Source organism: Syngnathus scovelli, chromosome 2 (genome assembly GCF_024217435.2).
Source record: "Syngnathus scovelli strain Florida chromosome 2, RoL_Ssco_1.2, whole genome shotgun sequence".
Classification (NCBI taxonomy): domain Eukaryota; kingdom Metazoa; phylum Chordata; class Actinopteri; order Syngnathiformes; family Syngnathidae; genus Syngnathus; species Syngnathus scovelli.
This window is the reverse complement of record NC_090848.1, coordinates 13,758,132-13,873,005: the sequence shown is the minus strand read 5'-3', so window position 1 is coordinate 13,873,005 and position 114,874 is coordinate 13,758,132. Positions and strand designations below refer to the sequence as shown.

Sequence of the window (114,874 nt, the reverse complement as noted above, 5' to 3'; positions counted from 1 at the left end):
AGTAAAGTTAAAGAAGAATTTACTGTTTAAGGCCATCAAACAACTGTAAATATTACAACAGCGTAACTCAAAATGCCATTTTCAAACTGATTTCATTTATTTAAAAAAAGTACTTGCCCCCAAACTTGATAACTCATTGGGTCAGCAGCAACAACTGAACTTAACCATTTTTTATAACTGGCAATGAATCTTTCACATCAATATGGTGATATTTTGGCCTACTTTTTCCCCACCAAATTGCTTGAATTCAGCACAAAACTGGAGGGCTTTCAAGTATGGGCAGCCTTTTTAGCATTTCACTTGGATTCAAGTCCATACTTTGACTAGGCCACTCTAAAGTTTTCGTTTTGTTTTGTTCTTTTTAAAGCTATTCATAAGTTGACTTGCTTGGTGTGTTTTTGATCGATATTCTGCTGAAGAATTCAAGTGAGCTTCGGCTTGAGGTTAGGAACAAATTTTATGGAAGAGAGCAGAATTCATGGCCCTATCAACCACAGCAAGTCGTCCAGGTCCCGAAGGAGCAAAACAGCCCCAGCATGTTACTTACTGATGTTCTATTTCTGAGAAGATGTGTTTATCTGGATTAATCTTCGCTGTACTCTTGGGGTAATTTTCTGTAGGCCAGATACCTCCTGGAAAGCTTTCACCGTTTGCTGCAGTCCTGAAACTTTTCGTTATTTGTCATTGTGTGTGTTTTTTATTCAACTGTTTTAAGTAAATGTGTTGTAAATTGTTCCCGGTGAAATCACCATAAAACTACAACAACGGTTAATATTTCTTGTTGGAACGTAAATATATCCATACTTCAAGTGAAACTATCATGCTTCATTCACTTGTTTGACTGATTTCATGTTTTGGAAGTCCTTATGCTGCTGTGGTTATGTTGTCAATACGTTGACACTACCGGCGGCGTTCGTGGAGCTGGAACATTTTGTCTTTTTGTCCAAATGTCACAAGCAATTTGCGCTTGGAGGCAAATTCTTTCATGTGTTCTAACGAACATTCCGCCATCTGGTTTGTAACATGGCGTTATTATTTACTGCTCTAACCGAAATTATACTGTAAATGTGACCAAAACATAATGGATTATTCCAAGTGAATCTAACCGCAAGATGCTTTTAAAGGAGGAAACTGAAATAAAAACAAAGTGTATGATTTGGGAAGTGGTAGGCCATAAGTCATAATGCGTTAAATTAGCCACAGCATGTAAAGAACTCACTGGAATATCTTGCGAGACCACCTACATACATGTGACATGACGAAACAATTAAAGATAGATTCCCGGGATTTTTCCCGTCTCGCCTTCATCCAATGAAAACCACTGAACACTAAATCTTGACGTATCACGCTCGTTCATCTAGTACACAACTTTAGGTCTGAGCAGGACAACAATCCAAAAAAAAAAAAGTGCGGTTTAGAGGTTAAGTCTCGCATTTGTATAGGTTTGTCCGCCTATTTAGTTCTACGTACGTACTGTATAATCTTTATTCAGCTGCATGGAAAATCCTTTTTTATTTATTCTCAGATGACTCATAGGACATAGAAGTAAGTTCTTTTGAATTTACAACTGAACACCCACGGAGTAACTCAAAACTCTGCCACTTGTGTCAGCCCCATTTATCAAACAATAATCGACATGATCAATTTAGCAGGCTGATACCTTACCAATGCACAGACAATATCATTCAGATTTTTTTATGCTGTTTTGATTCTTCATATTATCCTTAGTCTTGGTTGAATGGTCCTATTCACAATACAGCGAGTTAAAACAGTAACATGATGTAAATATTGATACACTATAGAAATACACGGTTATCTCTCATTCTCAATAAAGCTCCCTTGTCAATCTCTTATCTGGGTCCTTTAACAGTTTATGTATTTCGCATTTTATTTGTATTTAGTTTTATGATGATAATAGTTTACCTCTGGAAAATATTTCTATTTGTATAACTAGAAAAGAGGTTAGAGGTTCTTGTGTAAAGAATAAAAAGTCGAGTTAGTCAGTAAAAGCTAGATTGGGTCGCTCTGTTGTCTGATTGTTGCTTTAGGCTCTTATCAAGATGACGTTCCTTGCAGCTTGCCGAGCCCACAGTCAGCCCATCCTGCTCCCCGGTGTCCTCTGCACCCCACACCACTGTTTGAGTGTGTCTCAGCCTGATAGCATTGACTTGAGGAATCACTCCATCTCATTCAGCAGTTCCCACAGGCTGACCACAAAAGAAAAAAATAGACGTGACTGGCACACCACAAAGAGAAAAAAAAACAACACTTCACCTCCCAGCCCGCTGCCGTCGTAGTAGCGAACAATCCAACATCTCCCACCTCCTCGCTCCAATCTCGCTTTCTCTTCTTGTTCGGAAACGCTCGCTCGATGGGCCACAGATATTCGCGTGGCGACGGAAACTAAACAGGAGTGAGAAATGTAGGGAGTTTACAGAAAGTCGAGTCCAGAGGAGAAAGTTGGTGAAATGAACGATAAGTGGACATGTGCAGACTAAACAGGCTACAGTTTGCCTGTGAAACAAAGAGCGAATACGTGAAATGTTACACGCCTGCCGCCGCCGTTTCGATGCCTACGTGAGCTACTCCATCCACGTCTGTGTTCAATACAAAAGAGTCACCACGTATTTCCTCACAGAAATTAAACTAAGATAAGACGTTGACACAATGTGACAATGTTTGCCAATACAACAGTTGTAATGTTAATTGGTAGTAGATTCTTATCTAAAGATGTGATTCCTAACCATTAAAAATAATACAGTAATCCCTCGTTTAACGCGGATAATTGTTTCCAAAAAACAGGCTAACAAGTTGGCGGAAAGATGCTAATTCGCGATCATGCTAACGCGCGAAAACTGACTTCTACAGGAATGTAAACGAACATTTGGAGCAAAACCACATTGTCCTAAAGGTTAGACACATATTTCCTCAATTTAGAAGTTTAATTTGGACTTTTAAATGTTTTTTTTTTATTTTGGCAAAAAATCCGCAATGTAGTGAGGCCGCGATAAACGAAACGCGAAGTAGCGAGGGAGCACTGTAATCATAATCAATTCTCTAAAGCTGTTTGACATTGTCTTTACAAAATTTGCAACTAAATTTCTTGCTAATATGAACAGGAAAATTTTAGACGTAATTAAGGACTCTGCAGTGTTTAACAAATGAATTAGATTATCTCGCATGCTTGCCAATATTGAAGCCTCGTTTGACCGCAGCCACAAAGTCAAACGTGAAAATTGGAAATCTACGCTTCCCTTGCCATCATGAAAAGGGGAAAAACAAATTCAATTGTTTACATTATAAAGTTGTTTTCCTTTTAATTTCAATAGTTTTGTATCATTTTGAACCAAAATCGCTGAATTTTTATAGTTATTTTCAAACCGAAGTCGATTCGCTCGGAGGAGCCAACTTCCTGTCTAGCCTCCTCTGAGGATTGCGTAATCGCACGACTGCCTGTGTTGACAGGCAATGCAGTTAGACAGAATTGCTCTCTGTCTTTATGGCGCTGTTTAAGTTTTCAAACACTGTGGCTATATTAACTAATTTCGGTAGTTAAGCTGGTGTATATAATATATTGTGTTTTTTGTCATCTGTCTGTAACGTCATGTTTTTTTTAGATGAACAAAGAGACCTTACGCAGGCTGCGAAAAAAGGTTCTCCATCCGTGCAGGTGGTGCTAGTGATCCCGGGATGCTTCATGCGCCTACCTGTAGAATAAGAGATCTCCAGTTCAAATTTTGTGAACTGAAGAGCAGTCGTGCATATCTTTTGTTTTACATTCGTTTGTTTTGTTTTTTTTCGTTTTTACATTTCGTTTTACAGTAGAGGATTACACATCCAAACGATCTTCAACGATGGATTTTTGGTCGAAGCAGGAGGTCATCAGTAAAGGAAGACCAACTCCGGAGTTAAAAGGTTTGATTCGGACAACGGGACTTCGGAACTGAGAGGTACGCACGATCGAAAACAAGTTTTTGATTCCATGTGCTTTATTGGGTGTTTTTATGTGTGAAGACTGCTGATATGAGATTTGAATTAAAATAGTTCAAATTAAATAATGAATAAGCCACACGAGAGCAGCGTTCCCCAACCTTTTTTGTGACACGGTTAGGTGCCCTGGACTAATTTTACCGGGGGGACACTGACGTCACCCCTTCAGTCATGAACCTCACCGCACGTCACTGGCAATGAGCAATACAATTCAATTACCAATCTTTTGTAAATAACAATAAAGTGACAATCAGATTGGTGAGTTAGTAGATGTTTTTCCCCGTAGCATTGAGTAACAAACAAGGCAACCAAAAGACGCATGCGGCACGCATCAGTACCTAAGAAACACCAGTAGGTGATACTATCGTGACGCAAATGTCTTCCTACTCCCAAGTGCAAACATTTTTACACTTTTTAGTTTCGTCAAACAGCGGTGAACTTGTTTATACGCTCGTTTGTGACTGTAGGAGGTTCCACTGCAGAACAATGCGCATGTGTCAGTGGGTGATAGTGTCGGGGGATTCCCGTGGCGACCTGCGCTGGAAGTGTGTATGTGTGTATTTGTGTGTCTCAATCCATCATCACACACACTTCCCTCACTCAGTGCACTCAAAAATAGACGTGTGTGTGAACATGACCTCTCCCACACATAAACACGTTCACACTCACACAAGTAAACACGCCTGCTTGGCGATGCCATTGTGTCCCCACGTCCGTGTGTGTATGTGTGTGTCTGTGTGTGTGTGTGTGTGGGGGGGGGGGGGGGGGGTAAATCAGCACTTACTGGCTTTCTGCTTCGTCCTCCCTCCTTGATTCTGTCTCGTCTCTAGCCACCAAGTCTACAGTTGATGCCAAATTTCCTTGACCGCAAAGGTGTGGTTCCATCTCGCACACAGACACACACACACACTTATATTTGCTTCAACACAATATGTTACAAAGTCTGTCTTAACTTGATACAAGAAACATGTATGTTAGCAAGGACACCCGATAACGGCGAGGTGTCAAACTAATATTTGTGGTGGCATTACTGTTTCCCTCAGTGCGATCTTAGGATGGTGAAAATTATGTAAATGTCCCGTTATATTATTATAATTGATGGATGGCTATTTTTGAAGCCAAAAGTCAAACGAGAGTCGTTTATTCAACTATCAATCATTTGAAAGTGTTTGCTCAGCATTATCTAAAATGCCCCTGGCCTTGAGTTTGACACCTGAACAATACTGTAGCATACTTATACTCAGTTAGAAAGTTCTTTTTTGTGTGGTTTTAAAGATGACTGTGCAGATTTATCATTTAAAAGGGGGAAAAAAATGAAACAAAAAAAAAACTACGTGCACTCGTGAAATGCTGAGACTATGTTTCTGAAAACACACACACACACACACAGCATCTGTTAGGAGGGGTACTTCCTGGTGGTCAAGCAGGAGGCTGCGAGACGCCACTGCAGCACCCCCTGGAGCCATATGTGTGTGTGCGTTCGCCATTCCATTGTGGGGAAGGCTGAGGGAGTGTCCATGGCAGACACACACACACATATCCTGCCATATTCAACTTGAGTGGTTTCTCGATGACATAAAAAGCTATATTTTGACATTTTCAGTGTCATATAAGATATATTGAGGTATGTGTGTGAGTGTGTATATGAAGTGGAAGCTTCATTCAACTGATTCAACGGACAGAATAGTGTCCAGTCAACTCAAAACACCCTTTTTAAATTTGTTCCAGAATTAAACCCAATTGGTTGTAATTCATCAGAGTGCCAGTTAATGATGAAGACTGACGGACTGATTGAGCTAAGTTGAGTCCTTTGTTTTCTTTTTGCCAAGCAAATTGCAAGTCATAAAATAGCAACATAAGACGACTCAAGTCCCCCACATCTGTAGAATTGTATTTTCAAAGTATAGTATCATCTCCAACTTTAATTCCTTACAAATGAACGTACTTTCATTTGTGATGTTAAATTATAGAATACATTTCTTATTGTTCTAAAACAGCAAACTGAGGTTATTAATTTGGTACCGTGTGTAAGTTCTAAAGTTGGTGTGAGCATGCTATGCTAACGTGCTCATTCTCAAGTGCACGAAGGAAATGGAAATGTCAAAAGTTTCGTGCCCAGTTAATTTTTTTTACTAGCGGCTCACAGCGTCATTCTTGCTAGAACTGCCAATGGTCATAATATATATTTATAGAATCACTGAAAATGAAATAATAAATTTCATCAAAGTGTTTTGCTTTACATTTGAAGTCGTTTTTCATGTTCTTAAGCTGTAGCGGTATAAACTTCTGTCCTCCATCCCGATCCGGTTTAGAGATGACGTCCTGCCGTCTTTGTTTCTGCTTGTCCAAAAATCTGACACGTCGGACGATTCGGGTCAGAGTGAGGCTGAACTTTATCCGGGTAGCTTTTGTTTAATCTGACTGGCTGTGGAAGACTCATGTCGGAAATACCGACTTGTTTACGCTTGCAGAACAGGTGGTTTGATACCTTCATCTGGGTAGATTTGTAGCAGCAAAGCCTTTCTTGGCCTCTGTAGCTGTTGTACCGTGCACTTGACCCCCAACGACATCCGAGGAACCCGCGGGAGCACCGCCAGCAACAGACCTTAACATTGTCAGCAGACTTATGCAAAGGCTGTCATCATTAATATATTTTTGCGAGGTTGCGAGCCAGTGACAGACACATGTGGAAGCAACATAAGTGATAATGCCATCTACAAATTGCAACCATAATAATGCCTGTTGTTGCATTGAAGCCTCAGTCACTAATCACATGCACTGTCGATTTGGAACGCATGCAGAGTATTTTTCGCAATTTTTTTATTCTGTATATTTGAGTCCCGTACAGGTTCAAGTGCCCCTCATTCCAAAGTAAATGAATAATATATGTATATTGCAAGTTTTTTTATTTGACAAAATCCATTTTTATACTCACTTGAAATGATGGGGTCCTTAAACATTGAGGTTCCGCAGTCATAACGGCCCTCTGAGAGAAACCTGAACAACAATGCGGGAGGTGACGAAAATGTGTTTGACACCCATGCACGAGTGGTGGGTTCAGTTGGCGAAATGCAAAATGTTCTGGCTTTTTATGGACATTTCAATGGCTGGAGTGTTGGTCAAATTTTAAATCATGCAACTTCAAAGACATTTGACAGGTTCCACTGCAAGCACATACTGTACATCTGTGTGTGTGTGTGTCTTGAATGTGTGTACTGAGGTGTGTGAGACTGTCAATTCTCGGTTGGGCAGGAACAATGGAACCTCTCTGATTACATCTCCCCTGAACAGCGGGCAGTGTGTGTGTGCGTGTGCGTGTGTGTGTGTGAAGGATGGAGGAAAGCAGGGCATGGGGGGGTTGCTTGGAAGAGTTCTGGTGGTCCTAAAAACTTTGCCTCCCCCTCTTTCCTCCTCTGCGACCGCCACCGTTTCCTCAAGCACACACACACACGCATACACATGCTAGCACACACTCGTCCACTCCCCTTCTAGTTGCCCGGCATCTCATTGGTTAAATTCACATCTATGAGTGCGTGTCATTGGCCTTTGACGTGTGCGCGTGTGTGCTTGCAACTGTGTGTGTGTGTATATATATATATACATATAAAAATATGCTCAGCGTGGGTCGGCGAACTCCGGCCACAAGTTCTGAAAGTTCCTCGCGGGAAGGACAGATGCGAGCAAGTGAGTCAGACAGTTCAGAACCAGCAAAGCAGTCGCTTCAAAGCGAGGGCAGTGGGAAAAGCAGAAACTTGGTGGAATATCTTCTGAGGAATATTTTGCTTTCCGTTCCATTGCCCCGCCCCTATTGGATCTCCATGTTTGTACTTGGGATTTGTGGTCCAAATCCATCACACTCTCCCAATCCGTCTCCCCTTCATCAACGCGAGCGCGCTTATCCCCAAATCTTTGCAAACCAACAAACTGAGACAGACGTTTGCAGAATTCAACTTGGACTAAAATCAAAGTAGACAGCAAGTATTCCGTTTCTGGAATGAATTTAACCAAGCCCAGCTTGTCTCGGGGGGCTCTGCTGCATTCTGGCCAGGTGTCCCTTGTGAACCCAGCGTGGGCCTCAAGGACCCCAAGTCCTGCTTCTGATCTTGAAATGGGTTTTGAGCAGAACATCTCCGGAGACTGCAGCTCTCCCAGCGACCACGGAGGCAGCAGGAGAGCAGAGCCCAGGGGTCTTCTCACAGAAAGGGGCCAGAGTCCAGATCTGGCGGGAGTCTCGGGCAATGGCAAAGGTGTGGGGGCTGAGCAGAGGATCCGGAGGCCCATGAATGCCTTCATGGTGTGGGCTAAAGATGAGAGGAAACGACTCGCTTTGCAGAACCCGGACCTGCACAACGCTGTGCTCAGCAAGATGCTCGGTAAGACAACGATCGCCTCTGAAAAGTTTGCTTAGAATATTCATGTTTCAAATTTCACTGATACCGTCCAGTTCTGTAAATTCTTTTCAGTTCAGGCAATTCATAATTTTTTTTTTTTACTCCATACTCTTAGATAACAGGAGTTTACTGGTTTCATTTCACCTGAAGTGAAAAGTGCTTTTTAGAGCACATTATTAAGGAACTCAGGAGAGCATAACTGCAAGTGTAAGATAAGAAATAACACAAAAAAATGACCCACAAAACATTCATGAACTACACTTTTACGGCATGCATTAGGGTAGTGGTTCATTTGTGTTTTCTAATTTTATTCTAATCAAGCAATTAAAAACAAGTTATATGTAAACATTATAGCATTTCTAATGTAAAAGAAGTTTTATGCTCAACTTGAACTTTTGCAAAGTAGTGTACCGTATGTTTACAGGCGGTGTTTGCTGCATCTCAGATTTAACGATCAACAAATAGAGGATACGGATTTTTTATGCATGTTTAGATGACATAGCAATTCAGTTATGACATTAAACTAGATATGTTTTTATATCAAGTTTTAAAATGTGTGTGTATATATATATATATATATATATATATACACATACATAATTTCTTTGTTTTGAAGGGGACAAGTAGCATACTCAGCTATCATTATACAGATTTTGTGTAGGTTCTTTATCTTAAAACGTCGCAGCAGAGCATCAATTAACTTTGCGCAGCGTCCATGTGCTCATTATGTCATAAATGTCAGCGTTTAGTCAAAGGCTTGACCACAAAACCGCTGCAAATTGGATCTTGCCGGCCGTTGGGACGCCATATAAAATATGATGCACTGTTGGGTGTCACCTTTGTGGCAGGGCATAGCTTTCAATGAAATTGTTTCAAGCAAACATGAATGAAGGAATCCTCATACATACCATGGCTTCTCTTCATACAACTTTTTAAAACCGCCAAAATAAAGTAAACGTGTCAGTATAAAATTTGATTTTATTTGCTGTTGTAGAGATAATTTTCCTTATCCACACTATAATAAATTTTGCATTGCATATTTTCAATTGAAATATAAATAAATATAGCCTTTTCCCATTTTTTGGTTACTCAGTGTAGCTGATAAAGTGTCAAACTATAATAGTAATGATTACCAACCATCAATTTAATTAATTATCATGGGTTATTTTTCTATCTGCAATAAGTCAGTTAATCAGTGGCGGTTGTAGTGTGAGTACTTTGCAAGGGTTAAAGCAGGTCATTTTGTGAGCATGCCAAGGAGGAAATCAGATGACAGATAGGTCGATGGCAAGAGAGCGGATGAGTGGGTCAACAAAACAGCTGATTTTGCCAAGGAGATCGCAGTTCAATCCACACTTCCCGCTGAGATACACTGCTTTTTTTTGCTTTTCATTTTGCCGGAGTGCATTTTTGCAAAAGCCAAGCCACCGTCTTCCCCGAAGCCTTAACTAGTGTTCGTGTCTCTCAACCTAACCGACCACTTGTCACTCTGCATATCAATCATGCAATCATTTTTAACTCTCCACTCTCCGTGTCTGTCAGGCCAATCGTGGAAGGCACTGAATTCCACAGAGAAGCGTCCCTTTGTAGAGGAAGCGGAACGTCTGCGCCTTCAGCATCTCCAGGATCATCCAAACTACAAGTACCGGCCTCGGCGTAAGAAAACCACAAAGAAGCTCAAGCGCGTCGAACCTGGGCTCCTGCTTCACAGCTTGGCTCAGAGCCATGGCGTGGGTCATGCCATCGTCCCCCTGGGTGGAGAAGGCATCTCTGGAAACTCTCCGTACGGACACGTGTCTCACCACAACCATCACTCCCACCACCTGCTACCTTCTCTGGGCCACTTCAGGGACCTCCAGGCACCGGGGCACCAGGAACTGGAGAGTTACGGCCTGCCCACCCCGGAGATGTCCCCTCTGGATGTTCTGGAAAACGGAGCAAATGAACCAGTCTTCTTCCCCCAGCATGCACAGGAGGATGCAGGAATGGGAGGCTGGAACAGCTACCACCATCCTCACCACCATAATCCACATTACAGCCATCACTATGGCAACCACCTCAACTCCATGCACGGTGCGTCCGCACAGAGTCCGAGTCCAGGAATGAACGTGGGAGCGAACACATTGAGTGCAGGTCGGAATCCCAGAATGGCTTCACTTGAATCAAACATGGCTTCCAGTATGAGCCCGGTTCCTTCAAATGGTTCACGGATGAACCCAGCGCAAACCTCAGGCCGCCATATCGCCTTGAGGAGTCCCATGAAATGCCCACCACCTCCCCATGACTCCTATCCCCAGCCCTCAATCAGCCTCCATGAGACAATCAAACCCCACCAAGGCTCCCTTCCTGTCAGCTACTACGGCCAAATGTACAGCAGCGCAGCCTCCACTTTCCCCCCGACTCACCTGGGCCAGCTTTCACCTCCTCCTGAGCCCTCCCCAACTTCCTGCTCATCCTTCCTTCCCCCTGTGCATATAACAGACCCATCCAATGCGGACTCAGCTGCTCACATGGGGCCTACTTCTTCCGCTGAATTCTGGTCGGAGGTGGACAGGCATGAATTGGACCAGTACGTGAATACTGCGAGGAACCGAGAGGAAGCCTATGGACAAGGTGGGGTTGGGTCCAAAGTCCTGATCTGGCGTGGTAGCGGTGGCGTTAGCAGTGCTGACAGAGATGGCGGCAGCGAAGAGGGAGTCAGCCCTCTTATATCTGCTCTTTCTGATGCTAGCAGTGCTGTCTATTACAGTGCATGTATCACTGGCTAATGCCAAAATGTGTGGAAGGACTTGAGTCTGGTTTCGTTCATCACAAAAGTTAATGGTTTGTGCTGAACTCGCACGTTGGGTCAACTCTTAACCTTGCTTATACCTTCATGATCACAAAGGAACATGAAAAAAAGTGCCGGTTGAAAAAAAAAAAATCATCATGGAATCCTGGGCTACAATGTGCTAGGATGTTTCTAGTTGACAACAGGGTGGCCAAGAATGTCCCCATATTAGCATTTGTGATGCAATGCAATTGTTCATCTCTTTGAATGAGGATTACAACACCCAAACCTTTTCAAATCTAAAAAAACAAATATATCGTTGCTGTTCGGCGGAAACCTCTTGTGTCCAAATATGGTCAAATTTCACAAATCAATCCTAATGGACCTTGTCTGTAAATATTATGCAATTTTAGTCCATTTAAAACAATGGAAATAACTTGGAAACATATGAACACAGGCAAACACTGCCGCTCTTGAACGCAACTTAATTACTAAGCTTCAGCCGGGGAGCCCGTTGCCTCGGCCGGGATACTCGCTCGGGGTGCGCCTTCGCCAGAAAAGGAGGGAGCGCATAGAAGGTGGACCAGCAAAGAGTGCAGTTTGCTTTTGTGAAGTTTTCAAAGGTGCTTTTTACAGTGGGAACTTTTTGAATCAGTGTCAGCGGATTTTTATTTTTGCATAATTTCATTTTTTATATAGTGTAAGTGTGCAATAGCAATATAAGCTATAATTCAACCTGAATGAAGTGGTGCCTCGGAACTCAAAACAAGTTGGCGTTTTTTCAAGTTCCTGTGAAGTTGTCATCTTGACACTTCGCGGCTTCCGCCCGACACCGACGATATGTACAAATTAATAATTCAAGTGCTGCGACAATGCAACACTGACGTGTGCTACTAATTAACTGGAAGACTTCCCTATTAAACCGGAGGACATCTAGCAAGGTCAAAGGCAAATACCTCGTGGTCATGAGGTTTAGATGAATCAAAGGCGCTTATTTAATGGCCGCTTGAAGGCCAAACTCAGGAGAAAAAGAGAGCTAATAGGAGAACTCGATCCAACATCAATGTGCGTGTTTCCGGGAAAGCCTCAGCCACAAAGCCGGGATGGACCACCGAGGTCTCCCACAAACTATTCGGATGTTTTACAAGAAGGCTTTAGGGTTGTTCCTGCGCGGGATTTGTAATATATTTCTTATTTCCTCACTTTGTGCCAATATGTCTTTTGGCAAATCTGACCCTTGCGCGGATTAGGAAGTTTTTCCTTTTAATCAGTAGTCGTCTCAAACATCTCTCTTCTTTAGCTGTATGCAAAAAAAAGATGGAGCTCTGTAGATCATGGAAACTTTCAAATTCCAAGATCTCAATCAGCTCTGGGATTAGTCTTTTTCTTGAGACGTACAAGCCAGAGTTGGCCACAACGTGAAAGAAGTACAACAAAAACATGGAAATACAGATAATACAAGGCCAGTGATTATTGCCATGTTTTGTTCATGGTCTGTAAACCACATGGTCTGTTCACATTGGCACTCGGTGCTCATGCTAACACAATATGTAAGATCAGTATGCAACGTTATATCCCAGCATGAGCCTCATTTCTTCACATTACATACTACAAGAGGAAAATTCTCTCTTTTTTTAATTGATTGGCTTGCTATCACGTTCGGAACGCCTGATTTGATGTAGACTTTAATTGTGTATAATATATAGAGTGTGTGTGTGTAATTCTGTGAAGGAGAAATTAAAGTATGAATTGTTCTCTTTGCACTGGGTTTAATGTGTTTGCTGTATAGAATTTCAAATCAAAATGTCCTTACTTTTGAAGTGTTTTGTACAAAAAAAAGATTTTTATTTTAAATAAAGGGTTGAGGATGTATTTGCTTAATTTGCCTCAGGCAAGCTACGCCTCTAAGCTGTGATGTAATGTACAGGATATTCCAAACAGTTCATGTTAAAGCTGAATATGTGAAATAGCCACATGTTCAATGCAAACAAAATTATGTTCATGTCGGAAATGTATTTATTTATTGAGTTACAAGTCCACTGACATAATGAAGTCCACTGCCTCTATTTTAGTGCTGACTTTTTATGTTCGGGAATGCAAATGCTAATTTTATAATGCGTACGCATGTATAATGAATAATTTTGCCGTAGGAAATGTTGCCCCCAAGGCATGTTGAATCTCAACTGATTCTGTTCGTTTAATTCCAGCTTTATGCTAAGCTAAGCTAACGGGCCATTTGATCTGTATGAAAATGTCACATAATCCTTTTGCGTTTGTGACCTAATTGGAAAAAAACCCGACAGATCTGATACAAGTTCTCCTTCACTCAACGTAAGAAACGGTTTCCCTTGCAGCCAAATTCACCGTTTTACTGCGGAGTGTAACGGGAATTTGTGGTTTTGTCTGTGCTGGGAAAAATGACAAACCAAGCCTTTTTTTGTAGATGTTTATACAACATGTAGTTTTGTTGCAAGCAGCAATGGGGAATGTGATCTTTCCCTACATCTGTTGTGCATTAAAGCCACACACAATACATTTTAAACATGACACAGTAGAAGAATATCAAGTATGTTGTACAATATTTACCACACTGTTCCTTGTGGCCGAATTCATATTTCCAAGTGTGTCCTCGGAGGGTTGAAGTTCACTTGGAGAAGCAACATTCTGAAAAAGGCCTTGTTCTTCATTGCCAGCATTTTGTTCCCACTTTAATTAGTTGTGACACACAGAGAACATCAGAGGGGCATTTCTTTGCAGTCATGCAATATCTCTGAGGCTTTTGGTTGTAATTATTTGCAGTGAGGTCTGGGTGGCGGGACAAAAAGGACACATAACATTTGAGGATTGATACAAAGGACATTTTCTGAAGCAGCATAAATAAATTATGAGAAGGATTTTTCCCAGCCATTCACAATCTGTTTGGCAGGGACATTTTGCCGACGTAGTTCTTTTGTTTGTCTATTGTTGTTTCCTTTTACTGAATGTTTGGGTGGTCTGTAATGTGCTTCTATACTATTTCATGATGGAATTTTACAAAATAAACACTTCATAAACACAGGAGCCTGGTTTCAGAGTCGAAAAATTCAAAGCGTCAATGTAAATTTGTTGAAACAAACGTGACCAGTATCCAAACCAAGTCCATGCCTTGATGTCTCCAATTTAAAATAATTTTTATTAGCGGTATAATTTAATTGCAGCATTTGTTCTGAAACACTGGTCGAAAAATACATGGATAGTCAATCAAGTCGAGCTCGAGTCCCACTCGCTCAACATGTTTTATTAAACCTGTAGACAGTATTCATTGTACAATTGCATCGTAAAATGACAATAAAGGGCATTCTATTCTATAAAAAATAACATGCTTGTGCTAAGTAAAAAAAAAAAATCATAACATACGTGGCAAAACACGGCATTCTGACTAATATTGTGTTGTGAAATAAGAATCAAAATCCACTTGTTTTTATCCATCTAATTTTGCTACTTGCTAAGGGAGCGTCCATTTTGCCACTTGCTGTCGACTGAAAATGACCTCACAGTTGCTCAGGTAACAACCAATCACAGCTCTGCTTGTGAATGTCACATGACCGAACATGACAAAATGGCCGCCCCCCCGGATAGATAAAAAACAGAATTTTGCTTCTTAACTCATATCAGAATGCCATGTTTAGATTGGTGGGTGCACATAGAACATACTTGAACATTATGTATAATTAGTTTAACTTGACTTACCATTTAAACACTTACACACATTAATGAGCCTTGAAATATGACTTTAAGTAACCTCCTGTCAATATTGTCTTTTCTTGATGTAGTTCTTTTTACGACTCTAGGTTTACACCTCTCCTACATTTTGTGCTTCTTTTCCAGAAAATGTTTGGTCAAACGTGAATCGTACAACCTTAACAAATCAGCTTCAGCGGTTCTCAGTTGTCTCAAATTCTGTGGAACCTTCTCTATTGAAGCCACATTTTTGGCCACTCATGTTAGCTCGTATGGATCGCAGATGAGCAAGCAAATCGATCCACTTATCAGACTTCCAAAATGTTTGACAAGAAAAATACGATGAATATTAAAGTACATCATTTTAAGATGCCAGAGTACATTTGGGAATATACTGAGCTATTTTTCTCCAGCAAAATTACAAATCGGCTAAATTCATAAAACCGATGGAGAAACACACAAACATTTCTTTTGGGTCTTCAGGATGATCTGCAGGTGATAATGAGATCACCACTTCTCAGCCACACAATCTTGTCGGGTGATCTTAAGGGCCACTTAGGAGAAGTTTCACATCCAATTTTGTGGTGTTGGATGGTGGACGACCTCGAAGAAGCTGAGTTGCAAAACCGCAAGTTCTTACAGGAAACCACATCACAACACCAAGTGTCAGGGGAACTGCGGTCCTGGCCAGAACGCATCCAAATTCCGCATCCAAATCATTTGAGGTTCTCTATGAAGAACACAAATTTCATAGTTCCCTTGATGTTTCATTGTAAGTCATCCAATAAATTGCACGGAACGCTGAATGTACAAGTTCACACCTTGTTCCGCCTGGATGAACAACGCAACCAAATATATGTTTCCGGGCATGCTTCCCTTTTTTAGGAATAACATTCCAAGACACATCATATGATATACTCTGGATATGATAAACACACTGCTGTTCAAATGTTAGGATTTGTGATCATTTGGGTCGTTACAAGAGTAAAACCACATGTCAGCAGAATCTAAACGCACATCAAAAATCGAGGTTCAGTACACAGATATCTACAGTTCGGTTTGGTAGTGAGTAAACAAAATGCTAAATAAGTGCTTGCAAAAGCAAACAGGAATATTTTCAATGACTTAAAATGAATCGCCAACAGTTTGAATATTTTCTTTTGAGGAAAGAGCAGCATCTCTTGTTTGTTGAATTTTTAGGAATTGAACAATGGCAACAAGTGTGACAGTAACTGAATTATTGTGAGACCAACGACATGTGTCCTTGCTTTGATTTTATTGGAAGAACCTCTGAGATGATCTTCAATCGTCCCTGAAAGCTACAATTGTGCTGCGCCTTTTTGGTTTTGGTTAGATAATGGTTTATATTAGTCACTGAGGGTGAAGTTTTTGAATTTGCCTAAATTTGGTGCAGGCAGCATGACTTCTTTTCCCACTCAATGGCCGAGTAAATTTGGTTGTCTCTCCCTGTACATGCCCTGTGACTGACCAGCGATCAATCCAGATTGAATACGATAAGCGGTATCGAAAAGGAATGGATTGATGTTTTTCATTAAAGCTGCGGCGCATAATGAGTTGAGTGCACATGTTGCGCAATGTTGTGTGTTTACGCAGATAAAAAGCACTGTGGTGTCATAAAAGCCGTTCAAAGAGTGCGACATCGACTTGATGAACTCATCACAGTTTTCTGGTGTGGGAGTGGCCTGAATGGTCCATGTGATGGCAAGGAAAATGGCCCAGAAAGTTTGGGGGGAGGAATTCCACAGACGTTTTGATGTCCATGTGTTTTTGAGAGAGCGAGACAGATGAAGGGTGACAATATCAGAGAGTTGGAGGGGTTTTCCCATGTTTTTTATTTGGACATGTGTGCGTGTGTGTGTCCTGCAGCCAAAGTTGTGAAGGCGCCTACTGCAAAGTGGGATTTCTTCAGTGCACAGTAATGGTAAATTTAAAGACCCAGCTTGGACACCTCATTTTGTGTTAGCACTAGCTACAGTGCTACTAGATGGACAGTCGATTATTAAAGGGGAATTTAAATCAGAAAATTCCTTTGCGTCCCCACTAGTCTAAACACAACTTCTGACTACTATTGCGTTTGTGGAATATGAATTAAGCAGCAAAATCCAAATGAGCTTTAGACAAAAGGCTTGCGAACATCACATCACCAAAATGAGAAAACGGCGGAGCTGATCCCAACTATCCTTAAGTAGGAGTCAGAGTACACCCTGGACTGGTTACCAGTCTATCACAGGGCCCACATAGACAAAAAAGAGCAAAACACATGTTTCATGAATCGAAGTTTTGGTTTAAGAGAACAAATGCCAAAAGAATAAGGTTCTGACCTTTTCTGCCTTAAGGCTTTCCTTTTACTAAAATCCTCGTTACCAACTAACAAACTATTTCTGGACACAAATCTGCCAAATTTTAACTCAGCATCATGCGTGGACCAGCATGTGAACTCTGCCTGGAATGGATGTTGTCACGAGGGCGTTCCGCTCGGCTTTTCCCTTCTTCCAACCCCCGCCACTTCCTGTTTCCTGTCCCTGCAGGAAGTAGCTCTGCACTCACTTCCTGTCAGTGAGGGAGTTCACGGGACGTGAGTAAATTTGGTATGAGGAATGAGGTCACTGCACATTTTTTAACATGTGCACATTTTTATTTCAAGCATGGGAGAAAAACTGAGAGCGCTCAGAAAGACGGACAATCTAAAGCGGCGCTGGAAAAAGTTTTGTCCTTTATTCTCCTCCACTGAGCATTACAAGTGTTACATAGAATCCTAAAGTCGACCTATAATATCTCTTGTATCAAGTTGGCCATAATTCCCTTAAACTGGTTGTTTAATTTTTATATATATATTTTTTGTATTCTTTTTGATACTTATTTCAATAAATAACACTGGTCAACCGACACTGTTTTATTCAAAGATGGCTTTATGTCCTTAAATCAGCAACCAGCAACTGGAGGCCCACTTTTGGAGTGGTACACACACACGCACATGCACACACATATTTTTCATGCTTCATCCCCAAATATCTTGGCCCATCTTTTCTGTTTAAAAATGAAATGTAGTCGTTGAGCACAAAACGTTGACCCACCCCTTGGCTAGACGGACATGAAAATGTCACATTGGCATCTGTTTTTTTTTTTTTTTCCTTTCAACTTTGTCTTTAGTTATTTTATTGACAAACATTTGACAAATGAACTGCACTGATCCTAATGACCAGATCACTCGCATGCCTCCTCCTTTCATAGCTCTCTTCATGCACTGCGAGCCAAGGTGTGGGTGGTTTGGTGGCCTTGGCTCCCAAGGTCTCGTGGGCTGCGGGTTGAGATCCCGAGCCGCAAGAAGCCACTGACTAGTGGAGGCCATCTATCACCATGCTAACAGCCAGCCGAGCAGCCGGCCAGAATCTGAGTCAGCATAAAGTTTATTTCTGGTCTTGTTGAACAAGTAGCGAGTCAAGGGTGCGTTTTATCGCTTGGCCATATGCTTGGTGAAATACATTAGATTGTATATCATTTCAGAACTTATAAATATAAAGTATTTTGGGCTTCTGACACTGAAGTGCTTAATGTTAGTTTCCATTTTTTGGTTTTCCTAGACTTCGATTTATTGCTGTTTGGTAAATAAGGGATTTTCTTTAAAAATGTCAATATATTTTGTGTTTGCTAATTCTATTCTATTTTCAAATCGATTTTAGTTTTTCTTCAAAGGGCAGAAAGTATTGTCTTCAACAAGTTAGAAATAACATTCAACCTGGATTAAAAAGCATTTACACTTTATCTTTATTCATTCATACACCCTTAAAAATGCTGGATTGAAAACAACTAGGAAGTTGGGTACATTTGATGAAACAACATATGTTTTGTACAAAACAAGCCAATTTGTTGGGTTGTTTGTTTTTTTGCAAGAATAACCCAAAGTTGGGTCATATTGACCCAACTTCCTGTATCGGCCTAGCTATTTTAAGGGACCATACAGACCATACAAAAATTTATTTTTTGGTGGGGGTGTGGGGGATTACATTAGGGGCCATCTTATACTCAGGATATTATAACCAGGAAATTGGACCAGGAAACCTTCCAATGCGAAATATGGCTCCATTGTACAATCATAATCTTTCTCAGTGGATCGGTGTTCAGTATCTAACACTTTTTGATTGCTAGTTTTCCTGACTTTGTGTGTGTGTGTGTGTGTGTGTGTGTTTTAACTTGTGTGTGTCGTGTTGTCTCTGCTCTAATCAATTAGTTTGAGATGTCCAAAGGCGGACAAAAAGTAGGATAAAAGTGAGAGGCATTTTTAGCAATGAAGGCTCTTTGTGATCCAGAGCGTCTATTTCGAAACCCTCAACTTAAGCGTTCTTGCTATTTGCGTGTCCAAACTTTCTGTTATAGTTCAGAATATTTATCTTTCTGGCTGGATCGGTTTCCCTAAATCGTCATGCGTGGGTCTAAACACTGGCTTTGTGAGCATTGCAGTGATGTGGAAATATGGCTAAAATTAAATGGAATTTCAGCCCGTCTTTCTATATTTGTGCGTCGCTGGTTTTGTCACTATAAGAGGCCCTGACGCCACGTGGGAGGGTGTGCGGCGTGGCGACCCAGCGTGACGCCGCGGTGAGCGTGCACAACTGCCAGCAGACGCAAAGAGAAAGTGTGGGAAACTGAAAAAAGAACAGAAGAGGAAAAAATATCCCAGAGAGGAGTCAGACTAAAAATAAGCTCTTTATGTTGTGTATTGATATACTCAATGTCTGGACTAGGAATTGTTCAGTTGGTTAAATGAACCACAGATGGATAGGTTGTTTTCAATAAATTAGAAAAAAAAAAAAAACTGTTAACAAAAAATCTGGAGCTTAACTTTGATAGCAACTTTATGTAACTTTCCGTGTAGGTTTTTTTTACACGTTTTTGAAGGGAGAAGTTCATTTTGACTTATAATATTTTATATGCCAAAAATAATCACATGAATTGCGAACTTTAATGGATGTTAACAGTCTCTGTGGTCGTCTTACGGGATCCAGGGACACTGGCGCAAAAAAAAAAAAAATGCTACTCATACGAGAAGTTGGGCGCCATTGTTTTTGTTTGTCCTCACTTTTCCCATCTTAGGTTTCCCCCTACAAGCTATTCCCAACATATCATCGGCGGCGTCTATGTATGTGTGTGTGCGAGCGTGTGTGCGTCTGGAGCCACGAGATGGAGTGTGTGGTTAGCCGCTTGGTGTGTTCAGGGACTGAGGGGCACCTCGCTCGCTCTCATAGTCTGTTGCTGGCTCTCTCTCTCTGTCATTTGGCTGCCGGTACAGGTCATGTGACCACCATGTGTAAAGGATTTAGTCCACCGCAACTCATACATTAGTGCTTCATATCCGACCTGATTATTCCCATCACGTCCCACTGGAAACGCCAAAGTCTAATGCCCTAAGGTTGCATGATTTGGAATTTGACCAACATTTTTGGGGAAGAAAATTCACACAAAAATTTGCAGCCTGAACGGCCGTCACTCAATATTGACACGCAAGAGCTCAGCGAGCTTCAAACGATTGACTGCATGTGTTTTGATTCGGCTTGTTGGTTTTTTTGTGTGACAGTGTAAAAAGAGGTGTACAATGAAAATACAGCTCAAGAAAAAAAACTATGTAAAATGATTACTTTCTTTTATTTTGCTATTTATAGTACAGTCATGACCAGAGGCATGTGCTCAAAATTCAAAAGGGGGCGAGGTTTCTATGGTTTCTGTCGAAATTATTATTATTATTCACATTTTAGAGGGCCTAAACATAAACAAAAAAAAATATTTTATTATCATTGTTGAAATTATATTTATAACATTAACACAAAATGCTAGTTTGTGGCCAATCAACACAAATGTCTAGCTCCCAACTGAATACTTGAGCAAGCAAAGTAAGAATGGCTCCTTTTCTGGAAATTATAAGGTTGAAGTAGAAGCCGGTGCTTCTAACAATGGACAGGAAAATGATCAAAGTCAGGCTGAATTTACTAGGCTGGGAATAAGTTAGAAAGACATTCTCAAAAAGCAGATAAGAACAGAATTCTTAATGGCAATTTGATTAGCACATGACCCCAGGATGACTAATTCCCAAATACTGAGCTTTTTTTTTTTTTTTTAAACTGTGTTCCATACATGTTGCATTTGCCAAGCCATGAGCACAAAGTAAAAACTCCAACATATGTTTATGTAAACTGAACATTTGAGTTTTATTGTATTGACTCTGTTGTCATACGTTACAATTTATGATGCTTCCATTTTTCGTTGAAATGTTAAAACAATGCTGAGATTCTTTTGCCTGGAGCTCAGATACGGCTGACGGGATAGGGGGGTGATATGAGAGTGAGGGAGGGAAGAGTCACGGGAAATGGAGGAAACCCCGACAATAAACATCCTCTTGGAGGAAACCCCTCTGACACAGCAGCAGGTGTTTCGCTATCCCTCATAGGTTAAAGATAATAAAAGAGAACACACATATAGTAAACATCGGAGTGTGAGTCCAGTGACTCACTTCAGAAGGAAGCAACACCTGTGAATCATTGACACGGTTATTGCACAAATTTGCCGGACATGAGGTAAAAATTAAACACAGTTTGCAAATTTACTCCTTCCAAGGAATTATTTTGCAAGTGGTGACCACAGATCATTTCCCTCGAATCATCCCCGTGGCTATTTTCATTGAAAGCAGGCTAAGCAGGCCCTCAAACTGTATCCAAAAGTTTGAGTTAAATGGCATTTTTAAATTGAAAGTTATTATGCCTAGTGAGATGTGACCATGTGACACGATTTTTTTTCTCTTTTTTTGCCCTTTCAAAATGTCGGTTTTACAGCAAGTGGGTGAATAAGTTTTGTTTGCTCATGCATGGTACACCTTAAAAATGCTGGTTTAAATAAACTATTTGGGTTAAAATTGCAGAATATGTGCACAGAAACGCATAAAACATCACATTTGTTCTATACAAGCACCCTGAAAATTGTGTGTGTGGGGGGGGGGGGGTCAAAACAACACAAAGTTGGGTCAAATTGACCTAATTTCTGGGTCAGTCCAATTTTTGACACATTAGTGAGCTTCTACCTTGTCATATTTAAGCCAAGTGCAAAATGAATATAGAAAAAACTGCATGTTTCCAATGTCTAATGTTCTTTGAGTTCCATTTTTTTGGGTTGTCCATTAGTGCAACCACTGACAAGATTTCCAAGATGGCTGTACCCATGAAACCACACTTGTAAAAGCATCCCAGAAAATATGGTTCTGAAAGACTTCGAAAGTAAGTTGTGCTTCTACTTGGGTGCCAGCGCATCTGCATGTCACTATAAGTCAATGTTTTCATCATCTTTCATGAAATATTGATAGATTCCACAGATGTTTGGAATGAAGTAAATCTGAGGAAAACCCCGACTTTATTAAGTACAAGCATTCAAAAGAAGTAATCATTGCCATATAAATCACTGCTATAAATCTGCCCGGTTTTAGTGCCACCATAAAACTTTAGATCGTTTAAAATGTAAAATGACAACAACAACAAAAAAAAAAGAACGTTTGCCCACTCTAGTTTTCAGTGGTGCGATAATACTATAATTTGGGACAAACAAATACATTTTGCTGTAACAAATCAATTTTGCTATTTTGGTCCAAATTTACAATTTTTTTCGGTGCGGTAGGATGAAGCGGTATCGACCAGGGTTAGGCAACTGGCGGCCTGTGAGCCACATGTTGCCTGCGAACACATTCTGAGTTGCTTAATTTGATTGATTAATTTTCCAAAAATATATATTTCAAGAAGACGTCAACGCCAATCTTTCTTTGCAATGATATGTTCCACAGAATCCAGCCCAGCTCGTCAAAACGCTGCTCGGAATAATATTTCATGTGTGGAATATGAGTTAAGCAGCATCATTTTTTATCCATCTCAGGGGGCAGCCATTTTGCCACTTGCTGTCGACTGAAAATGACATCACAGCTGCCAGGTCTCAGGTAACAACCAATCACAGCTCAGCTTCAGGAAACTGGTGACGACACTGATCTTCACCACCTGAACAAATCTCAGCATGGACCAGTGGTGGGTGAATTACTGGTGTGATGATGCTTTCCTTTTTTTAAGTACAGCTAAAACAATGGATATGATAATTGATTTCAGGACTTATCCATCTTGCCCACCCACACAGAGTTATATAAAAAGGAACCTCATAAAAAAAAATGCTTAGCAATTTAACTATCTGAGAACAATAATCAACAGCCATCTCAGATTTGAGGCAAACTGCGAGGCCAACTGCAAGATGTGATTGCAAGTCGCTACTTCCTAAGGAATGATATCCTTATTTCAGTCTGTTCTTGCTTCTGCTTTTATTGCCTCTTGTGGCAGTGCTGGAGTGCCAAAAAAAGAGGGCACACTGCTAACATAGAGAGGATAGTTGGAAAGGTCATCAGTATCCCACAAATTCCTATGATGACTTCATTTTTACATATTTTCACTTCTCTGAGGTCACATGAATTAATATGCCCCTTTCCCCACAGAGTGAGCGTGCAGTATCAGCCATATTGACGGAGTACTTTGCCTTTGTTGCTGTGTACTTCTCCCCTTTCACCAGCAGATGGCGGCAGCTGACAGTCACACATGATAAATACATGCAGCAGCATGGTCGAGAGTCGTTCCTATGTTTGCCTCAGCCTGTGTTCAAGGTTCAAATTTTGGAGTTTGTGTAATCCCTCCCCCTTCAGGTACAGTCCTACTTGTCCCACATTCCATACACGTGCAGGTTAGATTCACAGAAAGCTAAATTTGTCTGTAGGTGGTGGCGTGAACGTGAGCATGAATATTTATTTGTCTGTATGAGCTCTGAGACAATTCCAGGGTGCACCTTGCACATTTCTGAAGCATCATACTGTGTTTCTCAAGTTTTGTAACATCGGTGGGTAAAAATAGTGCTTCCATAAAAGTGATAAGAAAAACAAGACAATGATTCTAAGGGTTACTGCATATTCTGAAAATCCACACATTTATAGTAAACAAAATGGAAAATATGACATTCTCTAATTGAGCGAAAAAGAGAGTCATTAAAACGGAATATTTTAGCGTGTGCGAGGGGAGAAATAGTTTTTCATAGTCATCCATCTTCTCTCGTCGAGAGCTCATTTATATCATAATGAGACGAGTACCATTTTTGGACACGAGTAATTCATCCCTCACTGCTGAGGCTAAATAATTAAAACCACCATAGTGACATTCTAGGAAAAGGCCAGCGGCTAATGTTGGGAATTCATATGGTTTTATGTATATGTAGAAAAATGTGTTAAATATCATTTTTAAAAAAAAAGCATACAGAATATCATTACTGTTTGATGACCTCATAAATCCAATTCATGATGATTTGAAGTTTGTACTATATGCAGTATGTACCATACCGTCCATTCTTGCGTTCAACGTGAAAAGAGAATTTACCACATCTGGTGCTAAATCTGTCTTACAGCCGTTGTGTGTTTTTATGAAGTATTGCACTCAGCTGTAAAACAGTTTTTATTCCTCCTGTGAAAATAGAAATGGGACTTCAGGGTTGATACACACTCTGAGATGTCTAATGACGGTCGTATATTTCTTTATAAATCATTTTTGCTGGGAGGTAACACGGTGGTTAGCATGTTTGCAGCACAGTCTGGAGATTCTGGTTCAAATTACCTTCAGGCTGGCTTCATTGTCAATTTTTTTTTGCGTATGTCTCATTTCCTAACGCATCAAGCTGTTAATAAAGGCAAGAGTAGTTTTATTTATGGTGCGCAGTAAGGGAAAGAAGTCATGTGCGCTTTATTATGGGATCAGTGCCACCAGCCTGCAGAGGCGACACCCAAGCAAGGAAACATCAATCACCTCTCAGACTGAGTGATGGATTTATTTGACACTCGGGGTAGTGTTTACTTGCAGGCATTGGATTTAGTGAGAGCAACAACATCAACTGAGTTGAACTCAAGTACATAAAATAGAATACGGCATACTAAAAACCACTTGGGAATCAAACAGATGTTCTTTAGTCTAATCAGTGATCACTTGGTGAGGCCAACACACAATTTAATGAGTTTGTTTCTTTAATGACTGGAGCCCCCAGGAGGAAAGAAACAAGCCCTTATATTGCTTTTGCTAAAGTTTGCTATTAGCAAGTGTTAATGATGTGTGGACTGAGATTAATGCATATTTAGCTACATTTGATAAAGATTAGCAAGTATGTCGCTTTAGAGGAAGAACCACTCGAAATGTCTTGATGAGTTCATCAAGTTTGGAATGACCGAAGCTCAAATGGGCTGCTTCACATGCTAAGTAGCTGAGGGTGCGAGCCTTCAACTCAGCCACATCAGGCTTTTCAAACTCGTAAATTCATGTTCTTTATTATCTTGTTTTTTTTTTTCCCGCAGCTTTTACAGAATTAACTTGGCTCCAACCAGTTTAGCAAATCATCAGGAAGACCTGGATAAAAACCAAAGAAAAGAACTTCTGGAAATGTCAAAACCAAACAACTACTGTAAGTACAACAAAGTCATTTCAAGGATTTCCTTGGACAAGTAGGCAATATTTTTTTTCCAGATATGTACGAGAGAAATTACATTCCTCTCAGCTACAGTACCACCTTTAACTTTAACAATATTTTGGGGAAATATGACACCACCAAAAGTGGCCTGCATAACTCTGGCAAGATTGGATCCATAAAACTAGGTCATGAGGCATGGCATGTGGCAATCCGCAGGGTTCCGTGTTCAGCCCACTTTTTATTTTACATAGTACATCACGCTTGTGTTATTGACAGACATGAAATGTCTGTGCTGATGATGACTCACGACTTTAAAATGTATTATATATAAAGTTCATCCAAGGTTGCCAGTAAGTCGGCATAGAAAAGTTAGGGCCGTTAGCTTTTATTTTGAGAATGTTGTCTATTCACTCGCTGCTGTCATAAAAGGAACCGAAGGGCTTGTGGCAGAACAATCATTAAAAACACATGACAATACAACATGTTCTCATTTTTCATTCATGCACAGTTGAAGTACATGGAGGCAAAACTGCACCTGCTTCTTGATTTTCTTCTTTTTTTTTTTTTTACATTGATATTTGGTGCCAATGTCTCAACATTGGACAATGTGATAATAATAGAAATTTCTTTGCATTTCATGTTTCTTATGCTTCCTTTATATTTGAAGAGATTTCAAAATGGATTTCTAGACATAAAATCAATATTTAAAGAAGGGGTGGAGCACTGCGGATACATACAAAATCCCTGGGATTCAGCGTATATGATTACGCAGTGATCTGAGACCTTTTAATGAGCTTCCTGTTCTCTCAAACTCATCGTGACTCATTTATTAGGAGCTGTGCGGCTTTTTTACTGCCACTCTTGAGAAAAGCAAACAGGAAATAGTAGGACGTGCATGGGAGGAAGCCTTTACAATTTGCTGTGTGAATAATTTTTTTTTTTTAATTCATTAAGAGAGAAAAAGAAGCATTCACCCCCCTGTAATATGATCATTATAGCATTGATAAAACAGATCATTTAATTCGGGTCAAGTCTTTACTGCCAGATGTAACCGTGCAGTTTAGTTGGCACATTGCATTGTCGCTGGGCTTAAACTTGGACGAGAGAATGAAGGGAGGTGAACAATTACAGACAATTTGGAGACCCCCCTGATTGGCCTCATCATACTTGTGTCACACAGCCACTGGAGCTTGTCCAATTAAAAACATCTCGGCATGCACAGCAATATTGCACGCAATGATGGAGCTCACAGTGAGGTTGGATGTTTGGATGCCCGTCGTCATTTGTGGGTTTGAAGGAAGCTACACTTTCATTTCTTTGCGAGAACATTAAGTGTGAGGCCCAATTTTACCTCATTGGTCAAAAATTCGAAGCCATGGTTAACCTGTTCTTTCTTTGATGACATTGGTAAATTAAATACTCTACAATTACATCTCAGAAAACACTTCTACAAGTGACACCAGTAAGGACTAGCAGGACAAGCCTTTATCAATATAATGTTTAAAAAAAACATTTTGTTCTAATTCATGTTGATTCATAATGGTTAAAATGTTATAAGATGATGTGCTCTATTTTCATAGGCCAAACATACGTTTTGATATTTTGAAAAATATGAAGAAAAAAAAGTTTGTCGTTTTGAAGGGACAGTGACAACATCCAACAAGTCCTGGGAGCTCTGTGTTTTCAAGGTTTTTTTTTTTTTTTTGCACAAGTTAAAAAAAAAATGCATCTGTTGGTCTTTGAAAGGTCATGAGGGAATCTTGAAACATGCGCTGAAAGAGTTAAACGGCCTCGGAATAATCATAAGGTACATAAGTAAATGTTGGGAAACGCTGTTCCAACACCATCATGTCCAGTAGGCGGCGTTTGACCTTTGTTGCAATATTTCATTTTGTTGAACATGTTCATGCATGCAATTTCTTGACTTGATCATTTTGGGTTGTGCTTTTCTTTTCAGATACACGTGCGCCCCGCGACATTGCTATCCCCTCCAGTATTCTCCACGACGTCGAGAATTTATCGGCTGCCACATGCATGTGCTTTGCGTTGATTTTTGGAGATATATATATATTCAGAAAGCCGCTCAGGCTTTAACGAACGTTCCAAATGCTGCTTGGCGCTTAATTGGCTGCTGATGAGGCTATTTATGACGTCACCCCTCCTCTCCCTCCTCCTCCCCACCTCCATCACCTCTTCCGTCTTTCTCTCCTACCCCAAGCAACATGGCCGCTAAGTCTGATGGAGCAGCGGTGGCTGTGGAAGATGACAACCCGCCCAGGAGCCTCTCGGAACCAGGCCAAGCCACCCCCGCCGCCTCCACCGCGGCCGCCGCCCGGCCCCGGTGCGCCCCCGCGGGCGGACAGGCGTACACGCTGCTGGACTGCTGCTGGGTTCTGTGCGCCCTTCTCGTCTTCTTCTCCGACGGCGCCACCGACCTGTGGCTGGCCGCCGACTACTACCTGCGAGACGACTACTGGTGGTTCGGCCTGACGCTAGTCTTCGTCGTGGTGCCGTCCGCCGTCGTACAGGTCCTCAGTTTCAGGTGGTTCGTGTACGACTACTCCGAGCTGAGCGGCGCGGACGCAGCAGCGGGAGCGGCGAGCGAAGCAACCAGCGACGCCGTTGTCGGAACCAAGGACAGCGACCAGCGCGGCGCGGGTGCGGCGGCGAGCAACGCGGCGAACGCGACCGCCGTCCCCGCGCCCTCTTGCGCCTCCGCAGTGACCGAGAGAGGCGGGCGACCACGGAGATGTTGCACGGTCTGCATGTGGGTCTTTCAAACGGTGCTCCACGCCTTACAGCTGGGACAAGTGTGGAGGTAGGACATGCGTGCATGCTTTCGTGTGTGTGCGCGCTTTGGTAAATTTCGTTCAATGCACACACGTGTCTGCAGTCTGCTTTCGCACACTCCTGCTATGGTGCGTTCGCGTGCGCGTGTAATATACATGCACAATTATACCTTGACTTACGAACTTAAGTCATTCTGCAATCAAGCTCAACAATATCAAAATTTCCAATTCAGATGAATTAATTGCCCGCAATCAGGGCTTCAAACTGCCCCCCTAAATAGTGGCATTATTTTTCTTGAACATACCATTTCAGAGTGTACCCTGCCTTCTGCCCTAAGACTGCTGGGATAGGCTCCAGCATGCCGCGACCCTCGTGAGGATAAGCACTTGAGGATGAATGAGAAGATGAATGAATGAATATTTTTTGTTGCTGTCCAAACTTCAGCTCCACACGTCAGCCCATCTATCAGTCAACACACAGACCACTGTGTTTTGAGACATGCAAATTCGAGTAAAATTGTGCGTATATCACATATATTTAAAAAATATATAGGCTAAATTATTTGTAAATGGTTTCCTAGCCCACTTTCGACCATTTTAGCTACGATCACATTTGGTGTGCAAGTGTGTTGTGTTTCTTTACAAGGTGACGTCGCCAACTAATGACCCAGCAGGCGTATTATTGTTGTTTTGTCAGTGTTTGCAGCTCCGTGGGAATGTGTATTGTTTTTACAACATTGTAGTCTGTAAAAACGGTCCCCTTTTTTACTAGGCCATTGTCGTATAAACACACTTTTAAATTTCCAAGCTGCCAGTGCAACACATACTGTCCCCCATTGACACAATCAACAGTAAAATAATTTACAGGTCCCAATATTTAGCAGAACCACTCACAAAGGTAGCGGAAGATAAATTCAGTAAATAAACAACACAGTGCCACCGTTATTATCATTTAGTGTCCACATACTGCCACAAGTTGACATTTGCAATCAATGCATGTTCATGCAAAGTAGCTCAGGGGCACCAAAGTAGTAGTAGTACAAAGAATCAAATTGCAGTAATTAACATTGATGCCATACTCAACTGAGGGGAGATCTCAACCAAGACCACTTAAAGACAAACAACTGTTCACATAAGTCTTCAGTAAACCTAAAATTCATACTCACAATACTTTCTATGCAAAGTAAATATGAAAACTCGAACACAGAAGGATCACAGGCGACGTATCTGAGCCTATCTATGAATATACTCCACCCATGTGCACTTGCACGAAAATAGTGGCAGAGATTCAAAACAAGAGCTCTTAACAAGCTCAAAACAAGCTTTTGAGAAATAATCAGAATTTAAAGTAGCACAACACTACAGCAAATGTAGCTGTGTTTCCGTATGAGTATGCAGACAGTCAGTCGGATGGGAGGGGCGGGCGGTGTTTTAACAGGTATTGTTGTCTTGGAGCAGTAAATAAAATTATTTTTTCAAATCTTCCAAGTCACCTGTCAAAAAATATTCCAGTTATGCCGTCATTAATATTGTTCTAGTGGAGGCAAGATGTTCCGCTGCCAGGGACTATAAACCTATGAAAATAAATGAATACACGTTCAACTTAATAGTTTTATATTGTGGCAAATACTAATTATTTTTCAACAGAAATACTTGTGTACTGAATAAAATGAGGTGAGAGATGAGTGGCCGCACCACAGTATTAAACTTTGCGATTCACTTTACGCCAGCTAATTTTGAAAGAGAGCATGTGGGATTTTACATGATTACATGCAGAGACGGTAATAAAGTGCATTAATAATCCACACTAACATGCTGAGAGATGCACATTAAGAATAAAGCGGCTGATGAGAATCTTGTGCTTAAAACAATGTGCTCCGTTAGCCAAAATATGAGAGAGATGATGATGTTTGTTGTGTACCTCTGCAGAGTTCAACCAGGACCATAAGGTTATATAAATTTCCATCTGACAGTGTCCATCAAAACAGATGATTTCCTCTTGAATAATTGTATTGCAATCTGTACTAATGGCAACTTGACAGACTCATGTAAATTTGTGTTTATGTGCCATTTAGATTAAAATTGAGCCATTTGGTAATATGCCATTTCTGGCAAATTACACCAGAGATGGGCAATTTGACTTCACTTTTGGGTATGTTCTGATATTTCTTGTGAAAAGGTTTCAAAATAGGGGCACTAATAGGAAGGCTTGACAGAGTTTGGTAAATGTGACTTGTTAAGTGGAAAATGTTTTATCTCATATAATTGCCTATTAGTCCCTTTGTCCTTTTACAACTATTCATGCTCTTATACTTGCTCAAATAAACACTGGCCATGATTTTATGCACATTCATTTATAAATTAGATTTTTGATCAAATGCAAAATGAAGCTGATAGGAGAGAATTGTAAGTGTTTTTATATTGATACACTAATAAGTGTAAAATTGCGTATCGTCAGCTTCTTCATGTGAACAAAAGTGGGCCAGTCTGAGCCCTGAAACTCCAGGGCTGAAAACGAGTCCCACTCTGGCCTTGGCGCTGCCTTTCAAGAGTCAGCCAGCCTGTCACAGCATTGGAATCAACAAAAAATTGAGATGTCTGCTCTTGCGTTTAAACTCTGCACTTGTGCAGAAGAGAATGCACACCATCACTGATGGGGATACATTGTGGCCATAGAAAATCATACCGAGGGAATCATGGCCAAGGATGATTACAAATTAAGATAAATGAGACCCTCGTGATTGTTCATGATGTAAATTTTCAGACAATTCGATCAGTTCCTCTCTGCTCCAAACCAGATCAATCGATCCCAGAGAGAGTTGAACTGTCTGGACCCAGTCCAAGCGGACCGATGGCTTTGAGTGGAGCACTGCCAGCTTGATTGTGCGTTTGTGTGTGTGTGTTATTGCCCTTGCATTTAATTTGAATTTTACCAGCCTGTAAAGTGGATCCTGTTAAAAGTGACTGCCACTGGCAACAAGAACTTGATGCCATTAAATGAATAAGCAAGTAGCAGAAGTGGCGTCTTCGGTTTTGATGAATTTATTACACTTTTGTGTTAAAAAAAAAAAAAAAAGTGTCTTGGACTTGTGAAATAAGATAGCTTGGCTGGTGGTTTTGCCATTTGTTGTTATTCTTTTGTGTTTTTTTTAGTGCAGCAAATGTAATTGAGCCTGGAGTATTCTGCTTAACTTTCGTCTCACTTGTCGACAGCGGTTAATTATGGCAGTAACATCCTTGCATGCTAAGTGGTCACACCTCATTTTGCCTTTAGTGAATGAGCTATTTCCATTTCTGTCTCACCAATTGTATGACACCACAATTCCCTGGCTTGTCTAGTGATGTAGCGGTTGTCTCCAAACAAGCTAGTCTGAAAGCCTGCAGGCAGACCACCTCAGCTTTTGCAATTACAAATAATCAGACTTCTAGTCCAATTAAAATTTTGCTCTAGGGCCCATACAGTTTAACAAAAAAATGTCAGCGGTTAATAAAGCAGACAGTGGCAATTTGTTGACAAGTTGACCAAAGTGAAGCGCAGTTCAACTAAAAAGAAAACTTCTGGCACGAGTCCTGTATGATGTAAGTCATGTGAAATAATCGGACTACCATTAAAATGCCTGCAGCATCACCGTGAACATCATCGCTTGTTATCAAAGTTACATTTTGGGCCGCAGCTTTTCAAATATTTTAGTTTTCGGATAACTAACTGATAATTCTATCAAGTGTCGGGATAAAAATAAAAAATATATATTTTTGCTGGGTTAAAGAACAATTATGAATACAAAAGGGGAAAATACCATGACATTTTAAAATGAACCACTAACTGGTTTTCATTTTTCATTTAGCATAGCAGTAAACGGTATTTTCTTCTCTAGAAACATTAGTAAGTGAGATTATTGTCTATGAGAAGTGACGTCAGAACCACAGTAGCAATTTTGCCAGCTAAAATTTAAATTCTGAGTAAGCCTGGTTTGTTTAAAAAAAGAATCATCCGTTGGAACTGCAACTGTGTCAGGCTGTCAGCAAAGATGAGCCATTTTTGCCTATTACTGTATACTCCATGAAAAAAAGTCCCATGGCTCTTCCCAGCCTTTAAGTGTGCTTAGCAGCTCGCGACTAGCCACCAGATGCTAGCAACATGACGGCATAATTAATTTAATTAAAGCTCCCTAATTTGTGATTACTTCAGTACGTAGTAGTTGACGAATCAGTTTTATAAGTTAACTACCGTGCCATGTCGTCTCATAGCAACTTGGCCTTCTGGGATTTACTGTTGACTTGCAGCGTGTCAAGCAACAGTGTGTCTTTAAAGTTTTTTTTTTTTTTTTTCTTGAAGCATGTAATGGCGGCGGGCGAATGCACGGAGGCTCATGTAAAATTAAATAGAGTTATTGATTATGAATAAAAATATGCCTGCGGGGAAAGTGTTGATGGTCGGCAGCCACCTGCCTGTCTGATGTTTGTCTGTCAGCCGCTGCTGAATAATTCACAGCAGCCCTCTTGGGAGCTGTCAATCAAATGTACCGCGCGTGTTTGTGTGTTGAACATTCCACTGTAGGTCTTCACTGTTTTAGGTTCTCCACGCGTTAGGCAAGAGAAGCCAGCCTTTGCCCGTTTTTATATTGTGCTTAGCAAGTCCGGCATTCCTTACCTGAGCAGAACCTGACTGTCATCTCACCAGCAAATCGATGCTTAACAGCGGGCTGAATCTCGCGTGCGTAACACTTGGCTGGATCTTGGAGAAGAGCGTGAGCCTTCCATGCCTGCCTTCTTGCTGAAGCAGAGCCTAGTGTCTGGGGGGATAAAGTGAGCTCCCATAAAGACAACTGAAATTCATGTTAACCCCAACGAGTCTATTTCTGTTTCTGCAATGTCAAGCGTAGTTTGCCTCCAGTTATGATTGGCTGGGAAAAAAAGTGCTTCCGAACCACAAAGGCCCACAAAGGTGCAAACGCACCATTACCCACAAGTCTACCTGTCTATCAAAATACCAAAAAAAGACAACTCCACCCATGCGCACTGTTGCATTGCACTTTGACTTTTTTTTTTTTTTGCACTTAGAAAAGCAGCTGAATAGTGGATGACAGTGTATGGCAACTTTGACAATAAAATTCATTCATAGAAAACAACATTGAAATATCTGGAGTAACCAGTGCTCCTGAAAAGGTTCATAAGGGTTTGATTGAAGAGAACGCTTTTATTGCACCAGCGAATCTTAGCTCAGCCTTCATGTCTGCGAGAGTGAAAATTGGAGGAACATGATTTGATTCAGAACCCCAGCCACCATGGAATGGAGTAAAGCATTCAAAGCTAAAATGTGGCTCAGTGGAGCGCAAACCAAACGGCGAGGTCATTTCCACCAAGCGGTCGTGTCTATTTGAAGCTTTGGATGCAGCCGGGATAAGTTGCCCGATACTCCTCAGGGAGCATCAAAGTTCAACACGTTTTACAGCCTTTTGCCCCAAATGAAGCGCTCTGTCAGAATTGCTCCAAGTTAGCGTTCAAATGAAATCTTAATCCGCTGATGCAGTTTGAAAGGCAAACTGCACTTAAACTATTTTGCTGTTGAATGGACTGTAATGGTTTTTGGAGCCCATTAAAGGCGGAGTGAAGGAAATCAGCTGTAATTCTCTGCAGCTTTTATGAGATGAACCGTTCTTAACCCACACAAGCCGAAAAGCTCTGTGATGCCTCAAAGCTACGACTTCAACCCCTAATACTGTTTTAAGAGATGAAAAAACGACTTTTACCTTCTCACTTTATTTACTCTATCAAATGTTGACGCAGAGAGTTGATGCTTAAGATGAGGCCAAAATTGACCAAACTGTCACAGGGCAATTTCTTTTTCATTGTCAAAAAACAATATTTAATATTGATACTGAAATGTAAAATTTCACTTCAGACAACGGATGGAACGGTTGTTGCTGGCATCTTACTGTTTCAAATGTGAATACATAAACGTGACGTACACTGGAGTGACATCATGCATGACATATCCTGCATGGTCGGAAGTGCACAACCTCGCCAGTGATCAAGATTACTCATTCCGCTGTATTAATCTTTATCAGTGTTAGCTCCTTATTGATTTTGAACAACATCCTACAGGCACAAAGATTTTTTTTTGTTACAAACCCCATGTGACCTTGATGCAGCTTGTGTAAATAAATAAAAAAAACATGCTGAGAACGGCACAAACAGTAGCGCCGAGAAGACAAGCAGCAGGCAGTCCGGCCACGCCATCTTCGCCAGCATGCAGCGCAATTAAGATAGCAAGCCTTGGGGGGGGGTTGAAGACAGGAGCGGAAGAGAGGGAAAGTAGAAATGAGAAACATTTAAAATGAGTCATTTTAGATTCAGGGAAGACGGGAAGTCGAGGAAAAGATGGCTGGTGGGACAACGAAACAAGGGCGGAAAAGTTGAAGCGATAACAAGATGATTGAAGCAGAAATAATGAATTTCCCCAAATCCTTTACGGAAAGAAGGACGTAAAGCAGGAAGTGTGAAGAGCGAGCAACCTGCAGCCTGTAACTAAGGGCAACCAACGGTAGTCTAAAGGCTAAGGTCGCACCTTTTTTGAAGTTATGAAAATGAGTGTCCATGACAAATAAGGGCAGTTTTCATTTTTCAGCTGTATAGGTTGGCTTACTTTTTTCAAATGTTCTGAAAATGCCCCGAACAAATGTCACATTTTGCCCATTCATCATTCGGGAGTTGCTTAAGGTCAACAATCTTACTTGTGTTGAACACTGAATGAAAACATTGTCAACAATAAGCTTGCAATTCAGTAAATATGACAAAATACAAAGAAAGAAAAACATTCATTGTCTACCAACAACCTGGAAGGAAAATCTGTGACAACTTGAATAGACGGCGAGTACGAATGATTACTAAAGAGTCATTGTCGCTCTTCAACTCATAACACCACGCGTTCAGAAGATTTTACGCTCAGGGATTGAATCATAAATGTACTGCACAGGTTGCACAAAAGGGACATCACACCTCATTCCCAGAGAATATTGTGATGATGAAAGCCTAAGAGTCACCCTAGGAAAGTTCTCTGATCTGGATCTGAGCCTCTATGCCTGCCCCAATTGCTCAGACTGCGACTTTACATCATCAAACCACCCTGGTCTCCTGTACACTATTTGTAAGTCCCATCTTTTGGAAAACGTCTCATGGAACGCTGAAACTCCTGCTATGGTGGATCTACCTGCTTTGTCGTACTGACAACTCCTCTGCATCAGCTCGCTGCTCTTTCCTGTCTTTGCATCATGCTCTTATGTCAACATTCTTCTTCCTACTCCTCAAGTCTTTGCAGAATGTCATCATCCAGGTGCAAGTTTTTTTTTTATGTGAACAAGAGTAGAACTTAGTCTGTGTGTTAAGAATGCTATTATCAGCATAACGTGTGCGGAGTCAGCATTAGTTGTTCCCTGCACCCTGGAAGAGAAGTACCTTGAACCACCACCAGGTTACACACGCATAACAATCTGGAGTCCTTTTTACCTTTTCTGTCCAAAGTCAGCTTCGCCAATTATCAGATGTCTCTGAAAGATCAATTTTTAGGGTATGTTAAGTGTGACTTTTGTTATTATTTTTCTTTCCGCCCCACCCAAACTGGTCAGAAAATGACCAAGCCAACACACAACATAGTTAAGCCTGTTCATTATATAAGTCACATAGATGATAATTGTTTTTTTTATTAAGTCTTTCTAGACTTAAAGGATGAGAGCAGTTTATGTCTGCCCATATGAAGTGGCTCTTTGCAGTAACAGTAAAAATGGCGGCTCTTAGCCACCGACTGCTTGGCCACCCCTGTGCTTGATGGCGCAGTGGCTAGCAGGGCACAGTGCAAACCTTTATTGAAATGATGTTTAATGGACCATCTTTAAGTGTAAAGCTTTAAATAAACTTCAATGGTCGATGAACAATCGGGACCTTTAAGTCATTAAGTACTTGGAGTTTTATTTTCCAAATATAAAAAGTGCTTCTTGCACAGTTAATTGTGCTACATTCTGGTCTCCTGTGTTCATCTTCATCAACTTGCCACTATTTTGCCTCATGTAGTTTACCGAAATACACACACACACACACACACACACACACACACACACACACACGCACACGCACACACACACAGACTGGTATCTTAATGTTAATTCCTCATTAAAATCATTCACAGTTGCCATAAAGACATGAATGGAGCAACAGCTGCAGACTCGTGCACACTCCTATGTTGAAGTGGCAACAAATGAAATGAAATCCGAGCGCATATTCCGGCGCTTCCCGCAATCATCATCAGCCATCTTTCGGCTTTAGATTCCTCTTTTCACGTTGTCGTGTCTTTTTGTCTTTACCTGTTTGTCCACATGATCCTCTGTTGCTCATTTCACCTCCCAAATTAGAAACAGCACCTCCTCCGCTTCCTGCTCCCATCCTGTCTCCAACCTTCCTTTTATCTGTGGGTGAAAATCTCATTCTGTACTTTAATGGGGAGACTGTTTAGTTCCCGCTGTGATTTGGCCACTTTTCAGCAGCAGCACAGACGATGCTAGTGTGAAGATTCATGTGAACAGTGGAAAATTGGATGTAAATGCAGGCAAATAATTGTTTTGCTTTTACGGTTAGAAAAAAATAATGAAAAAAATATGTGAGTCATTCCACTGCGTTGGTGCCATTTGGGTTCTTGCAAGATTGGTGCAATTTAGTTAGCCTAGCTAGCAACATGATTTATCTGGCTAGCTAGTGAGGCTAAACATGTTGCCATTAAGTCAGGAATCATCACCTCCATGGTGGTGAAAAATCTGCACTTCTGATAAGCATCTTTTATCTTGTCTTATCTTATATATGTATTCTCTTGAGAGGATCACAAAGAAAGATGCAGAAATAATGCTAATTGCTAAGCTAGCCTACAATTGATGTGACATGGTTTCACATCGAAATTACTGGAACCGAAAAACAGAAGTAAAGCAAATTCTTTGCTGAACTGACCTCTCAAAAAGCTCTTTGGTCATGCCAGGTTTGAATATGGGCAGAGATTTTGTGTAACTTTTGCCACAATTTCACATTGGCCATTCAACATTATGCATTCCACTGTTTGGTTGTCATCTTTGGCATTGTTGCACATTCCATAACTTAACCACTGGCTGCCAACATCACTATTGTTCTTATTTTGATTCACATCTTTTCAAACTCCGCAATTGAAACTTTCTTCAGTGACTAGCCTGAGGGTGGCACTGCATTTGTTTTCCCTGCTCTGATTGGCCTGAGGGATGCCTGCATCACTAGCAGGGGACGCTGTGTTTATACTGCAAAAACAACACACATACACAGCAGCAGCGGCATAACACACAGCACTTGCTTCTCCCTGGATTTCAAACACTTGGCTCAAAATAGCACTCACTGGCAAAGATGCGCGTGCACGCACACACACAGAGCTCACTTGAGTGGCTATGTGGGACAGCAGCTTGGGGATAGACAACTGATTCACTTTGAGTGGCACATGGATATTTATAGTATGCGTGCGTGTGTGTGTGTGTGTGTGTGCGTATGTGTGTGTGCATGAAAGACAGAGACAGATCAGCAGTGTGGATACTCATACAACTATTTTCGCGGTGGTTCATGCCACCGCGTAACCATGGCAGCGATGTGTTGGGAAAAGCTAGACCGTGTCGGACAGTGGGTCCCCACACTATGCACAAATACACAGACACAGGGTGATTCAATTGATTTTGTTTTGGCTGGGTTGTCAAGCTCAGGGGCCAAAAAATACAAATGTGCACTTGTGTATAATGAATGTGTTGAAAATTATGTGCATATTAATAAAATATTTTAATGTAGTAATATTACTTAGTACATTAGTAAGGATTATGATTCTTGGCAAAAAGTCTTATTCTGGCGGAAAGCCTATTAATTAGCCCTTTAAGTAGGGCCATATTTGTAAAGCGTATGCGGGTTGTGCCAATGAAAAAAAAATATTCCCTGCCACTGGCAAACAGCTTACATTGTGCTGTTGCCGTTGGATTGGATCCTTGACGTTTGAAGAAACCATTATTGGGAATTTAATAGTTAATTAATTTAAAAAACCAGGAGCCTCAATAGTGTGTGAGTCATTGAGAAATGGCTAGACACCAAAAGGAAATCCAAATCCTTATCCAATTGAAAGATCAACAGGGCCTTCCCTGAACTACTCCCAAGTTGGAAGCGTACAATAGTCCAAAGAAAAACAATGTCAGGAATGACATCTGGAATCTTTCGTGACCCTAGATGAAGGAAGACAAGCCAAGCATTGTGCTTTGCTTTGCTGCTGTGATGAAATATCCTGAAAGTGTTGACCCACAAATTTTGTAGCAGCGGGTCTGGTGAGTGTAGTGCTCGGCCTAACCTTCAAGGGTTTATCAAGCTCAAAAGCAGAAACATAAATTAGTTGCGTGAGAACATATGGACTAATCCGCATCAACCCTGATTGAAAGTGTCGACGTCGGATAATTTGACTCGCTGATGCCTCGCATGGACTCAAATGGCATTACAAGCCTGAGGTTCCTTCCTCCAAATGGAGATGGAATTGTTTCCTTAAATCATCAGATGTCCCTGGCACGTGGATGAATGGAGGCAAGGAAAGTGCTGAAAAGTGGAAAGAGAAAAAGGATACGACTCCCGCCATTCGTCACTTTTATGAGCCCATTATCATTCATTTTTCTCTTTCTTCCATCCGTCCATTCCTCCTCACCTCCCTGTTTCTCTAGGAGTGCTTCATAAACTGTGATGGATCAGCACAGGTGGCAGCTCAGCCTTCTTTCCCTTCCTACTTTTATTCCTTCATGTCTATTTTCCCCCCACTTTGCCCTTTCCCAAGTATTCCAAATTCCCATATTCCCCAAAACTTGGCTTTATTGGAAAACGAAACAGTCCTATGGTGTGAATTTAATGCGTGAATGGTTATTTTGTGCACTGCGATTAGCTAGCAAGAGAGCTAGCTAGCTCAAGCTCACAGTAGATAGATGATGAGCTTTGTGTCTGTCACAGGAAAGGTCATAAAAGGAACAGAAGGATTACTTTTTTGCAAATGACATGGAAAGAGAAGTGCATACATACTGTTGTCATGGTAGCAAATCCATATTATTTTTCCTCCTGTCCTGACTTGCTTCTCTTTCTCATTTCCACATCTCCCTTCTTAGTTGACTGTATTATTTTTGTTTTGTGTTTTTGTTACTTCCTCTCCTCTCCTGCTCCTGTTTCCTCTCTTCCACCTCATTTTTTACCCTGGTCTTGCTTCTCTTCTCTTCCTGCTTCCTGACTTCCAATTTTGTCTGGTCTACTTTTCATTCATGAATTGTTTTTCTCATAGCTTCTGTTGGCCTTCTCCTCCCACTTCTCCTGTTTACTCTCTCTTCAGCAATTCCCTGATCCCCTTCCCTCTCTTCCTCAGCTACATCCTCATTCCCTCTGCTTTTGTTTTGTTATGTTTCTCTTGCTCCCATCGACATCAATTTCTCATTCATTTTTCTTCATTTGTCTGTCTTCCTCACCTTTCCTAGTCTTGTTTTGTCTCCTCTACTTTGCTGTTTCTTCCTCCTCTCTTCCGCCCCTGTTCTTCTGATTTTCCTCCTCAATCTCTCATCCTAATTTTGTATTTCAAGTCCTAACTCAGCGCACTTGTGTATTCTTCTTTCTCGCTCACTCTCCCTGGCTCTCTGACATGCAGAGAGAAAAATATCCATGTGCCAATCAAAGTGAATCAAGGTAATTCTTCAACTCCATTTAGCCAGGCTCACAAAAGGCTACAGCAGGATGCTAAAAAAAAAAGACACATCACAGGATCTTTTTTTTTTTTTTTTTTTGCAACAAAGCAGTTACCTTGAGCCCTTCCCTCTTCTTCAGGTATATCCACGCACTCTTTCTGGGCGCTCAGAGTCGCTGGCACGGTGACGGTTCCCACAACCGTTTCCACTGGCGGCTAATGTTTGAGAGCGCCGACATAACCATGCTTCGTCTCCTGGAGGCATTCCTCAAGTCGGCGCCGCAGCTTGTCCTTCAGCTTAGCATCATGATCCATGGAAACGCCGTCCTGCCGCTGCAAGGTGAGGGAAACGCAGGTGGTTCTTGACTCTTGATTCATCAAGAAGCGACAATGTGATGATGTTGGATTCAAAAGATAGAAAGATCTATGAATTTGTTGTCTGTGTGCAGGTCTATCGGCCTCGGCCTCTCTGGTGTCACTGGCCTGGATGATCGCATCCTACCAGAAGGTTCTGAGGGATTCGCGTGATGACAAGCTGCCCATGTCCTACAAGGCCGTCATCGCCCAGATCCTCTGGCACTTGTTCACCATCGGGGCCAGGACCGTGGCCTTTGCCCTCTTTGCCTCCGTCTTCCAGCTCTATTTTGGAATATTCATCGTCAGTCACTGGTGTGCCACACAACACAGCGAACCCGCCTTGAAAGTGTTTATCCAGGAAATGTGCAATGACAGACATTGGATGAAATCATATTTACAATCATGTGTCATGTCAGCAATGTTGAGATTTGTTACTCTTTTACTTTATATGCTTCTGTCTTTCAGGTGTATAATGACATTCTGGATAATCCAAGGTGAGACTGACTTCTGCATGTCCAAGTGGGAGGAGATCATCTACAACATGGTGGTGGGCATCATCTACATCTTCTGCTGGTTCAACGTCAAGGAGGGGCCCAGCCGCCTCCGCATGACTGTCTACTACACGGTAACGCTGGCGGAAAACGTGGCCCTGACGGCCGCCTGGTACACGTACCGTGGCCCTCACACCTCCGACTCGTACGCTCTGGTGGTGGTGTGCCTGGTGGCCTGCAGCTTCGCCTTGGGGACTTTCTTCATGTTGGTCTACTACTGCTGGCTGCATCCTGACGGGCCAGTGCTGGGCACAAATTGGGGAGGGTGTGTGGATGAGGGGATAGTGAGCGCAAGCGGCGTGGTGGGTGTGATCGACGCTTGTCTCACGCCATCCCAAGGCTCGCAAACAGACATGGTCATCACCAGTCCTCCCAGGACTCTTCCCAGGACTAAAGACACGGGAGACATGGTTCCCGGGGATCCGGACAGGGACAGGGATCGGGACAGTTGCCTGCCGGTTTTCCAGGTGCGTCCGTCCCCTTCGTCCTCCCCGGCGCTCCTCCACAGGACCTCCTCCTCACAAGAAGGCCCTGTGATCCGGATCGACCTCCCAAGGAAGAGGTATCCGGCCTGGGATGCCCACTTCATTGACCGTCGCCTTCGCAAGACCATCTTACTTCTGGAGACCACGTCAGCGTCCAGCCCCAGGATACAATACCGAAGTAGCATGATGGGCAGCAAAGAGGTGCTGGAGTATGAGACCACTGTTTAGTCAACGCGGGCTTCTTACACTGTAGAAATGCAGTCTTGGGTCAAGGCTCAGCCAGAGACCAGTTCTCATCCCAGGGCTCGCTCTGCCAGGAGACACTCAGACATCGAACATGGACAGTTTTTTTTGTCACAAAAGACGGGTGTCTACACTTGATTGTAAAATGTGAAGTGCAATCCCTGGCCAAGGCACTCTCTCCGCTTGACCAGGTCCAGGTTGAAGCTGATGAGGGAGTAGGAATCGGATAATCGTTGTCTAATTGAAACGCTTGGAGGTGAGAAATTTAATCTCTCATGGTGGGACAGAGAAGTGCAGTATTAGATTTCATCCTTCATGTCAGAATGAGATTAATGAGATGATGCATGAATGAACATGAGCTCAAGACTGTGGAAAGCCCTCGCCCCCTACTATCTGCTAAAAAAAAGGGGGGAGGTGATAATTCAAAGCCTGGGACCTGGAATTCTTGAAGAGCAAAATCACATGCTGACAAAAGCCTTCTATCCGTAATTTAAATGTTACCATTAATCAAAACTAGACTGAAAAAAAGATCTTTAGTGTAAAAACAAAAGCGAAAAAGAGATCAATTGAACATTGGCACGTCGTTAGCCGATTGAGCAGAGTTCTAACTTAATGTTGAGAGGACAAAACATTTTGACTGTTGTCTCGCCAAGTGAAAACATAATCACAACTTCCAGTCGATTGCATGTCCTTCTGACCTCGGAAAGCATCACACACGAGTCCTTCTAGGTCCACATGATGGGAGAAAGTGTTTACATCACATGATCAAGGACTGGCGGGACTAGAGAGCCACCTCACACTGTTGTACAGTCAAGTAAATACTAATGTCAGATATAAGCTAGTAAAACACGTAGTTACTGTAGGTGACCAGTGACTCGACAGAGTCTAAATGTTAATTCAAGTTGACTTTTAGCAAAAGATTCATAGTGGGGCTCATAGTTCTTCGACAGTCTTTTTCACTTTTTATTGGGAAAGTATGTTTGAATTGTCTGTCAAGCGAGTGAGGATCGAGGCGTGGTGTAATTGTCATTTGGAAATACAACCTTAAGTTCACAATGGTAATACCCCCAAAAGAAAATTTAGCTAGGCTAACAAGAGAGCGAATTAGTTTTTGAACGGCAATGTCGTTTACAAAAGGAAACCGCATACCAGCCTTTTATTCACGGATAAGCTACACTCACAGGTAAAATAAAGAAAGAGCATAACTGAATTTAAACATCAAATGGTGACGTTAGCACAACCACTTGTGTCGAAGCTAAGTGCCTTGAAAAAGTATTCTTACACCTTGAACATTTTCATATTTTGCCATCTTACAACAACAAATGTCAAAATTGGTTATTGAGATTTTGTGTGATCGGCCAAAACAAAGCAGGAAATAAATGAATCGGAACAAATTTTAAGAGAATTCAAATCTGACAAATCTCAATACGATGAGTTACCTTTCAACAGGTCAAGTATTTGGGGGAATATCTCTACCAGCTTTGCTCATCTTTAAATAAAAATGTTTGATTTGGGGACACCACATTTTTCAGTTCATACACATTCACGTAAAATTTTGAAAAACATATTTGACTTCACAAGTATGTGCTACTTTGTGTTGGTCTTTCACATTCAATCTTAACAAAAATACACTAAAATTTGTGATTGTATGGTCACAAAAATGTAAAAAAAAAGTACAAGGGGTATGAATATGTTTTTTAAGGAACTGTAAGTTCAGGCACTTCTCACAGGCTAGAGATTTATTACTTTTTTTCCCCCTCACAAATTTTAATATTTTCACAGACAACTTCAATTTTCCTTGGGACAATTTTCTTTTGTGATTTAAATGTAGTATAGGAAAAGTAAAAACATAGGGTACCGTGAAGATCTTAGTCCACCATTAGATTTTTTTTTTTTTTTTTGTGCAGCCCTCCAACATGGCTGAGCTACTCACTAAAGTATGAGTAATAGGGTGTTGTCATATAATATTTGTGTTAGTTTGTCCATCTTTTGGTCAGTAGGGAGCCTACTTCCTGGTTCATGGAGGACGATGAACAGACGGAGTGCCATAGTGACTCTGATGATGAAATGGTGCGATTGATATCATTGTCAGAAGATAAAAATAACCCGTGTCAACACTTTTAAAACAGCAAAGCTAATGATGGCTGTACAGTAGTGTATGCGGATGTACGTGAGATACTTTTTATTGACATAACTGCGTTTTTTTGGTGTATTTTTATTTTTTTTTTTCTAATTCTGACTTGTCAGAGAAGGGACTATTTGCATAAGGATAATATCAGCCTGATTGGGGTGCTGGATTTTTTTACACAACTTAACACTTCAAAAATTACTTTGGAAACCCAGTCATAATGTTGCAATACAAATATGACCACAGTTTTTTGTGTGTATTTTGTAGCCAAAACTCAAAATGTACTCCCCCCCTGTTGATATGAAATACAACGTGCTAGTATGCTGAGATGCCAGGAAGAAAAAAAAAACCTCAGTAAAGGTTTTATCAGTGCTGAAGTTATCAACATATCAAACTGCTCCCTTCCTTTCGGACCCTTGTACTCACTAGGTGCTTATCACGCATCCATGTTAAATCAAAAAGTGCCAAAATGACTAAGACTGCTGCTTTTTTCCCCCGTATAATATGTTTGTGATACAGTACACAACATTCAGGCAGTATCCAGACCCTGAATTCTCTTTTTGACACTTATGTATGTAGCTGACTTATAGTAAGAAAAAAAAAAGTATTAGTATTAGCCTCCCTTCTCCAGAGTGGTGGAAAGGTTTGATATTTTTTAAACAGTCACCAATAATTTGAAAAGGCAAAGGATTGACACCAACAGGCCTAAAGTGGAACTGCAACAACTGCAAAAAAAATTCCCTTGAGTTGTAATTAAGAGCTATGACATTTCAAGAATAAAAAAAAAATCTAGCTGTTGCTGAACCCAACCCTTAATTATGAATATAATCAAGAAGTAATTTTGTATTCATATTATTGGCGTTATTGTTATGGTGCTAGAAAGAAAAGAGGCGATATTTGGATTCATTCCCGGATGAGCATGGAATTAATTTAATTTCAGGATTTCAAACAAAACATGGGAAAATAGTACATTCTCACATTTTATTTTCACACTAACCGCCCATGACAGACTCCAAAATGTTATGTTTTATTTTCTACTGCTGTTTGCGCACGTGTCTACTTATTTTTGAGAATGTACATAATGACAGCACAACGAGGTCATGCGTCAAGACGAGCTTGTCCCTCGACAAGCGATGAGCGCAAAGATCAAATCAGTGTTGTTGTCATGATAACACAACTCGTGGATGTTAACGGTGCTGCAAAAGACAACTCAGCCTCGCCCCCCCCCCCCCCCCCCCCCCCCCTCCATCATGTCAAACATGATAAGCTAATGTACAGAAGTTGCCGGTTGTTGAGGGCTTTGGTTTTTTCTGTGGTGATTATTTATTATTAACTTGAAATGTAAAAGAAAAAAATCAATCATATTCTATTAATTGAAGCAAGTTTTACTATTTATGTTTATTTTTGTATTTGTTTTATATATATTTCCTATTGTTTAATCACTGGGTGGCCATATCTTTGGTATGACTCTTACATTAAGATGTTAAATTAAATTTTTTTACTCATTCCGTCTATATGTAAATAAAAAACTAGGATGTGTGCGTGTGTGTGTTGTGAGTACTGTGTGTGGAGGCAGGCTGAACACGCCGCATCATATTCTTCAGAGTGAAACTTTCTTGATGGTGTTATAAATAAATGAAAAAAAGAACTCAACAAGCTGTGCTGATAAATGTAGACTGGAAACAATTACTGTAGTAAACATGGCTGAACAGCGAGCAGAGTATCTGTGTCTTTTTTCCAAATTAAGTGTGTATTTGTAAATGAATGGATGTTTTTTTAAATGAATCAAGGTTATCAAAAGTGGGCAAAATTCCATGCATACACCAGAAAACTACACATTTCAAATTTCCATGCATACACCAGAACACTACACAAGACTACCAAGACTTACCATCAATGAGAGACAGTATGGTACCAGAGGTCACACACACACACACACACGCACACAAATCTGCATGTGTCTAAATGCCTCCATGCCACTACAGGAAATATGGTGTGTATGTCTGGGCTTTTAATCTTTAAAGGTGTGTTCCAGATCAATAATTGTTTTTGTCCACATGTAAAAAAAAAAAAAAAAATCCCATTCTCCGCAGCTTCCGAGAGTTTCTGGTACACTGCTTCCACCCTGTGGCCAAACCCGCTAATTGCAACACATGTTTTTTTATTCTCACTGTAATGCGCTCTTAAAGAGTAGGCTGATTGTAAATTGGAGCAATTTTGTTTGAGGGAAGATAATATGGTCTTTTTTAGTTTCACGTTTGTAATTTTATTGTGAAGAGCAGAGATTGTTTTCTACTACTTCCTGTTTTGGTGACTTTAAACTTCCTGCTCACGTCTTAGTTTGCCACACGTGCTCCTTGCTTCAGAGTGCAAGGTGTTTTTACTTGTTGTCATGTTTTGTGTTGAAAGTCAGGAGACGGCATTAACTGTACCTTTCTTTGTTTTTTTGTGCCGTTTGCACTGCAGGTCGGCTGCAGAAACAACCCAAATTTAGCGCCCTTGGAAGCAGAAGGAGGTATGAGGAAACTAAGAGTGTTTTATTTATTTGTGTCTAACAAATGCTATTTTTTTTTCCATTTTATTATGAGCTGCTGTTTGTGATGTTTAAATGTTCATTTCATAGTTTTCATGGCGCTATGACGTTGGTGGTTAAACAGGACAGAATTAAATTGCACTGACAGATCACAGGATGTTTTAGGGGTTTTGGGCGCCATTAAAGGCATATTTTACGCGATCATCATAAGTCAAATTCCAAATTGTATGACCTCAAGGATGCTCAACCCTTGTCGTGCCACGATATATATATATATATTTTTAAAATCCTCAATTTTAATCTCCACGTCAGATTACCATATATGTATGTTCTGACAAAGGGAAAAGTAAATCTGAATATCATGGCTTAATTGTTCACCAATAATATCTAGTCTATCCAGTACGTACAAATATTTATTGTTAAATGATTGATTACATGCACGTTGAGCCAGTCTGAGCATCAGTACAACTGGCAACATTCATAGTTTCAAAGGCACACACAGCAAGTTCACTTAAAAATATACCTTGTTAACATGACAGCGCCACGTTACTGCCACTGCACCACAAAATACATGACACTGTATCAACACCATACGACACTTGTCATAAAACACTTTGATTATAACATCACTTGGGCCGCAAATTAGCCGCCCATGCTCATGCAAGACGAGTGATGTTATCAGCCACAGACAAAGGGAATGGATACCTGAGTAAAGCAGCACGGTGACAGAGGGAACAAAATTAATGGTGAAAGATGCCCCTGAGTACCCCAGAGGAATCAGGAATTTTAGGGAGAAAAAAAATACACGCAATTATACTTGCAATATAGGCACTTGTGGTAAAACTGCGTATTGATTAATCAATGCTGCACATATTTTTAACTGTTATCTCATTTCTCCACAACATAATCCATCAAAATTTAGTAAATTTTAAATTAAGCCATAATCTACTAATTATAAAAATTGTGGCAGCTTTTAGTTGCAGAAGACATTTTAGATTCATTAACAATTAACAGTTTATTTTCCCGTTAAAGAGACATTGTCAAAAATTTTAAGAAAACTGACAAAATATTGTCCAATGGCCATTTACACCAGCAAGTATTTTTCTGATTGCGTTTAGAGTTGTATGTACTATATTTTGTTGCTATTAATATAATTATTATGAAAAATAATTCATATGTAAACATCGAGAATATTATGCTATAAAAATATTTCTTCTGCATTCTGCTGTGTCAAGGTCCAATTGAAGAACATATTCTCAACTAACATTCAAAAAGTGTCAGCTCACTACCGTTTGCTTATGTTTTATTTCTGAATGTGGAGATGGGATTCGGCAACTATAAAAACAATAGTTGGTTAGTTTGGTAGTTCATTTTTTTTGTTTGGGGGATTATTAGGGGAAAAAACAGACTAAGGTTCGTATTATTATTCCTACATGGAGTACATCCAGGATTCCTACAGAGTTCCATTCTATTTACATATTTAAAAGAAAGAAAACTGCAGAAACATTGAGTCTTTAACACTGTTGATGCCATTTGATTTTGTTAAGAGTGAAAATGGCTGCTAACAATTCACTTTCTTCTTTAACTTGGCGAGTTTTGCTACATGCGTAATTGTTAACATCTAAAGTTTACAAATATAACACAGATTTTTGTTTATAAAAGAAGCCACGTGAGTCAGTTACAATGTTAATAGACCTTTGGAACTAGACTTTTAAGATGCGCGTATAAGCTTGACTGAAAACTGTAAAAAAATCAAGTTACCCAAGCAAAATGACACTGGTCAACAGCAAATTTCAAACAGCGATAGCTTTATGTGTCACTAAATGTTTTTTTGACACTCATTAAAAAAAAGTCTTTAATTTTGTTTAAACATCTTTCGTTTTTTTCCTAGCACATCAACCTTTTGAGATATTTTTATTTGTTGTTTTTAAATTTGACCTATTAAATCTTGTGCAATATGGATTTTATCATGCATTGTAATTTATAGCTATAACGTTTCATAAACACAATTTCACCTGTTGCTGAACCTAACCCTTAATTCCGAATTACTAAGTATAATACTATGTTTTATTATTTTTCTATCATTATTAAAAACCTGATGTGCTACAGAAAGAAATAAGGTCAGATTTGGAATTGGCACTAAAAAAAATCATCCGTAAAACATTACTTGCATCTCTGATCATCAATAATTTGTAAACATTTGTTGACTAGCATTATCCATATGGTAAGAACTTAAAGGGTAAGTCACCCCCTCAAATGTTCTTTGTAATATGTTCTGTGCATCCCAGAACAGTGTTCTGATATTGCATTTGTGGAGGGAATACGAGTTAAGTAGCAAAATTTACTCGCTTTTATCCATCTCCATTTTTCAATTGTGTCAGTTGCTGTCTACTGAAAATAACATCCCAGCTGCCAAGGTCACAACCAATCACCGCTCGGCTTCAGAAAATTGGTGGGCCGTGATTGCTTGTGACCTGATACCTGTGATGTCATTTTCAGTCGACAGCAAGTGGCAAAATGGCTGCCCCATGAGATGGATGGAAACACGTGAATTTTGCCTGTTTAATTAATATTCCACAAACAAAACATCAATCAGAATGCCATGGTTAGGGGCACAGAACATATTATATTTTTTGGATTGAACTTCACTTTAAAGACGCAAACACTTCAAATGTGTGATGTTAACATGCACATGTGTAAGTCTTCACGCTGAAGTCATTTACAGGTAAGATAGCAACAGTCGACCTCAGCACTGTTGGTGTATTTTTCGGCGTCTCCATCCAAGCGCACGTTTACCACACCACAAACATGTACAGGTGACTCACGTTATCTGCGTACAAAACACTTTTACGAAACAAGTGGTTGGTGATCATGCGTGTTGTGTCGCCAACTACTGGTATGGCATGCATATTACATTCTGTTTATCATTTTTGCTGGTCTGAGCAAATGGAATTCTTTGACTACACCCTGGACTAGTCACCAGTCAGTCACAGAGAACACACTGAAGTCAGGCAATTGTACACCACCTGTGGCACTCTTGTTGCGACTTAAAAGAAACATACATGTAGTGTAAATGTACACAAATATGTCTTGCAGCAGAGGTGTACACTCAAGAATTGTAAAGGCGGGAAAAATATACTTTTAGGCGGTATAGTAGCTCAACAAATAGGGCACAATAAGAAGGCGAAGCGCTACCGACGGTAGCTGACAGTCATTTTGCTCCGCGCATTCTGCATGTATACTTTATATGTATACTTTACTTATACTTAGTCTGCAAGCAGTTGAATTAAATGTCGCAGTGGAGTTATACTGTGCATGTAAACGTACTGACTTTGATATGTTTGGAGTATACACACACACACACACACAGGCACACACTAAAGAGCATGCACATTGCTCACAACATTGACAGACTCCAGAGAGACACAAGCGAAGGCAGGTGCAGTAGCATCACACACTGTTGGGGTTATAACAGAGCATGTTCAGCTGCAGGTTGTCATCCCAGTGTCTGAGGATGATGAAGAGCTGGTTGGCCGCCGCCTTGACTGACTCCACATCCCGGCCTTCCGGGATGTCCTGGCCACTCAGCCACATGCTGGCCTTGGCGGCCACCAACTCCCACTCGATGAAGTAGCTAGCGGAGCTGTGCTCCAGCCAGGCTAGGGCTACCGCTGTCGCCCACACCAGGCTCTCCGGGTCCAGCATCCTCTTTTGCATACTGACGAGAGAGGGCGTCTCCGGAGCACCTGGTCCGAGAAGATCTTTGGGACAGATTTGTGGGTCACCTGATGATCCTGTATCATCTTCAGTGCGCCGGCTGCTCGAGTGGGTCGGGTGTCCGAGGCTGGTGCGGTGGCTGCTGAAGGGGGACGTCCACTTGAGCTTGTCCATGGGCACGTTGATGGTGTCACACAGGGCGGGGTCAAGCGGGAAAGCACCGCACGCCAGTTGCAGCAACACCTGTGGAAAACCAAATATAAGTACAGCTACTCCTCATTACACATTCCAGGCCCCACCCACATTCACCCTCACATGAATCAACTATTGTGAGTAAGCAAGATCAGGTTTCGTAGATCATCAAGTACCCACCAGAGGAATGTAGTCCTTGTTCTCGTTGTCACTCTCTCCCATGGAATCCCCCGACTTGCTGTGGGATCTACTCATGAACCCTTTAGCGGCTTTTGTCAAGAGACGAGTCCTGCTGAGTGCCAGCCTGGCCAAGGAACCACAGATGACCAAAAATCAAGTCAATGTTATTTGGATTTGTGCCAATTCACTCCAGATGAGATCTTGAGGCGTTTCACAATAATGCTTCACACATTCAAACTTCAGACACCCACCTGGCAGAAAAAAGACTCTCCACAGACTTCTGAGACTGGTCTGAAGTCACTGACGGACTTCTTTGAGTCCCTGAGAGATGAAGATGGAAGAGGTTGGGGAAAAATCAATCGCACAAAGGACAATTGATCGGCAATAAATCGCATAACTTGTAAAACAATTTATGCCAAAAATCTATAAACAGTATGTCTGCATTGTTCACTGGGAGATATTGTTTCCGTAGAAGCTCTGAGAAAATCTCTCTTTGACTTGACTAATGTTAAATGTCTATATGTACCTTCTATAAAGTTCCATTTCTCCCAGCTGGATGAGGATGGAGTGCTGCAGGGAGATGTGCCATCTTCTACACCTGACACAAGAAAAACCCCAAATTTGTCCTCCAGTTGTTTTTGTAATACGTAGCATAAAAGTAAAACAATTAGGTTTTAACAATAGGGTCAGCTTGACCTTTAATCAAGAAAAAAAAATTTTTTTACTTTATCAAAGGAGAAAAACTACGTCTTTACTCTCAAAATATGCATCTTTCCATTAATAGCTGTTATCTAGTGACGTGTAATTAAAGGCGCCTTGTGGCTGCTTGAAATTAAAACAGCATACTGTTAGACAACATGTCTTCGGCTTCTTCCGACACACCGCCAGACTGAGAGCGGCCCAGTCCAATGGAGTACGCTTGGCTCTTCCTGCTTCCTGAACTGGAGCGTGAGCTTCTTTTTAAGCCGTCACCTAAATGTGAGAAAGAAACAGGGGGCAGCTTGTTAATGGAGTCTCACCCTAAAAAAAAATCAAATGAAAATGACAATGAATTATTATTATTAGGGATAGGCGAGTACCGATACATATCAGTACCGATATCTGCCTTATTTCAAGGTATGCTATGGTATAGTACTGCCCACTCTCTCTAGGCTGTTTTGTGATCACGAATGAGAAATTGCAGTTAATTTCGTGAAGTTATAAGTAAAATGCGATATTGAGACATATACCGTATTTTCCGGACTATAAGCCACTACCTTTTGCACAAGTTTTGAACCCTGCGGCTTATACAACGGTGCGGCTTATCTATGGATTTTTTTGTTTGTTTTTTTGATATTGTATGATTTGTGGATATTCACTTATATATGGAAATGCAACATCAAAACACCTGCATTTTATAGTCCAGTGCGGCTTATATATGGACAAAACAGGATTTCCCCCTAATTTGGGGGATTTCTGGTGCAGTATACTTATAGTCCAGAAAATACGGTAGGCTATATTTGTCTTTAAAATTATCTGTCATTATTTTGTTTGGGGAGGTGTTATTTATAAAAAGTACTATGGTACCAGTAGTTGGTATCAGTATCGTCACTAGAACCTCTGCTCTACCAACCGAGCCACCCAGCAAGCACCACCAACATGCTTTTATTTCCCTACTGGTAGCTGGTGACACATGCTGGGAGCCACCACTACTTGAAAGTGGATCTTTTTCTCTGGAACTTGGTGGTTACAATGATAATGATGTTTATATTGTTATATCACAGAGTGGGAGAGCAGATCGTCTTTGCTCAGACACATTTTTACAGCATGAAAGGATTTATTCATGTAAACGAACTGGCAGACAATGAAAGCTGCAACTTACCAAAGTTGACGTATTCAATACATGTCTGTAGATATTCATTTGTGTCCAGATCGACGGGAACAAACGCGGTGTATTTGCTCAGGATGTTGCAGGCTTTGCTGGTATGAATGGCGTAACTGTGGTACTTCCTGCCAGAGCCTGTAAGGTTGCATTGGGATAAGCTCACTTTTAATTTCGACCAGTCCGTATCAAGTGAATTTCACCTCTACTTTTCTACCATTCACAGCCATGAAGTGAATTTTCAAACTCACCATGCTCAATGTCGCATTCCCGTTCTGCCATGTGCTCAAAGTCGCGGATGATGGAGCATGCAGCCAGATGGTGCAAGGTCTCATTCCACAGCTCCTCATGAACCTTCTCCTCGCGTTCGCGACCCTTCAAGAAGGGCTCGACGTCAAAGTGCACTTGCCATTGGACAGCTTTCCCGCAGAGCAGACCCGACACCACGGCCTTGCACTCCTCTCGCTGCTGGCCCGTTGAGCCTACGTCTGCGTTGCGGTTGTCCTGCGGCGTTTCAGCCTGACACAGTTGGTGGCTGTATCCTTCTGCAACAAGGGAGAAAGAGATATGAAGATATCTCCATTACGCAAATCTGTCAGATTTAAAGTGATCATTTGACAGATTATCCTGTAGTGTGAGGTGTGTTAAGAGCGGTTTAATCCCACCCCACCCAAATTGCTTCAGAGGTTTATGAGTAGCTCACGTTATAGCACATGATTATTTTTTTTTCCGAAATGGGTTAACTTGCACTTTTTAACCATATTTGATTTATTTAATCAAATAAGTGTGCAATGGCACCACCCTATCCCATGTAGAACAGTCTTGTGGGAATTGTTTCAATTGAAGGACGTTAGACCTGCATCTCCCACACTTCCCGAAGATGGACTGTCTGTCGACGATCTCGAGCCATCCTCTCCAGCAGTGTTACGGACTGGGGCTGATGTCGGCATTTCCGAGCCCGCCTCCCCTGACGGGTGATGCTGGAGTGGAAGCGGAACACCTGCTGAATGCTCTTTGGAAGACGCAGCACACAGACTCACCAGCTGAGGCTGAGAATAACACAAATGGGAAATTTTCATAAAATGAATGAACAGAGTTAAAGTTTTCATGGGACACTAATGTCATAAAATGAAAAGTTTCCCAAAGCTTTCTGGTGTCTAAGTGCTGGCTTACTTGATATTCTCCTCACAGTCTATGTATGTGTTAAGCGTGCCGCACCTGGTAGTCTCTCTTCCACTGGACCTCATGCTCCGGGCTCATTTCTCCAATCAGCTCCTGGATTTTGGCACGCCGAAGAGGATTCTTTGGCATGACGGAGCTGGGATCACTGGATGTGTATTTCTTCACAGGAACGTGCTCAGTTATCTGGTTGGTGCTGTATGCTCGCCTTCTTGCTGACGTCTGACCCTCTGACGCTGACAGAAAATGGTTACGTGAAGACATGTATTGAATTGGCCAGTAGAACTTGGTGAGGTTCTTACCACTTTCATTTTCCATAGTGACAGAGCTGGCAACCATCATAGAGTCCTGGTTGGAGTCGTGGAGAGTTTCATTGTAGGATGCCTGATCATCAGCAGAGGTCTTCAGCAAGTCCTCATCTTGGGAGTGAAAGAATACGGAGCTACCAGAGCCGACGGAGCGCATCATACTATATCGTCGTCTTTTGTCCTGTTGACCGTGACACGTGTGTTGGGGAATGATTTAGAAGAAGATTTAGACCAGCAAAAACTGTAGGGAAAAACAATCTTCTTCACCCCTAACCTTTCTATGACCTGAAACATTGTACTTACAGGTTTGGGGTTGGCGTGGTAGCGGGTGGCGTCGCAAACGACGGCATACCCAATGAGACTGTCCCCAGGATACAGGAAGGTGTTGCCCACTGGTGAAAGCAGCACCTCCTTGGTCTCAGGAAAGAGCCAATCAATGGAAATGTCACTGAGGACAGGACACATGGTCTTCTTCAGAGACTTTATAATCTGCAAAGACAAAAATGTGTTTAGAGAGCAAGGAATCCATTGTTGGGTTTAGAAGAGCGCTGCCTTTCTCCCAATTGTACTGTATGCGAGCCAAAGAGTATGACAACAAACCTTGTGAAACCAAATTTGTTTCACAAGAATGTAAAGGTAGAAAATCACTGGAACATCAACTTGATGCATTTATTTTATCTGTTAACACGGCCCATCATGACTTGGCTGGATCATTGTTAAAAGGACCCACCCTTGGTTGGAGCCTCTCGCCTTCAGCCAGGAACTCAGCTGTTCCTCTGGACACCGCTGCTAGTTCATGAACCATTCTTCTGCAAGCATGCTGCCCAATGCCAAATGTAAAGCATCTGCGCAAACAGAATTTACGCATCAATGCTGAGAGATGCTGTTGCCAAGCATTGCATATATTAACAAACCCTAAATTGAATTCGTAGACTTGTGGCTGTGTGCAGTGTAGGTGAGTTTTTTGGAATGGCAACCGTTGAATGGTGTGGCCTGCCTCTTGGGCCAATGTCAACTGGATGAATGAATGGATGGATGGACGGGTAGACGGACAGATGGACGGAAGGATCTGATCAACAATTGCACAGCTTTTGAGCATAATCAAAAAAAATGCATGTACTGGCAGATTAATAATACATTTGCAAAGATTTATTGACTTTCTAGGTGTCATAAGTATTTCAGTTAGGCTGGTGACAAACAAGGCCACAAAAAAAAAAATCTATAAGAGATGAGCTAAAAACAGAGCCACCCAATAAAGTAGAAATGTCACCAGCTGGAAAGAAAAATTGATCCATGTCTGAACCGGCAAAGTGTGTGTGCATGACCGTTTGGGGGCAGTTGTTCAATAACCGTGAGTAGACAAGTAGGCCTACTCCATTTCCATGGTGACTCCAGAGAAGGATTTAGAGACTTTCAGCCCACCAGGAAAACAAGATGATTTCCCACAGTGCTGTGAATCTATTTTGCCTTTGACGTCTTATTAGTCAGGATGGTATTTCATTTGCATGCGCACAGATTTCATTTAATTGGGATCAAAGCTCCATCAATGAGTAGACGTGCCAATGAATCCCTGCCAATCCCTCAAAGACTCCACAATCTGAGCATCGTAAGCATGTGCAAGCAGAAACGTACGTGGTTGAATTACTACCTGATGTAGCGCGCATGACTGCGCACTAGCTCGATGACTTTGCCTGTGTTGCTCACCGCCCCATCAGTCAGTAAAAAAAGCAAACGGGGGTGTCCAGGAAACATTGGCTGTCTCAGAATCCATTTGAGGGGTGTCAGGATGTTTGTGCCTCCCATGTCGGCTCTGATCTTTCGAACGTACTCGCAAGCCAGGGCAAGTGCTTCCTGGATCATGTTGAAGGGGAAAAAAAGCATAACACCAACATTTTATTGTCCCAATGGGGGGAATTTCAATTTCAATTTACACAAGCAGCAAAGTAGATGAGGAGGGCATCTAAGAAGTCCTGGACCATACATGTGGAATTTGGCTGCTCTCCTTGTGTTTGTGTAGCTTCACAACTCATTGAAAAATCACTCCTGCGAATTAGTGTGAAAGTTGCAGTCCAAATCAATGATTGCAAGATCAGAATGGGCAAATGCAACAGTATGTAACAATATTTGTAGTTATTATTTTTTACATGAAGAATTGAAAAGACTAAGATATTACAAATGCAGTTGCTTGCTGTAACACAAAAGTCATGCTACCAGGGTGCGCCATTGAAAATAGTAATTCAAGTAAATGACTAGAAATGGTTACTGATTTCTTGGGCTTTCATTTGAATTGGAAAATTTCAAAGCTTTTGCCGGGTCGGATTTTGCATGCGACACATTTTTTTATTTGTCTGGCACGGTTGTATAATGTCTTACCCATTTATTTATTTGTGTATTTATTTATTTTCTTTCTTTTTACAAGCATTGCTGACAGATGAATAATGGACAGCGGGCCGCAAATGTCCCACAGGCCATAGTTTGGGCATCTTTGTCCTATATTCCAGTCAGATAAAAAAGTATGAGCACCAATCGATCAGCTCTGATTTGAAAAGCATAGCAAAATTGTTATGTGCACATAATGCTGTTCATTGACAACAAAAATGTATTGGCTGTCGCTAAACCTGTATGTTGCATTCTCTGACGCTTAAATATTCGTTGATATTCACAAAAACACATGATCACTGAAAACACTAAATACGCTACCAAGGGAATAATAACAGACAGTCTCATTTTTTATTTGTCATTTCGCTTGACAGGAATTTCAGATCCTGAGTAATATGTCTGCCTGCTCTTGTTTCATTCCAATAACAATCTTAAAAAGCTCCCCATTCGCCTCATTGCCGAAGCAGACTGATCTGAAATATGAAGCTGAGGTGATATCGTAAAAGCCACAAGAAAGACACATTAAGTGGATGAGAAATGTGTTTTGACAATCATGACCACTTACAGAGTCTTTGCGGCCCCAAACATTCACTATATGTTTACGGAATAAAAAAATGAACAGCTGTCATCTGTCTGCGTAAAAATGTCCAAAATTTGCTCCACTTGCTGTTTTCTCTGTAGGCTAATTTTTGGCTGGTGGGCCTATAGAACTGTTTCACAAGCGTAAACAAAGAAAGATGATTGTTGCTCATAACCAAATTGAATAAATATATAAAAAGTAATGGACTTATAAATAAGTATATAAGGTGAGGCTTCAAAATTATGAAGAATTAAGTCATTCTCTCTGCTCTGAAATATTGCTGAATGCACTGAAACTACACAATACTCTACTGCTAGTTGTCAATTAAATGCTGTAAGACAACCAAATGTGACATGAAACAAAGAAAGTTTTCAGTTTTACCTCTTCGTAGTTCCGACTGCTGGGAAAAAGAGATTTGAAAGTGGAGCCGAAGCTTATTACGTTGAACAGGCAGCCTGGGACGAGACTCTTGAGAATCACCACCATTGCATCCTGGGGCAGAGTGTAACACATATTTTGTGTGAACATGATGAAAAAGAACCTCAGACAAAACTAAACTCTTGAGCTGACAAAAACCGACCACGATCGATGGCAAATTGTTCCAGTGCTGCAGGTTTTTGTGCACCGCTGGGATTACATGTTAAAGAAAATGTTGTCTTGGTAACAGTATGTTCTCATATATTCAATTGAATTTGAAAGACCTCAAAATGAAATAGTCCAAATGGCCTCATCTCCCCCTCATGGATGTCACAACATGGATGCCAATTATTAATTCCAGGAGGGAAAGTACCTTCACGCGGTTAATGTTGACACCGCTCATGCTGCCACTGCGGTCGATGAGAAAGATGAATTCTCCGTGCACCTTCCTCAGGTCGGAGCTGAGAGGTTTGAGGTTGGGGCAGAAGTTGAGCATGACCACAGGGTTGTGGAGGATGTCCTTGTGCAGCCGTCTGTGGATGGCCTCCACCTATGGAACACGAGTGATGAGTTCGAACGGCAGTTGGCGGATATTACAGCAAAAATCCAGGTCGAGTGTGGATCCATTGGTAAGTTTCCATGGAAACGAAATTTAATGCTAAAGCTGATTGCTGTGTGAAGGGACAAATGACGGCATGAATGAAGGCTTTCAAGAACAATCAGGAGACTTTGTGATGGCTTTTGTAAAAAGAAATTGGCAAGATGATTTTCACTGTAATTTTCCAAATGTAGCCATTGTGAGACAAAGGTTGATAGGCTATTTTATCTCGCACGTAAATTAGTATTCAAAGCATGGTACATCACATACATAGTATTGTATTGTGCGGACAATAATGATTATAATAATTTACATTCTAAGACAGTGAAACTTTTTAAATCAAACATACAATTTAGAATTCAAATACTATTTTTGTGAACCCGGGATCTTTGTGTTGTGCATCACACCACATCCCTTCATGACGTGGATCTCATCAGCTCAGAAACTCGGCTCAGCTGCTGGATGACACTCTTACCTTCTTCTCATTGCTGGAGTCCTTCTTGGTGGCTTTGATGAAGTCGCTGCGGCCATGGACGAATTCATCATACTCATCCTGCGTCATGTCTCCGCTCTCTATGAGCACGTGAGGCACATGAGGTTCTGCAGGAAATTGGGCCGGGCCGAGTCACAAGTGTTAGAATGGTTCTGATAGAATTTGACAAAATATTTGAGCAATAAAAAGTTGGCTTTTTTATTTAATTTATTATTATTATAAAAATAATATGTAATGTATTTAGTATTATTTAGAAATTAGGGTTAGGTTCAGCAGGTGAAATTTTAAAACTTATGTAAATGTCATAGCTATAAATTGCAACACATGGTGAAATATGTATTGCGCAAGCTTCCATAGGTCAAACTTAAAAAAAGCAACAATAACAAAAAAAAAAGAAAATATCTCACACTGATGTGCTCCAAAAGGGTAAAGATGTTTTCTAAATGAGCATCAATTATGCATTTAGGGACACAGTCACTGACTATGTTTGTCAAAAAAAGCCTTCATAAAACCATAGCGGATCAGCAGAGAAGCTTGTTGTCTCTGGGAGACAAGCAGCCCACAAATATTTCATAACAAGACGAGACTAGGGGAGAGAAAAAAAAAAAACAAAGACCAGACCTGGAGCATCTCACCCACGCACTCAACTAAACTAAAATACAAGGACATTGTCGTGGGCCCTCATGCATTCAACACGAAGCACACAAATGCATCATTAGTGGCCTGGAGGACGCTTGGAGCGAGCACTAAACCATCTTGAGTGTGACCTTGTAGACGCACCACTTGGATAGATGAGGATCGTAACAGGACAGTCGTAAGTGTACTTGTCTGCCAGAGTGATGACCACACTGGTGGCTGAGCGGGCCAAAGGGTCAGCGTCGGCTCGGATGGCGTGAGACGGGCTCTCCACCCCTACACAAATATCAACAGTCACATTTCCATAACCTTCATCTGTCTCTTGAACGTGACATCGTGAGTCAGACTAGTTGTTACCTCCAAGTTGGAAAAACACAATGACCATTACTCAACTACAACTCAACATGCTCAGTCCACAAGAAAAGCAAACTTGGACCCGGATTATTGCTCAACTTCTGACCTGCAAGGAGATACGGTGCTCGTATTTCCAGCTGGAAATTAAACTGGTAGTCCATGGAGTTGATGGCCTCATCCGCCAGTAGAGCAGACAAACAAAAGTGAGCTGACGAGGGAGCACGATCGTGTGGGCTGGAGCCACAGTGATGTTTATCCCTCCTAAAAGCAAAAATATTGACTGGAAATGAAAAATTCATGACCACACAGTCACTTTTATACTGGGAACAACAATTTATGACTGAACTATATTCCCAGGTGAAGTACAAACCTATCTGTGTATTTCTTACATTCTGGAGAAGTTTGGGGATAAGCCCTGCTCCTCGTTGATGCTCCTTTGTACGTGGGGTGTGCACATTGGCGGCGTGGTCACACTGATGCCCCCGCTGGGCAGAGTGGAGAGCTCACAGGAGGTACTGACCAGAATTTGGACTGTCTCCAAGGGAGGGATGGACCCCAGGTTTACTACTAGCACTGTCCTCTCCAAATCCTCATCCAGAAGTATATGCCCTGGAAGATCAACTTGCATTAATTCTATTCAACTCGACTTGATGTACAGGGTTCTATTTTTGTAAACAGTGCACCTACGCCGTGGAGCAAGTGCTGGCGTATCGTGATTTTTCATATCAGCGCAAGTTGTGTGTTTGCAAATTTAGACAGGCAACTGAATGAGTGTTTTGATGTAAACTTACGCTTGCTCGGAACACTTCTAACACTGGCACAGAGTAGACAATTTATCTAACGTGGTGCACTTAATTCATAAATATATGAAGAGAAAGCTTCAAACCCTCCGTTTCATTGGATTGAATTTTTTAAATCATACCACGGAGCAGCATAGCTCTGTTGAGGGCAGATAAATGATGAGGGGTGGGGTAATGGTCTCCAAGTGCCAATTTCATGTCGCACATACATATATTGAGGCTCAAGTGCAAAACTAGCCCAACGCAAAAATAAAATGTGTTTGAAGGGTTTCTTGTGATATACTTGGCCACCCCATGCCCCCCCCACACAAGAAAAAAAATCCTAGCTCCGCCAGTGGCCACATTGTAATTATGTTGTCCCTCAGAGCGCCATTGTGACGGTGAACTTGTATAAATGTATAGTCACCAGAGCCCATTTCACTAAAAATGGTATACGCAACAAATTGATGGAGAGCTCGTTATGAAATCAAAATTTCTCACTTAGTATAGTATTTTAAATAGGAAATTGTAAAAAAATATATACTTGTAATACATCAGCATTAATAAAAGTGAAGACAATTGGTAATTTGGATGTTTTAGCAAGAAACATGAAGCGGATGTGCACAACATTATTTGCCTTGATGATAAATATGGCCCCCAAATATGACCTGTGCGCATAATGTGCTTCTAGTATTTGTGCTGCAGAGTTAAATGCAGAAGATAAGTTGAAGATAAGAGAGATAAGATAGTCCTTTCTTTGCCTCACATGGGGATTTATATAAACTACCAATCAATTCCGAGTTATGTACGGGCAGAAGCTTAAAATAATAGATGATGGATGTAAGAAGATAGTCATCTCACCAACGCCACTGGGCGGTGCTCCATTTGGTGTGCTGCATGAATTGTGATAACAGTCATCAATCTTGGCTTTGTCCTTGATTTGCAGCGTGATAATCTGACTGGAGATCATCGCCTCAAAGCCTACAACAATGTTTTTTTCCTCCAGTGGATAGATAAAGATACCTGCAAGGCCACCGGAAAAGAGATTGAATAATTAGATCAGTTAATGTTCCCTATTCCGAGAATTTTGAAAAAATGAACGTACCTTCAATGGCATGATCCTCAATATTTTCATATGTCATGGAAGCGGTCATGGCCTGAGTGTAGCCCCTGACACAGGAAGTGATGTCAGAGACACTGAGAGGTAGAGCGCTACGATTCTCCTTGTTGATGAGTCCAGGCATGGCACTGCCATTAGGAGGATTTACATGATAGAGAGAAACAGTCATTACATCGCCACTTCTAATCATCATCATCGTCATGCATTCAATGAGTTGATTTCGACAATGATTCAGAGGCTTCAATGTACGCTGCTGTCGTATTTAATGCGACATTCAGACTGAAATATGATTGCATCTACTAAAGCACGTCCACTGCCTGCTCCTCAGTAAAATCCACCAAAATTTCATTACATCACCTGCGCCTCAACTTAGATGCGATGTCACCCGGTTAAAAGTCCAGTCACCACATAGTCAAGTGCGCCAGAGGCACGGAAAAGAAAAAAAAACCCTCAATCTGCCAGAATGCCCTGCAAAGCACACTTTGGTCTTTTAATTTCCGAAACACAGTAAAGTAAACTTTCCTCCTGTACGAAAATGAAGATGAGCCCATTTTTACACAGGCACAAAAATAGTTCCCTATCTGTCAAGTGAGTGTGTCTGGCTTATTTACTATATAGACTGATAATTGAAGGGGATAGGAATAAATGCATACAATGAACATAACATAAGAAAGGCAGAACAAGCCAACAGCCTGTTTCTTGTCAGGAAGAGGCAAAATTACGTGTGCAAAATGCAGCATTGCCAATTATGAAAATGAATCAATAAAATCCCACATGGCTCTTGTGCATGCCGCATCATTGCTCATGTTGCATCCTGCACCTCCAGTCTGGGGCGTGCACACAATAGAGCTCCATCACGACGCTTGATGGGAAATTATGACGAAAGCCATTTCCATAGAGACGGCTCCGCTTGCTAGCCTGCAGGCTGACCAAAAGTGAGCCAGCAGCCTCTGGTCTTTAGAGCCACAACAGAGGGCATCTGCGCAGATGGGCCAACTCCTTTGTCGGCTAATAATAAATATCTGTAGCATTATTATTGTAGGTGCAGAAATTCTCTACAGGTTTAGAAATGATTAGCCCTAAATATTTTCTACCTCTCAGGTTAATAAAATTTGGGTGGTCAGGGGAGCTGGACCACAAATGGATGGATTTTTAGATGATCATAATAACAAACTGCATATTGGACAATAATGTAGAAAGGCTGTAAAAACTTTCAATCCAGGTCCTCTGAAGTGTCTTTAAATTCCTTCCAGAGACGCTCCACTCATCAAAAGATTTTTTTGAATCACTGTTGAGATCAGAGCAGGAATTCAAATTTCACTGCATCTATTGGATATTAGTAACTCACTATGGCCACTTCGTTCAGTAAACAATCTTTTTTTTTCTCAATGACCACGACGGCCTTCAATTCAGTCCGTGCACCATCTGAGCATTTTTGTCCTTGTACAGGCGAGAGATACTTCATTATACACCACCTATTGGGTTAGACCTCAATAGATTGTGCAAATGGCCTATTGTTGTGTTGTGTACCATTTTTGTCGATCTGCGGAAGCAACGTAACAATGACCTCAAGCAGCATAATGACCAGCAAAGATATCCCGACTGCCAATAAAATCACTTCCATGCACAAAACATCACAAAAGCCGTGGACCAGTGTGTTGAACAATGCCCCTGCAGGATGGCTCTTTGCAGTTTTCACACTTTATGGGCTTTAGTGCTGTTGGTGTCTTCCCGCCACCCCCTTTCTCACATGACTCACTCGCCTTTCCCCAAGACCCCCCAACTCTCAGGGTTTTAAATCACAATCGTCACAGCGCTCTGAACTCATTAGAGTCAAAGCAGTGCGCCGCTGCTCTGGTAACCACCTGTTGAAAAGCGTCTGGCTGCTTGATGGCTGCAGCATCAAGATGTACGACGGACTGCCTTTAATCACCTCCCTGAGCTTTCGACATCATTCTACACAATTGAGAGAGAGAGAGAGAGAGAGAGAGAGAGAGAGAGAGAGAGAGAGATTCTTTCATTCAAAGCCAAATTAGGTCTTACCTTTCATCTGTGTCAACTGAGCCTGCACTGAGGAGCTCTGTGACTCACAATTCCACTTATGATCAAAGAGATCTTCCCTCCTTGCCGACCACGCTCTCTCAGCTCTGCGTTTTGTTCCACAACCAGCGAGCAGGAGTGAGATTGTTGCTACAGGTGGTGTCAGAAGTGAGCCAGCTTGTGACAAGAAAGGAAGGCTGCTGCAGCACATCAAGCACAGCAACATGTGGTTAAAAAATGCTTCCTTGATGCTCCCCTCCTCCTCACAGTGCTGCTGATGGGGAGAGAGAGAAAGAGGGGGATAGAGAAAGGGAGAGAGAGAGACAGAGAGGCGGGGGACCAAACCTGCAAAGCATCCGTCTCTTTATGCTCTCAGCATCCATAAGACACTCATTCAGTTTCCCCTCATATTAATGAGAATCTATTATCATCCTTGTTGGGGAATTAGTCGATGTTCACTGCAGAATTTGCTCAACAGTCCGGGGTTTCCATTTATAATGCTCCACACGGGTCAGGTCTGGACTGCTGGCAGGCCATTCTACAACACGCACTCTTTTACAACTAAGCAACGTTGTTGTCTTTTTTTTTTTCATCACTCTTATTTATTCATTGTTTGTGCCTTCTTGTTTTTACTTTTTGTGTTGTTTACTTGTATGTATATTGTGTACTATGTCTTGTCACCGTGGGATAGTGGGAACGTAATTTCGATCTCTTTGTATGTCTTGACGTGTGAAGAAATTGACAATAAAGCAGACTTTGACTTTGACTTTGACTCAAAGGGAATGAGGAGAGCTGCTTTAATTGGCAGAGAATCAAGTTGGCTTTGTTCAGTCCTATGACGAGGACATCTCTAACAGCGCTGGTCTGCAAAAATGAGAAAAGAACAATCATATCGTTAGACAGATATTTGCGCTACACTTGTAGTGGCCACTAAAGTGAGCCAATTTAAAGTTATGAAAATGCTGTTAAGGAAAGAACAGAAAAAAAGACTAGACCAGATGGGTAAAGCTTTTCATCCCAACATCACCTGTAAGGACCCTTTGCTATTCTCTGAGGATGGTTTTAGCGTTTCAGATCTTGAGTGGGCGTTTGGCTGTCTGTGTTTTGTTATTACATCGTTTGATCCTTCTGTTTTCTTGCAAAGCTACCATGGCAATAAGAGTGCATTTACACACTCATTTTCTTGTGTGTGCGTGCGTGCATGTGTGTGTGTATGCACACACAGTTCTTTTCCTTCTTGTGTACTCTGACAAAGAGTCACCCATCCCTTTTTTTCCCCATTTTGTCTGTTTGGGTCACAGGTTAGCTAGCATCTATCCCAGCAATGAACTCCCTAGACTGGTCACCAATGGAACACTCTCAATATTGAATTTATTGTGCATAAAATAATGTTATTTTTATGTGGCCACCAAACCTGACCCCTCCACCTTGACTGTGCCTAGACATTCTCTTCATAAAGGTTATGAACAGAATCAGTGACAAAGGGCCGCCTTGGCGGAGTCCAATTCTAAAAGGACCAAAGTCTGACATGACTCATACAGTACAAGGACAGAACAGACCGAAGCGCACAACACAGGGACAGGGGACAAGAGTGCCAAAATTAAACAAATAGTAAAATTGTTTAATACTAAACAGTTTTAAATACATCATGATATAAATAAATACACACAAACACACATATATATATATAATATTTATAGGTATTTATAAATACATGAGAATTCCACAACAGGTTTAGTCTTTGAAGTAGTCATAGTTTTGGCACTGTTGCTCCTCCGTATTTAATGGCCCCCACTCGCATTCCAGTATTACTGTAAATCCCGGGTGTCAGTAAAGGCATCACGACTATAATCACCACGAGTCAGTGTTTGGCCTGGCACGTTGTGGTCGTTTCTCGTCGGCACTAATTGTTTGTCACCTCGCTGCATCTGACATCAGGCCACACCAGCCTCCGAACTTATGCTGAAAAGTTTTCTCTAGTCGCATCATAAAATCTTGAGTTAAATATTGTAAAATGTTCAAGGACACGTGGGCGCTCGAGGCAGATATTCAGGAGGCGAATTCCCCGCCAGTGCAGGTGAATGATGGCTAAATGCGTAATGGCTCGAAGCTAGCTAACGTTTGAAGAGCACTTTCATAACTATTTCACTCCCTTTTGTCAACAGTTTGAACTCACAACGAAGATGGGCCAAGCTATTGCCAGAGATGTAAACGGTAACTAAATATCCATATTTCCACGACGTTTGGTCGTCGGTTAACGATTTTTTGGGCGGCTGCACAGGAAACCTCCAGACGGACATAAGTGAAAAATGGGAAGGTGATAAAGTGGATCGAGCTGAAGTGTCCCTGCTCAACAAAATGATCCGCCGAACTCTAGTTCGGAGCAGACACGAGGTGGAGGTCCTGCAGCGGGACCCCACTTCCCCGCTTTTCTCCGTCAAGACCTTCGAGGAGCTGCGCCTGTGAGTCTAGCATAGGTGTTTTCTTTTTTTAAATAATAAAACCCACATTTCATTTCAGCCCATCACATACCTGAACAAATTCATTTAAAGCAGGGATGTTAAACTAATTTGTCTTCGCGGGCCACATAAAATGATGTGGCAGGCTGTATCTGGCCCCCGGGCCTTGAGTTTGTCGGCTGTGATTTAAAGTAATGGATCGATACTAATGTCAAGCACAGAAGTACAATTCTGTCGCCCTCTTCAGAGTCAAGGCACAGACTGCATTTTACATTAAGGACATTTAGTCAAAGCGCCAAACATTTTTTAGTAATCAAACACTGCATCTGCTACATATTGCTAACATTCAATTTCTTCACATCAACACAACCCCACTCCAAAGTCACTTTAAATCTTTGATTTAATTTGCCAAAAAGGCTAATTTGTTATGCTGTCATTGCGACCAGTTTAGGATGTGCCAAAGTCAGCTGGTATTGACTCAAGGCCAGCCGCTACCCTTGTGGAGGACAAGTACTGTGAGAAGTCTACAAATCACAGAAAAGCGGAATTACACATTTGACTGGTTGTAGGAGGTGGGGCTGCCCTCCCACGAACAGAAAAAAAATTCTGCGAATTGACACGCTTTCTTAAATGGTTTGTAATTACCTATAGATGTCACATAATGGTGACGATTTGTGTCTGAATCAAACATCTTTTTAACGTTTTTCTTGAAACAAAGATGCCACCAGATGGCGCCAAAGGTGATTTTGGCTTGAAGGCGAAAAATATTTTTCAGCCAATAACTGAGGATAGGTTACCCCTAAAAAAAAAATCTAATTTGCACACGCAAAACCTTCATTCAACACACCACTCCCACTTCTTTCCTGGGAGATTGTGTTTTTTTTTTCTTGCATGAATAGGAAACCTGAGCTGTTGAAGGGGGTCTACAGCATGGGCTTCAACAGGCCTTCCATGATCCAGGAGAAGGCTCTACCTATGATGCTGGCACAGCCGTGAGTCCATTTTTACACTTTTACAGAATTAAGTGTACAATTGACAGATTTTGTAATGAATTTTGTTGTAGAAATGTCTAATACCACTTTTGTGAGATAATGTTAGTTATTGACCCCTGGAAAATCTCTATCTGGGCAGGAGTTTACAGAAGCGTTTTTAAATGACTTTAAGCTCATCTTGTATTTGGACAGAAAGGCTGAGCTATTTTCTTTGAACATTTTAAAATTGAATGTTTTCCTTTCTTGACTTTAAGACCTCAGAATCTGATTGCCCAGTCACAGTCAGGCACAGGCAAAACTGCAGCCTTTTCTCTGGCCATGCTCAGCCATGTGAAGGTTGACCAAAAGTGGACTCAGGTAAACCATGTGACTTGCTGATAGATTATTTGTTTTAGGCTGTGCTTGCCAAATAAGTTTGGGTTTATTTTGTTTGTTTGTTTTTGTTTTTGTCCCCCTCAGGTTCTTTGTATCGCACCCACATATGAGCTTGCCCTGCAGATCGGTCAGGTGATGCAGCAGATGGGCAAATTCTGCCCTGACATCAAACTGGCTTACGCCGTTAGAGGCTGCAAAGGTAAGAAAATTGAGGTGACGCCGCAGTCGCTCTACTCAGTGCGCGTCTCAAATTGAACAGTTGGCTTTATCGCTTTGATTTTGCCCAGCGGAGCGAGGCAGCCAGTTGGAGGAGCAGATTGTCGTGGGAACGCCAGGCACCATCCTGGATTGGTGCAACAAGTATAAAGTCATTGAACCCAAAAAAATAACCATGTTTGTGCTGGATGAGGCAGATGTCATGATCGCCACTCAAGGTCATCGTGACCAGAGCATCCGCGTCCACAGGTTAGGACCAGCACAGCCACATGAATAGAGGGCTTGACAAATGGATACTTGAATAGATTGGCACTCGGATATTCAGCACCCAATTTTAAAATTCGTACTCCGGTGAAAATGTTCGGAGCCTTCACAGCGCTTCAAAAAAATAATTTTGATTCCACTCTATCTTCTCTATAATGACAATGGATTTTTTTATTTTATTTATTCATTGATTAATTTTAAATGCCGTCTCAGATTTAGAAATAAATAAATCTTGTCACTAGTCTCAGCCTTTGCCATGCTCAAATGAGACTTTGGGACCATCCTTTTCCTCGATCATCACTGATGCATTTACGGCTTCATTGGAGTCCACATTCAGTGAAGCCAGCTAATTGGACATGATTGAGGGGGGGGGAAACTAATAAAGGTCTCAGAGTTGACAGTGCACGCCATTGGGACAGACTGAGCATAAAATCAAAGTAATTGTCTGCAAGGCAACCAGACAGGCTAGTCTCAAAGTACAGATCTCGAAAAGGGTACAGAAAAAAATCTGCCGCATGGAAGATCCGAGTGAGGTTAGTGACCTCTATCATCCGTCTGGTCTGATGACACAAAGATTCTCTTTGGCATGCCAGACATGTTTTCTGTCCAGACATTTTGAAAAAGGTTTGCGCTTGGGAGAACACAGTGTTCGGCGAGTGGATTTTGATTCATTCTCTATTCAAAGAGAAATTTGATGCACAAGACTGTTAAGGTAGGTTCCAGCACCCCTGTGGGGACAAGTGGGACGGATGGATGGAAAACATTCCATTAGCCAGTGACTTTGTTTGTGAAGATAGGTTTTACCACAAGTGATGTTATTGCTCGGATTGAACCTGGGGAAATATGCCAATGGTCCTTGATCATAAGGCACCACAAGTTATTGAAATGATGTAACTTTATTCCTCCCACTTGTGCTAATGTAGGCAGCTACCAAAAGACTGCCAGATGCTCTTCCTCTCTGCGACTTTTGAGGAGGAGGTGTGGAGGTTTGCCGAATTGATCGTTCCTGAGCCCAACATCATTCGACTGCGACGTAAGGAGGAGACTCTGGACACCATCAAGCAATTTTATGTCCTCTGCGGGAACAAGGAGGACAAATTGACTATTCTGTGTGACCTCTATGCGACTATGACTGTAGCGCAGGCCATGATCTTCTGCCACGTAAGTAGTCAAGCGCAGTGTATGGCTACATTGTTATTAGGGATATCAAAGATTCTGATCCTGATAATGGTTTCCCACAATATTTAGGAAACTATCACTGCAAGAAATTATTTCTGTAATTCTTTTGCAATGTGTTTCAATTGATAATCACTACAAAATTCCTAGAAAATCATAGTCCCTTGAATTGTGATACATTTTTTTGAACTGATAAAATTATGGGGTAATTGAAATTTGACTTGGTTCAGTAAAGGTTACTACTTTAGTGTTTGTATCTCCATGAAACATTAAAAGTGAATTCTTCTGCGCAGACTCGTAAAATGGCGTCTTGGCTATCTACAAAACTGGCCAATGAAGGCCACAGTGTGGCACTGCTGAGTGGGGAATTAACGGTGATGCAGAGAGCGAGCATCATTGAACGCTTTCGAGATGGCAAAGAGAAGGTTCTTGTCACCACAAACGTTTGTTCCAGGGGTAAGAGGCAGAAGTCCGGTGCCAAACTGCATTTAGTGTCATTTTTGTTTTGTTGCCAACAGCAGCTAACAACTTTTAACTGGCTAATACTGCAATGAAATGAAAATACTGTTTGATAATGTATCACAAATTATTTTGTTTTGTCTCTAGGCATTGATGTGGAACAGGTCTCATTGGTGGTCAACTTTGACCTCCCCGTGGACATGGCCGGAAACGCTGATAACGAGACGTACCTTCACCGGATTGGCCGCACGGGACGTTTTGGAAGGCGCGGCTTCGCCATCAACATGGTGGACAGTGAATCCGGCATGGATGTCATCAGACAAATTGAGATGCATTTTGGTACCTTTCACCACGCACGCCTCCAATTTAAAGAATGTAAACATGAGGATGTTGACATTTGTTTCTCTTTATCTCTCAGACAGGAAAATCCTCAAACTTGACACACGGAATGTTGAGGAAATAGAAAAGCAGTTGAACTGAACACTCAGCTGCTCTTGTTACGTCCCAGCGACTGATCTGCCTAGTGCAGCTTTATTGTTTACAAGGTGTTGACTATGCAGAAAGTTTTGTTTGAGCTGCACTTTTGATTCATTCAGACTAGCAAACCGCTACGCCGGGCTTTTCAAGCCGAGTGTGCTTTATTTTGTTCTTCTTCGTTTGCTGTGTTTTATTTTATTTGTTGTTTGAACGTTTGCATGGCATTTTGAATATTCTAGTGTAGTGATAAATCTATTTTGATAAATATATCAAACATGTTGCCTTTAAACTATGTTGTAGTTCCTTATGTTGAAACTATTTCAACCATCAGTTGAAGGATGATGAGTATCTGCAGTCTCGAATACAATATTCTGTTACCATGAATCAAACGTACTATATTCACAAGAGTCACTTTCACACCACCTTCCCAGCAAATGGGCCATAGAGATTTAATTTTGGCATTAATACACCTCTGAAGTCACAGTAAACTTGAACTGTCATCATGCAACACGTCAGTATGACTTACAAGAGGAGTTGCAATTGCGTCTCCAAAGATTAGAATAGCATGAATATGTCCAGTTCAAAGTTAATATTCAGAGGTTCATTATACAATGGCTTAACTGCTGCATTAAAGTGTCAAGGCAACAATGGCACATTGTGAAATCTGACCAATCACTGTTGCATATGTTTTACATCTCTAAAAAGTCAAAGAATCTAAATACTAATGCTCAATAAAATGAGCACGTAAATCGGGCTCTTTTTATTCCTGCTCCTGTCCACTTAGAGTGGTGTGATGCACAGTAGTGATCTGTCGTGGATGCCACACTGAACCAGAGTCAAGTCCAAGTCTGTGAAGCTCCTGCGTGGCACATCCATGGTTGCTATGGAAACCTCTCCGTACCGGGTCCCGAACCTGGCCTCTGCGCAGTCCCTCACAGTCCGCAATGGATCTGCGGGATCAAAGTGCCTCTCGAACCTGCCGCCGCACGGCGCCCTGATAGCCAGCAGCAAAGTGCCGATCCCGTCGGGCTCACGGCCGCAACCACGTGATCCTCCCCCATCTGAGGACGATCGGCTCACATTTCCTGAGCGTCCCTTCGCGATGGCGGGGAGGACCTTGTACTTGTTGAGATCAGGAAAGTCCGGCGCGTTCAAGTTGCCGTGAAAATTGGCAGGCTCGCGTCGGGAGCGGAGGTCCCTAGTTGTCCTACCAGACTTCGGTTGCCCACGGACGGCACCCATGTCATGACTTTCCCCACTTTTAGACTTTGATCTCCTTAAATCCATCCAGTTAAGGTCAGTGATGCTGTTTGTTTCTCTGCTTCTGTTGTCAAAGTGTTAACCTGTGCAATCGTCCATGTTAGCACGAAGGATTCTAGCCCAAGCTTTCTTTCAACTTTCGACTGGAAGCGCTTTTAGTTCGAGTGTCACTGTTGTTGCTATAGCAGCCCGGTTGTCGGGACAACCATTGGCTTTACAGCCTCTGCTGTGCATATCATGTAACTGCACCAAAAAAAAAAAAAAAAAACCTCAATGTTTGGCTTGTGACGAATGAAAATCAAGGGATAATTATCCAACAAAATATGAATGCTCAATTGTTAGAGTGGTGCATAACGTAAATATGAAAAATATAGCCCTTGGTAATTTTCTGTATTTAAAAAAAACTGCTATTTTGTCTAACGTGCACTACAATTATATTTTATCATGATTATAACCACTGTCAAACATTAAGATATGCATTGGTAAAAAAAAATAGACAGTGATAACTGACTATTAAGAGACATACTGTAGGCATTTTTTTTATTGGATGGAATGATTCAAAATAGTACAGTAATTTAAATAATCTAACATGATGAGAATTCATGCCGTTCATTTTTCAAAAGGTTTTATAATCACAGCTACCACATAAAACATGACATACATTTGGCCAAACTTGCCCTTTACATTCAATGGTTGATGCAGAAACGTACTTACATTAAATGTACTTGATGTGTCTGCAATCAATATTTGTAAATGTGTTTGTGTATGTTAAACAACTTTTATTGTTAAATCTTCCAGTATATTTCTCTAAACCAGCATATTAGATATATAAACAATCCCCAGTTGTGCATTACGTTTTCACATGTCAAGTTGAAAACATTTGCAGTTATTGTAAACATGAGTAGCTTTTAGCTTGGGTGACAAAAGAAGGCTTCCCTTTTCCACCAGACATGATCGTAATTGCTGTGACAAAATGATTACACAAAAAATAAAAATGGTGTTCCACCATGCAGCTATTGCACAATCTCCAGCAACAGTCACCATTAGTCATGCTAACATGTTTCTATGGCAAGTTGAGCAGGTTGTTCTTCGCATAAAGTTCCTCTGTGATACGATACACTTCGGAAATGAGAGGCACGGCTTCCCCCAAGACGGCCGCCACTTTCTCCGGGGGGCCCACGTTCATCACCTCAAAGAAGGCGGGGCGCCCTGGTAGCATGCAGAAGGCCACACCTGCCGCCTTGCGCACCACCCACGGGTGGTAATGCGCCAGGGACTCGTTGTAGGCTTCAGCGCACATAACGGACGTCTTGCTGTCTTCGGTGCTGATCCTCAGCCGCTCCAGGAAGAGTTCCAGCCACCTGAGCGCACGATGCAGCCTCAGGAGAGTACGAGTGCCCGATTCGGGATGACTGCCTCGCTTGTCGATGTCCACCAGTCCGTTGTCCAGCTCGTATCGTACCATGGACTGCACGGTGGCGTAGTGAGAGTTTGTATCTCCTTTGAGCAAATTCACCAAGATCTGGATCTTATTGGTGGCATCCTTAGAAATGAATCCAAAGACGGACCCCAAGCAGTTCAAAAACCTGGCAAAGGTAAACATGAACAAGTTGTGTTTTCAAATATGTCTGTGCAGACCACATTGCAATATGTAGTGGTTGGCATTTTTTTCAGCCCATAGTTATCATGCTGGAAAAATTAAAAAAAAACATTCAAACGTACTTACTTTATAAGACCTCGCCAGCCAGACACGTAGTTTTCTAGAATGACATCTTTGTCTTCAGACAAACACACCTTGAAAGTGCTCAGGACCTCTTCAAAGCAGAATTTCGGATCATCTAACGTCACAGAATCAGCCATTGTGGGAAGCTGTCTCGTCCAGGGTTTGCCAAACTTTATTGAGACAAGACACCCATTCAAAGTGGGGAAATCTTATGGTAATCCAACAAACAAAATTGTCACTACAAGTACAAATAAGCATTTCATTTTTATATTCTCACTAATTGACGTGAGAAATCTGGGCCTGTGGAAGTGACACAAACTTGATATACTCACAGGGTTACATGAGTTTTGTAAAGATAGCAACAGGTTTATTGTCATTTTTGTCATCTAATGGTAGAGGCACTACTTGAAGCACACAAATTACGTGAAATTAACTTGTATTTAATTGATCGCTCACGAGGCACCACTGTGACTAGTCGCGCACACAATTGATCACTCCACAGAACCAAGAAACAGAATACCAAGTGCGTCTACCAGTCAAAAACAACGCAATAATAAGGTCTGGCAGCAGTAGGCCGGATAATTCTACGTAAACAAAATTCCATTCATATCCACCCGATCACCTGTGCAATACGTTACTGACGCTACATCAAGAGTTATCTATCATATATGAACATGATATATTGTGGAAATGCATTCGTATATTACATCACGACACAATGAAGTAAAATGTTACCTGCCAATCCGATTTGAAGTTTATTTCCGGGACGAACCCCAACAGTGTTCAGAATAGACCGGAAATATGATGTTTTCACAACAAAAGTATACCACACAACGTAGAACGGAACATGGAAGACATATTTTGTGAATTCTAAACATGTATTAAGTTTTTTAAGCCTCATCCTTACTTCCTCCAGTCCTTTAATTGTCGTATTCTGTGCAGTCATTGCAACATTTAAACGTGACTTCCAGCAATCTAAAACTATAACATGCTTTGTTTTGAAATCAAGGCCGGAATCTGAAACTGTGTTCACGTTTTTGGTTGGCTTGACCCCACAAGAGCGAAATCCGCACAGTTGCGCACTTTTACAGTATTTAAGACAGTAAACAATTCACATTGAATGACTATGTGTCCATAATCATACTTTCGGACCGCTTCCGTAATATCGCTTAAATTAAACGGGCGATAAAATGCCGGAAATAAAAGTAACACCGCTAGGTGAGTTCACTTGCTAGCTAGCATCAGCACAGGCTACGTCAAAGTTACGAATATATAAATTCAACATAACAATTATGTATTAGTTTTAATACAAATAAAGCTGAGCTTTGTCTTTTATTGTACTCTCAAATATTTGGACGTTTGACATATGGAAGTGCGGGAGAGGTTTTTAGCCGGAATGCTAACAAGTCAAAATCAATCATGTTTTGCATTTGTTTTTGTTGTGACGTTCTCCCGGTATTTTGTTTATTCAAGGTGCTGGACAGGATGTTGGACGCAGCTGCATCATCGTCTCCATCGGAGGCAAAAACATCATGCTGGACTGCGGCATGCACATGGGATACAATGACGATGTGAGATTACTTTGCCCAAACAGGGACTTCTCCTTTCATTTAGATCGCATATACTCTCCATGCAATACATGATAAACATGGTACTGCTAAAATCATTTGTTATCGTGTGTGTTCCGCAGACAACAAAATGCAATTAACCACATCTTGTAGTCCTTTCATTCCTAAAACATGAAAGTTAAGAAGTTGCCTAATCACTAATCTATCACAACAAGACAAGTAAATTATAACAAGTAAAATTGTCCTTTGTGTACTGCTTTTTGTGTTTACTTACTCGTTGAGATTTTTTGGGATATACTTTGTCGAAAATAAATCTTGTTGTCGTTCCAGAGACGCTTCCCAGACTTCTCGTACATCATTCAGAATGGGCGCTTGACAGACTATTTGGATTGTGTGATCATCAGGTTGGTTTCGACAGCTCAAATACCTTCACAACTCGTAGACAGCCTGTCCAGAACTTTCTGCTCTTGTCAGCCATTTCCACTTGGACCACTGTGGCGCTCTGCCCTACATGAGCGAGATGGTGGGATATGACGGGCCCATCTACATGACGCATCCCACGAAGGCCATCTGCCCCATCCTGCTCGAGGACTTCCGCAAGATCACCGTGGACAAAAAGGGGGAGACCAACTTCTTTACCTCGCAAATGATCAAGGATTGCATGAAGAAAGTCATCCCACTCAACTTGCACCAGACTGTCCAGGTGGGCTCTTAATGTCAGACCAATTAGAACCATGACGTGTCATCTTTTCTTTTAATTGAGGTGTGTGTCTGTGCATGTGTTTGTGCAGGTGGATGACGAACTGGAGATCAAGGCATACTACGCCGGCCATGTTCTCGGCGCTGCCATGGTGCACATCAAAGTGGGCTCAGAGTCAGTGGTCTACACTGTGAGTGTGAACTTTTTTAATAAGCGGTATTGTGCTGCATTTTTGACGTTGAAGTTAAGATTGAATGTTTTATTGGTTTTATAGCATCAAAACGAATTTGAAATCCTGGCTTGAAAGCCTAATATGAAGCATCCGCTCGACATAACCGCCACTGTCTTGTCTCATTTAGGGCGACTACAACATGACACCAGACAGACATTTGGGGTATTTTTTTTTAAATTGTCACACATGCATACGAATGAGTTAACCTCTTACTATTACAACTTTGAACCAACAATTTGTAAACCCACTGCGGGTGGTTTGAGACAACTTAGTGTTGACTCCTCCGCTGTTGCCTTACGCGTTTACAGTGCCGCTTGGATCGACAAGTGCCGTCCAGACCTTCTCATCTCCGAGTCAACATATGCCACCACCATACGAGACTCAAAGAGATGCAGAGAGAGAGACTTTCTGAAGAAAGTGCACGAATCCATCGAACGAGGCGGAAAAGTATTGCTTAACCTTCACATGGAGGTTTTGTCATTCTTCACAAGCTTTTACAAAGCCATTATTATTTTGTCCAGGTTCTTATCCCAGTGTTTGCCCTTGGAAGAGCCCAAGAACTCTGCATCCTTTTGGAAACATTTTGGTAAATTGTACTAAGAAGTACTTCTGGAAAGGAGGAGGGCACAGATCATTTTCTGTTCATATGTTAATTAGCTGTCTTTGACAGGGAGAGAATGAACTTGAAGGCTCCTATCTACTTCTCCACGGGGCTGACCGAGAAAGCCAATCATTATTACAAGCTGTTCATCACCTGGACCAACCAGAAGATCAGGAAAACATTTGTGCAGAGGAACATGTTTGAATTCAAGCACATCAAACCCTTTGATCGCTCGTACGCTGACAACCCGGGACCAATGGTGAGTTGTTGTTTTATTTTTATTTACTTTCAAGTGCTGTTTGCTTCATGAAAATAATGAACGCCTCGATAGGTGGTATTTGCAACACCAGGAATGCTACACGCTGGACAGTCGTTGCAGATCTTCAAGAAATGGGCCGGCAATGAGAAGAACATGGTGAGTGTCTTTCAAGAAAGAAAAAAAAAAAATTAAGCGAAGCAGCAGTTGATGTACAAAAAAATCATCTGACAGGTCATCATGCCAGGTTACTGCGTACAAGGAACAATCGGACACAAGATCCTGAATGGACAGAGGAAACTAGAGATGGAGGGCAGAGCGACGGTAAGGTTGCTTTTACTGTTATTTGATTTCTGTGGTCCAAATCAGTCCATGGCACATGCAAACACCACACTGTGATGCTCTTAGTTGGACGTCAAGCTGCAGGTGGAGTACATGTCCTTCAGCGCCCACGCCGACGCCAAGGGCATCATGCAGCTCATCCGTATGGCCGAACCTCGCAACATGCTGCTCGTGCACGGTGAGGCGGTCAAGATGGCGTTCCTCAAGGGCAAGATCGAGCAGGAGTTCAGTGAGTGGATGGATATTGAACGCTTCACGTGTTTGCTAGCCTTCGGGCCTCACGTGAGACGTGCGTTATCTCTCGTCCCGCAGGTATCGACTGCTACATGCCTGCAAACGGCGAGACAACTACAGTGACTACAAATCCCAAAGTTCCCATTGATATGTCTCTCAACCTTCTCAAGAGGGAAATGGCACTCGGAGGTAAGTCTTACTTTAGTAACCAAAGATTTGTGCCGGAAAGCTTAAAAAAACTATCCAAGTGGAATACTGCGATGTGTTGCTGGAAGTTTCATGTGTGCACATTTACTAAATACGTCACCGTTTTTAGAATAAATTGTGTATTTATAACTATTTGTAACTCCATTTCAGGGCCTTTACCCGATCCCAAAAAACCTCGCATCATGCACGGAACCCTCATCATGAAAGATAATGTAAGTTTGAAGAGAGACCACTCGCAACACTATCACTTACACAAAATCCTAAAAGCCAACATAAGCCATATATTGTGCTTGTGGAAAGATAAAGCAAGATACATGTTCATTGTTTATTATTGTTTGTTCTATTCAGTGGTGTAAAAATGTCATTATGATGTGAAAGTGGTCCTTTGTGTGAAAATGTAATCTTTTGACCGGACGCAGAGTCTCAAGCTGGTATCCTCGGAACAAGCCCTGAAAGAGCTTGGACTCAACGAACATCAGCTGCGATTCACGTGTCGCGTGCAGCTCCACGACCCGCACAGTGACCCTGACACGCTTCGAAGAATATACACGCACCTCAAGAGGTTAGGTCCTCTAATTCTTTACTCCAACTGGTCCGGGCTGCTCTAAGCCAAAATGCCTGAGACGATTTGTGTGTGTGTAAGTCTAACCGCGAGCACCACATTATTTTTATTTGTTTTCCCCTCGCTGCAGTGTCTTGAAGGGGTACACCATCCAACACCTTCCCGATGGCACCGTCATGGTGGAGTCCATCGTCATCAAAGTGTCATCTTCATCAGAGGAAGCTAATACGAAGGTCATCCTGCTTTCCTGGAGTTATCAGGTAAAGTGCCTTGAAAGTGGCAAGACTGACAAAACGCAGCACGGCTTTGACAGTAACGCCTTTCACATTGGCCATTTAAGCCGCTCTTTTGCGGAAGTTTTCACCGGCTCACTGCCCTTAGTGTAAAATAGGCAATACACAGTCTGAATTTAAAATGACAGCAATTTAGTGGTTTGATAAAATCCTTGACCATCTCTTTGCTGTGCTTTTTCTAACTTTGAATTTCTTTTCCATTAGGATGAAGACCTTGGGAGCTTCCTTTCAACTCTGCTGAAAAAAGGGCTCCCATCTGGACTTTGAGAAAAAGGCTAATAACAAGTATGGCTTTTGTTTTGTTGTCTTTAAAAAGAAAAAAATGGTACAGCACAAACCTCTAAGTTAAGTCGTGTACAGATAATGATGTAATTTGACAACTTTTCAAAACTTAAACCTAACTTTACTTTGCTCGCTGTAGAATTGCTCAGATACTTTTTCAGTGCAGTTTTCTGTTTGTAGGCGGAATGTATCCCCCTCAATTACTTTGTATATGTTTATTTTTTGAAAGGTGGCAACTGCCCGATTTCATTATTTATACACATGAATCCAAAACTGAATCACTTGTCGGTAAGTAATTAACAAGCTTTTTTTAAGCACAGTGCCTCAGCCACACTGACAAATCGCAACCCTCTTTGCACCGAATTCAACCGTCGTTTTTTTACTTACCTGTGTTGTACTTACTGCATACCTGTATCAACTTGTTTATTGCTTCTTTTTATGTAAAGTACACTGCAATAAAATGTATTATTGCAGTGGCACTTTTTAATAATGTACACAAATCAGGTCAAATGCGTTTTTGCTATACAGAGTAAAAAAAAATAAACTTTTTTAATGACTTTGTTTCTTGTGTATGATTCCAGAATAGACAGTAGTGGTGTTTTCGACCACCAACAGGAAGTGAGAAGTCTGTGGGTGGACATGTCTTACATTATGAACAACATTATAGTAGTCATATATATGCATATACTACATATTTTCTAAGCAAATTAAAAATGAAATGTACATACATGTTAACACAGAATGCAGAAGTGCTGCGTGCATAGCGAAAGAGGCTAGATATATAGCATGTCGACCGCAATAAACTTTATACAGTATAGTCTATGTACAGATATTTATGAAGACTGAGCAGCCAGTCTATGTAACATTTGGAACTAATGGTATTGGATTGTAGCGCCCCACCTTGGTCCTATCGCTTTTTTTTTTGTAGAGGAGCTACTACACATGTCGAACTCTTAAGGAGAGCCACGAGTAAAGACGTCTGCGCCCCAGACCGGAAACGTGCCAATTCAAACAACTTTACTCGTCATAAATTAGTCATTCTCCTCATCTAAAAATAGAAACGTAAAATCATTTTCGTATTACTCATATTTTTTGGGCTTGAAGGAAAGTAATGTGGTAATGAGCGTGGGAGCCGCTACTGACCATCTGTGATGGAGTAAATACCTCGACGCCTCCGGACTCTAAACCAAGTCCTCTTCAGGCCCTCGCAGTTGAAATGGCTTGTGGTGACATAGTAGAGCAGAGGGTCCAGGCATGTGTTGAGGGTGACCAGGGCCATGGTGACCCGCCTGGCGTTGTGGATGGCGTTGGCAAGGGAGCACTTATGGATGACCCCCATGCGGCGAAGCAGGTGCAGCAAGTACACCAAGTGATAGGGCAAGAAGCAAATCAACATGATGGCCAGGATGGTGTAGATGACCCTCAAGGCTCTCCGGGCCGTCTTTGTGTGGAACCTGGAAATGCGCCTAGCGGCCAGCGGGTAGCACACTAGGATGATGGCGGAGGGCAGCAGGGAGCAGAAGATGAGGCTCAAGATGCTGTAGGGCAACAGACGGGAGTTCCACTCATGGGCAGCAAAGTTCTCAAAGCAGCTGTGATGCTCTGATTTGGTACCGTTTGTCTTCAGAGGTCCCATGAGGATGAAGACCATGACAGCCACTCCTGCGACCACCCAGAGGGCCGCGCTGATGAACAGCGAGTACACAGGCCTCCTCAGCTTCAAGTAAGCGTGTAGATGTACGGTGGCCATGTAGCGGTCCACGCAGATGCACATCATGAAGCAAATACTGGTGTAGATGTTAGCGTAGAAAAGGATTCCCGTGATTCGGCATGCCACGTCGCCAAACACCCAGTCATTCCCATTGAGGTGGTAATGGAGTCGGAAGGGAAGCGTACACAGGATGACGACATCTGCCAAGGCCAGGTTGCTCATATACACGCTGAAGGCCGTGCGGGGGTTGACCCTGAAGGTGAACACGTAGATGGCAGCCAGGTTTCCCGGGAGACCAAACACCAGAGCGAAGATGTAGACGGCTGGGAACAAGTAGACCTGATACTCTGCTGGAGGGCCTTGACATTCTGCTGCTGTTTGGTTGCTCATTGCTGATTGACCTGCTAAAAGAGCAAATGACCATAAAACAAACGGGCTTTCCAGATGGATGTGGAAATTTATGTAATTTAATAATGATTCATACAATATAAAAAGTTGTTTTAAAAACAGTACAACACTGAATCATAATGTTGTTGAAATTATGCTCATTTTTATTAAGAAATTTCAGATCACTCATGATTTAAATCAAGATTTGGAACAAGATTATAATCCATTAATCTGAATATTTTCCAAACGTATTTACAGTAGGTCACCTCAAAAAAATGGGGGAAATAAAATCATTATTGATAGCTTGTAACTTGCTCTGAACTAAACACGTTTAACACTCCTGTGCTAAATTATCATAAAAAAAAATTGTGTTCTGTAGAATCTGAATTCACACATCAATACATAATATCAAAAGCATTTTGAAGATAAATGTTACCTGTTGTTCTTCAATTCTTCACTTGCAGCCAAGCTACAATCAAAAACGCACTTTGATGCTCTCCAACTGTGTCACTGAACTTTTCTGATGTCTTTTCCTGTGTCATTGTGCTGTAGGCGTGCGTACCTGACAAGGACAGGAAATGGGGGGCTTTGCAAACTTGAGAGAAGCCATCTGTTCTTGTGGTACATTGTTTGGGTTCTTCTTCTGCATTACTTTTTATTCCACTTAAGTTCTGAAATAAAACACCCACATAGTCATGCGTCCCTGTTTCCTTCACAGTCAAAACTGTGGTGAGGACGGAAATAGCCTCGATGGTGTTAGCAAGGGTGGAAATGTCACATCTCCCAACTCCCACGTTCCACTCTTTTTTTGTCACATTTACTTTTAGCCTTTATGTTACTCATAAAAAAAAAAAAGAAGCTACATCTTTATTTAATAGGGACTCGTTCAGTGTCTTTAAGGCAGGGGTGCTTAAAACTTTTCCTCAGATGATCACCAAAAAAAAAAATCAAAGGATGCAAGGGCCACTTTGGTATTGACCGATCTTATATGTTAACACTTGTTAAAGGTGAAAAAAGATAACAGTTTGGGATTTTTCATTCATTTGGAGTGGTTCGTAACCTGGGCCGCACTGGGATAGATCCGCCCCTGCCCTGAGCGATCATGTCATGGGTAGACATGGAAACCATTTCAACACCCAATAGGGTTGCAGTCTGTGTCTTTTTTTTTTTTTTTTTAAGATATGTTTTGTACCAATAGAAGACAGATAGGGGACTGCAAATGGCCCCCGAGCCATAGTTTGACACCAACGCTTTGCGGTCAATATACTTGTGATTGGCTCGCGATCAGTGCAGAATGAAGACGAATACTAAAAAAAAAAAAAAAAAAAAAAAAGGAAAACTGGAAGGAAAACCTATGATGCTCTTTTATCACAGACGACTCCAAGCAAAAGGTGTAATTCTGAAAATAGTTTATTTAAAATTTTCTTTGTGTGACTGGGGATTTGTAAAACAGTCTTGGAGCTTTGCTGAAGTTATTTTCAAAAACAATGACAGGGAGTTTTGATGCCTGCTGAAGACACACAGCGAATGAACAGACGGCCTATCTGAAGGAATCACTGCAGCAGGCGGAAAAAAAGAAAGGGACGTCGAGTGCAGGCCTCCATTGCAATCCTTTATTCAACACCTTTCATGAACTCCAGGAACTCTGTTGGAGAGAACACATGAAAATAAACACAAGGCTGACACTCTTAGATCAGGGTTGTGTTTTTTCTCAAACAAAAAAATGTTTACTCTGCTGCTATAAGAAAATGTTTTATATTCTAAGCTCTTATTCAAAATTTGGCATTCTAAAGTGATGAGCACTTACTAAACTCATGATAGGTGTATTTTTAATAATAATTTGTAATCAAATACGCACCGTCATAATCAATTTTGCCGTCATTGTTTTTGTCTCCGTCCTTCATCAACTCTTCAATGTCATCTTCTGTGATGGATTCTCCAGTGGAATCCAACATAGACTTTAGTTCCTCCAGATCTATGTAGCCGTCGCCATTCCTTAACACAGCATAAAGCGTTTTTCAGAAATGTTTTCAGAATGAGTGACAGTCACAATCACGGCCGTACTTGTCAAACATGCGGAAAAGTTCTGCCAGTTCTTCTTCTGGTTTTCCTTTGCTCTCCTCCTTCATACAGCGGACCATCATAACCAAGAACTCATCAAAGTCAACTGTGCCGCTGCCTGTTGAGGGATACAATTTTTCCTTGAATTAGAAGAAAAATGGATCATCTTGGAAAAGTCCACAATATATACTTAGCACCAAGAAAATAACTCTGACTTACCATCTTCATCCACCTCGTCAATCATCTCCTGCAGTTCTTCCGGCGTGGGATTTTGCCCCAGCATCCTCATCACCTTCCCCAATTCCTTAGTGCTGATGCAGCCGTCCTCGGCATCTTGGATGAAGATATCAAAGGCAGCCTTGAACTCTGTGGGACACACAGGCAGACATTTCACACTCGTGTTCATATTGATAGGCACATTTTGTCATCTTATCGGTGCATATTGATTTGCAACTATTCCAGGGTGTGTCATCGATCAATTGAAACTGTTTCTCAGTTGCACGAGGTGAGATGTTTTCAGTGGTAGTAAAATTAATTTCAAGTATTTGTTCGCTTACCATTTTTTTGCTCCTCAGTCAAGTTCTCAACCTAGAGACAAAAGCGGGACAGAACAGGCATCAACTGTACTGCTCCTCTGCTCCCGACTCGGCGTTATGAGAGATATATCACGTCGCTGTCTGCACCTACTATTCTGGTTGTTGGAAAGCGTGTACTAGATTGATTGTCATGGAGTGTCATGGAGTATGTGTGCATATGTGTGTGGGGAGTCAGCTGTTCCTTTTATGTCCAGCTGTTTTTTTTTTCTTTATCTATTGTTACACTTAGGGGTTTACCATACTTGCCTGTAAAATAAAACATATGGCGGAACATGCTGATATTTCTAATATGCTGAAAAGAAAGACTATAAACACAAACAGCAACTCATGTCATCAATGTTGTTAACTGTTTCTCGATGTTCTAATTATAGCTGTGTCAAGACTTAAAGGCACTCCGGAGTGTCCGAGAAGTAAGACTATATATCGAGAATGAATCATAATTGTTATTTTCAACTGCACTCAATCCTAATCCTGAATCTTTACACTTGACATCATTACACTAATGATATATTGTATGACGATTCGCTGATTTGACATTGAAAGGGCCCAACGGTCACCATGGCTTCTCAGCTGTATGTCTCACATTGCATGTTTATTTACAATGTTCTGAGATTAATACATATAGAATTTAGATTCAGGTATTTATCTTGACCTGATATATTATCAGACAGAAAGACAGAATTAATGGACTCGGCCTTATTTGTACTTACCGCTGCTTTGTAGACGTCATCCATCGCTGCTGGCCTTTCGTTGGCTTTGACCAAATGTGAGACTGGTTCAGCCTTCAGAGTGCTCAGGGACTATGGCATTAAAAAAAGCTTATGACCCAGCCCACAAAATTGAAGAGTGATGGGGAGGGGGGTGCTGATTGACAGAAGCAGAGAGTAAAAGAGGCCTATAAATAGGAAACAAAAGAAGCCACCTATCAAAAGTAGAATACGGAAGCGCTGGGTGGACTTAAGAGATGTTTCGCTGGGTCTCGTTTATATGCAGAGAGAAAATAAAGTTGTATCTGGGTATCTTTCAAATGAGGATAAGTTAAGATTCCAACTTCATGACTGTTGGACTATTTAAAAAAATAAATGCAATAGAAATTTGAAGCCACCATCCAGAGAGCAAGAGTGAACGACTCTAAAACAACTTCATGTGTGCAGCATAAAGTAAAAACTTAGCAATACTAATAATTAATATCATATATTATTTTTTATTGATTTATTTTGTTAAATTGTGACCAATTGTTGTCAGCAGTCTCATGTGAAGCACATAAATACAAACATTTAGAACGTGTATATAATGCTGAACTTTACTGCCTTGAGCACCTTTGGGTGTTAATATTTTAATATAAAAAGGTTCAGCGCTTTTTTTTTTTTTTTGGCCTAGTCGTTTAACTGATGGCTGGCTTATTTCTTTGACATTTGTGCCCGAATATAAACAGACTGCACATATGTTTTGTATATACAAAAAGAACATTCCTACATGTGCTAGATGAGGTGCAAATTGTACAAATGGTTTCTCTTAAACAGTTTGGCAGTGAACAGCGTTTCCATTGCCTGGGGGGCATTCGGGGCAACGATAAGTGCCTCCTTCAGGGACACCCCAAGTGAATTATAGTAATAAAAATAACACGATATTGTTAGTTGTGATGTCCTACGTTGTATTTCTTTGTTCAAATGCCTTCATGAAAATAGATCCACAGATAGAGAGCTATTTTAAGGGTGCCATGTCCTTGACTGTAAATAGTAGTCCTCTAACAGTGGTGGAGGTGACGGGGGTCTCTTGTCTACAGCAGAAAATCTGTCGTAAATGCAGAACGAATTTAAAGGTCACCGGTCAAGTAGCTAAATGTAGCCCTGGTTTCATGAAAGGAAAGTCATGATTTTTCTTATGGCTCGGTCCTTATATCTCACCCACGTGGTGTAGCAGGAGCAGGAACATAGGTGTGTCATTGAATTTTTCTCACCATCTCAAGTAATAGCAGTGGATAACGAGTTGCTTTTTAACAACGTGAACTTATTCCATTTCAAGAAAAATATATAGTTTATCCTTCTTTCACTAAGTGGCAAGAAAAGACATCCCCCATATTTTCCTTTTTATCTGTGAGGCACTGATACTACAAATTGTAAAAAAAAAAAAAAAAAACACGTACGTGTGCAAATGATATGTAAAAGTCGATGTGAAAAGAACATTTTTGTTTTTAAGAGATGTAGATACGAAACTGGGGGAATTCACAGTGAGATGCGTGTTTCTTCCTACTCATTGTCTTTTCTTTTATATACAAAGTGAATGCATTTCAAAACACTGTTTATTTGTTATTGCTAAGGGGGAAATTTTAGATTCGGTCACCATTCAAACCCAAGATATCGCTGCCTGTTTAAGCAAAAAAAAAATAATAATAATTATATAAGCTTTAGAATTTTCGTCATGAATTGATAAATTCTTGCAAATCAATGTCCAGTAGATGGCAGTGATTCACTTTTGAATAGGTTGCTGACCGCCGATTGAATCAAATCTAGATGAGAAAGGGAAGGAGAAAAATATATATATTTTCAATTGTCTAGGTAGAAACGAAATGAAACGATACGCATTTATAGTTGAATAACTCTTGAAATCCAGAAGCCTCAAACCTCGTCACATTTTGAAATAATTAATCATTTAAATAAAAAAGGACAATATAGCTTCATTATATACAATGAAGGTTTGCATTTACATTGTGTTTGTACGAATTGTTATCTGTTTTGTGACATTCAATAAAGTTTAATTATTCAAAGCAGAGGAAGAAGAAGAATGCGGCTCGGGAGGAAACGAACAGTACTGTAAACAGGAAGTACTTTCATTTTATCTTAAAGTCCAATTGGTATGTGTTTTAGTGCCGAAAAACAACAGACCGCGTGTTATTACTGGCCGATAGGCGCCGTCCTACTACAAAGTAAGAGTTTTGAAACGCATATAGTTAAGCATCATTGTATTGATAAGCAATACGAATTTATTTGTCCACGAAGAAGCCTTGCCAGATGACGCGTCAAGCTAGTTTAGCATTAGCTCTCGCCGTGTATTTACAGCGTTATACCTCCACTAGCAAAGGAACACAATGCGTGGTCACCCTGTCAAACACAACGAATTCCGGGCATCACTTAGATTTGAAATGACTGTTGGTTAGCCATTGTTATATTTATTTATTTTTACGTCGGCGCTGACGGAGCGGTTCAAGTTAGCTTGCGTCCGCAGCAATAAGACGCATGTCACGAGGATGAACGATCAAATTGTGTTTTGTGTTCATTTGAAAGTCAATTGTTTTGCCGGGTTATTGTCCAAGATTTGTAGATTGTTAGCGCCCTCAAATTAGCGGTATTTTTTTTTCCTCAACTCAATTTCACGCACGTTTCTGTTCATTATCACGTCATGCCTTATGACTATAATGGCAAGTGGGACACTCATAATGTAGCGCGACCCATTTAAGTTTGATGTACAAGTTAGTTGCTCATGTTATGGGACTTTGACGCACTCCAAAGGTTCATGTCTATGCTGTCGCATGCAAGTCCAGATGATCCACGGCCACTTTGCCATATTGCACTATAGGTTGGCTGATTTCCGCATAATTTTAATGTGTCAAAGATCACTTGCTATCATACCTTGAACGAAAGCCGTGATTTTAAAAAAAAAGAAGATAAAAGCTCGTTTGTCAGCTTCAATAACAATATGGATGCACAGTTCAATGTTATATTCTTGGTTTATGTCTTCTGTCTGAAACTATTTGCACGAATAGATTGCACGTAACTGTTTTACTAGCATCAATACAAACAAAAACATTTTGTGTAGAGGGCAGGTGCTCAGACTTCTTCTCACAACATGGATGTTTGACTCTTCAAAAGTAGCTCTCGGTGTTTACTGTATTTCATTGCCTACATGAAAAAAGTAGATATGTTTCCATGAAAACACAAAATTTCAATTAAAAAGAGGAGAGGGAGCAACAAGTCTTCTTTTTCCAGCCCCTTTTAACAGGAATTCAGAGTTCCTTTCAGCCTCTCGAGTTAAATAAATCACTAAGCCTTCTCAAAAGACTCAACTATTCTACAGATTACTGTTTTAATCAACCATTCCAAATTTATTTATTGACTATTGTTTCTACTTTCAGTACTTCTATACTTAGTGTTTGGATTTAGCAGCCACTTTCTATTCCAGCTAAAATGATTGTCTTAAGTAGCTCTGCCTCTTGTTACAGTACAATGAATATGTGTTCCTCTTTTTATAGCTCATTAGCCACAGAGGAAGACAGCAAGGATTTGCAGTTGTCAACCTTGTACGTTTGGACCCTGCGATGACATCACAGCGGCCTCAACTCCACGGCGGGGCGATTCATCAGCAGGTTGCCCACAATGACTCAGTTCAACAAGCTCATATTCAGGCCCATCACCTTGACTCAAATGCGAGTGGTACCACCGCCGGCCGTCTGGATAACAGAGCTCTTGCACACCGGGCCAGAGGCTCCACTTTGGCAACTAGCGGAGTCTCAGCCTGTTTAGTCAACTCCAGCGTATCCAAAGGGTCGAGGAGTTTTGAGCCCTGGCCTGAGGAGGCAGTGGACAAGTCACATGGGTTGAACTCGCTCCACCGCATGTTTGATATCATCGGAGCCCAGCTGACTCACCGGGATGTTCGAGTCCTGTCGTTTTTGTTCGTCGATGTGATCGACGAGTACGAGCGTGGCGGCATCAGGAGCGGAAGGGATTTCTTGCTGGCGCTGGAGCGCCAAGGTCGTTGCGACGAGACCAACTTTCAACACGTGCTCCAGCTTCTGAGGATTATCACCCGTCATGACCTCTTGCCTTATGTCACACTTAAGAAACGACAGGCCGGTAAGTCATTTCCAAATCATGTTTTTCAGATAAGATTGTATTTAATGGCCAACTTAATTTTGGATCAACTTGTTAAAAAAAGCTTGAGCAGAAGAAAGGTTGGTGTTTTTATTTAGCTGTCACACTGATTTAACCAGTTCGAATGGGTAACTTCAACTTGGCTTGGCACGATGGTGCAGTATTGGTGATAGTGAATGATAGCTGGGAATTTTACTCTAGTCTTCCATCTTTATGTCATGGCCCATTAGTACAAATGTGATGGGCGCAGTTGGAGATATATCTTCTCAGCCTTAGCCATCTTCCTCAGTGTGTCCAGATCCCGTTGACAAATACCTGGAAGAGACGTCGGTGCGCTACATTTCACCGAGAGGAGCCACAAAGAGCAGGGAAAGTGCGCCTCACAGAATGACGGGTGAGTCTGTGCGAGCCAGTTCTGCTTTGTAAGACAAAGTGGGAAATAAAACATTTATCTCTATGGCCTGATCCAACAGGACCCTATGTCGGAGCATCCCGAATGAAAGCATCCTCTTCTGGAGCGAATGGCGTGTGGAAGAGAAGCCATTCCTTGTCTGACTTCAGAGAGAAGCAAACTTGTGGTATGAATGAAGTAGCGTGAATATTTTCGACTGTCAAAAATAACGTTTTATTTGAATTATCTTGTAGTTCATACTAGTGTAGAAATAAAAGCACAACTTTGGTGAAAATGAATTCTTTTGCAATTTTGACCATCCTTGTTGTGGGCTCCCTAGATATTCGCCTGCGCGTCCGCGCTGAGTATTGCCAGCACGACTCGGCTCTCCAGGGCAACATCTTCTCTAACAAACAAGAGGTGGTGGAGCGCCAGTTTGAACGCTTCAACCAGGCCAACACTATCCTCAAATCACGAGACTTAGGCTCCATCATCTGTGACATCAAGTTCTCTGAGCTCACCTACCTGGATGCATTCTGGAGAGACTACATCAACGGCTCCTTGCTGGAGGCCCTGAAAGGAGTTTTCATCACAGATTCTCTCAAGCAGGCCGTGGGCCACGAGGCCATCAAACTGTTGGTCAACGTCGACGAGGAGGATTACCAGGCGGGCCGTCGCAGACTTCTTTGTAATTTGGTGACGAGTGGAGATCCTCCTGGAGGTATCAAAGACTGCGTGTCTTAGACATGAGCTCAAGCTTGCAGAAGGACTACTACTGTGCCTCTCCGTGGGGAATAGAAAGAGATGTATAGGATGTTGCACATGTGATACCCGTGTTTGGAATATGTGTATGTGTCTGGAATTCCAGCGATCCCACAGATTCATTTAGCGCAATGCTCCGAGGATAGTTGGGACCCCCAACGTATAGCATGCAGTGGGGACTGGGCCAGCCAAAAGAAGTAAGTCTCGCTTACAGATTGACATTCATTGGAAAATGAATCTGTTTATTTTCTTCAAGGGAGAAAATGTTTTGTTTTATTTACGCTGATTTTGATAACAACGACAAAAGAAATCCTCTATGGCGTCAACTTACTCCTCGGATGTACCGACTTTTTTTTTTTTCTTCAGATAATTTATTTTTTCAGGTCAGATTTGTTGTATTAACCCATTTCGAAAGTGTTCAGTATGTTCTGTAAAGCACCGGCTTTAGTTGCCACACAGTTTGTTTGAGACGTGTGTGTGCGTGTGTGTGTGAGTCTAAGAAAATTTTATACTAACAGCCTAGGACTGATTATTGCAAAGGTATTTCGGATTTTGTTTCTACAGAAGTATATTGCTGCCATGCCAGTAAAAAAAAAAAAAAAAAAAAAAGATTCAACATCATGTTGTAATAATACTAATTTTTGTTTTAACATACGTTTCACATAAAAGTTAAAACATGATACACTTTGGCTTCCACGATTCATTGTAACAAATCCATGCAATCACCTCTGGTTCAAGTCGTTACCGCAATTCTTATTGTGTTTTATAAATCGAAATTTCTAGCTACGTAACTATCCATCCATCCATTTTCTATGCTGCTTGTGGGTGTGCCGTAGCCTATCCCAGCAGTCATTGGTCAGTAGGTGGGGGACACCCTGAACTGGGCTACGTAATTACTGTTTTAAAAATAATAATGGGATCAAGTGTTTGAAATCCTAATTTTTATTTTTAAATGTTTCCTTTGACCTGAACCAAACTAAATGCTTCATTTTGTTATGTCGAATGTGGAACCCAAAAATCACGTTTTAACATGATACACTATTCCGTTATGTCTTTTCAGTAAATTTCAACTGAAGTTGGACTATATTCCCTTAAAGGGACAGTGTGTTGATTATTTCTATTTATTTTTTTGCCATCTAGTGAATTGATAGAATGCAGCAACTTCGAAGCGTGTGCATTTTGAAGCATGCACGTTATGGTGCCTCAAAGAGACCACACTTTGCAAACCTACCACCAATTTCCTCAGCAGCAAAATGCTGTCACAAACCACTTCTAGTATTCAAGTGATGAAGTGCATTGTATTTTTACACAATTTGTGATTGAGTAACTGTTGCAAACATGCCATACTTTGCTACGACTAGATCTACGATTATCTTCATATATTTTTGAAACTATACGTTGATGTGATGGAACTTTTTTTTTTTTTGCATATTATTGAAATTAATGGGGGGCGGCTCGGTGGCGCACTGGGTAGCACGTCCGCCTCACAGTTAGGAGGGTGCGGGTTCGATCCCACCTCCGGCCCTCCCTGTGTGGAGTTTGCATGTTCTCCCCGGGCCCGCGTGGGTTTTCTCCGGGCACTCCGGTTTCCTCCCACATTCCAAAAACATGCTTGGTAGGCCGATTGAAGACTCCAAATTGTCCCTAGGTGTGAGTGTGAGTGCGATTGGTTGTCTGTCTCTGTGTGCCCTGCGATTGGCTGGCAACCAGTTCAGGGTGTCCCCCGCCTACTGCCCGATGACGGCTGGGATAGGCTCCAGCACGCCCGCGACCCCCGTGGGGACTAAGCGGTTCAGAAAATGGATGGATGGATGGATGGATGAAATTAATGGTGGGTTTTTTAATTGAAACATCAAAACATTCCACACACTGTCCCTTTAACGTGTCATAATAAATTGTTTTTGTCATGAGAACAGTATATGATGGAAGTGAACGCGATTACCATACCATTAAAAATCATTGGAAAACCATGTACAGTCAATGGATAAAGAATTCAAGCTCTATGCTTTACATAGGATGTTATAAGGGTTGAGAGTTTGTTCCCTACCTGTTTTCAAAAGGGACATCGCTGGGTTCCTGGAGTAGTTTGGTCACTCATCAAGTGCAAAATGATGCAACCTTACCAAGTCGGTTATTGTTTTGTAAAGTGCCTATGTCAGTAAATGTGTGCCTTGAAGTGTTCATATTTAGGATAATGTAAATTCTACTGAGTTTCAGCACTCATGACCAAGATCTCGCAACAGACGGTACCAGAGGTGCCAAGTAATGAGGTAAAAATACTTTACCTTAATTAAGTAGAACATTCGTGGAACTGCACTTTACTGGAGTATTTATTTTCTTGCCTACTTTTGAGTTTCAACTAAGCATGTCCGCAATTGTACTAACTGTACAAAATGGCTGACAACTCTTATTATCAGTGTCAGTTTCAGATAACAGAAATCATAAAGCTAACACAGCCTCAAAGGGTCATTTCTCTCATTCCAAAAATGAAACATCACAAAGGGTGCCTGTAGACAAATTTGTCAACATTCATCCATTTCCTGTACCTCTCATTCTTGTCAGGGTCACGGGTGGGATGAAGCCTAGCCCGAGCCCGCTTGGGCCAAACAAAGCAATCACATATTTTTAATCAAATTCTGCTTTTATTAAATAAATCAAAGGCGAGCATAGTTACAGAAGGCAACTGATGTCTGATCCACACAGATGTGTCAACGTCAACAGTGAAGAAACAACTTGAGGATGAATTACAAAAACAGGACTCACTTGCGACAATCCACTGTGGTTTTCACCACCATAATAATAATAATGATAATAATACCTGCCTTTTTGTGTTATTTAGGGAGAATATAATAACGTCATAAATGGAAAATCTGTGGTGTCGTACTGACAGTTATTATACATTGAATCTCACGTAAAAACACATTAAAAAATTATTTGGACCTGACATTTCTTAATAAGATAATATATTACAAAGATATACATTTTTTACAGTAAAATGACTGCGTATTTAGCTACCTAAAGGTGATTATTACAATGAAAAGTAAAACAAAATATGTCTTTGTAAATCAAAGTCCCCAAATATTTTTAATACTCTTATCATTGCAATTAGTCTGCAGTTATTTGACAATTTTATATATTTGACCAGTTTTTATTCCTCTGATTTGAAAACGAGTTATTTGTCAGTTTATTTTGTTTTCTAAGATTCCCTCGTTAAGTGCACCTGTGTGAAAAGTTAGGCTCCTGCAGAACGTGAAAATGAACTGATCTTTTCACTCAGGTGTGTTTAATGAGGGTAACTTGGAAAACATATTGGAACGCGGCACCCGAGGACTGGAGTTCGACACCCCTGGAAGCTAGTTAGGGTTTCAAACAACTCGTCTGAGTTATTTGTCAGTTTGTTTTGTAGCTTTGACTGTATATAATATGAGGTGCTCATTCATTTATTTGGGTTGACAGTCATAATGGGCCTCCGAAAGAAGCTATGACTACAATGCGGCCCGCGAAAAAAATGAGTTTGACACCCCTGACTTAAAACATGTTGAAGATACACCGAATTGGAATGCTTGGATGGAATGTTCCCATTGGAAATGACATAAGCTGGAACCTGCAGTTATGAACCAAAATATCATCATATCAAACCAAATGATTACATGTTTAGCATACACTTGGTCTCTTTGACAAAAGAGAACTGCGAGTATTGAGGTGATTGTTCTGCAGGTGATCCGTTGTGTTGATGAGGTCACACAAGAGAGGACTAGTACGCCTGACCGGTTTCCACCTGCAGTAGTCCCAAAACACCCGAGTGGTCGGACAGCTTCACCCTGCGCTGGCTGGACAGGCCCACGTTCTTGGCCAGACAATTCATTGCAGCTGGAGAGGACAAGAGAAAGCGTTATCTACGCATCTCCATGTTGTTGTTCACACGAATTGAGAGTTGATGTAACAATGCTTTACATACAATTCATTTGAGGATTGAGGAGTTTGTTCTTGATGAATTAGCCGCTAACTCAACTAGCATATCCTCTTCAGGAAAAACTACTATGTTACCCTGTTTGTGTAAAAAAATGGACTGACATAAAAATAAAATAAACAGTAAAATAGTATTTAGGACTTTTAATTATGAAGAATTGACTCTGGATTTTTAATACAGTATATGTTTTCAGGTGCATGAGAATATCCAATATGTAGTCCCCAAAATGAAAAAAAAGCTCATAAAAAGTGTGCCATTGATGGTTGAGCTGGACAAATCAAATTATTAACTGGTTGATCGATTCCTTTTCTTTAAAATGTAAAAATTGCCAAGTAAAAGCAACCCAAATTTTTCCAAAACATTGGTGCCTAATTTGACCTCCAATTATGGACTGATGCACATATCACAATCCAATTTAAGTCACATATTTTCTACAGCATTACATATGTTGTTTGTTCAACTCAAAATTTGATCCATGTAATCGCAACAGAAATGTTTTTTTTTTCTTTTTCTGTGAGAGACCAACAAAGTGAGTGAAGCAGACCGACAAACTAATTAGCTTGGTTGTGTTGTAATGTGAACTTGGTCGCTTATTGTGTGACGTGGCTGCAAACATTTATACGAGCAACATCCACATTTTGTTTTGTTTATTCAAAGTCGTCGATAAGAAGACAGCAAGTCAGACGGACAGACAGACAGACAAAAGGCCCATAATAATAACCAAAGGTTTCCGAAAGCTGGCACTAATGCTCAGCACATTTCTCGCATAGATCTCCTCCCATGTCGAGTTGCTGATGGCTTCTCTTTTTTTGAAATGACGAAAAGGAGAGGCATGTTGACAGCAATGTGACATGACGTGGTGTGTTTGTGTGCGGATAAGGAGCGCGTGTCCGTTAGGATGCTTCTGCGCGCGGAGTACACAAAAAAAGCAGAATGTCACACAAGGAGGAAGAAGAGCATCTATGGGCGGGCAAGTCTGTCATCCAGGAGCACTTTGGGAACCTCGAAGGTTTAGTGAGGCCTTCCGTGTGAAGCTTTCCTTTCCCCCATCAGACAGATTTACACCTTAAACCCCCGCTGAGCAGTCACACTGAGACTCGTCTGTGTCCAAGGTGGAGCCTATGTATGTTCTTTAATCCGTCAGGTGCTTTTTGAATTAGAGCAAGAGTGAAATGCCTGAAGTAAAGTTAGATTTGAAGGAAGAGTAAAGTGGGGGTCGATGGAAGGCCTCAGCCAAAATCTATGCAGCCCCCGAGAGGATCGTGTTGAGCTTAACTCCAAGAGGCACCGCTTTAAAGGCGCGCCTGGTGAATCCAGCAAAAAATGTAAAGCAAAATCAAGTGATTAATGAATTAACGGATGGTGGGCAATTAAAGAGAATGGAATTCATGTAAATTGTGATATTAAAAACATTAGAAGCAAAGAAAAACGATTCATGCGCAAAACGGCGTGGTGTGTATGCACGTTCCCAACATTGTAAAGGTACCATGAATGCACCATGTTGCTTGCGCACCAAGCGTGTGACGTTGTGAGTATGACACCCCATACAGATCAATACATTGAATGTATCCACCCAAATAGGGTAATGCATTTTTGCGGTCCAGTTTCTTATTCCTCCACTAGATGACAGTGTGAGCTGTTCCTGCAGCCTTGTGTTCTGTCTGTTTTGTCAAGCCAATGACAGTTGTGATGGCAGTTTGACCTATAAAAAAAAACTTGCGCAATACCGATGCATTTGTTATCATAGCTGACGTTTCAGGAAAAAAAAAAAAAATTCACCTGTTGCTGAACCTAATGCTTACACAAGTATTACAAATATTTTACTATATCACATTTACTATTATTATTATTATTATTATTATTATTATTATTATTATTATTATTACCCAATGTGGTGGAGAAAAAAAGGCAAGGGCAGGTTGGGAATCAAATCGTATACATCTGATTAAAAATTTCGGCTAAAATATTTTGAGTAGCGCAATTTGCAGATTTGTTCATCACAAGCACGGACCACATCAGAAGGACGAGTGGACAATGACAAAATAAATAAAGACGTATACAGCACTACATAGGAGAAAAAGAGGAGTGAGGGGGAAAGAAGCTTAAGCAACAAGACTTTCTAGTAGCTTGCGCTACTCTGCATTTGACCAACAATCACCACATCCATGATGGAGGGATTAGGTATAATGCTCTTTGAGGTCCTGTCAGCAAACACTCGCTTTACTGGGAGCAGTAAGCGACAAGTGTCACGCTAATCCAGGACACCAGCAAGACTTACTCTGGCCATACTGGGTGTACTGGTAGCCCACTGCAGCCACAGCCGGATCCACGCTGTAGTTGGTGGTGCTGTACGTGGGGGGACAGTACGACTGCGAGGACGGAAGGCCGTCCGCCGTCTTAATGGAGGCCTCAGCCGAACGTTGGCTGCCGGGACCTGGCACAGCGTTAGGTGGAGGGGCTTCCAACATGCTGTGGAGCGGCGACACCGAGAAATCGTGTTGGGATTGGGAGGAAATGCCACTCGGGTTACTCAGAATGCTCATCACCTGCAAACAAACAGAAGCAGGGATGTGATCAGTGCATCAAAAGGGCTCATCTCAAGCATTCACTATCACAGTTTAGAGCAGTGTTTTCCAACCTTTTTTCATTCGCGGCACACCTTTTCATTGGAAAAAATCTCGAGGCACACCACCAACAAAAATCTGTTAAGTGTTACACCAGCTTCTATATTAAAATCTGTTATATTACAACAAAAGACGTAAAGGTCTATTCCTATATATGTATGGAGAGTCGAATAATTGAATAACAATAAATACTAAATATTCTTTCAATTGTATTTCTTTTGTAAATGAAAGTGACAGTTTTTGAAAAAAGCTTTTAGTGTAAGGAATAAACTATTGAAAGTGATTGTGATCAAAATCCAAAAGAATCAATATGGCTTTGTTTACTGTTTTAGACTAGCTCTATAAAATATTGCGACATTAACAACAGTCACTTTTTTCAGTTCATATGACTTCAACCAGTAGGTGTCGATAATGCGTATCGAAGCTGGTGCCACCACGCCGTAAATCAAAACGAAGAAGAAAATGACATAACTTCCCGTCCACGAACGAGTCGTGAATTGCATTTCCCGTTCACTAACTGAACGGATCTGTGAGTGAACGAGTCAGTGATTTGCATTTCCAGTTCATCGCGTGAACGGATCAGTGAGGGAACGAATCCTGACTTTCCCGTTCGCGAACGAGTTAATGGGTGAACGGCCTTTCTTCCCGTGCATCAACGGATCAGTCAGTGAACGTGTTGCGTCTCCCTCCTGGCGTGAACTATGTAAGACAGAATGTAGATTTATGATTTGCCAAGGAAAGAAAGAACCACTCACTGAAACAGCACTTCTTTCATACACGTTTTCTCCAAGCTAATGGCTAACTTTATTGCATGAAGGGATGCGCCGTTAAGTCACAACGGGGAGATTATGCTTCTCTTTGGGTAATCTTGAGTTTATAACACTTATACTAGTTTTTCAATAACGTGTATGCATATATATACGCCTAAATATCCAATATATCTACTGCAATTTCACATTAGATTGCTGGTTTGAAATTTACTTTTAATATTAATATTATTTTCAAATAAACATTTATGTTAAAACTTGTCTGGTGTTTTATTCCTTGTTTTTTGATTCGCCAATTAAAACATAACAATCAGACATTTGGTTCACTGCTTTATATGACAGTATGTGTAGGTACACCTCATGGACACTTCAATAGGTACACTACACGAGGTAAAAAACAAAACAAAAAGAATACATAAATAATGGGTTAATTGCACAATAAAAGCACACTGATGTACAGTCTCACACCTGGGATCGAACCAAGTTCATACCAAGCAAGAACCGGTGTCTCTATCCAGTCGGCTATATCTGCATGGAATCCTGGGGTGGTCTGCACTGTTTTGTACTAGTGATGTGCATTCCAGTTAAGTGAATTGAATCTTTAGAATCGGTTCACTCAAAATATTTGTTCAAAAGAATCGTTCACCGAATCGTTCGCTACACTTTCTTATTTTTTTATTTTTATTTTTTTTATCTGTTTGATCTGAGACGTCATTCGGACACTCCATTAGGGACATATCATGGTCAAAGGTCACAGGTGTCAAGCTCTAGTCCTCGGGGCCGCGTTCCAACATGTTTTCCAAGATTCCCTCGTTAAGTGCACCTGCGTGAAAAGTTTTAGCCACTTTCACGTTCAAAAGGAGCTAAAACTTTTCACGCAGGTGCACTTAACGAGGGAATCATAGGGACACTCCATTAGGTACACCGCCATTTTCAAGTGTACCTAATAACAGGCCACTTTATTAGGGAAATATCATGGTCAAAGGCCACAGGTGTCAAGCTCTAGTCCTCGGGGCCGCGTTCCAACATGTTTTCCAAGTGACCCTCGTTAAGCGCACCTGCGTGAAAAGATTTTGGTCATTTTCACGTTCTGCAGGAGCTAAAACTTTATTAGGAGCGGGCCACTTTATGTATTTACACATAAATACTTGCATTTGTTTGCATATGCGTACGCAGCGAGGTTCCAATTCTAAAAGCACTTTCAGGTATGTGCTCACACCTGGGATCGAACCAAGTTCTTTCCGTGTGAGAGCCCATGTCACTAGCGCGTCAACTACTTCAACCCGGCAGCCCTTGGCCATCTGCATTCTTTTGTACTAGTGATGTGCATTCCAGTTCTTGAGTGAACTGAATCTTTAGAATCAGTTCACTCAAAAGATTTGTTCAAAAGAGACGTTCACCGAATCGTTCGCTACACTTTCTAATTTATTTACTTTCTGATTGGCTGTTTGATCTGGATTACCCAAAGAGAAGCATAATCTCCCTGAAATGCAATTCATGACTCGTACGTGAACGGGAAGTTACGTCATTTTCTTCTTCGTTTTGATTTACGGCGAGGTGGCACCAGCTTCAATGCGCATTACCGGCACCTACTGGTTGAAGTCATATGAACTGAAAAAAGAACAAATCACTTTAGGAAGTGATTCGTTCACTCTCGTTCACTGAAAAGAAAATCCTTCTTTTGAACGAATCGAATCACGAGCCAACACTAACAGCAACACACACACACATAAACTGAGTATGTGCCGATGCCACAACATGAAATCTCAAGATTCTCCGATTTGCCACGCATGCACGATTAGCAAGTGGCTGACCAGGCCTTGCGCTAACTGACCTGTGGTTTGGCGATCCTGTTTACAATGCGCTAGGTATTTAATGTTGGACAATTTCCCACGGCACAGCTGAACATCTCTCATGGCACACTGGTTGGGAAACACTGCTTTAGAGTATTTAGTGAATCTAACATGCATGTTGCTTGTGAAAATTTGTGTGGAAAAAAAAATGTTGATCCAGGATCACTTCCCTCAAATTTAATTCCTCAGTGTTTCTTCTATGTTTGGAGCCGCAGGTCTGATTATTTTATTTGGTGGCGGTTAAGCTTCTATCCACAGTGAAGCAGAGTGCGTTTTTCAGCCGACATCGCCCAACCTCCCTGTATGATGGTCTAAATATATACGCTCATCCTTTTTGATTGGTTGACATTGGAGTCTGCCACTTGACAGTATGCCCAGTCAAAGGGCTTAATGCCACAAATTTTAATAGCAGCTGAGACTAATATTGACATTCATCTTGGCAACACACAATGTAAAATTGTGTACGAATGGAAATTGTCTTTTGGTTGATTTGGTTTTGTTTGTATACCCTCAGACCAAAACGTGAAATGCATCCGAAATGGACATTAAACACAGACTGTATAATATGACCGTGAACTATCTTTTGATTTTATTACAGCATTTCTTCTTTTTGGTTAGGATTATGTACAATAAGCATGAAAATTATTTAGCAATACGCACATCACCTTTGCAACAATGCTCTGTTGTTCCTATAATAAAAGTCATTTTGTTGTTTGTGTGTTATGCTCGTGACAGTAATGCAATACAGAAAACCCTAATAAGGTGTTGCTTATTAATTGTTCAAGAAAAATACAGGCAAACATCTGCCGAACTTTTGGGGCACTTTTCGACCTTGAACGAACCCTGATGATAACGCAGCGTTTGCTGCATCCGAAAATATTCGCAGTTGTTCCCCGGTCTATGGGATAGGGGGTTAAGATTTGCATTGAGTTAGGATTTTTATTTTATTTGATCACAACAGTAGATCGATTGAGGCAATCAATTCACGATTGAGTGAATTTTGGGCCGTTTCTAGCTCTTATAATATTTAACATAATTTCTTATTGGAATTTATAATTCTGATGGTCTAAATAAAAATTGTGTTCTCTTTCTGCTGAATTTTACATATTTTTTTAAATGGTAAAATATTTAAACCATGCTTTCTTTTATTACATTACCTATTAAATCACAGGAGGCTTGGGCATTTTACATGCACTATATAAGAGAGAGAACGTGAGGGCGGTGTGTGGGGGGGTGTAATATGTGTGAAGAGGCACCCCCCGCACCCCACCAGCCCACCTTATCTCAGGCCGACAGTTGTCTGGAAACACGAGCAGAGGCCTGAGCTAGTGAGGCAGGCAGGCCTGGGGATATGGATCAAAGACACACAGCCACAGAACCAAAGCAGCTCTGATCCCCCAACACTGAAACCAACTCTATTCTAGCCTTACTCGCCCTTCTCTCTCTCTCTCTCTGGCTCTCTCTTGCTCTCTCTCACTTTCCCATTCCAGTGCAGTTCAGGCTACTAAATCTTTTTTCTCATAGCAAACTGGAAAGAAAAAGCACGCTTCTTTTTTTTGTGTGTGTATGCATTGACGTTTTGGGGTCACTGTGTAGAAAGTGATCATGTCACCTTCAGTGACCTGATTTGAAAACTGTATATCCAATTCATGTGAGCTCTTTTTTTTATTTTTTTTTATATAAAAGGAAAGCAATCATAATATTGTGACGGTTTAAAGAAATGTTTACTCACTGAGGATCGCTTCGTTTTTCTTTCCGCAGTGCTTTGAATTGGCAGCAGTCTCCACATAAAAGCAAACATTCACACCCCCCCCCCCTTTGAAAATGTGAAGAGGAGGCTCAAATGTGGAGTGTGACGTATATTTTAAATATAAGATGACTGCTTCAAATTGTGTTTACCGCATGTCAGGTGTTGTGGATAGCTCCTGTGCTATTCAGAAAAGAAATAAATTCTGTGCCACTATCTCACATAAATGCTTAAGAATGCCATGAAAGGAGGGAGAACAGTGTAAACTTAACTGTAGTCAGGGAATGGAAATGAATGAGTCTTATTGATTTCTCCCACATGAGACTTGTATGTTCAAACTCATTCACAAGCAGTAAGCTTCCATGTATGCCCATGATGTGAGCAGCGTAATGCAGCCTTTGAAATCACATACATATGATGCCCAGCAAACAGTAGAAAATACTGACTACATTTTAAGCTAAGCGTTCTAAATAATTTCTACAAAGCCTCGCATAGATGTTTGTTAATGCTTTTGCTAGCTGAGGCAATGTAATTAATTTTTTTAACCTCATCTCCCAAATTAGAAATGCAGTTGCCTGATGAAATACTTTGTGTAGTAAACCTTGACTAAAGATAAAGAACACAAAATACATGAATGTATTCCAAAAAATATGAATTTAAAAACACCCTTTGCTGGAAGTGGTGTTGTTGCTTGATGATCAACAACTAAGCCAATTCAGATAAATATGAATTTGAATCTCGACCCAAGGTTTTAAAATTCCTATAATGGTCAAATCCCTTGACATCAGTTCTAATCATCCTTCCCTGGTGCATTGTCAAGCAGAAATAATAGTATTTTATTTTCTAAGGAGCCTAATAGCCAAGTGTAATGCAAGCAGTCAAAGCTATTCGCAAGTAAACCAATAACCATAACAATATGTAGTCCTCCGTACGGTAATCCCTGGTGTAAACCAAGGCAGCGTTCTTTAGGGATAGAGATTTTACTAAATGAAGGGAGCCATGTCTCTTGATATACATGCGCTGTTCTTTTTGTAGTATTAAGCCCCTACAAAACGATTAAACACGTGCTGTAGAGACACCTCTGTTATCCCCAACTCCCCGCAACAACAGCAAATCCCTTTCTTGTCAGAAATCCTCACCTCGCCTGTCTTGTCAATGAAAATTGGACGGATGGGAGTAGGGCAGCTTTGGGGGAAATAAGATAAAAATTGAAAATCAAATAAACGGATGGTTAAGGTAACTGGAACTGGTGGTGGTCAGGTTTCTCATTTGCACTGTGGGATTAGCATTATAGTTGCAACAGTGTTTGCGAGGCTCGAAATATTATTATTCTTGTTCAGCTTGACCCGAACATATGTTGTCAAGCCCTACATCAATGAAACCGTATTGAGCGAAAAAATAAAAATAAAAAACTCACCACAGTCCTAACAAGTACAGTAAATGTAAAAAAAAAAAACTCGTGTAAGATTTACCTGCGGAGAAAGCCCAGTGGTCACCGGGTTAACGTGGCTGCTGGGTGCAGATGTCATGAAGGTGTCGGTGTAGCCGGAAAAGCTGTGGCGATTGGAAGCTAGACCATAGGTGGAAGCGCTGTCGTTGCCTGATAGACCGCTCTGGTGAATAGTGGAGGGAGGTAGCGGTTGGGGCCGGTGAACTGTACCTCCGCCATCTAAAGAGATAAATCAAAAAATTTGACAAAATATGTTCCAGGAACCTAAGAACTCTCAAACCGTCCCACTAATTAATTTCTTGGATCATTGTCAGCATTCACTCCAAGTGTACATTCATGGAAGATCAAATGTGCTGCTCTACCTTGGGACAAAATATTGCTTGGGTAGCCGGAGTCTGCCAGTTGGTATGTAGGAAGTGTTGGCATCCCTGTCGGGGGAAATCCACCAGGCAACAGATGGTTGAAAGCCGCTAGCTGATTGGCTCCTGCTTGCTTTCGCCACCTGGCTCTGCGATTGCTGAACCAAACCTGTGGCAGAATGTGCAAGAACCAAACAGGGTCATTTTCTCGTGGGACGATTTAGAGTCTTCAATAAGATGCAGTCATTAATTAGCATGTACAGTATCACGTAGATGGAGATCTCAAACATGTTGACGTCTGTGTATTACCTGCACTCGCGCCTCAGTGAGTTTAGTCATCTGGGCCAGCTCTTCTCTGGTGTAAATATCGGGGTAGTGGGTTCTCTCAAAAGCCTTCTCTAGTTCTTCTAGCTGCTCGGCTGTAAACGTAGTGCGACTCCTGCGTTGCTTCCTTTTGAGGGGGAGATCGGGCTCCGACTCCACATCTGACACTTCATCCATTCGACAGCCTGTTCGAACAATTGACACTTCCAGTTACTTTGTGCTGTCATGTCTTCATTTATGATGTTGCTAAATGATTTAAGAGTAGCTTTTAATATTGTTCCCATTGAGAAACCTATTGGAGTCTCAGATACATTCCTTTAAATCCCAGCAATACCAACTTTCAACTGGTGTTCCTCAAGGCTCTATCCTCAGCCCTTTTTTGATCATCTGAGTTTTACCAAAAGGTTAGAGAATGAAAAGTAGCGTGTAAATAAACATTTCAGGGGCATTGTAATTGAATTGTGAAATTAAGGTGTCTAAATTAACATCTTCATTCTCCACGCTTTCATACTGCCTGATGAAAAATAATTTCAAGAATCATAATCACAGTCGATATAACAATTATAACAAATAAACGACACTATTGTTCTCTTGCTATCCGCCATGACACACATAAAAGTGTCTAGGCAGCAGTCCTGACAACATCGAGAACATCCTTTATGTATCATATGCTACTCCATTGTCACTTGGAGTAGAAAAGCTTTGGATCCTTCGCATAAAGTTTGACAGCCTAGTGGATGGGGGTAGTAGAAGGGGATGGAGGTCCTCTTTTCAAATTATAATAGGAAGCAGAGATTATAGCAAGAATGACGCTCAGAGCCGCTAGATAGGTTCAACCAGTGATTGGTCTTAATAGGAAGTTTCACACACATGTTGCAAATATGCTGCAGGAGAAGAACAACGGTACGAACAACCGCGCTGATTTGTCGCAGCGAGAATATGATTAGTATAGCGCTCATTTTATTCAAATCCCTGCCATTGTGTGCAGAGACAAAAACTTGCCATAGAAAAAAATGAGCACATCTAATTCATTTGGGGCTGCAAATTCAAGACAAAGCTATTTCTTCATTGTTTTTTTGTTTTTTTAAAAAGGCCCACTCTTATTACCTAATGATGATAACATTAATTCAATTTTGCTGTGAGAGTTAACATCACCAAATTAATTTGGAGTTATGTAATTGAGTAGCAGAATGAATCGAGCGCTCTGTTCCTCTGTGGCAAGTTGGCAGCAGCTTTTTGGTTAATCTTTGCTTATATGGGAAGGATGAAAAATGCTGTCTTGCAATTGAAAAAAGTTCAATATTTAACAAAAGAATAATGTAATAATGTTGTGTTTGTTCTTTAGGCTTGACCAATGATGTTGCTTTTAGGCATCATAAGAAAATATTTTTATGATTGATTAAAACTGGACATTATGACCTTGATAAGAGCAGACCAGGAATATTAGATAAATTGGTGGTCAAAATGTTGTGGCTGAAAATTTTGTTACATTATAGCAATACTTTAAAACAACCACAGCTGCATACAAACACAAACACAGCAATTCTGGAAAAGCCCAAAATGCAAGGAAAAGATCACATGCACCTGCTTTTGCGAAATTGGGAAACGTCAGCGTCATTTTAACCCTCAAGGGTTCTGTTTGAAGATCCAGGACAAGAGTGGTTCAGAGTCCAGTGAATAGATGTGGATATAATAAAGTGGAGCCAAGCTGTCACGGTCCTGGAGACTCTTTGGACGTCTCTCGGGGGGTCACTTGCCCTAGCTCTGCTTAAAAAGAAAGCCGTGAGTGTCCCCCAAGCTTTCGGTTTAAATAGCAGACACACCACAGGGGGTCGTCATCCACAAAGACCACAAGCAAGCAGGACCTCGACAAAGTCTTGACTACTGACTCAATGGTGCCCGGGGGCATCTTTAAGAAGAACGGGGTCAGGTGATGACAATGAATTACATGAAATTAAAAGTGAACATTTATTTTATATGATTTCAATTGAGATCAGTCATTTAACTGCTTTTTGTGTGTTTTACGCCTGTCTTGGTGTTCCGGTAGAATGAGGAGGTTTTCTGTTACACGCCCAAGGCGTCCCTCACAAGAGGCCATGAGCCTCATAGGTGTTTAATTTAAAGATAATGAGGGGGGCCGCTTTGATTGGCCAGTAAGCCGTCCGGCTGTGTTCACACCCACAACGGCGTAACGCGCGTTTCTAACTGCGCCAATTTACAATATTGCCCAAAGAAAGAAAACGTTACGCTACACTTGTCTTAGACATAAGGGACATTTAAGAGCCTTTTATGAACCTAACATGTTCTGTATGTTTTGGGAATGTGACCTGGAAAAAAAACATGCATGCTGCCCACAGGGGGTGTGGTTCCTTGCTCTTTAAAAATAATGAAACCCTGATGATGTCATTATTACATCTTCTTTTTTGTATATTTACTTTTTTAACTCAAGTCCTTTGATTTTCCCAACTGTGCAATACTGATATTTGACTTACAAATTTTCCAAGCTTTCAAAATGAGGCCCAAGTGTTCTAATTTATTCAGACAAAGCAAACCTCTACTTGGCACCAAAAGTCTCTTCATCAACAAAACCTGCGCCACGACGCTCTCATTGTTTCACTTCACCATTGTTCCTGTCTTTGTGTCACCGCGCCTCGATTTAGACCCAACACATGAAGCAAAAGTGTACCGTAAGCAGCACTATGCAGATTTACAGTGATGAGTTAATACGTGCCAACAGATTTAGGAACTTTGAGCTGAATTAGGTTGGGGTAGAAAAATATTTTGGAAAATCACAACTTTTGTGGTCTCACTCACACAACAACACGTCTAGTTTACTTCAAAGATGTGTGTTAAGGCAAACTACGTGCACTAAAGGATATAGTGTATGATATATTTAAGTGGCATTGAACTAAATCCGGCCCACACAAAGATGCTGGCTTGTTGTGGGCATTATGTCTTAGCAAACTGCTAGTAAATGCAAAGTCTTGATCTCCTTTCCTCCTTGGACTCTTGCATGCTCACGTCTTTATTTAGTAGATAAAAAAAAATAGCCGTAAACAAAAAAAAAAGCAGACTATTAATAAACAGCTATATGTATTAGAGCTGTGCGCAAATATGATAAGAGGCCATTCCAAGATATGCTTGACACAGCCCGCGGCTTTAAAAAAAAGCAATAGCGGAATGTGTTTAAGAGAAATAAAAGTATTTCATTGTGAGAGATCAAGAATTCACTGATATGTGCCTGCTGGCGAAAACGCTTTGGGGTGCACTCAATGATACATAGAGAAATTCGGAAGGCGGCTTCATCAATATCATTCTCCACTAAAATTGAATGGAAATACTATCATTAAAAAAATTGTACTCTATAGTATGGTATGAAAACATAAAAATGTCAAATAAAATGGCAAATAAATGTCACATTTTTGCCTCAATTCAATAAACATTATGCTGCTCCTCTGGACCTTGGCCACTTAGTACAAGGAGCACAATACAGACATAGAGACACACTAACAATAGTTTCTCAACTGACTCATTTGAAGCTACAGTAATTTTGATTCTAATCATTGTTCGCAAAGGGCATTGTCGCGGGCCTATTCCAGCAGTCATCGGGCAGTAAACGGGGGACACCCTGAACAGGTTGTCAGCCAATGGCACTCGCAGTCACACCTATGGGCCTCCGATCCTCCCTGTGCGTGTTCTCCCTGTGCCCGCGTGGGTTTTCTCCGGGCACTTCGGTTTCCTCCCACATCCCAAAAAACATGCTTGGTGGGCCGATTGAGCACTCCAAATTGCCCCAAGGTGTGAGTGCGAGTGATTGTCCATCTCTATGTGCCCTGCGATTGGCTGGCAACGGGTTCAGGGTGTCCCCCGCCTACTGCCCGATGACAGCTGGGATAGGCTCCGGCATGCCCGCGACCCCCGTGGGGACAAAGCGGTACAGAAAATTGATGGGTGGATAGATTATAATCATTATTATTATTATTATTATTATTATTATTATTATTATTATTATTTCTCAGGGGAGTCATTGTCAGACTGATTTGGATTACTCATCTGGTGAATCGTAGTTTAACTGTGGTTTCTACTTTTTTTCTAACTGTGCCAAGCCACGAGCTGCTCGCGGTGGCAACGCAAGCCCGAGATGTGTGTACTTGCAGGCAAACAATGCAAAGTGTAGTGAGTGGACACAGCGAGCCCTCCCACTGCAGATGTACATTAATTCCAAGTGGGAGCATTAGAAATGCTGATCAGCTTGGCAGCACACAGTCTAAGCTTTCCTTTCAGCGTTTTGCTGTTGTCTACTTCAATCGTGTCAATGTGAGGGAGTCTTTTCAGAGGTATTCATGCATCTGCCTTCGGGCCACAATGCTTGCCATTTTATAAACTGTCAGCCTGCGTGCCTCAAGTATTTGCTTCGCATTGTTTCCTTTTCTTGAATCAACCCCCCCTCCCTTTCCCGACGGCTGAAGCACACACAAAATAGAACTCGCAAAATGTTGGGATGGTCACAATATATGTCCTCTCGGTTGATGGTTCAACTCTCGCTTCCCTTCCCACACTTGTCAAAGAGGTGTCCTTCATATGAACAATCATATATACAGTAGGCCCGTTTAGATTTGTAAGTGCTATTGCTTCAGTTTTGAGGTTTGCGACTCACATTGTTTCGATGGAGCACTGATGAGTCTTAAATTAAATTCATTCATTAATTCTACATCTCCCAAAAAGTTGATAAATGTGACTGGCGTAAATTTAAAAAAAAAAAAAAATGAAAAATGTGTTAGCTCTTTTGAAATTCTTGCCTTCATTCCAAGAAAAAAAGATGGCGGATGATTAACACAGTGACTATAAATCCATTTATCCGCACCTTTACCCTTTTCTTTGGCCCATGCATCAGCTCTTCTCCAAATTTGGGATGTTTGGTGGAACTCCATTAACAGTTAGGCCACTGTATAAGATCCAGTGATCAACACTTTTTTTAAGGCATCAGATAGATGCTAATAGATATCAGTGTTGTAAAAAAAAATATATATATATATCACTGATGCATTGTGTATTTCATACACAACATAACACAATATGCTTGTGTAATTTAAAGTACAACATTTAAAAACAGTTTCAGAGTTAAAGAGATTCAAAAGCAAAGTAGAGAAATAAAAAATACTTTACTAAAATTAGTGATCACCGTGCAAGTACATGATTTGAAAAATTTAGATTTTTATGTTTTTAATTTTGAACGCGAGCTATGGGGAAACAGCATAGTTTTAAACCTGGCTTTAAAAGCAATATCAATGTATTGGTATGTTTGTCATCTTTATTCATTCATTATTCTTCATTTTGATATTAATTGGTATGTGCAAATCGGAGGGTGTCTTATACACAAGTACAGAGAGAAAAAACAGCTTTTAAATGGTGATTTTGGGGGAAGGGCATTTTATGGTACAAGTCCTCCTATTTCTTGTTTGAGTACATCAACTTGACTGCTGTGGAAAAAAGGGCATGAAAACAACAAAGCTAGTAATGGTGATCTTTTACATTGCGAACTAAAGAAACAGCGTGGCAACCTTTAAAAAAAAAAAAAAAAATAGCGGACATTGATGAAAAGACTGAAATGAAATGTTCACCACGAAGTCTATTTTACATCTACTATCCTGCAGCTACTGCAAAAGAGTAGACGAGAAGGAGCAGAAACATCCTTGAATGTTGTCCAGCGGGCTCACCAAAGGTAATTTCAGCGGATGAAAGAATTCTTCCCTGCTGCATTTGAAGCTGATATTCAAGTCAAGTCACCTCTTTGAAGTCTTCACTATTAAAACACCTTTAAATAACCGAGGATAGTATTTAACTTGCAGCAACGAGGAACTATTTCAAGAGTTGTAAAACAATGTCCTGTAGGAGCGCAGCAAATATGTGAAGACGGGTATTTAACGAGAGCTCTGCACTGGGGGAGTTCAATGAAGGCCTCGTGGAGGGCTCAATTAATGACCCGGCGAAGTGTTAACTTTTCATCCACTTTGTCTTGCGATATTGTTGAGTGTTTTCTCTCATTGCCATTGTACCGCGGGCTGTTAATGGGATCCCCCGGGCTGGTGACACCCCTCAAGTCCACTTTGCCTGTTTGCTCTTTGTTCAAAGCTCCCCTTTTGTTGCCCGATCAGCCTCCCATGGGGTCGCCGGACAAGATTCATGGCATTTGTCGGCCAAATGAAAGGAGGATTACGGGATGGCTTGTGAACGGCCCATTGCAGGAGTGGATTCTCCGATACGCCCCCTCAACCCCCAAGCGCAGCGGCTCCCGTTTCTAAATATTTGTTTTCTAAAAGACATCCCAGATAAGTCCACATCAAGACAATAGTGAAAGGGTGTCAACAAGTGGTTCAGCCAAATGCTGATCAGCGTTGATTTGTACCCAATTCAGTAATTGCCTACAGTCGTTTTGTACACAGAGGAAAAAACTATTTTTTTTAAAAAATGCAACGCATTTTCTTTACATGCTAAATGGCAGTATCACAAAGTAACCCAATGTGATATTTTCAACAATATCGATGGGTTCACAATATAGCCATATTTGAGGGAAAAAACATCAGTATATGTCTCAAAAATATGTCCATATTTTCTATTGATGATGTTGATGATTATGAGAAATTGTGAGATAATGATACCAATAGCAATATTTTGTCCTGATAAAAAATTGCTCAGAGTCCAGTTGTCTGTTGTCATTTTTTAAATAGGCCAGGCACTGAAAAGACTACCAAGGTCACATCTGCCAATAAAGGTTTGTACATATCATCACATGTATGATCTGGATGGATTTAGATTTTATTTGAATCCAGTTTTATTATTCTCTGACCTAAGGACTATTACGAACTACACTCTTGATTGAAACTAGGTGTTGCTGAGTGTTTAGCAAGGCCAACAAATCAAGCTAAGACCAATTCCTTTTTGTGCATGTAACAAATAATGAGAAATTGTAAAAGAGCATTTTGAATTAAATTTGATCAAAAAAGATGTGGTATAATTAATGTGAATAATGTGGGACGACTTGGTGAGAAATCCAAACACTATACTTTAAAATTGTAAAAGCCCAAAAAAAAACGTGTGTGTGTGTGTGTGTGCGCATGTGTGTTTATTTAAATGTCCCTGATTCTTTGGTGTGAGACAGCAAGGGGGGAAAGAGGAGGTTAATCCTAGTTCAATACACTGACGCACAGCCCAGGATGGAGCCTGTGACGATTGTGTTATCTCCAGCCAACATTTGGGTTCCCCCACAATTCCACTCAAAAAGAATCGCTGCGAGAGGGTGCATGAGGAGTGGAGGAAGCGCAGATGCCCGGGGAAACGTGCTATCAATAGCTGCAATACAACGGGCCTTAGACTGTCACTGTAGACGGCCGCCGCATTTGGTGATCTCAAGTAGCTGTGCTCTCAAATCCAACACTCACTGACATAACACTCACAACACAAGGTACGCCTGCGAAAATCTAATGGCATCCAAGACCAACATTCCCAATTTACACACTTTTGAACCAACAAATGCTTTTCATCATATTATGGACTTATGGTTACCAATTATTGACAATCGTTTATGTGAAGACACAGATCATGTTAATGATGTATCACTATAATTAGGAAATACACAAATTTGCAAAACATTTTCAATAAATATCTGCCTGTTTACATTTTAAAATCGTCACTTATCCAACATTCTCCGAAAATCACAATGTCCCATTATTGTCCAGCTATTTTTAGAACACGCCTGCGGGGTATTCAATAGGTCCTTGAGGGCACCACATTGGTGACCTCCCCCTTGATTTGCTGTGTTGCTCGGTGTGGTGGGGCTACCATACCTATTTTTAGAATGTGGGCGAAAGCATGGGGAGAACATGCAAACACCAGCTCAGAGCCAAGATTCTAACCTACAGCTTTCAACAGCGGAACCAACATCCGTTGATGACGACATCATGCACCCCTCACGAGAGTTCGGTTAAAAAAACTCACTCAGATGCGTACACTTGAATTTCCCAGGGAGGCCCAACAAAGTGTGAGAAGAGAAAGACAAAACACAGAAAGCTACTTGAAAGAAGCAGTGACTCCCAAAATGCAAGTGTGTTGTTGTTTTTCAGTTACTCTGTGCCACTCTGTGACAATTACAATTTTTTTTTTTTTAATACATTATCAGTAGTTCAATTACTTTTATCCTTGCATGACAGTTTGGAATGTTAAAAATGTCACCTTCTCTTGGGAAATTCAAATTACACCTATTATTTTCTATTTTTAAATGTAAACAATCTAAAGCAAACAAAAGCCATCATTTGGGATTGGTTTGGGTTTTTGGGGGGCGAGATGATTTTATTTATCACAGAATCATAATTTTCTATATGTAAACAACATCCGTGCCATTAAAACGCACCCCCCCCCCCCCCACACACACACACACAAGAGCAAACCCGACAAATAAATGGAATTAATATTTGAAAATGCAATCCAAAGCACACGGAAGGCAACCTTTAAACCTCATGAATTTTTCGCCGCAGGCTCGGCACCATGAAGTGAGCTGCCCAAAAAGATGAAAGTGAAAAGAAATAAAAGCTCAATTTAATCTGCTTTGGGGCCCTGCAAGGGAGCGCATGTGCCTGGAAGTGTAAGAGTGAGGGCTGATAGGGGATAAATATATTTCTTACTATGCCTCTGAGCTATTACATCCCTCTCCAACACAGACGCCTATTCAACAGACAACAGTTTCATTAGCAGCCGTAGTCCTATAAATCTTGCGATGATTAGGAGATGACAGAGACACACACTGGGCTCATCTTTTCAAACGAGGAGGGCTGAAGATTATTCAGGAGCAGTGCAGCTCATTTCATTTATTTTACTGAGCCCTAAAAACTGCTCAACATATGTGTGATCTATGTTGAATAAAATCAAATACAAAGGTTAAATGGTGTATTCGGTCCTTGTTTGCTTTTGTGTGTGTGTAAGAAAACACCCTCTAAAAAAGACAGATATGAGCTATATTTTTCTCGTTTCGTTGGTTAAAATGTCGTTTTTTTTAATGACTATTATAAAGTAACATTACATATTGTTCCAGGCCACGTCCAGAAAGACACCATGTCTAATTGATATCGACTGGCACATCGCTCCTCTTCCCAGTAAGCATGGAAGCTGCTCCCCGTGGGCCTGACATTGCATCAATAACACATGAGAAATAATGAGGGGGTCCTCTGGGGGGGAGCCGAGCTACAAAACGACCCGCTCAGGCCCAATTTGTTGGGAAATCCCCGTGGCCTACCTTTGTCTCTTAAGATGCCATCGATGCTGTGCTTGGCTTTCTTGTCCTCCTCTTCGTCTTTTTTAAAGCACTCCTCGTCTTCGTCGTCGTCCTCGTCGTCCTTCTTGCCGAAACGAGCTCTCAGTATTCGACTGATGGAACTCACTATCAATAAAAATACATCATCATTATTTGACTATTGTGATGTTACATCATTACCAAGTTATATTATCATTATATTGGCATTATTATTATCATACTTATTGTGTGTGTGTGTGTGTGTGTGTGTGTGTGTGTGTGTGTGCGTCAATAGTGGAAATGTGCAAATTCTATGGTCATACAACACTGAATGGCAGCAAACGAAAGAAAGAAGTGGAAGCATCTTACCAGCTAGTGTCTCACCTGAAGGGACACTGCTCCTGTCGCACACGCCGTCCTTGAGCAGTTTATCTCGGATCTCCCAGCTGAATATTCCCGGGCTGTCGCTCTTGTATTGCTCGATTCTCTTCTCTACGTCGGGCGTCGCGACCTGCTGCATTGGGCCCCGGATGACACAGCCACGTCACTTGCACTGACTTTCAGTTTGGAGGGTATTTATTTATTTATTTATTTATTTATTTATTTATTTATTTATTTATTTATTTATTCATTCATTCATTCATTCATTCATGCACCCTATTTATAAATACATATATACACGCAGCCGCATGCATGTTGCACATCTCTGATTGTGTGAATGCTGAAGATATTAAAAGAAAACCTATTCTAATTTACAAAATTTCCCATTTTCCACACTACCCTCACACAAAATTTTAAGTGAGACATTCGACAAAAAAAGGTCCCCACCAATTTATCTCTATTTGGAACGTTTTCAGAATTATTTTTCACCATCTCTCAAATTCCAAATTGTTCCCATATTTATCACCAACACCTGCATTCTAACCATTGCAATTAAAAAAAAAAAAAAAAATCACCTCATTCTGGACATAGACATAATTTTCACGTTCTAAATAATACAATTTTCCGTACTAGCCACACAATTTAAGTTAAGAGACGTTCAACAAAAGGGTTCGCCATGCTGTTCAGCTTCATTCTGACGCAAATTCCATTTTCTGCAATAAAATTCACAAATTGAATCGATATTTGGCATATCTATCACAAATTCCCGTTCTTATTTCTGGACTGCAATAAAAAGATTCCAACTTCAACTCAATTCAATGAATCCAGTCAGCTTTTGAACATGTCGTTTGTACAGAAACTGCATTATTTTGTTTGTATTAATTATGCAATGTTTCTCATTGAAATGCTCACCCTGGGTTTGCTGCCTCCGATCGCCCCAGGCCGAATGGAGCCGGTCTCCTGGTAGCGGCACAGGATCTTGGACACGCAGCCGTGGGATACCCGCAGCTGGCGAGAGATGACGCACGGTCGGATGCCGTGGTGGGCCATCTCGACTATCTTGTGGCGGATGTGGTTGGGTAGGGGTCGGCCGTTGATGAAGACGCCCCCTAACTGATTCACCCGGCCCTGGCCTAAAGGTGTAGACACTGCGTGGCCCACCGACACGGTGGGAGGAAATCATTCGTTTTTATTCAAATGATACAATGGCAGGTTTACAGTTATTTTTGATCATTTCACGTTTTTTATTGTTTGGCCTACTTCAATATGGGTATAGGCCTAAATCCCACATTATGTAACGATTTTTTTTAAACCTCGGGTCATTATTTAAAAATTAAAAATTTCTTACGCTTTCATTTTCCTTTCGTTGCAGCCTTTTAAGGTCAATTTAGAAAAACGCATTTTTAATTCTCAACAGATTCTAAAATAGGAGCCATAAAAATGTGGAAACATATTGGCGATTTAGGTATACAACGTTGATAGAAAATGAATCCCCTGCGTTAATTTTATTGCGAATTTCGAATGCATGAATATATTGCGGAAAAATCATATTTTTCTTGATCTCATCTGTGAGGCGCGTAAAATAAAACGTGTAATAAATGTCCAATCGATGTTTTTTAAAATCGTTCGCCCAATTGTGAGCTGGTATCTAAGGTGTTTAAAATTGATTGTGTTATACTCATGATTTGTTAATTATTGAGAGGATAGTTAAAGGGTTTATGAATGCAAACCAGTCAGAGGAACCAAAAGACGCGCAAGAGGCGCCTTTTTTTTTAATATATATAAACATTTTCATGTTTTTATATTGCCTATAATTGTCGTGAGATTGTAATGGCCAATTTGCGTGCTGCATACACGCAGTGCTCTTCTGCACCACAACAAAACAATGTTCATCTAACATATGTGCATTACTTAAGTTAAGGCGAAAAATCACGTTGTGTGTTTTATAATCATAAAAAAAAACTCAAACAAAGTTACACTTGACAAGGCTCTTTTTTTTTTTGGTAAGAATTAATCCCCCCCCCCCTTGTACATATGAATAAAGATCGTTATTTAAAAAAAGAAATACCTTCCAGAGGGAAGCCGGTCCTTGGGTAGTTCTGCGCAGAGGCCGGGCGCATCATCCGCGGCACGGTTCCGGGTAACGCCGTCATTGTCTGTCACTTGTTTAATATGCAAGGAAAACGCACTAGAAACGAATGTGAGAAACAACTTGGATGCCCCCCAAACAAAAGGTGGCAGCCACTTTGAGAGGTCCAGCGTGTTGAAGAAAGCAGGATGCATGCGGCGGCATTAATTTCAAGGGCGAGGAAAGTTGCCTTGTGGGAGCGGCGTGGGCCCACGTGGACTGCGTCATGTGTCAGACACCGTGTCAAGAAAGCACGACTTTGGCACTCAGGCAGAAATGTGCAAAGGGGGTAGGTCGGGACCAATGATAGGTTCCTCAGAGCCTCTTGTATTTAAACAGAAGCTCCAACAAGTTGACGCAGCCAATGGGATGGAAGCGGTCTCTCTCGTCTCTCTCACACTCACAATGCAGGGGGTCCTCAGCTTACGACTTTGTTTGTAAATCGGAACGCGTCGCCGCTGTCTATCGCAGCAGTTTCAATGTTTCCACGCAGTCACTTTTATATTATATACATATAGTAAGTCTTACTTCTTCCCATTCCTTTTCAAACAATTAAACTCTGCCCATTTTGTGCAGTAGATTGCATTCCGTTTATACCTTGTATTTATAGTAATCATTTAAATGACTTTCACCTTGTTTTTGCTTTTTATTTTATTTGTCTTCATTTGATTGATGATGTATAGTTTACATATTTGAAACAAATCATTTTCAATTCAATAAATTCAATATATACACGTATATATACACACACACACAGACATATATCACATATATTTTAGAGAAGAGATGCACAACTCATGAGTTCAAACATAAAAGCGCCTGAAACGTTGAGCGCCTGTGTCATATTCATCTTTGACAGCAAACCAAAATGTTTTTTCCAAAAATGGGCCTCATTGTGTCAAGAGAGTACCGTATGTAGAAAGATTGCTTCTCTTACAAACATACAGCAGACATTGCTCAGTCACAAAAATGAAAAGAATGATGCATCCCTCTGTCAATACTTTATATACTTTGCATGCTGGTTAAAATAGAAAATATTATTTAAGATGAACATGTGAATAACTCAGCTGCCAGGTTAATGTGTTTTTCCACTAGTAATAAACAAGATAAAAATGGCAGCAGTCAACAGTCATCCATGTCCTCAAGTGCTGCACATTGTCATCCACATCATGTGATAGGCTTGTTCTCATAATCAGTTAGATCAGGGTTGCCTTGACGAATGTCAAAAGGAAAATAGTCTGTTTGAACCACATGAAAGCAGGAGGCCCCTTTATACCGTGACAATTTGGATTGGTAACACTTAGTGACCAAGGCATGAAAAAGTGGGTCTCAATCTTAAAACTGTCCTTCAATAGAGCTGAGACAACACATCACAATAACCACAACAGCACCTTGCTGTCTGGGTTTGGAGATCTTCACCTTTGCTATTGAATGTGCTTTTGAAAAGGTGAACCACATCAGTGGGAATGGAACA

General features: G+C 41.1%; 10 protein-coding genes and 2 long non-coding RNA genes across 19 annotated transcripts; 5 read left to right on the top strand and 7 right to left on the bottom strand.

Moving 5' to 3' along the window:
* Positions 1-826: 826 nt before the first annotated feature.
* On the bottom strand, positions 827-4,851 carry LOC137840099 (uncharacterized). The gene is made up of 4 exons (XR_011086540.1): positions 4,775-4,851; positions 3,637-3,707; positions 2,323-2,403; positions 827-2,207 (listed from the first exon to the last, which is right to left on the bottom strand). It is a non-coding gene; the product is annotated as an uncharacterized lncRNA (long non-coding RNA).
* A 2,723-nt stretch (positions 4,852-7,574) lies between these two features.
* sox18 (SRY-box transcription factor 18) lies at positions 7,575-14,208 on the top strand. Its single transcript, XM_049755150.2, has 2 exons — positions 7,575-8,363; positions 9,924-14,208. Exons 1-2 carry the CDS (start codon positions 7,985-7,987, stop codon positions 11,147-11,149), a joined length of 1,605 nt encoding a protein of 534 aa, XP_049611107.1. The 5' UTR covers positions 7,575-7,984; the 3' UTR covers positions 11,150-14,208.
* Positions 14,209-26,873: 12,665 nt separating this feature from the next.
* On the top strand, positions 26,874-45,406 carry LOC125989122 (XK-related protein 7). Of its 2 annotated transcripts, XM_049755149.2 has the most exons (4): positions 26,878-28,216; positions 40,068-40,267; positions 40,377-40,596; positions 40,750-45,406. In XM_049755149.2, exons 1-4 carry the CDS (start codon positions 27,621-27,623, stop codon positions 41,546-41,548), a joined length of 1,815 nt encoding a protein of 604 aa, XP_049611106.1. In that variant the 5' UTR covers positions 26,878-27,620; the 3' UTR covers positions 41,549-45,406. The 2 variants fall into 2 exon arrangements, with proteins under 2 accessions (XP_049611104.1, XP_049611106.1); XM_049755147.2 differs by having other exon boundaries at positions 26,874-28,216; positions 40,377-45,406.
* A 3,833-nt stretch (positions 45,407-49,239) lies between these two features.
* On the bottom strand, positions 49,240-64,272 carry vwa5b1 (von Willebrand factor A domain containing 5B1). Of its 2 annotated transcripts, none has more exons than XM_049755141.2 (22): positions 63,061-64,272; positions 61,003-61,145; positions 60,759-60,920; positions 59,508-59,727; positions 59,225-59,379; positions 58,909-59,040; positions 58,111-58,235; positions 57,411-57,587; positions 57,002-57,112; positions 55,310-55,512; positions 54,392-54,506; positions 53,965-54,150; positions 53,656-53,842; positions 53,393-53,589; positions 53,031-53,223; positions 52,426-52,719; positions 52,175-52,312; positions 51,160-51,285; positions 50,840-50,911; positions 50,565-50,634; positions 50,314-50,437; positions 49,240-50,184 (listed from the first exon to the last, which is right to left on the bottom strand). In XM_049755141.2, the coding sequence occupies exons 2-22, from the start codon at positions 61,139-61,141 to the stop codon at positions 49,675-49,677; spliced, it is 3,636 nt and encodes a 1,211-aa protein (XP_049611098.1). In that variant the 5' UTR covers positions 61,142-61,145; positions 63,061-64,272; the 3' UTR covers positions 49,240-49,674. The 2 variants fall into 2 exon arrangements, with proteins under 2 accessions (XP_049611098.1, XP_049611097.1); XM_049755140.2 differs by lacking the exon at positions 63,061-64,272 and adding an exon at positions 62,883-63,002.
* LOC125989125 (ATP-dependent RNA helicase DDX19A-like) lies at positions 63,910-69,764 on the top strand. Of its 2 annotated transcripts, none has more exons than XM_049755154.2 (11): positions 63,910-64,086; positions 65,223-65,271; positions 65,339-65,519; positions 66,416-66,508; positions 66,763-66,865; positions 66,968-67,082; positions 67,171-67,348; positions 68,287-68,524; positions 68,833-68,995; positions 69,146-69,337; positions 69,417-69,764. In XM_049755154.2, exons 2-11 carry the CDS (start codon positions 65,241-65,243, stop codon positions 69,476-69,478), a joined length of 1,356 nt encoding a protein of 451 aa, XP_049611111.1. In that variant the 5' UTR covers positions 63,910-64,086; positions 65,223-65,240; the 3' UTR covers positions 69,479-69,764. The 2 variants fall into 2 exon arrangements, with proteins under 2 accessions (XP_049611111.1, XP_049611110.1); XM_049755153.2 differs by lacking the exon at positions 63,910-64,086 and adding an exon at positions 64,861-65,134.
* Positions 69,765-71,248: 1,484 nt separating this feature from the next.
* Positions 71,249-73,304, bottom strand: cptp (ceramide-1-phosphate transfer protein). The gene is made up of 3 exons (XM_068649144.1): positions 73,194-73,304; positions 72,462-72,628; positions 71,249-72,321 (listed from the first exon to the last, which is right to left on the bottom strand). Exons 2-3 carry the CDS (start codon positions 72,593-72,595, stop codon positions 71,799-71,801), a joined length of 657 nt encoding a protein of 218 aa, XP_068505245.1. The 5' UTR covers positions 72,596-72,628; positions 73,194-73,304; the 3' UTR covers positions 71,249-71,798.
* A 172-nt stretch (positions 73,305-73,476) lies between these two features.
* Positions 73,477-81,394, top strand: ints11 (integrator complex subunit 11). Of its 3 annotated transcripts, none has more exons than XM_068649139.1 (18): positions 73,477-73,676; positions 73,932-74,029; positions 74,357-74,430; positions 74,501-74,729; positions 74,818-74,916; positions 75,086-75,120; positions 75,267-75,405; positions 75,480-75,544; positions 75,629-75,818; positions 75,891-75,974; positions 76,050-76,139; positions 76,224-76,386; positions 76,470-76,580; positions 76,749-76,810; positions 77,018-77,160; positions 77,291-77,420; positions 77,658-77,738; positions 80,386-81,394. In XM_068649139.1, the coding sequence occupies exons 1-17, from the start codon at positions 73,649-73,651 to the stop codon at positions 77,718-77,720; spliced, it is 1,803 nt and encodes a 600-aa protein (XP_068505240.1). In that variant the 5' UTR covers positions 73,477-73,648; the 3' UTR covers positions 77,721-77,738; positions 80,386-81,394. The 3 variants fall into 3 exon arrangements, with proteins under 3 accessions (XP_068505240.1, XP_068505239.1, XP_049611103.1); XM_068649138.1 differs by lacking the exon at positions 80,386-81,394 and adding an exon at positions 78,317-78,469; XM_049755146.2 differs by lacking the exon at positions 80,386-81,394 and having other exon boundaries at positions 77,658-78,291.
* Positions 77,896-80,371, bottom strand: LOC125989128 (lysophosphatidic acid receptor 6). Of its 2 annotated transcripts, none has more exons than XM_049755156.2 (2): positions 80,270-80,371; positions 77,896-79,850 (listed from the first exon to the last, which is right to left on the bottom strand). In XM_049755156.2, the coding sequence occupies exon 2, from the start codon at positions 79,834-79,836 to the stop codon at positions 78,871-78,873; it is 966 nt and encodes a 321-aa protein (XP_049611113.1). In that variant the 5' UTR covers positions 79,837-79,850; positions 80,270-80,371; the 3' UTR covers positions 77,896-78,870. The 2 variants fall into 2 exon arrangements, with proteins under 2 accessions (XP_049611113.1, XP_049611115.1); XM_049755158.2 differs by having other exon boundaries at positions 77,896-79,847; positions 80,270-80,367.
* On the bottom strand, positions 81,228-83,329 carry LOC125989132 (troponin C, slow skeletal and cardiac muscles). Its single transcript, XM_049755165.2, has 6 exons — positions 83,201-83,329; positions 82,452-82,482; positions 82,114-82,260; positions 81,898-82,012; positions 81,692-81,828; positions 81,228-81,478 (listed from the first exon to the last, which is right to left on the bottom strand). The coding sequence occupies exons 1-6, from the start codon at positions 83,222-83,224 to the stop codon at positions 81,447-81,449; spliced, it is 486 nt and encodes a 161-aa protein (XP_049611122.1). The 5' UTR covers positions 83,225-83,329; the 3' UTR covers positions 81,228-81,446.
* Positions 83,330-85,255: 1,926 nt separating this feature from the next.
* On the top strand, positions 85,256-90,484 carry dedd (death effector domain containing). The gene is made up of 5 exons (XM_049755155.1): positions 85,256-85,416; positions 86,740-87,343; positions 87,651-87,755; positions 87,835-87,939; positions 88,093-90,484. Exons 2-5 carry the CDS (start codon positions 86,806-86,808, stop codon positions 88,494-88,496), a joined length of 1,152 nt encoding a protein of 383 aa, XP_049611112.1. The 5' UTR covers positions 85,256-85,416; positions 86,740-86,805; the 3' UTR covers positions 88,497-90,484.
* LOC137839659 (uncharacterized) lies at positions 88,252-91,080 on the bottom strand. The gene is made up of 2 exons (XR_011085699.1): positions 90,800-91,080; positions 88,252-88,467 (listed from the first exon to the last, which is right to left on the bottom strand). It is a non-coding gene; the product is annotated as an uncharacterized lncRNA (long non-coding RNA).
* A 56-nt stretch (positions 91,081-91,136) lies between these two features.
* Positions 91,137-113,952, bottom strand: LOC125989124 (paired box protein Pax-7). Of its 2 annotated transcripts, none has more exons than XM_049755151.2 (9): positions 113,341-113,952; positions 112,185-112,420; positions 111,261-111,405; positions 110,895-111,038; positions 101,594-101,793; positions 101,288-101,453; positions 100,948-101,144; positions 94,763-95,030; positions 91,137-92,384 (listed from the first exon to the last, which is right to left on the bottom strand). In XM_049755151.2, the coding sequence occupies exons 1-9, from the start codon at positions 113,423-113,425 to the stop codon at positions 92,269-92,271; spliced, it is 1,557 nt and encodes a 518-aa protein (XP_049611108.1). In that variant the 5' UTR covers positions 113,426-113,952; the 3' UTR covers positions 91,137-92,268. The 2 variants fall into 2 exon arrangements, with proteins under 2 accessions (XP_049611108.1, XP_049611109.1); XM_049755152.2 differs by having other exon boundaries at positions 111,276-111,405; positions 113,341-113,950.
* Positions 113,953-114,874: the final 922 nt, after the last annotated feature.

Bases quoted from the DNA above. Each gene is read 5' to 3' on its own strand.
- sox18 (XM_049755150.2), top strand. From the start codon at position 7,985: ATGAATTTAACCAAGCCCAGCTTGTCTCGGGGGGCTCTGCTGCATTCT. The intron at 8,364-9,923 runs GTAAGACAACGA...CGTGTCTGTCAG, and splicing joins TGTGCTCAGCAAGATGCTCG to GCCAATCGTGGAAGGCACTG.
- LOC125989122 (XM_049755147.2), top strand. From the start codon at position 27,621: ATGGCCGCTAAGTCTGATGGAGCAGCGGTGGCTGTGGAAGATGACAAC. The intron at 28,217-40,067 runs GTAGGACATGCG...CCTCTTCTTCAG, and splicing joins CAGCTGGGACAAGTGTGGAG to GTATATCCACGCACTCTTTC. The intron at 40,268-40,376 runs GTGAGGGAAACG...GTCTGTGTGCAG, and splicing joins CGCCGTCCTGCCGCTGCAAG to GTCTATCGGCCTCGGCCTCT.
- vwa5b1 (XM_049755140.2), bottom strand. From the start codon at position 62,920: ATGCTGCAGCCATCAAGCAGCCAGACGCTTTTCAACAG. The intron at 54,507-55,309 runs GTAGTAATTCAA...CTGTTTGCGCAG, and splicing joins AGTCATGCGCGCTACATCAG to ATGCTTTACATTTGGCATTG. The intron at 50,635-50,839 runs GTACATATAGAC...TTCATCTCTCAG, and splicing joins GAAATGGAACTTTATAGAAG to GGACTCAAAGAAGTCCGTCA.
- LOC125989125 (XM_049755153.2), top strand. From the start codon at position 65,072: ATGTTCAAGGACACGTGGGCGCTCGAGGCAGATATTCAGGAGGCGAAT. The intron at 65,135-65,222 runs GTGAATGATGGC...TTTTGTCAACAG, and splicing joins CGAATTCCCCGCCAGTGCAG to TTTGAACTCACAACGAAGAT. The intron at 65,520-66,415 runs GTGAGTCTAGCA...TTGCATGAATAG, and splicing joins ACCTTCGAGGAGCTGCGCCT to GAAACCTGAGCTGTTGAAGG.
- cptp (XM_068649144.1), bottom strand. From the start codon at position 72,595: ATGGCTGATTCTGTGACGTTAGATGATCCGAAATTCTGCTTTGAAGAG. The intron at 72,322-72,461 runs GTAAGTACGTTT...TACCTTTGCCAG, and splicing joins GGCTGGCGAGGTCTTATAAA to GTTTTTGAACTGCTTGGGGT.
- ints11 (XM_068649139.1), top strand. From the start codon at position 73,649: ATGCCGGAAATAAAAGTAACACCGCTAG. The intron at 75,975-76,049 runs GTGAGTGTCTTT...ATCATCTGACAG, and splicing joins CCGGCAATGAGAAGAACATG to GTCATCATGCCAGGTTACTG. The intron at 76,811-77,017 runs GTAAGTTTGAAG...GACCGGACGCAG, and splicing joins CCCTCATCATGAAAGATAAT to AGTCTCAAGCTGGTATCCTC.
- LOC125989128 (XM_049755156.2), bottom strand. From the start codon at position 79,836: ATGAGCAACCAAACAGCAGCAGAATGTCAAGGCCCTCCAGCAGAGTAT.
- LOC125989132 (XM_049755165.2), bottom strand. From the start codon at position 83,224: ATGGATGACGTCTACAAAGCAGCG. The intron at 82,483-83,200 runs GTAAGTACAAAT...TTTTGTCTCTAG, and splicing joins ATGACGTCTACAAAGCAGCG to GTTGAGAACTTGACTGAGGA. The intron at 82,261-82,451 runs GTAAGCGAACAA...TGTGTCCCACAG, and splicing joins GACTGAGGAGCAAAAAAATG to AGTTCAAGGCTGCCTTTGAT.
- dedd (XM_049755155.1), top strand. From the start codon at position 86,806: ATGACATCACAGCGGCCTCAACTCCACGGCGGGGCGATTCATCAGCAG. The intron at 87,756-87,834 runs GTGAGTCTGTGC...CTGATCCAACAG, and splicing joins TGCGCCTCACAGAATGACGG to GACCCTATGTCGGAGCATCC. The intron at 87,940-88,092 runs GTATGAATGAAG...TGGGCTCCCTAG, and splicing joins CAGAGAGAAGCAAACTTGTG to ATATTCGCCTGCGCGTCCGC.
- LOC125989124 (XM_049755151.2), bottom strand. From the start codon at position 113,425: ATGACGGCGTTACCCGGAACCGTGCCGCGGATGATGCGCCCGGCCTCT. The intron at 111,406-112,184 runs GTGAGCATTTCA...GGCCCAATGCAG, and splicing joins TCGGAGGCAGCAAACCCAGG to CAGGTCGCGACGCCCGACGT. The intron at 101,794-110,894 runs GTAGGCCACGGG...TTGTTCGAACAG, and splicing joins TGGCATCTTAAGAGACAAAG to GCTGTCGAATGGATGAAGTG.